This window comes from Neolamprologus multifasciatus, chromosome 7 (genome assembly GCF_963576455.1).
Source record: "Neolamprologus multifasciatus chromosome 7, fNeoMul1.2, whole genome shotgun sequence".
Taxonomy (NCBI): domain Eukaryota; kingdom Metazoa; phylum Chordata; class Actinopteri; order Cichliformes; family Cichlidae; genus Neolamprologus; species Neolamprologus multifasciatus.
The window spans coordinates 14,626,863-14,771,041 of NC_140445.1; the positions used below are offsets into that span (position 1 = coordinate 14,626,863).

Below are 144,179 nucleotides of genomic sequence, written 5' to 3' on the forward strand. Positions count from 1 at the left end.
ATATTTCTACACATACAATGTCTTCAGGTGATTTTCCATTTTAGTAAAATCTTTTCTTCTCATTATTTTTCCTCGGCTTTTATCTTTTATTTTATGGTCTATTTTTTTCTTCCAACTCCATTAGTTGACTCATGCTGAATGTTCCCACTTGTGGATGCCTGAAATGTTATACCCAAAACATTCATAACACTTATAGCTCTGTCTTTATAGTTTTCCTTCAAATAAACCACATTAGGATATATGAAACCTACCTCTTCATTGGGGGTTTCCTTTATCAAACTCATTTCCCATACTCACAGATTATCTATCTGACATCTTAATCTCTGCACCCAACCCAAATTTTACCAATTTATTTCAGGTCTTTCCGCTTTGAGGACAGCATGGTCTGTTCCTGGAAATCCTGGTGTGATGAGACTGTCTGAGGTCTAAGAGGTTAGCCATCTTCAGTGCTCAGGTACAGGCTGGAAATTAGGTTTTTGTAAACCAGCAGTCCTTCCTGTCCTGGATGTGCACATCCTCATCACTGAAGGAGTGGCCACTGGTTTGTAGATGTAAATAGATGGTGGAGTACTGGCCTGAAGTAGAATAGAATAGAATAGAATAGAATGCCTTTATTGTCACTATACAGTTGTACAATGAGATACAGAGCATCTCCTACTCAGTGTAAACATGCTGGGGGGGTACAGTTCTGCAGTGCTATAGATATATGGACAGTATTAACATAGGGAAAAAGATTCAATTTTAAAGATTAAAATTGGGGGGGGGGGGGGGGGGCGCGAGGAGGCTGTGTTATCGGTGCATGTGTGAGTTCAGGGTGGTTATGGCTTTGGGGAAGAAACTGTTTTTGAGTCTGTGGGTTTTTGTGTTGATGCACCTGTAGCGCTTCCCTGAGGGAACATGTTGAAACCAGGGTGGGAGCTGTCCTTGATAATGTTTGCTGCTCTGCTGAGGCAGCGGGAGGAATAAATGTCCATCAGGGAGGGGAGAGGGCAGCCGATGATCTTTTGTGCTGTCTTGACCCCACTCTGAAGCCTCACTCTATCCGCCTTGGTGCAGCTGCCATACCATACCGTGATGCAGTAGGTTAGCAGGCTCTCAATGGACGAGTGGTAGAAGGTCAGCAGCAGGTTGGAGTTCAGCTTGTACTTCCTGAGGACTCTCAGGAAGTGCAGCTGCTGTTGGGCCTTCTTGACAACCGCTGAGATGTCTGTCCAGGAGTAGCTCTTCTGTGTTGTGCCATTCTCTTACCAAGAGTTTGGTTTGGTTTCCCTGATGTATAAGTCACAGAAATCCTCTTTGCACTGAGATACATACAGTGTATTGCTCTGTTACTGGTGGGTGACACGATCGGGCTGAAATTTTTGGTGTAACATGTTTTGGTGTCACAGAGATGCAGCGTTTTTTTAAAAAGTATGTCAGCTGTTCATGCTGTTGCTGAATACCATGAAAAAGTCACATGGGTAAGTGTCCATCTAGATTTGTGCAGAAATTTATGGTGCAGAAATTTATGATGAGTGAAAATAACCTAGCTTATAAGTGCAGTGTTGCAACAGAGACCTTTCACCGACAGGTGTTTCTAAGCTAAACGAAAGCAGCTGTAGCTTGCTCCAGTTAGTTTACAGCAGTTTAATTCCCCAGAAATTCACAAACCATCATAAGTCAAAAAGAAATGGGGATGAACCTGGGCCTACCCTGTATCTTTAAAATAACAACACTATCCTAAATTAAAACATGGATATCCGCATGTTCTGTTTCAGACTTGGCTTGAATAAAACAGACAAGACAGATCATCCAGTTTAAAGGTAAATGTACGTAAGCCAGACAACACAAGATCAAGCAGCACATTAAATAGCTCAAACACCTCACCACTTTGGAACGCTTCTTTGGTCAGACATTAAACACTGATGCCAGCAGCATGCTTCAGACTAAACAATCAGAGTAACAAATATGTTATTTGGTTTCATGGAGTGCACTGATCCCCTGTGAAGGGTCACAGGCTCGATTGTTGGAATGACTGTTGGTATTAAACTTTGTGTATAGAATTTTATTGACTTGCATTGTCCACATTTCTTCTCTTTGTATGTTCTATCAGTCATTTTCATGGATGTTGACTGGATAAAATAACTGGTCACACACTTGATCTATAACATGAAAGCTAATTAAAGACTGTCTGAGACAAAGAAACTCAGTTAATTCCAAACAAAACTGGAATTAATTCATCTTTGAAACAAAAAGCACTTGAAAAAAAAAAAGGTTTTTGGTATTTCAGCCTGTGACAGAGTGGTACAGAGAGTAGTCAGAAAAATGGTGGGGGCATGGAGGACTCTGTGTTATATTTAATTCAAATGAGGACCCAAATGCAAGAACTGAAGTAAGCAAAACAAACAAAAAAAAAAGAACATTAATAAAACTGGAAGGAAAAGATACTACAGGTCAAGTGCAGGAAAGTACAACAGAAGTCCATGAAAATATAAAAAAGCACCATATTTCTCATATTTGTTTTGAGGCCTGATCTAAAAGATGAGCTCTTAGGTTTTGGTTTGAAAAGTTTGTACTGTAGGAGCTGTGAGAAATCTTGATTTTGAAAGTAAATTTAAGTGAATCAGAGACCACTTTTTGTCTGCAAGAGGCCCGTTCTTCAAGGACTATAGTTTAGGCGACAAATTTTGCCATCAGTTTCCACTGTATCCTAAAAGAAGCTGGACTCCAGCCTCACTAAAATGCCTTGCAAAGTGGGTAGTCAGGCCACCCAGTTATGTAATGGTAACTTAATCAGGCAAACAGCGGGAAAAAATGTCAGCAAATATTAGCCTAAATTAAAGTGTCACGCTAAGCTGAAGTACTTAAATGAGCCAAAAGCTGTATAATGTAACTACAGCTTTGCCTGAACTGATGTTTGTCCCTTTGATCGCTCTTCTCTCTCTCTTGCCTAAACATACGGTTAAGTGTTTTGTGCTTTTGCCTGTAATTGATGGAGACATGCAGCAAAGGGTGGATTCCACAGCACACATGCTCTCCTTGAGTCTACTGTGCTAAGTGTGAACTATAGGGAGGAACCAAAATGACTCAGATGAAAAGATCAGTTGCAGTACTCGGTGTTACCGCAAAATACAAATGAAGTTGAAATATTGCCTCTGACTTGAGTTATTTAAATGACCTGGATGCAAAAGACTCATTTTGGAACCACGTTGAGGCATAAGTTGATGTACCTGTTAATCTAGCCATTTTCTGATGCATCTCTGGTTTAAATTATGGAGTTAGTGAGGCCAGTAGGAAAGTGTAATGTTTCCCCCACATTGGCTTGTTTTCATTGGCTTCATGTTAAATCCATGATCATGTTAAATAATCAGGCCCATTCTTATTTTAAAGACCTCATAGTACCATATGGCCCAAATGGAGCATTGTGCTCTCAGACTGCTTACTTGTGGTTCCTAGTGCTTTCTACTTTATAACTACTAGTACTACTATTATTACTAAGGCTAGTACTACTGGAGGCAGAGCCTTCCGGTTTCAGGCCCCATTTCTGTTGAGCCAGCTCCCAGTTTGGATTCACAAAGTGCTTTGAGGTGATTGTTGTTGTGATTTGGTACTATATAAATAAAGTTTGATTGACTGCCACTAACAACAGTTCTCCCTTGCTGAATAACAATTCAAGACTATGACACGTGGAGTCTAAGAGGTGAGTCTTTGCAGAGAATCTGTTCATCTTAAATTCAATACATTCAATACAAAAGTTTATTTGAATTCCTAATAAGCAATTATATAATTACTTATTTCATTTGTTTTAACTTTAAAAACAATGCATTCAGTGGATTGTGTTACTTTTAGCCAAGAAACACTCAGAAAACATGTTGGGAGGTTTTGATCATTTGAGACATTTTTTCACATTTTTAAATTTAAAAAAATGCATCCATTCTACAAATATAATTTTAATGTAGTGCTTTTAAAATGAATGCCTGAAATGGAAGCTATCATAGCGGCTTATTGATGATCTTAACTTTTCTACGATAAGCACAACATTTAACGCCCTTGCCTGTGTGTTAATGACGAGTTTTTACACTTCAATACATACATTAGTTGTACAAGATGCTTGTGAGGCCTGCTATTATGTATTTTTTGTAGGCAGAGGAAGAGCCGGATGTGGCAGACTTAAAGAGGTTGCTATTTGAGTGACCAGAATTGACAAGATTACAAATGAGGGACAGCTCAAGTTGAGCAGTTTAGAGACAAAGGTAGAGAAGTAGGGCTGAGATAGTTTGGACATGTGTAGAGGAAGGACAGCAGATATACAGTGACTGTTTCTCTATAATAAAGGCCAACAGTGCAAATAACAACAAAGCCTCAATAGTCCCAGTTACAGCGCTAACACAGAGAGACAGACAACCATTTGCAGTAGTAGCAATTTATATGCCACCCCTGTGAATTCCTCTTCTCAAACTAATAGTGACAAACCTATGGGAAAAATAGTCTATTCCTTTTGACCTGTATTGTTTGCCCTTTAAAATTTGAACATTTACTTGAACTGTCATGGTTGAAGTCATTGTGTCACTGAGAAGAAGACACATTTCCGTAATGGTCATCATATAGGTATGCCTGGACTCTGATGTCTGTTGGCAGTCGGTCTAATGGGGATTATAAGAAACACCTGCAGTTCTTCTGTTTATTTAGCATTCATACTTTTGAAAGACATATTTCAAAGCAATGCGGTTAGCGCAAAGGACACAGTGGAGCTGCCAGGAACGACTGCGTTCAACTGAAAACAGACTGGAATGGGCTAAAAGTGCTATTATTGTCCTCACATTAATGTGCTGGAGACATCCAGCAAGTCAGATACAAACCAAGTCAAATGGTAATGTGTGTGCAATATGATCAGCAACATAAGCAAGACAAAAAAACATCAGGGGTGTCAAATATAAGGCCTGGGGGCCAAAATTGGCCCAGCAAAGACGCCAATCTGGCCGTCTGAACAGCTTTACATAATGTGACAAAGGGCATGAGGGCATTTTGAATTTTAACTGTTTGTTGTTTATTATTTGTTCATTAAAAAACTACTACAACAAAGTATTACAGTAACAGATGGCCATATCATTTTTTCAGCAGTTCTACCGTTAAAAACCATGAACAAGTTAAGTCTATGATGAACTATTTTTCTATTTTATAATTACACACACTCTAATGAGCTTCCAGAATTTTCTATGCAGTTTTAAAGACTTATTGCATATTTAAGCCCAAAACAGTCAAGCTGACACATTTCTTCATTCACATTCACTATATTGCCAAAAGTATTCTTCTGCCTTCACAAGCATATGAACTTGAGTGACATCACATACTTAATCCATGGGGCTTAATATGACGTCTTCATGTCTTAATGAATTAGATATTTGCATTAACGTAAAAGTAATTAACGTAAAGCATTCTAGCAGCTAAATATGAAAAGTCCTTAATAATATGACATTGTGGTAATGACATTTTCCAGGAAACCCCCCCCCCCTCCCCCCCGCCAAATGGTAGTTGGTACCAGATAATTACTAACAAATCCTTTTTATAACGGGGCTTCTGTGTAACTACATTTTATTTTTATTCTTTTTTGCTTTTTGTCACCATCACCTTCCTCAGAACAGGCCATAAACCCAGGTAGTTTCTGCCGTTCTGTTTATAGTGCTCTTGAGATATTTTAACAATCCTGCCACGTTAGGTCATTTTAGTTTCAAGAACATTTAGAGACTCTAACATTGTGAGCTTCTGCTGCACGGAGTAGTAACAGCCAACTCCCCTAGTCCACCCCACTCCATCCATCTCCCCCTCTCAGTATGGGATAATCAGTTGTGTTAAATCACAGCCTGTCTTTCCTCTGTGTTCACTGTCAAACAAGATGACTGAGTTCTTCGAGGACTGGACTGCAGCTAAAGTAACACAAACACAGAAGATCCAGATCGTTTGGCTTTAAAAATTCACTTAATTCTGAGAGAGGGAACGTACATGTTTTTGCACATTACCATGTCCCACACTGACTAAAAGCTTGTTGGGATTGGAATTGGGTCACTCCCTGGGGTCTTATCAATACATAATTAAAAAGACAGGATACAGTCACACTTCTTGTGCAGTCTCTGCACAATGAACCACTGTGGTGTGTCAGGAATTGCTGTTGCATAGTACTGGGTTAACAATGGCACATTGTGGCATAACTTAAAAAAAAACAAAACCCAAAACACCCCACTTTTACAGCAAGTCTATGGTTTCCTCTGAACACTGAGTATTTTTTAACCAGATGGAGCCTGTGTGCTGGGTAAGAGAAAAAGACACGAAAGTCAGTCTCTGGCACGTAGAAATACAACAGGATAACATAACTCGTGTATATGGAGATTTGTCTCCATAAACACAAGTTATGTTATCATGTTTAGAATATTGCTCTTTCCAAAATAGCAGTCTTTCACTAAGATACATGAGGGCTCCTGCAGCTTCCAGGAATGGACTGCATTTATTGGTGTTGCTGGATCAAGCTGTGTTATTCAACAATTTCCTGACTCTGAGGGTCATCCGGGGGATCCTGGGGCTTTGTTGTTTTTGGAAAGACTCCTGGAATTAAGTGAGGGAACATTTATGGTTCGATCTTTTATATCCATTACGCAATTAATGAGATTGCCACGGGACATTCACACAGAGAGATATTGGTAAACAGAGGTCTACCTTCTACTCGGGTGTTGCATTAAACGAGCTGTATCAGGGTGGCTATAAGATTTGTTCGTAAAGGAGTCTGTTGTAAAAACTGCACTTTTCAAGATTTTTAACATCGCCTAGTGGCGCTCATCACCCTGTAAGAAAACAACAAATTCAGGTATACAGGGTATTGACATTGCCACATGTTTATACAATCTGTAGTCTACTTTTGCAAATATTTATAAAAAAGAATGGGTTATTCTAATGGGCACACTGAATCCAAGCTTGATACTGTAACAGTATTTGTGAATTTTGTTTTTTGTTCCCTGAGGTTGGTAATAAAGGGAAATATTATGTGTCAGCTTCCCAGGACATTTTAGACAATTCTATGTTTCCAACCTTGCAGTAACAGTTTTTGGGAAAACCCTTTTCCGTCCCAGCATGAATGTGTTCCAATTCACAAAGCAAGGTCCATAAAGACATGGTTGGATAAGTTTTGACCGGCTCACACAGAGCCCAAAAAAATTCCAACAACACACTCCAGGATCTTATGGAAGTGAATGCAATGCAAGAACAACTCCATATTAATATGTGTGGATTAAGAATGATGTGATAAAAGCTCATGTAAGTGTATTGTATAGGTGTCCCAATACTTTTGTATAATCTCTCACAATAATCATAAAGAAAATAATTTGGTTGATTATTTTTTTGTGTAACGAGGCTTCTTGGCAATAAATCTTATACCGTTGGAAAACCTGTTTATTTATCCTTAAATGGCACCACATTTGTGGGTTGAGCAGCAGAGTTGAGAATGTGGGATGCTCCTACGAAAAGTGTACAGTGGTATCAGTTTGAGTGTTTCTCCACTTAATTGATCTAGCAGGCTGGCTTATCTGATCAGTGTCAACTTGGCCATATCAATTCACAGCAACTTATAAACAACTTTATAAACACTGTTTATGTAGAGAGGTTTGATGAGAGGGTACTTTACAAAATTTAGAGAAGCAGTATTACATCATCCCAATCAAAAAGCCAAAAGTTCTTCAGTAGCTGAGACTGTTTAGATTTAGGTTTTTGTGGTTTTTTCCCATTTCCATTTGAGGATATCTACTAAAACTGTGTCCAACACTCATTGTGTCCAACATTCATTTCAATCTGTGGAGCTTTTGAAATGTGTATGCCATACTTTATCCAGATGTATGACCCTTATGGTTGTGTATACAAAACTACAAAAGCAACAGTGCTTCGGGGTAAGAATTCTTCCCTGAATTCAGTGAACCCAGTGAACCCAGGGACCGCACAAAGCACTTTAAATAGTTTCATTTTAGCATGTGATCAAATTTTTCCATGAATTAATACAGTTGGAATTGTTACAGACGGTGCTGGGCATCAAATGGCTACATTGTGGCTCTCTTCCACAGCATGTTTTTTATCCTGTCTTCCTTTTCTCACCCCAACCTGTCACAGCAGATGGCCCCGCCCCTCCCTGAGCCTGGTTCTGTCGAGGTTTCTTCCTGTTAAAAGGGAGTTTTTCCCTCTCTCGCCAAAATGCTTGCTCATAGGGAATCATATGATTGTTGGGTTTTTCTCTGTATGTATTCTTGTAGGGTCTACCTTACAATATAAAGCACCTTGAGGTGACTGTTGTTGTGAATTGGTGCTATATAAATAAAATAAAATTTAATTGAATTGAATTTTCTCCATTTTGCAGCAATAGCACAACATGTACGTATTTATGCAGGAAAATGATTCTCAAATATGAAACGCAGTTTTTCGAGCAAAGGATCTCTGACCCATCGTTTTCCAATCCTGTCAGCACTGTCTGCAGCACATGTAGCAGAGCAGCATCACAACTGAACAGATGGTGGAGCAGTCAAATTATGTCTTTGCAGCAAGATGCAATTTAGTTTGTGAAACACCTTGCCAACAGGTTAATCTACAGTGACTCCATCATACATCTCGGGTCTATATATGTATGAGCAGACATGTCAATAACGTTACTGCCAAAGTCATGCTTTTATACAAAAATCCCCAAATAAAGAGAAATCTTCTGAGAAGAACGTCATGCGTTTGCATTTGCGTTAGTTTTGTTTCAGCTTTCTGCACAAGTATAATCCTGCCTCTATAATCAGATCATTATCAGAAGATTGCAGCCTTGTTTTCCTCTTAAAAACCTGCTCAACCTTTTTCCTGGTCAAGTTGATTCCTACTGAAAGTAAAGGCCTGGTGTTGCTGCAAAAGTTACAAATCATAGTTCAGCGCAGTGTCAAACATCCGATTGGTGCCAAATAGGATGCTCTTTTATGGTTAGACCGTTTACAGCTTATTTAAAAATACACAGTAAAAGGACTGTTGTCTGCAACTTTTAGAAACAAATGATGCTTTGTCAGAGCGTTTTTCATGGAAACAACCTCAAAAAATAGAAACATTAGCCATTGGGGATTTTTGATGAATTGAGTGAATTGAGAGCTGTTGACTACAGATCATTGTCTGAATATTACAAGACAAGGGAACTTACTGGCTTAAAGGTTATTTTGTGGAATGACCTAACAATGGACATCATCTCAAATGGTGCATTCAAAGTTTCCAGTTGTTCCCAAGATTAGCTTATGGCAACATCAGTTAAAAGACAGCTAGCTCAACACAAACTGTTTATGCGTTTCCATGATTTTTCTCTCAGGCAGGGAGAATCCTGGCGTGTGGTCATGGTGAACTCACACTGCTGAGAAAGCTAATGCACCATGCTGCTTTGTCAATGAATAAAACCCAGTTACAATGGGCAAACTATTTCCTATCCAACACTAATCATACTTACTAGACTGCCAGCAAATATCTGCAGCAGCATCTCTTTGCACCACATATTAAAAATGTCACTCTTGTGCATTTAATTTGTCCACCACTTTTGCCAAAACTTCCTCCTTGTTTTCCCATTTTACGTTCAATTCAATTCTATTTTATTTCAATACCAAAACATCACAACGGTTGTCCCAAGATGCTTATATTGTAAGAAAGAGAACTCCAACAGTCAGACCATCTGGTATGAGCGAGCACTTGGTGACTGTGGGGAGGATGAGCTCCCTTTTAACAGGAAGTGACCTCTACAGATGCTCAGGGAGATGAGGCATATGATGCAACATGCGTGGGGGTGATGGTAAAAAGCAAAGAGAAAAGGACAACAAACAGGACAAAAAAGAGAAATGCAGGACAGAATAGAAAAAAAACTAATGACATGCAATAATGGCACAGAAAAGCACAGGAAGTGTTCAGTGCATTATGGGCAGTCTTCCAGAAGAGACTTCTTGTGCTTTATTTTCACGTAACTGAGCTCATAGCAGCGTAACTTACAGATGCTGGTTCCACAGTAGACGGGCCTGATACCCAAAGGACTTGCCTTCTATTCTACTGGAAACCAGAGGAACCAGTAAGCCTGCAATCTGAGAGCGAAGTCCTCCTTTAGGGATAATGTAATCGTTATAGGTCTTCAATTATGGAAGAAGTGTGACAACTAAGTGACTTGTCCTAAAAAAAAAAAAAGACCACAAGTATGTGCTATGTCCTAATCATAAAAATGCTGTCAGTTTCATTCAGATGAACAGCACTATTATCTTTACAGTGTTTGGAAATCAAATGGTACCTCCGATACCTCTGTTCTGTTTTCACCTGAAACAAAAACAGAAAACCAAAAACAGCATAACCTGACGTGCAGCTCATTAGAAATTTTGGTGACATTGGGCCGATGCAGCTATTGTGACTGGCCAGTTCAGTATTTTCTATGCCTCGTGTTGATTTCCAGCTACTTTTACCACCCTAGGCTTTGAATCTATCAGTGAGAGAATCATCATAATACAAGCAACATGACTTGGACTTGATGGAGTGTATATAGAAGTGGAAACACACACACAGAAACACACTTATTTTACTTGTTTTTAACAGCTACATGTATCTTGTACAATATATTTCTGCAGTAAGCAGGAGAGAAAGGTCCACTGTCACATTAAACTGTTCAAAATGTTCTACTTCAAACATCGAGAACTTTGACCGCTGGCCTGCAGGGCTGACACAAGTGATCAAGACCTCAGGCTGAAAACTCCAACTTGGAAGCCAGTTTCTATCCAAGTGGGCATGTACAGTGTGTATTTAAACAGTCAAGCATTTAAACAAAACTCAAGTTTGTTACGTGTTCCCCCTAATAGCTCTACTGATCGAAATTTCTTAAATGACGCAAAGAGGTACATTTTTGTGATGTATTAATATAAAAGTATTGGAAACAATTCTGTTAGAATGTCCTCCCTGCTCTGTGTTAGGACTGGCAGACTCTGAAGCAAGACGAAACACAGGAAGTCAGTTTAAAGTGTTTATGTGCACTGCGAACTGTGGACTAAACTTAAGAGGTTGTAGGAATCTGAAGTACAAGAGTGCACCTGGTAACTTGGAAACAACTGGAAAACTGTTATCACTGAGTGAGCTGAACGACGCCACCATGAAGAGTGATGGAAGGATGTGGTGGAGAGCTGGTCCTGTAACACCGCAGGTAGGTGATGAGCAGATAGAGATCAGGTGGGCGAGTAAACACAAAGGCAGCATACACTCGCATGTGGAGAGACAGGAAGAGAGAGAGACAGAAAGTGGCAGGTCTATGTGGGGACCATAACAATAATCGACGAGTTTTTGCATCCATCCTTGGCCCTCCCATTGTTGCTTCCATGATAGAGGCTGTTGGAAAGCATGGCAGCAGGATATACTGCAATTCCTGTGACTAATGCATGGAAGTAAAGTTGAAAAGGGGGCCAATTGTTCCTTTTAGGAATATGAAGTCAAACATTACACTCAGAGGTAAAATTCAACATCTTTGGATTTCATGTAAAAAGGAAACCCATTTAAAAAATATTTATTCATGCTTTAGATAACCCCTGAGAAGCACATTTACAGAGAGGAAAAGGAAAATTCTTAGTTTGCTCCTGGAACCTGTACATTATCCCAGGTTTTTGTTTTTAAAAGGGTACAGTGTACTTCCCAGTGCCCTTTATTTGTCCTGACCAACAGAAATCAGTCTAAACATCCAGCTTTACCTTTGACTCAACTAAGAAACAAAAAAGAAGAAATGTTTAACGCAGGACATCAGGAACACATCAGTTACATGTTTTAAGTTAAATAAAAGGTCTTTTATTTGCATATTTAATCACATTTCTGATAAAATAATTTTAATACTAGACAAAGCTAACCTGAGTAAATCGAACAATGCAGTTTTTAAATAATGATTGCATTTAAATAATAAAAACTATCCAAATCTATCACATTTAACCACATTTTAAGTTGAGATTAATTTCACTAACCACGATTACTGCTGATTATTGCCAGACCTGCTGAATCAAGAAATCATATAAAAAGAACCTGTCTGAGAAAGTGATGTAGGCTCAAAGATCTCCAAAGACAACACATTACAGCACATTACAGTATATCACTATGTAACCAAAATCACCAACATCTAACAGTCTGGAAAGGGTTACACAGTAATTTCTTAGGCTTTGGAACTCCAGTGAATCACAGTAAGAACCATTATCCATAAATGGAGAAATCTGGTATAGTGGTGAAATTCCCAGGAGTGGACAGTCAACCAAAGTTACTCCGGCAGTGCATCGACGACTCATCCAGGAGGTGACAGAAGGACCAGAGCAACATCTAAAGAACTGCAAGCCTCACTTCCCTTAGTTAAGATCAGCGTTCATCATTAAACAAAAAGAAAGAGACTGGGCAAAAATGGCATCAATGGGAAAATATTCTGTGGATTGATGAGATAAAAGTTCTGCTACATCTGGCATAAACTAACAGCATTTCATGAAAAGAACATCAGACCTACAGTACAACATGGTGTTGGTAGTGTGATGGTTTGGGGTTGCTTCAGGATCTGGACAACTAGCTGTAACTGATGGAACCTTCTCTCTAGAAGAAACTCCTGAATCTCCGGCTATTATTTGTCCTGAAGGTCAGGTGCACTTGAGTTATGCATCAGCAAAATGATCACTGTCACCTTGAGTCCATCAAATTGCTGCTCGATTGTTGGAAGATGTTTTCTTAGTCCTAATAGATTTCTTCATAATTTGATTTATTTGCCAATAAAAGTCAATTAAAGTCCACCCACCCATCCGTCCATCCATCCGTCCATCCATCCATCCATCCATCCATGCATCCGGCCATCCGGCCATCCGTCCGTCCATCCGTCCGTCCATCCGTCCATCCATCCGTCCAAACTTTTGTTTTGACTGTATTGAGTGTCCTGGAATCGTATCATGATACTACTGTTACTGTTATTGTTAGCAGCATATTTAGTCATTGGGTGGTTTCCAATCCCCACTGGATACAAGGGGCAAATTCTCAGCCCTGTATTTGACAATTTATTATGCTTACGATTTATTTTGTATTTTTTAATTAGCAGGAGGTCTTAGTTTCTAAACATGACTAGCTGTGGTATAAATACTGCAAGTTAGTTATGTTTTAAAATGTGATTAATTTACCATATTTACACCACAGTGCATTTATTTCTAGATTAATAAGACACTGGAAAATTTTCAAAAATGTTCTTTTTTCCACTCTCTTATTATCCATTTGATATAATTTATCATGTAGTGTATTGCCACCACTGATTAAAAAAAAAAAAAACGCTTGTTAAAGTGCAAAGAAACCAAGTCAGTGAGGTCAATGTTCATTCTATATTACCAATGGTAATTATCGGAGACCTGTTCTTTTAATGGCACTGTGAAGTTTAAAGGTAAACGTCAAATCTGTCCAATAAAACTTTTTATTTGTTTAACAGGATGAAATTAAAGTGAAGTACAGGTATAACAAAAAGGCTGTTAAAATCCAGTAACTTAGTAATAAAGAGAAGTCTGGAATTTCATAAATCACTTGTTTTTATAGAATAAAAAGGTTCCCAACAAGAAGCTTTTTAGGTCATAGTTGCAATATGTGTGTTTGTAATGTTGCAAATATAATGTCTGTGTGTGATGCAAACCTAATTTTGACATCAAATAAGACTGCTTCTTATTTTGCAGCATACACAGTACACCAGATCTAATAAAATCAGTTACAATAGTTTTTTTTAAAGAAATAAAGTAACCCATATTCGCAAAACAGTCAAGTCGGGAGGGATTCAAAAACCTGCAAAAGCAATCAGATTAATAAAATCTTAACTGTCAACTCTGTCATCTCTGCCTTTTGTCAGGGAGACAAAAGATTTTACAGTAAATCCAATAAATGTAGATGAATGGCATTCATGTCACTGTATCCAGACCAGCCTGCCAGCTCTAATCTCTCTCTGTCTGGGAGCACTGACCTCTTTTGTTCAGTTGATGGCTTATTAGCTGTATTGATTTTGGCTTCTTTACTTTACAGACCTCCTGCAGAGAGCCAGATGACCCGTCCACATATCAGCTACTGTTGGCCACCGAGAGCACCAACAAACTTTACCAGTGTTTCTTGCTCAAGATAAATTCCCAATTTATTGATGTAAATTTTGTTGTTTTTTGCTTTGATTTCAAAGACAAAAGGGGGAGTACTCCACTGAAGACTGGATCTGGATTAAGTGTCTCCTGTTATGCTGGATCATGTGTTACAGCCTTGCATGCTGTTTTTCCCCCCTGCAGTCACTTCATTGACGGAAGCTTCTCACAGAGGACTCAGTTGCATCTGCTGCATGAGCCAAAGTGGCCGACACATTGTGTGTTGTAAGTACTGAGACTTTTCCACTCATTTTAGTGAATTTCAGACAAATCGAGGATAAGTTTGGTCAATACTGTGTCATATGTACAAAGCATCTAACTGAAAACACTTTTCATGTCCCTGCTGTAATGATTTCTATAGTGTTTTAAATTTTAGTGAAGTATGAAAGCTTTATGGCCAGCCTGATTGATTTGAAGGACATCTGATATCCAGTGACACTGTAATATGCATAATATTTTAGAGTGATGTCATTAACTGAGTATTAAATACCTTGGCTCCTTATTTGCAGTTTTTTTTGTTCATACACACACACACACACGGTTTTTAGTATCCATGTAGCTGTTAGAAACATTGAAAAACACTTGTGTGTTCAGGGTTAGTATTATAGAAAAAATCATAAATGTTGCGTAACCCTCAGCTTTGTTTTGGAGTATCTGAGAATTGCAGTTGTCTGATCATGATTTATGTCAACAGCTGGTTGAAAGCAACATCTTTTCCCCGATCGGTCTATTTGAGATGTTTGTGATTTCCTCACCATGGTTTTTGAATCATGTTCTCCGTGAGGTGGAGGGCAGTTTGAGGCAGAACAGAAACTGATGTTTGATACAACCTGGAAACACTGTCAGGGTTTCAAATTTTAATATCGCCAGGGGACAAACGTCAACAAAGAAAACAGAGAGTTTGTCATGGTGATTCTTATGCAGACTGGTTTGTAGGCAAAAATTAAAGATAGATTCCAGTTTTAAAAGAGGTAATAGATAGATTTCACTGCTTTTTGTTTCATAACAGTATTTTGATTATGTTAATAAATGCTTTGTCTTATGCATTTACTACTTCTGGAATGGATTGTTGTAGTTAATTAGCATGATTTTGTCCTAAAATCTCACTGAAAAGCCTTCAGTTGATCAAAGATGCTGCAGCCAGAGTACTTTAGGGACTAGAAAGAGAGAGCTCTTTTTCTCATATTGGCTTCTCTTCACTGGCTTCCTGTTAAATCCAGGATCCAATTTAAAATCCATCTCACAGTTCTTGAATAATCAGGCCCTATCATAACTTAAAAACCTTATAGTACCATATCGCCCCATCAGAGCACTTTGCTCTCAGAGTGCTGGTTTATTTGTGGTTCCTCGGGTATTTAAAGGTAGAGTGGGAAAGATAGCCTTGAACTTGGAGGCCTCGCTTCTGTGGAACCAGAACCCAGTTTAGATTCAGGGAACAGACACCATTTCTATCCCCCCCAAAACTCAAAGCATATATTAGCATAATTAAGGGATGGGCCAGAGTCACCTGATCAGATAGGCCTGATAGACGGGTCTGCCTCCCATTCGACTTTTAGAAACTCAAGAAAAAAGTAAACCTGCAGTTGGAGAGACTGGAACATCAGTCTTTGCTCTGGTATGAGGCCCTCAAGATATGTTGGTACCTGATCATTCAGGATGTTGTACACTGTAAGGATTTTAAATTCAATTCACAGGGAGCAAGTAAAGAGAAGCTATAAGTCTCTGTTTGTAGACCCCATTTGTACTCTCACTGTAGCATTTTGGATCAACTGAAAGCTTTTCCAAGGAGTTTTTAAAACAAGAGGAATAAAAATAGTCCAGCCTTAAAGTAACATTTTTAGACTAGTTTTTAGCATAATTTTAGCTCAAGGCACCATCTTCTCTTTAAGCATTATGTTTTATTCAAAAAGAGGACCCAAATGCAGACAAGAGAAGGCAGGAATAAAACTGGCAAGGAAGCCATTGGTTGCTAACACAGTTTACAACCCAGGAGACCAGAGGAGTGATTCAAATCAAGACAGGAGTGAAGGAGAACCCAGACAGTCTTAACAATTCATAAAAAATAAAAGAGAGGGACAGAGCTATAAATACACAGGGAACTAATTGTGAACAGGTGGAACTAATGAATATGGGTGAAAACAATCAGTCGGAGCAGGCGATCATAAGGAGCAGGCACGGACAGGAAGTAAAACAACAAAGGATGTGTGAGGAAAGCCAATTACCAAAATAAGACAGGGTACAATAACAAGGGCAATGAGAAGTCGATGCAGGCAAAGGAGCAGACAAAACAGAAACAAAGCAAGAAGTTGACCAAGAAAGAAACAGGATGTGACAGACACGACAGATTAATGGCATGATTTAACTCACAAAATAACACGCCTTGAGTGACCTATGAGTCACTCACTGCTTTCAGTGTACAAAAATGTAAAATGGTGACATGTTGGCAAATTCTTATCTTGAGAGGCTGAATTGAGAGTTTGGGCATTTAGGGGAAAAAAGACACCGAAGACCAAAAAGCATGTCAGAGTGGGCGCCTGTGTAAACCTATGCAGGGTTTGCCATGTGTCCCACATTAACTTCCTGTATGAGTAACCTCAACGGAAATGTTCCCACTCCTACTGTCACCCACATCTGAAGGCAAATCATGCAGTTGTCGTGGTAACAGCAGATTGTTTTGGTTGGTTGCGGTAGGGCTTTCGATGAGGGAAACTGTGTCATCAGAAATTTGTCTTGTAAAGGATTTAGGACTCTCTCGCTGACCTGATGTGGGTGAAAGTCTTCTCAAACAGCTCAAAAACCTTGTCTTTTGCTAGTTTCTTGTGTACGGCTTCCTGACTTCCTGGAGCATCTTGGTCTATGATGATGGATTTCAGCATGCTTTATCAAAGCCAGTCATTAATATGTAGCAATTTTAACTAAGCACATGCCTTTACATTAGAGAAACTTTTTGGTAGGAATAATGGCTGAGTCTTTCTCATCTTTCTTGCTGCTTTCCTGGGAGTAGTGCTTGATACGTCACTGAGAAATATATTAACTGAAACTTCAAGGCCTTCATCCTTAAATATATACTCGCTCTCATTTCAAAACAATTATTGATTACTATGATTATCCCTCTTGTAATTATTCCTCATACGTGCCAGGTCATAACATAAGGTATTCAGCCAAGGATGTGCTTGCCATCCCACAATCCCAGCTGATGAGAAAGGATGCCCAGGTCTTTTATGTTAGAGCACCCACTCTCTGGAACAACCTGAGGAGAACACATTGGCAAACTCATTATTTTATTATTTTATCTGTATTTTTATAAGCAGGCTTTCTCAGTGTTTCCAGTTTTAGTTACTTTACATCTTTACATCTGTATCTTGTAAAGTTTAAAGCTATTAATTTTAATTTCATTATGTTTTTCATGGAATCTCTTTGTGCTGATAGTCCTCCCACAATGATGCATATCTGTCATTATCTGTCATTATCACTCTAAGACTAAATGACTTTATCTCAATTCGTATTTCCCAGAAATGATGACTTTCCACTGGAAACAGGACGAGATGACGGTATCTCATGTTTTATACGCTATGCTAATGAAACAGCTCCACATTAGAAATATCTCTACTGCAAAAGAGAAAAATATCAACAAACTGACACTTCTAAGCTGTTTGTAACAATAACACTGAAGTGTTTTGACTCGTGTCCCATATTTAGTGTGACTATGACAGATGAAAAATATTGTTTATGAACTGTGAGCTTAATATTTGTGTGTGATGTGTAAATACTCCTTCCTCTTGACCTCAGTTTGATTGCAAATGTTTGCTGAAAACACAACACGTGGAGCTGCACGTGCAGCAGCTGCATGAAGTTGTCCTTGTGCAGGAGCTCATGCAGCATTTCTGGCAACACTTTATACAAATAGAATCAGGAGCCAAAAAGTAAATAACTTTTCAAGGAACTACTGTGCTGAAGTTGCTTCCTGCAGTACCTTTGATTTATTTAGTCAGACATAGCTTGTGTAGAAAAATAGAAATTATACTTAAAGGATCTAATTGGCCAGCTGGGGATATGGTGGAAACGAGGAGTTGAGTCATTCGAGAGACTCAGAGTAGAGGTTAGCATTTGGATCTCCTTCTTTGCTTAGGCTGCTACTCTGCCCTGGATAAGTGGCCCTGCCAGATAATCAGCTTTGGTCAGTCAATTCTAAAGATTTTCAGGGTTTTTTATCTTTTCTGGGTGGGTGTCAGTGTGACATATGTACATTTATAAACTAACGACTATGATACCTTCAGTGATTCTGCCTCTGGTAGCTATTTCATCACTTCCAGGCCTGTTTGGATTGACAGCTGCCATTTTTTTTCCTTTTTATAATTAAATAATGATGCACGTACCTGTGAGATTTACCACCAAACACTGATTGGGAAAGTATTTATTACTTGTATTACTTTTACCTTACTTCATGAAGAACATTCAAAGCTCTTTTTTTGGATATTGGCTCCTTTTGTTCCCTTCTCTGTCAACACGATCCCACACTGCTTCAGTAATGCTTCTACTGCACAAACTGAGATCAGTTTCAAGCTGAAAAATGAAACCATTGCCGATCTGAAAGATTTATTGCATGGTGAATCAAACTCTGTGTTCATAATTCCATCAATTTGGACAAAATCCCCAACGTCACTGGTTGATATGCAGCTCCAAACCACAGCACAGCCTTCACTGTATGTTATAGATGGCTGTAGACTCTCCATGTTGCTTCTCTCCTGACCTCTTCTGTACATACTGATGATGATTCTGAACAAAATATTTCAGATTTATATTCATCACTTCATAAGAAATGATTTTCAGTCCAGTTCTTGTGTAGCTTGGCATACCTCAACCTTTTATCTCAGTTTCACTTCCTCATTAAGGGCTTCTTGACAGCCACCTTTCCACTGAGACCTTTTCTGTTGAGGCCTCGGCAAACCGTAGATGAATCAACCGAAGGGCCAGTTGCATGTCTTATCTGTTTCCTGTCTTAGGTCTTTACTGGAATCCTTTCTGTGTGATCTGCAGGCACCCTGCACACCATACAGAGATATGACAAGTTTTCATCTAATAGCTATTTGGAAATCAAAGGCAGGTTCAACAATGCTATTTTGTGTCTCTCAAACTGTGCTGACATTGCATCAGTGATCTGCCTCCTTAAAAATCAGACTTAATAAATAATTGATTTGTAAATGTTCCACAAAGTGGTGCCTCCTACTTCTAACCTGTGTTCAGCACAAATACCTCCTAAAATGTATTCGTAATCGCCAGTTTTGTTTGTTTTGGGGCTTTTTTCTTCACAAATTTACATAGGTAGGATCTCCAACTGCAACCACAGTGAGTGGGATCAGTGTAATGGGTGTTTTATGGGTACTTTGTCAACCCTGCAGGACAACATCACACTTCATAACAAACTAGCACATAAATGAAAACAGAAAATACTGAAAAGGATGAAGGCTAACAGCTCACAGCTGGAAATATACAGAACATGTTGGAGACTGCCTCCTGGACACAGTAAAAAGATTTAAAGAGTCATAAACCCTTAAAACAATCTGTACCCACAGTATTATACAAAACAGCAAAGTGCGGTCTGAAAGAAACTACAACATGACTCAACAACAGGCGTGATTTTTATTTTCTAAGCTAACAGAATATCTCCTTTATGTTGACCTTTATGTTGTTTACCAGGCATAAAAGGATCCTGTAAGGGTTATGCCCAGACATCTCTGTCCTTCCTGTCCAATGCAGAGACAAATGGGGTGCTGTGCTGCCTCAACATGGCGTGAGAGCAAGTTTGAAATGTAGCCCACTGTATCTACATGATGTATTTACTTTAACCTGGCTGTATACTTTAAGGCATCTGTACAGCAGAGCCACTGTTGACGGCAAGTGATGGCTAGCTGGCTCATCAGCACATCATTATAACAACAGGCTGACTGACTGACTGTGGGGTGGCTGTCATGTTAGTGCTTCAGTATTTTATCCTGACGGGGTAAATTTATTGTTTGAACAAAGGATCTTAAATTATATCCAGGGTTAGAAGATTTAGTTACTGTTTATATGTCCCTGCTAGAATCATATTTGGTGTCATTAATCTTCATATTGAAGCATTTTCAAAGTTTAGAAAATTTCTCGTAGACTTAGCTCATTAATTTTTATCAGACTACTTCTCATATAATAATAACAATTTAAAGAATTGTAACAACTGCAGCCTGAGCTGTAGAAGACGTCACGGGAGTGAGAACAATCAAATTTGTGCTCCCACACATTTTCCATATGTCCCTGTCCAAGTGGAGACCACAGAGTTCCTGCAGCTGTGTGCATAAAAGAGCTGAGTAGCTGCTAACTAAGGCCAGACTGAATAGCCTCTGTGAAGACCAGCCATCTCCCACAGTGGGGAGATGTCAGCTAAAAGGAATGAGGCAGGCCTGCAAACCAGGGAGGCCCTGCTGGTTCAGAAGAGACTACCAGTGCTATAACTCATCCAGGCCTGTTTTCAGCTGCGTGCTATAACTTCTATACACAATAGGCCCATAGCTTCTTCCCTTATTAACTCTACAGGTCATTAATAAGTGACTGAAATTAAGCATTTTAAGATTTAAATTTGAACGTCCTTTGTTCAAACTTGACAAATATGTGTTGACCAATTTTTTTTTAGACAAATGTGATTCCAGTTTTTTTCTGTGGAAACATTAGAGAGAAGGAGAACTATATTTCCTTTTAGGTATCAAAAGCACTATAATTTTCATTTTTCACTAAGACATTAGTCGCTCCCTGATACCTTAGATCCTTATTTCATATAGACATAACCAGTGTGATATCACCCATCTGTTTGTGGTTGTTTTTTTGTTTCAAATATGAGCTAAAACAAACAAACAAAAACCTAAATGGTTGATTCATATGTCTAAAAAGACTACTGGATCATTTATTTAGGATTTTATTGTGCAATGAACACTGAACAAGCTGAAATGGGAGCACCCTGTCACTCAAGTGTGGACATTTTCATTAATTCTGCAGATTTGGACATTATTACCACGACAGGCTACGGATGTGACTTGTATGTGGAGCACATACAGCATATAACACGTGCTTATATCTTCCAGGTCAGAAAAATGAAGCCAATGTGGAAGTGTCTTAAACCTGAATTCTATCTGAAGATCATATGGTGATACCTGGTTGCAAAACAACTTCCTGTCCTGTAGATGTCTGTGGAAAAACAGCTTTCATTTTTTTAATCTTGGTCATGCTATGGAGAATTATCTATGCTCTTTGGATAATGACTGGTCAGTCACAAGTTGTTGAGCAAGAAGCTTCACAGCAATATCCCCAACCACTATTTTCTGCAGGAGAAAAGGGACTTTGTAAACCAGTGGGTGATGTCATGATAGCTACATCCATCTTTTACACTGTCCATGGTTTTGGAGCTAACTTTAAGTGGCTATTAGAGGAACTGCAGTTGCTGCCACTTCATATTGGTTTCATTTTTCAAAATGGTTTGAATTTGTGGTGTTGATTGATCAGCACTCTTGATCAGCAAAGACCTAAAGCAGGGAGGAAAAAAAGGCTAGTTTGATGAGCAGGCGACCAGTCTTTGAGTCTGACCCGCGGCCCTTTGCTGCATGTCTTTCCCTTTTTTCCCCGTTTTGTCTGTCAGTCTACACTAGGTGGTTACCAGGTGGTTTTGTTTGTTACCTTTCCCCACAAAAATACGATGACAGTAATTAATATTTCAAATTTTAATAAACACATTAAGTGTCTTTGTTCAGAATCCTGAGAAACTTTAGCTAAACAATTCTTTCTTAATTCTTTATATTCTTAATATACAGCTTATGATGAAGAGGGAGTCATCATCAAGTGACTGAAAGCTTCACTTTCACTTTTTTTTGCCTTGAAAGTTTCTCTTTGCCTTACACAAGTTGCTGCATCTGTATTTTTTTGTTTTTTGTAGATAGAATATTGTATGAATAAGAAATCGCAAACGTTGTGTCTAAGCATCCTATCTGAACATTTTTTGGCATGGCCTGTGGACTCTCCATGCTTCTGTTCTCTTTAAGATAAAGTGAATATCTGATTTTACACACAAATGTCTTTGGGGTTGCATTAGGAATTCGGTTGCATCCGACGTTAAAAGAAAAGTGATATGTCAAACATGTGGAACTACGCACTGTGGAAAACCCCTGTGAATTCGGGAGCAGCTGGCTGTAGCTCACTTGTATGCCTTTTAAAGCAGTGGTAGAAAGATGGTTTCAGAAAGTATGATCTTTAGACAAATTAGGAAAAGATAAGTGTTAAAGAAAACATCTGCACAGCTTGTCCTGATAAGTTTTTCAAATTAATTTACCTCCTCCAACTCAAAGATAAATAAAGGCTGTGATCAGAGGGGGCAAGCGGACATTACTTTGGTCCAGTAGGTTGTTTAAAAGTTGGAAGCTCCGCTGTGCCAAACAAGTATTTTAAACAGAAAACAGAGTCTTAGCAGGACTGCAGCTGGCATGAATGTCATCGACACTCTGGAGAGGATTACAGTTTAGCACACTAACATAAACACCAATAGATTATGCCAACAGTCTTGGCATAAGCGCGTAACATGATATCAGAGTTCACACATTTACAGCTTCATTCTGGATGATATTTGTCAGCTGGGACTTTGGCTGATGTTTTGGGACAATGTGTATTGCTTGTTCTCAAATCCGAAGAAGATTTATTAATGGAAAGAAAAATCACATTTCCACTGTCTTCTGGAGTTGGCAGGCTTTACTGTTAATATGACAATAATGCTGTGCAAATGTTTGGAATAATCCATGCTCATGATTTTCAGAAAAATACATCAAAGAGAAGCAATGATATTCAGTGCTTTGTCACTGTTTGAATTATTAAGTTATTTATAGTAAAGCAATCATGGCAGCCGCAGCCTACGGTAATGACTTCATTTTAAATTTCTCAGAGGATGATGATATCTGCTGCTCAATTTTCTCCGTGGCTTTCAGAAATCTCTTTTTGTGGTTAATAAACCCCGAACATCTCAACTTTACAGCACCGAGATCACTGAGGCATGCAGCAGTGACAATAGACATTCCTAATGCAGTCGGTGCATGTCATGTACTTCTTTGTGTGTTTTAATTGGCAGATATTTTCTTTCCCTTAATAACGAGAACTCAGTAAAACCATTAACTCAGGAAGCTAAACTGATCAAAACATGAAAGTGAAGTGAAATCGGGTGATGTCGACTGCAATGGGAGATGTGTATTTCTCTGTAGTTTTATTGGAGTAGATGTCATAAGTGACTATTTGAATTGAGACTTATTATTTGGTATGATTAGACATGTTTTTATTAGTCATGCCATGACTCCTGGGACTGTGAGCTATTGGATGGATTGCCATGAAATTTTGTTCAGACATGTAGCTGCTAAGCATGCTATTCCTAAAGTCACAGTAGTTTTGTAGCGTTGTGAACATGATGGCATGCTGCGGTTTAGCTCAGCACACCGGGCTGGACTCTTAGGCTGTGTTTGGAACTGTTCACTTGTGATCTTCACAGTGGGCTTAATAGAGAACAAGTGCAGACAGCTGGTGAGACATTTTGGGCACTACATGGATGCCGTTTTTACAGCAGCAACCGGAGAACATGTGCACCACACGTGCTATTATGTGCTACTATTTTTAGACAATAGGAATACATACAGTACATATATCTAAGCACATATAAGTATATTTACATTTACTTGGGCTGAAACATCTTGTTAGTGGACCCAGGTGCAGGATGTAGAGGCAGGTTAAACAACAAAAAGTGATCAATTATTGACTGATAATGGAATCCACGAAGTAAACAAAGAGGCATGAGAGGTAAACACACAGAGAACAAACAGCTAATCTGACAACTGATAAGGGACAAGACCACACACAAACTTATAAACACACACACAGACACACACACACACGGGGACCGGGTTTTAGGGGCCTTCGGTGAGTACAATCAAACACAGGGCAGATCAAACAGTCAGAAAGGGACAGAAAACAGACACCAGTGGGAACAATTATGGAATCAGAGGGACGAGAAAGACCAAAACCTTAATCACAGCACGGAGACAAAGAAAAGTGGGAAGCACTACTTGATTCATTCAGAGCACTTTGTTTCACTTCAATAAGCACTTCAGGGTTTGGTATGCCCAAGAGTTAGTTGGCATGCCAGGACTCAAACCACCAACCTTCCAATGAGGAGATGACATGCGCTACCTGCTGAGCAACATCTACCCTGTCGTAAATGAAGGAGAGACGTAGTATCAAGGAAAATATGAACATGAAAACCACAAGAAAGAATAATGATTAAGTTAAGATAGCCAACAACACCCAACAAAAACCATGTCGGCCATCAAAGTAGTAAATATTAAAAGAAGATGATAATTTTTGGGTTGCTAAGCAGTTGCCAGGCGATCTAATTATGTGTGATGTCGTGTAATATAATTTTTGTACATAACAATACATGGGATGCTGACAGTTAATTTCATTTGACAGTGTAACAAATGCTACGTACATGTACATATGTATCCACTGTTTTATGAAATAAATTTTTTCTTGTAGTCTCCTGTAGCTCAGCCCGACGATTGATACTGTGTATCACTGTGATCTGACTTAATAATACTGCTTTGATGAAAAGGGATTGATTAGTAATTTCATCTTAACTGCAACAACGGCAGTGATGACTGACTGGTCACCGATCTCAGTAAGCCTATCAGACCCTGAGGTTGATTAAGCACCAGCTCCACACAGACAAACACAGCTGGTACATTCAGTACATATCAATGACCCGTGTCATTAATCCTTCAACTACACTAATGTCTGGGCCTGCAGATCCTCTAATCTGTGAGGAGCAGAAGCTCATTACAGCTATTACAATGAGACAACAAAGGGAGGTGATCTCCATCCAGCCTGTCAGTTTAGTGTCAGTTAAAGCTGCTCTCAGCAGATGTTGTGGCAAGCCTCAGGAGTGACCTACGAGAGGTTAGTAATGCCTTCAGAGCCATATTAGTTCATGTTTATGTGAGCTTTGACACCTCTGGTCTGCTTACTGTCTGCACATGGCTGGTAGAGAATCCAGTGGCCACATGCGGACGGATCTTTTATGGAGGCTTGTCATTCTTGTCATCAGTGTTAATAATAACAATAATAATAATAATTACAGGATGCAATATTAAACAATGTTTTTATGTCTTTAGATGCTTAATTTTAGAGCTGCAAACCAACAGCATTTACCCTTTCCTGCAGTTCATCTGCTGTTACAAGCAGATGAACTGCAATTATTTCACCTTAGAAATTCCTAAATCATTCTTCTGATATTATCCATGAATGAACCAGCTGTTGTCATGAAATAAATCGATGGCAGATGGAGCTTATTAAACGTTTCCTGCAAATGTCACTGGGCTGCAAGAGTTATAGCGGATCATAAAACTAATGAGGTCATCAAAGAGTGAGCTTCCCTATGTCACTATGTTTACAAGTTACTGACAGTTTGTTGATTATAAATCTGGGAAACCCCTTCTGGAAAAAAAACCTTACAATCCGATGTCTAGATAAACAGATACGGCTCAGCAGAATATTAGACTTTAACTTGGTAACAGAGCATAAACACTGAAACTGGCAACAATCTGAATCACAAAGAGTATAAAATGTTCTAGATTCTTTTATTCCGTAAAGAGGTCTTAAACAAGAAGACTTCCTAACATCGCAGCTAAAATAGAAAAAAAAAACAAGACCGTGGAAGACCAAAAGATGAGACCACAGACATCTCCAGCCCACAGAGCCACGGGATGTTCAGAGTCAGTGTCAGCCTGAGCTGTTTATTGCACTATTTCAGTGTTTGCTGTTTATTATTCCACTTGTAGGCCCACAGTATCTCAATTTCAACATTTTATAGCCTCTCTATCACCTCACAAACCATTACTAAAAACATTTTACATTGTTTTGTTTAGTTTTTTGTCTCAGTGAATCACAGAATTTTTTGATAAGAATGTTTAGAATAGATGTAAAGTGATAGAGGGCTTTAAATGTTGAGTGCAATAATTCTGGAATAGTTGAATCCATTTTTGGTGTTTTTTCAACTTCTATTAAACTTAGGGATTCATGTGAGGTGTAAATATACATGTGGGGCTTTGTCAGGTCAACAGACTAAGTCTGTTCTTGATTGGTCTATACTTTGAAATTATAGTGTCCTTATTAGCAAAGGTATCCAGCATAAACAATATTCCAAAAGTGGAACAAGGCAATTAAAAAGAACCACTAATGAGGACAGCTCATTAATCTTAGTCAGTGGTGAATCAGACCCTGACTGTAGGGGTTCTGGCTGAACTTTACTGGTAGCGTGACTGGCCTGAGTTTAAGGCTAGCTAGTAAAATCAGGAAAATGCTGCTCTTCGACTGCACTGCATAACTGCATAAATAAAAAGTACTTAATTAATCATGGCATTATTTAATCCACTTTCAGTTTTAAATTGTGACTCTGTAACCATTTATTTGCTTTGTTGTTCATTTTACGATATGATCCAATTTAATGCTAATGGTAGTTTTATCTTTACAGTTTCCAAGTTAAGACTTATGAACTGATTCCTTTTAGGTAAGACAGAGCTCCATGATTACATCTCTGTCTTAAGGTGGGACAGGAAACATTTTGCTTCTCTTTATGCCAGTTTCATTGTTTAGATTATAGAGAACTGGACCGAGCAGCGTGTCAGTATGAATGTTCAGTCTTTGGTGACTTCTTAAAGCAGGAAAAAAACATGTCATTTGAAGAAGAGATAATAATACATAAAAAAAACTCCCATCCAGTCATATCTTGTAATGCTAGGAGAAATAAAGGAACCATAAATTTAATGAGCTAAAGCCAGATAGTAATTGTTAATATTATCTTTATAATTAACTCTTTGGCTGATAATACTAAAGAAAGTTAGATGTGTGTTTTGTCGGCCACACACAAAGCACACAATGATAATACGTTATTGTCACACAGCAAATGTGGCACTTAAGGACTGACGGCTTTTTGTTAATCAGAAGAGCTCATAAAAATGTAAAAATCCACCAATGCCAAAACAAAAATTATTTAATCTTATCAGAGTTGAACCGAGAAGCTGAAGCTTGTATAGTTTTGGCTTTTTTGCTTAAAGAAATGATATTACAGATTATTGTTCTGTCATTGAACCAGTGTTTTATGTACTTCAGCCAGTAATCACAGGATGCTTTCTGTGCATGTAAGCTGTTGTTCGTTTGTTTTTTTAACCTTAATTTTAAGCTGAATTCTGAACATTTACTTAAAGCTCAGAGCATGTTCTTAGTGTCGTCTATACTATAATTCGACCAAAGTGATGATGTTGTGAGTTGTTATGGCCGTGCATAATTTAAAGCTGTGTAGGTGTGGCTGTTGTGGTGACAGTTCTCTTGTCCGTCAGTTGGTTAGTCCAGACTGAAAAACCTTTGGAAGCATTGCAATAAACAGCTGTGGTTGGACCTCAGTGGGTGATTTAGTGACTGTGGTTCCTGACCTTTCTCTTTGTGCCACCATGAGGTTCCCATTTGTGGTTCTGAGAGAACAAATATGAAATTTGGTACTGATAAACCATAATTGTTACTGTGAGGTCATTTGATGATCTCTTGGCTTATTTTTAACTGATTTAGGCTAACCTGGTAAAGAGAAGTCAAATATGCTTTGAGTAAGCAACTGTTAACATGATAACCTGAAATGATGAACTTTATGTGCCTGCTAAACATTACCATCCTTGCATTGTTATTACGAGCATTATTGTTATTACGTGTTGGCCTGCTGACATTAACATTAAGTCAAAGCACAGCTGGTCCTAAGTACAGCCTCACAGAGCTGCTGTGTTGGCGTCTTGGAAGTCGGAGACATGGTTGTTTAACTGTTTTGATCCATTGGTGGCAGACATTCTTCAGTTGCAATCATAACGGACATTTGTTTATAGTTTCCGTAGCAGCGGCTACCAAACGTTAAATGGTTTGTGCCTGAACCAAATGAGCCGTATTGCAGTGTGTAGAACATGTGAAACACATGTGCAGTCTTAAATTAAAGGGGACCACAGTGTCAACTATTTACTTCATCCCACAGACATTTTGTCCATCTGCACGGTTCCCCTTCAGCCCAAATCCCTGGGGCCTACTTATGCTTGGGAGAAGATTTAATTTTATGAATGCTGATAGATTTATTGAGTTTCTCCTCAGGCTGTGAGTGGACTCTCTTCAGCATATATTTAAAGTTCCTGTTGAACATGTAAATATTTCCTTGCATCACAGGATCTTGAAGTCCAGACATGTTTTTTTGTTCCTTGTCCGACTGTCCTGAATGAAAAGTGACAAATCTACTTAGCAGTGTTGTGCCATTGTAATAATCCGGGTTTATGGCTTTAGTTCATTAACTGAAGCCTCTGAGGTTCCCTTTTCTTCTCAGCAACAAAGCCAGACCTACCTGTATCGACTGGATTTTGTTTTGTTTTGCTTGGAGAATGCAGACGTCTGTTTCAAATCACATTTAACATTTTGTTCAGAAATGTAAACACCATATGGAGCCGTAATAGTATTGCACTGTTGTAAGAAAAGCAAAAAAAGCCTCACAAATCAACAATTCATTTATACACGAAAAAGCAGCAATGTTGAGTCGCAATGAAAAAATTTTTTTTTGATAAGGACTCACTGCTTTATCTAAATGTTATTGTACATCAATATGAGACTAGTATCTCATTTAAACACAGTAACAAAGAAGATGAGGTGAACCTGTATCAACAGACTCTACCATCCCATATTTTTTAAATATAATTTATATAAAATTTATCTGCAAAATTTTGATTTTTCATTTTTTTATTTGTAGGATCTTTAACTTGCACAGTAAAACGTCTTGAGAGTGCTTTGAGTACTCTGGGAGAGTAGAAAGAGAAAGATAAGAATCAGTCCATTTATCATTCATCCACACTAACTGAAATCAAGCAAATTCAGTTTTGTGTTTTTTTTTAAATTCTCAATTAACACAAACGATATAACCTGTAACATGGAGAACATGACACTTCTCAAATATGCAGACGACACTGTCTTTGTGGTGAACCTGGTGATTCTGACAGTTTTGCGTGTTCTCATGAAAACAGTGCTTTCATTTTTATAGTGTGCTACATCCCTGTAAATGAGTCTTCGTGTTCATTCAGCTAGTTTAAGTGTGTCTTCTTACAGGACGTGAATAAAAAATCGTAGCAAAGCACTCAACACCTGTGAGATGCCTCTTTATTTGCGCCGCAATGTGTTTCCTACAGCACAGGCTTTGCCAGTGAGTACTTATTACTCACTGTGTTTACTGGACAAGTGGAATATGATTGCACTGGCTATTTCGGATATTGTTTGGAAATCGCTTTTTCATTGTGGGAACGCAAAACTGTGATTGTGGCTAAAATTTTAAATGAATTGTGCAGCCTACGGATACGTCTTTCTGAAACTCACAATGAAAAATAAAAAAAATTCTATAATGGGTGCTACTGAGTGAAGACATTAGGAAAGTGTTTACAAAAGTCAAGCCTAAGTACCATTTTCTTATACACTTTGTAGGATTTAAAAGATGTGTGATCTTGACTGTGCACAGATATGTTTCAAAGCTCACTGACCTGAAGTGCTGCTTAGTGTTGTGTAGACCAGCGGTCCCCAAACTTTTTTGCGCCACGGACTGGTTTATGTCCGGCAATATTTTCTGGCCTTTAAAGTGTCGCGGATAAATACAACAAAATAAAACCAGTACCAGCACCAAAAAAAAGAAGATTTATACATAACATAGGGGGGAAACCCAAGGAAACCGAGTAAATGAAAAATGATTTTTAAAAACAAGATAAAAAACATCAATTTCACACCCGTGCCTCAACTCCAAACTACTCATGGACTGGTACGGGTTCGTATTTAGGCATATAGTGAAACAATGATGCTGCCAAAGCATAACTGTTTGATAGAAAGTCAAAGAATCTCCAATCTCAATAGTGGAGGTGTTTAGAGTCAGAATAACAGCAGTAGCAATAATCACCGAGATACAATATGTTGTTTTGGACTGACATGACTAATGTATCAGTGAGCTATCCCTACAGCCATGCTGCTAATAAAACCTTTAAATAATTTAGTCTTTGTATGATGTAACCCATTTCTGTCACGTCTTCACAGAATGTGTAGAAACTCAGAAAATTATCATTCAAAGGTTCCACTCACAACAGACTGCAAATTGTATATCTTAACAGTCCCACAGACTCACTTAAAAGATTTAAGCTGATTCTTCCCTTATCCTCATCTAATCATATTAAGATTAAACTGTGGAAGCTGCTTCCATATGCTGGCACATTGCTTTTTCTCTCCCTGGGCTTCAGTTATTTAGTCTTTATATAGTTTATATTATATTTATATATTTATATAGTCTTGCAGTTATTGCATTCCTGTCTGTGGTGACTGTGAGATACAAGACGAATTCCATTAACACATGTTTGTTTCTCACCTATTCAGTTAAATGTGTTAAATGAATGACTTCATATGAAAAATATTTGTATGGTAGCAAAACACTTTCTTTAAGAGATTTCCTCCACTGTTTCATTTTGACTTTTATCCATCACCTTTATTATATGATTGGATAGATACCGAAAGTATTTAATCAGAAATCATGTATTTTGTTGATTTTTCTCATCTTTGGTTTAATACTCTAACAGAGCTGGAGAAAGATTTGTATTTCAAGGAGGATTAGAGTGAAGCATGGAAATAAGTGACGATGGAGGGGTAACATGAAATGACAGTTTGAGCGTGCTGAGCAAAGATTGGGATTTATTTTTGCAGCCTTAATGATGTAGGAGAAAATCATAAATCATTATTGCAAAGTGAGTCTAGTTGAAAGCTAATGTCTGTCTTCTGTCTACGACTTCCTTCACTTTCTTCTTATTGCCTGGCTTTGCCCTCTAATTTCCCTACACAACCACAAGCACCACTCACTCTGTCATGACTCCCGGCTACAGTGGCATCTCATTTAAAGGAAGCAGACCAGCCCTTGTATCCATCAGTTACAGCAGAGGGAGGGAAGACAGGGCTGTGAAGGGAGGGAGAAAACGACTATTTAAGGGCTCGGGTTTAAAGCAATGGGAGTCTGACCTAAACACTCCTCACACTTTAAAAGACATTTCCTCCCACTCTTTCTCTCTCTCTCTCACACTCTCTCTCGCTCTCTCTTTCTCACTCCTTGTCTCCCGCTTTTCACTTACTCCCTCTTTCAGCTGAACCCCAGCCTGAGCTGTGAACTGTGAGGGAGGATAAAGAGCTGGACTGACAGAGCTGCCACCTTGCTGGAGAGGCTGTATGACGGAGCAGTGACACAACAGAGCGAAGCATCATCTTTTTTCTTGGCTTCACTAAATTAGTGAAGACCCGGAGGAGCACCTCATGCTACCCGTGGGGGCTTGTGACAAAAAAAAAACAGGTAAGAAGATCTATTTATGAATTTCTCTGAGTAAACAGTTATTTGAAATGTCAGTTTTCTCATTTCCTTTTGTTTTTAAGTGAAAGTAGTCAACTTGCACTAGTGAAGCATACTACAGAACCAAAAGGTACAATTATTATTTATTGGAAGTGCATTCTTGGTGTATACTGCAACTTCTTCCTCTGTCAGACTCACACAGCAGCCAGTGCTGGGAGCAGCGGTGATGACTGACTGCTGTGGGAGTGAACATGTGGAAGAGTTATCCCAGGCTTTGATCGCCTCCGTAGAATGGCCAGCGCACTTTGTGCCAAAAAGAGACCCTTGCAAAAAATGTTGTCAGGTTGTAGATCAGTACTGGGAGAAAATGTAAAAAATAACAGCTGTCCATCTGTGTGTGTGTGAGTGTGTGTTTCTGCACAGGGCCAAAAAAATGCACAAATATCCCTGTGTCTGGTGAGGTTTGCAGCTTGATGATTCATCATATTACTCTGGGCAATGCAGTTCAGACTTCATCGTGCATCATTTTTCCACCACTGAGATTAAACGAAAGGAAAAATAGGCGATGCTAGTGACGTTGCCAGCATGGGTAAAGAGAAATCAAAAAATTGCATCCTTCAACCACTCAGTCCATTAGCTATGCTTAATTTAAGTCAAAGTCAGTGGTTTTAACTTCTGTTTCATCCTTTGTGTGGTTTGAATCACCAGTTCCAGTCCACATTCAGCAGAAAGGAATATTTCAGCTGAATGAGATTATAATCATTCAGTTCCTCCGATGTGCAGTTTTATCCCCCTCACCCACGCTACTTCAGCTCATACCTAGAAGGCACATTGTTTCCCATCATATACAGCTATAGCTATTTAGGAGAGTATTTTTTGTATTTTCTCTGCTATGTGCCGTGTGTCCTGGGATGATTGTGTGCAGCCGAGTGAGAAAGGTGTCCGTGTCAAAGGGACAACTGGTTTAATAGCCAGAGCCCAGAGGGACACTGTTTCCCTCTACATGACCTTGACACACAGAGTCAGGGGTCATAACTCATGCCTCTTTAGTTTATGTAAATTATATTTTGGTTCCTGTTTCTTTTTCTTTTTCAAGTTTCAGGATTCATTTGAGCAGCTGAAGGTTAGCGAGAGTAGGTGAACTGGGTTTAATGAAAGTCTTTCCTTCTTTTAGGTTAAAAGTCAACAAGTTAATTTATACAACACATCAATAAATCTGTGTTTTCTATCACATAACTGCAGGCTCTGTTTCAGGCCTGTGACTGTGTCAGAGTGTGAGACTTTAACACTGTAAATCTCCCACACTGTCTAAAATCAGGTATGTTGCTAATAAGCGGGACCGACACAGATGGTTGTTTCTGTTCGTGTCTGTTCATGGAGGAAATATCTGCTGGTAACATGCACAACAGTAAAATGCCCACGCTTCACTCACTCACAGCAGATTAACTAATTTAAAATGACACATTTAGACACTTGCATAGTATTTCCTCCATTTATTAACATATATAACAGCCCATATCTGCATTTAAGAGCATGCAAAAAAAAAAAAAAACTTTTTAAAAAATGTTTATTTTTGCAGAGACACAGTAACTGCTACTGAAATTGCTGAAAGTCTGCATTCTAGTCAGGCTCACCTGCAGACACAGTGAAACTGCTTTTTGGTCCCACAGGATAATATCTGCCATGCTGCAGTGGGAAACTTTGTAATCTGCTAATGAGGTGCTGCTATTTCTCTTACTGTATCAGCTACATTAACTACTCTAATTACCTTTCCTGAGATGATTTCCAGCTGTTTCTGATGCTGTCGAGAATCGGGCTTTGTACTTTGTAATGTATGGAAAAAATAGAAATGTTAATATATCACAGATGAACAACTGGATGCATTCGTTTATTGTTGACTACTGACTGAATCCTGACACAAAGCTGTCAACCACAAATGTTTTCCATACGGACGGTGTCCAGACTTGCTACACATACAATCTGTTAATGGATGCTTGTGTTTAGCATTAAATTTGCATGCAGTAGCACTTTTGGCTCGCCAAAGGTTGAGCTATTATATGGACATAAGACGAGAACCTCAGTGCCTTTATTTCAGTTTGACTAGGCAAAACAGATGTGATCAGCCCAGGGCCAACATTCCCAGTTTCTCTTTTCCACGTGGGAAAGTTCCCTTTTTGTTGCCAGCATGGGGAAAGAATACTAAAGCTACGGGAACTGGATTATAGCTTAGTGAACAGGTTATATTTATTTCAATTTTCTCTCTAAATTGTCTTCCCATGTCCCATAGTCAAAGGAGATGTCCTTGGTCAACCCCAGGGCTTCTCTGAATGATGTGTTCTTGGCTTTGTACCGTAAGCACCGCCGTTCTCAGTAGTTTAACAAAAACATCAGGTCACATTTATATAAACAAAGTTTCCGCTGGTTTTGAAAAGTTACAAAAAAGAAAAAAATGTGCTGGCAGTTATCTTTTTAAAAAGCCTTTGAAGTTATTTCAAGTCTGAAATTTAAAATGTAAAATTTAAGTTAGTGTGATGTGTAATGTGTGCATAATTTACAATTACTGATATATTAGTGACATTTCAGAGCTTTTTGCACTTTCACAGCTGCCTCATGCAGCTTGCTGCACGTTTTCTGGCTAAAGAACTACTATTTACTATTAGTGCTGTAGAATTTTTTAGAACCATTCCTTGAGTACAAGTAACAATAAAACACAATGAAAACACCTCACAACATGTAAAACTATATTAGTGGTAAACGGTACATATATTTTAAAAAATAAAATACTTTGCAGAAAATTGTGTTTTTTTAGCAATGTTATATGGATTAATGTAACTGCTTTAGAAGCTTTAGGTTGAGCTTATGTTAATAATTTATATTTTGTTTAATCAGCAATCAAAAGGATCCTGTGAGGATCATGTATTTGTAAATAAACACCTGCCAATGAGCTCAAACACAGATTTACAGCTTGATTTTGAAAAAAGTATATTAAATATGTTTTTATGTAAAAACAAACAAACAGGTTGGTCAAAATTAATTAACAATTATTTAAATTAATTTAATTAATAATTGGAAATATTAATGAAAAATAAAAGTGGTGTATGAGGAACACTGTTCGTTAAACTTTTCTCATAGATGCTAATTTTAAAATGCTAGTGGAGCAAAAACAAGGCGTTTCTTGTTAACGTGTTGATGGAGTTATTAAAAACATTTTCACACTGTATTCTAACTCTTCTATATAGCAGTCACTAAGTCATTTCTAATGCTACTTCTATTACCGCATAACCCACTGATGCTAGCTGATCTCAGAGCTTGTCTACTATGCTCCCATCAATCTCCCATTAGAGACAGATGGAGGACTATGAACGCACATGCACATCAACCAGAAAGAGGTGTTATTTCCCAACTTGACAAGCTCAAGCGATTGATAATGGAAAGAAGACCTAAGTGGAGTTAATCCTGCTTCCAGAGACTATTGCAAACTGTAGCTATATGATGGATGAATGCAAACCGGCCAGAAGCTTTAACGACAGAATGTTGTTTGAGATGAAAGGAGAAGGATCACTTTAACATCATTTTAATTGATGTCTGTTTTTAGATCTCACTACACAAGCACTGCGTGCCTTGCTTGCACCTCTTATTTTAAGAATGTTTTTTCTGCTCTGTACAACATGGAAAAGTGCACCCAGTTAGAAGAAAGGAATCAAAGCAATTAATTAATTAACCTAATTAACTTCAATTAGTCTTACAATGAAAAAGGGTTACCAGCCAGTATTATCTTAAAAATATGTTGAATTCCACTGCTTATTATTTCAAAAAGTCCATACTGTATAATTATGTTAGTGACAGTGAGCTACCTGTGGGCATTATCAAGAAGATTTTTTATTTTTTTTTGCCAGACTGACTGTAAATTACAAGTGATATGTGTTGTAAAGGTTTCGAGAAGTAGATCACAAACACATTGTAAGACCAAGAGTTCAGATTTACAACTTTAATCGTAACCTACCTTCATCCTGCCGCTCACCAGATGTGTGAGAGCCTCGTGAAACTTAAGCTGGGATTTTATATGGGCGTTTAAACAGGTAAGATGAAGAACAGTGAAAATGCTGGCAGGGGGTGTGGGACAGAAGCCAGGTCAGGTCAAAGGTGGTCATGATAAAGGAAAGGAAAGAGGACCGATGAAAAAGCCCTACCTTCAAACCTATATCTCTGAAGTAGCAACATTTTTACAGCCTTTGTATTGCGTGCGACCATTGCGATTTAAAGACAGCCATGCTGCCTGTCATCTAAGTATAACAATAAAAAACGAGGGAAACATTCAGCTATCACTGCAAACTTTTTCAAACTGTTTTCACTGTTTCAAAAAGTCCTTGACGAAAGCCAACAACTCTTGATTCCTTTACCAGCTTATTCTATTTTATTGGTTTTCCCCAAATATAAAATCTTTGTGCTTCCTCACAGGAAGGTTCAGCACAACCTGTAGAGAGTCCATCATATTGTAGAAGAAATATTCATATTTTACTCTCAAAGTTAACACGCACATTAACAGTGAACAGCTTGATGTGCAATAACAAGGAACTATAATTTTTCCGAGCTCAGATGACATCTTGAGTCAAGGTAATCCGGTGGTTATATATTTTACTGTTACCCACGTTTAGATTTTTCTACAAAATTGTGAGGCAGATTTTGTTCTTTGTATAGGTCTCACTATTTTTTTTGTGTGTGTTACTGCAAGTAGTTTTATGTATATCTGGGCTTTCTTGTGTTGCTTTAAGAGGATGAGGATCAGCCACAGATGTTTTGATTTTGTGTCTCAGAGGATAAAATACTTCTTGGTCATAAATATATGAATGTGCAGTTATGGCAACCCTGAGATCCAGCAAAATCTCAGCTGAAGCTTTTCTGAAGATACTTTCCGTTATGCGATAGCTGATCATTGTGTCAATAAACAGTTTCCAGAAACTCTCGGGAGAACATAAATCCAGGTGCACCACATGTCTTTTTAAGTCCATAACTGCATTTTTGGAAGTAATTTTTCACTGGTTTGCATGTGCAGGTGGCTACCAGTCAAAGAGTCTGGACAAAATCCTCCTGTGCTGCCAGAAATGCAGCTTCTTTATAGAGGTATTGTTTGCTGCCTCCCAGGTGTGCCAGCAGACAAGCATGTGAACCTGAGGGCCTATCTGGATGACTTGATTTGCTGGCTATTTGTGGATGCAATGATTATTGACTGATGAGGGAAGGAATTTCCAATCTAAAGCCTGTAAATGCAGTTAAGCAACAATAACACAGCTTTGATATATCATAAAACTCCATGAAGGAAGAATTTTTTCCAGTAATGAGGAAGAGTCAGCCACTGTGGGCCTTACTATTTCTTTTTTTTTTTGCCTGTCTCGTTTGGTTCTTTTGCCATCAGAATTATTGTCTAAAGGCGAGGAAAGATGCCCAACAGATTTACTTTACCAAATTGACCATCCCAGCCTTGCCGTAATGGTCTATTTGATTCACCTTTTATTGTTTATTTTATTTATTTTTTTATTTTCACTTGCTAGATACTAGGTGGCGTCTGATACCCAACCTGACATATAGACACAGACATACAGGCACACACAGATACAAACATCCATTCCCACCCTCATGCTCTCATATGCAATTACTCAACACTCAACCAACGTGGAGACAGACACAAAGAGACGCTGTACACACAATCACACTCCCCAAGCGTACTCTAAGCCCCGGGTCTAGGTACCTTTGCCTCTGGAGGGGGAAACTGCACCCAGACCCAGGTGGTGTTACCTTTTCCCTGCGGTGGGGAGAAGCCGACCGCCCCGACTCCGCAGCAGCAAGGAGGTCCCACACTCCAGACCCCAGTCGGACGGCCAACTCCTCCTCCCGGCCCCCCGCTCCAGCAGGTTGCAGAGAACGGGGGTGTGAGAAGACTCCAAAACCTCCCTCCGCCCGCTCATATGTAGTGTTGATGCATGTATGTTCTAAGGTGCATTTAAAACCCAGGAGGGCATGGTGCTACCTGCCAGAGAGCAGCAGGTAAGCGCATAGCCCCTCCTGATAGCCCTCAGTGTCTACGTGTATTTAAAATTGAGATGTGGGCAACGACGCCAGGGGTGAGGTGTACACCCTGATGGTCTTTTGGAGTCCGTGTAGCGTGCCCACCCCATAGATCCTATATGTATGTGTTATGAGAGTGTGAGTAATGTGAATGTCTAAGTTGTGGGATAAAATTGAGGCACAAGAAGCCAGAAGGGGACAGAGGGGGGATGCCTCCCCTGCACCCTGGTGACACACCTTTACCCCAATGGCCTTACTATTGATTTTCAGTATCTCGTGCGAACTTAGATCATTTGGAAACTCATCACTGAGTAATCCAAGAGGGCTTTCCCACGCTGAGGAAGAAGCTTGTCATTTTACTCCCATAAATTATAGTGCTGTTGGTGTCCAGATAATGAAGTTGGGCAAGAGGTTTTCACACATTTTTACCTAACACTAGAGAATTGGGATTATAATTTTTTGAGTAAAACAGCAGATTTTTTACATTTACACAAACACCGTGGAGCAAGTTGATTTACCAGGACACCTGCGGATTATTTGATAATAGGGTTTTTTTTTTTAAAAAGCAGGGCTTTAATAAAAAACACCTTTCCCTATTTATTATGCAAACTATGTACAAGATTATCAAAAATGATCAAAAACTACATTTATTGGATATTTATTTTGCCACCAGCAAAGCAAAAACAATGAAAAAACAGTCCAAAAAATAACTGTGTCATATCCTAAATGTTCATGTTGCACTGATTTCTATCTCTCAAGCTTCTGTCTTTCTCTAAACAAGACAAAACTAGTCACATGTAGTGAACTTACACCAAATCACAAAACCCTATTCGCATGTACAGTTGATAGTTATGAAAGACAGGCATTATGAAAAACTGTTTTAAAAGACTTTGTGAGGCATTGAATGTTGTGGATGGCTGTCAATTCATCAACATTTCATCTCAATTGCTGGTTTGTTGTAATTAGAGCAGGTATAACATGGTTCTTCAGATGTTTTCTTATATATTTATTAATTGTGCTACAAAGCATTAAATACTAAATTGCTGTAACAATGTATCTGTCTGTCTTTCCAGAACATTCACCGTTAACCAGGATTGAGCTTTTGTCTGAGGTTCGCACGGATATTTATTTCACTAATAAAGCGCTACACCTCTAACATGGGTACACAAGGCCTTCTGGGCTGCGTTCTCCTAATCACTTGCCTCACCTTATCAAATGCTGGGCTTGTGAAAAAAATCCTACGACATCGACGACAGACTTTGGCATCCCCTGAAGATCATAACATCACCCTCCCGAGAGCAGATCATCCTTTGGTTTTCAACCACGTCTATAACATTAATGTTCCTGGCAGTTCCTTGTGCTCAGTGGACCTAGATGCTACAGAAAGTACGCACCTTCATCCTAAAGATGCACCAGTCTCCTCAGGCCATCACATGACCGAGCACACGCTCGACGGGGAGAACCAGATTGTCTTCACTCACCGCATCAACATACCTCGGCAGGCCTGTGGTTGCACCGACCACTTGCCCGGTCTAAAAGCCCTCATGAGCCGGCTTGAGATGCTTGAGGGAGAAGTTTCAGCTTTGAGGGATCAGTGCCACAGTGAAGGGGCCTGCTGCAGTGCTCAGGTCAAAGGTAGGTGTAATTTTTCCATCACGCTGTGTCAGTCACATTTGCCTGTTAGAGCCAGCAAAGTAAAACAATCCTTTATTTATCAGACTATGCAATGAAAAGTGCTTTGTAACCCCACGAGGCTCGTTCATGAGTCACATCTGTTCCCTTCATCTGCTGAGAGTTCTTTGGAATTTAACGTGGGGGCGTAATTTTAGCTGTACAGTAGAGGACACCAGCTCATCTATTAACTTTGCATGTTTTTTTGTTATTTTTTGGATCAGTAAGGGATTACATAAATTTGTGTCAGTACCAATGAAAGAAAGAAAACAGTACCTGCTAAAATAAGCCGGAATAGTTTGGCATTTTAGGAAATACACATTCGCTTATGCATCTGTTGGCTCTTCATAGCATACAGAAAAGTCTTTCTTCACTGCCAACTCTCAACAAGAAAGTAAAAAAAGCATGCTTTCTCCAAATGTCAAGCTGACTGCACTTGTCATTGTTATGCTGCATTTTTTTTAAAGGTGAAGTGGGAACAAAACCTTACTGTAATGGTCATGGAAACTTCAGCGCTGAAACCTGTGGCTGCATATGTGAGCCTGGCTGGAAGGGACCCAACTGCACCGAACCCGAGTGCCCAAAGAACTGCCGGGACCGAGGCCACTGTGTGGATGGAAAGTGCAAGTGCTTTAAAGGCTTTGCTGGAGAAGACTGCTCATTTGAGGCCTGCTCTGTGGACTGCAGCGTGCACGGCCAGTGCGTGGGTGGCGTTTGCGTCTGTACGGCTGGTTTCTTTGGCGAAGATTGTTCTCAGAGCAAGTGCCTCAATAACTGCCTAGGCCGTGGCCGCTGTGATGACGGAGACTGTGTGTGTGATGAACCGTGGACTGGCTTTGACTGCTCTGAGCTTATCTGCCCCAAAGACTGCTACGACCGTGGACGCTGTCTGAATGGAACTTGCTACTGCGATGAAGGATTCGCTGGGGAAGACTGTGGAGAGCGCATCTGTCCCAACAACTGCCGTGGTAATGGTTTCTGTGTCGATGGCCAGTGCGTCTGCACAGCTGGCTACAGTGGAGAAGACTGCAGTCAGCTCACCTGCCTGAATGACTGTAACGGTAGAGGAACCTGCTTCAGTGGAATGTGCATCTGTGACACAGGGTATCAAGGTGAAGACTGTAGCCAGTTGGCATGTCTGAACAACTGTAACAACAGAGGCCAGTGCATAAATGGACAGTGTGCGTGTGATGTTGGCTTCCAGGGAGACGATTGCTCCGAGCTGTCCTGTCCAAACAGCTGCTTGCAAAGGGGGCGCTGTCTCAATGGTCAATGTGTATGCGAGGAAGGCTTCGCCGGTGAGGACTGCAGCATCCGCACATGCCCTTCAAACTGCTACAGCCGTGGAGAGTGCTCCGAGGGGCGTTGTTTATGCCACGCAGGCTTCACTGGGGAGGACTGCAGTGAATTGAGCTGCCCCAACAACTGTAGGAACCATGGCCGGTGCATCAATGGTCAGTGTGTCTGTGACGAAGGGTTTGCAGGAGAAGACTGCAGTCAGAGAGCTTGTCCCAACGACTGCCTAACCCGCGGTTACTGTGTGGATGGAGAGTGCATTTGTCACGAAGGCTATTCGGGAGACGATTGCTCCGTGCTCACCTGTCCAGATAACTGCAACAACAGGGGGCGTTGCGTCGACGGAAGATGCATGTGTGAGATCGGATATGAAGGAGAAAGCTGTGCAATGATGAGCTGCATCAACAACTGCCAGGACAAAGGGCACTGCGTGAACGGTCAGTGTGTCTGCGATGAGGGATACATCGGAGAAGACTGCTCACAAGGTAAGAGTCTCTAGACAAAAAAAAAGGATTTGACAGTTCACAATTTTATAAAGTTTCCATGTGTTAACTAAGTGCACCATAAAAGCAAATGCAGAGTGATGTAATTTCCTTCCGTTCTCAAACTTCACTCACCACTCTTCTTGAAAGAAACTATTCTGGTGAATATAAAAGAGGGTTTTGGTTTTTGTGCTGCCCTTGTCTGTACTCGGTTTGTGCTTTTTTGGCAGTTCTTCACACCACAGCCAGATGTGTGTCTGGAGTTTGCATTAGCTCTACGTGGTTGATATTCACTGACTTGAGGGCCTGAGAAAATGTCTAATACAACACCCTTTTGTTTTTTCCAGTATCTCCCCCAAAGGACCTAACTGTTGGGGAGGTCACCAGTGAGACTGTCGGCCTGTCCTGGAACAATGAGATGCTGGTCACAGAGTACCTCGTCACATATGTGCCCACAATTCCTGGCGGTCTTCTCCAAGAGTTCACTGTGTCTGGAGACAAAACCGCTGCAACTGTTAAAGAGCTTGAGCCTGGTCTTGAGTATCTGATTAATGTCTACGCTGTTCTGAGTAACAAAAGGAGCATCCCTGTGAGTGCACGGGTGGCCACAGGTATGCCATATTTGTTTCTGTGTTCATTTGCTGTGAATAGGTTTAGAAAAAGATACTAAACATTTATTAATTCTCCCTCTGTCCCCCCTAGACCTTCCGCAGCCAGAAGGGTTAAGGTTCAAATCAGTAAGAGAGACCTCAGTCGAGGTCATTTGGGACGAGCTGGACATCCCCTTTGATGGCTGGGAGATCTATTTCCGCAACATGGTGAGTCTCCCCATCTCTGCTGAAGACTTGCCTGCATTTTATTAACCATCAGGGGGAAAGTCAGAGGTGATAAGCTACGCCAGCTTATTGAAAGTCTCAGCAATACAAGGATTTATTTTAGTGGTAACCATTAAATTTGCTTTGACATATGGAAAAGTTTAGTGAGGGATGTTATAGAACTGTGGCTAAAACTGCTGCTGAGATACCGAGGCAAAATCCAACCAACTCTTCGAAAAGGAATGAATGTGCCAGCTGATAAGTCCTTTTAATATTCTGTAGCCTTAAAATGTGTTGTCCTTTTCTGACCTTCAAACTCCTGCTCCTGCCTTTTTGTGCCTTGCATGAAGAAATAAACTGCCTGCGGTACACTAAACATAGCATAACCTAAACGGTAATGTAAATGCTAAAGCAGAGGCACCATGCTTTAATGATTTGCATATTATGTAACTTTTACAGAAAGAAGAAAATGGAAAAGTTTCAAGCACCCTTCCATCCTCTCAGAACCAATTCTTCCAATCAGGGCTTGGACCAGGACAGGAGTATGAAGTCTCCATCAACATCATCAAGAACAACACCAGAGGACCCCAAACAACCCAAACATTCACTACCAGTGAGTTTCCTGCACACAGAATATTTACAGTCATGCAGTTTATGGCTGCCTATCATCAACTCTCGACCATAATCATCACATTAGAGTCAGAGAAGATTTTAATTTTCCTGCACTATGTGGCAGCTATTAGTACTTTTGCACTTTGCCTGTGCAATGTGAGCCAGAGTGAAGAAAGAAAAGAAGAACTACAAGAAGAAATCCCAGGTGGCTCTCGATGGTTCCATCGAACAGATTCAGGGTAAAGAGTAATAACTCAAACTAACTAAGCATAGCATGTCCATGTCATAGTTGGGGTTTTATTCCTCTTCCAATAAATCTTTTGCTCTTAGCTCTCGTCCTCGTCTCGTTGAAACTTTTATTGCCGAGTTACTCCATACATTAAGTTATGAAATGGTTCCAGTTCCTTACGCCATCAATATGGCACGCCAAGCCAGACAACTTCCTTTGAGCATGGAAAAATCATTTCGTTAACAGGACTATGTAGATGGACTCTCTGGGTATCACACCGTTTTGTTTCTGATGTCATTTATTTGTATAGGCTGAAAGTCGACACAGAGGAATGATAGAGGAGAGGTTAAACTTTTATACCCTTGTGCCCCCAGTAGTCCTTTTTTTTTAGCATGGATCCAAAATGTGGAGGAAAAATTTCTCCTCCACATGTTAACACAGGAGATTTGTCAGGTAGTGACATGACGTCAGACTTAAAGGGAATCACATTATGTTTCATAATGACTTTTCCTGTTGTGGTGGTTGATATCCAAGTTGAGTTATGCAAGATGTATATTATGTTTAAACACGCACAAACAAAACAACGATTACTTTCTCTTTATCCAGGTTTTCTTTGTGAATTTGTATTGTGAACTCTGTATTTTTAGATAATGAATTACACATACAGAGACTGATTAAATATTTGTTAGAGACATTTCTCTTCTTGTTGACGCCAAAGGTAGACATAGTTTTTTGGAAAGGTACTTTTTAGCTTGCAAGATGACACTAGAAGAGATGGACATAGCTTGTGGTGCCATGAATTGGTTTTGATGTTACCGTTTTGGTGATGTTTTTTTAGCCAAACATGAACATATTTGAAACACTAAGCAGTTGCTTGGTTAGCAAGCTACATGTATTAGCATCTTCTACTACTTTATGATGCCGAAATACCTTTAATCTTCAGGATAACCAAAGTGGAAACCAGCAGTGATACTTAATATTTTTGCACTGACCGTGCTAACTTGCTGATTTTTAGCAAAAGTGTTCACCATAATCAACACCTTAGGTTAGCATGATTAGCAAAATTAGCTAAATAGAGCCAAATATACAGCTTACATTCATTACAAATAAGTTATGTTTGAATATTAAGCTAGAAAAAAATAACCCCTGGATTCATCAGTTTCTAGGACAATTACCACTCTTCACATTTTTTGTCTTTCAGTGAATCAGTACCTCTGTTGTGGTTAGATGACATCATGTTTCTTCATGCATCTTTTCTTCCCTCTATATCTCATCCAACTTTCCTTCTCTTACCAAATTACCCAATCTAGAGATCGACAGCCCTCAGCAGGTGGAGGTGAAGGATATAACGGACTCCTCGGCTCTGATCAGCTGGTCTCAGCCAGTGGCTCCCATGGATGGAATCACCATGTTTTACATGCCCAGCTCTGACCCTTCAGATGAAAATCGTGTGGATATATCCCCCCCAGACAAGCAGTATAGCATTGATGGTCTGAGGCCAGACACCGAGTACACAGTGTCGCTCATTTCCAGGAGTGGAGACATCACCAGTGACCCTGTCACTGCCACATTCACTACAGGTTGTCTTATGATAATAACTGTATTTTCTGTTTTGGTTCACTGTATTGTTATATTTTGAGACTTCTATGCATTTGTACACTACAAACTAGAGCAGTCTAATGTTGTATTAGTATGTATTTAAGCTTATTGTATGATTGTAGGTCAACAAGTGTCAAGTCATTACATAATTAATGAAAGAAACTCTGTTTATGTAAGCACTGGATGCCCCCACGAACCTTCAGACTGTGTCCCAGACAGACAACAGCATCACCCTGGAGTGGACCAACAGTGAAGCTGATATTAGCAGCTATCGGGTAAAATACAGTCCCATCTCTGGGGAAATTCATGGTGAGGAAGTGTTCAAGCAAGGATCAGGCGATAGCACACAGGCTACCATCACCAGTAAGTATCACATGGATTAATACAAATTAAGCTTGACCACACACATGCAATATCCAGAATTGCATTTGTCACCCAACATGGATATCTAGCTTCCGTCTTTCTGCACCGCAGGGCTAAAGCCAGGTACAGAATACGGGATCGGAGTGACTGCTGTGAAGAATGAGAGAGAAAGCCTCCCAGCTACCACAAACGGAGCAACTGGTGAGAGACACTGCTGAACAGCTGTCCAAACACTCGTCCTTCACACCGCTTCATAAACACACAGACAGATAGGATGTGTTGAAACAAATTAAGTGGTGAAATGACACTAATGGGCTGTTTATCTACCTCATTTTTCTGTCAGACCTCGATCCTCCCAGAGATTTTGAGGAAATCGAATCCACAGAGACGTCTCTCACCGTCAGGTGGCAGAAACCTCAGGCCAAAATTGGTGGATACAGGCTGGTGTACATCTCTAGAGACGGTCAGGTTGGGGAGGTGGGGTTCCCAGCTGCAACGACTACCTATCATTTGCCCAATCTAACTCCTGGGATGAGCTACACCCTTACCTTGACTGCAGAGAGGGGGCACAAAAGGAGCACACCCGTCTCCCTGTCTGCATCCACAGGTGGGTAGGGAACCATTTTCCACAGTTTAAATGAATAGAATGAATAAGAACGCATGCATTTTTAGTTAAAGGCTCTGTTAAGTTCTTCAAGATTTCATCGAGGAGCTAAAGTTAAAAGGATCTACAGACAGGTTCAGCTGTTGGAGTTCAGGGGTGTCAGCATCATTAATTCTCTTTTATCTTAATGTTCATTGGACAACCTGAGATTGTTTCTCCTCCACTGTAAAAAGAGCCATCTCCTATTCTTTTTTTAAAAATTAATTAAGATTGGTTTATAGTAACAGCTGCGTTTTTTGTATATATAATGCTAATCGCAGCTTTGCAACCAAGGCAACCAGGACTGAAAGCTTGAAAATGATCATTTGTGTACATGTTTAGAAATACAAGTAGAGATTTGCTGGCTGGAAATAAATCTGCTGCCGACCAGCACCAAGAAACTATTATTTCATCTGTTACTAAACGATGCTTTCTTGATTTTCTTGTTTTCCTTGTAGCCTCTTTCACATTTTATTTAGCTGACTCAGATGACCGTGAGCTAGCGACTCCTACAGGCTTGGAGGACAATGTCATTAGCTTTGTGTATCTAGACCCCTCCGAGTCCCAGTTTTCTGGGACCGAGCCTGAGGATGAGCCTGGAGTGCTGACTGTCTCAAGTGTCACGTCTGATGGATTTGATCTGTCATGGAAACTAAAGGCTCGTGATGTCTATGATAGTTTTGCACTAGAATATAAAGACACTCAGCGATTGTGGGACATGAGAGAGGTTCAACTTCCTGGAGATGCCCATGGCTCTAGAATCCATGGCCTGATGGCATCGACAGAATATCTAATAAAACTTTATGGAATAACAGGTAGCCAACGAGCTGCGCTACTTGAAGCTGTTGCAATCACAGGTATAAGTCTCTCTTTTAGGGTTTTTCAGCTTCTCCCTTCAGTGGAAGCTTTTGATTAGAGGCCAGACTGATATGGCTTGCATGCTGGATTCTTTGTTCCCAGATTTCACAAGACTTTTTTTTTCACTGAAACCATCATCTGCATAACCTTTGGCATGAGTCCATTTGAACCTAACAAATGTCTCTGTTTTTACAAAAATCCATCTCGTTTGATTCTTTGGTTCCCAAAGTTCAAATGCAAGAAGAAATCCAAAGTGGCATCAGTGTCTAGCCTGGATTATTAAAGCTATCAAGCGCACTGGTTTTCTACTGAGCTGGTTGTCCCAGTTTCTTCTTGTACCTGAGCTTGTCCCATCATTAACCCCGTTTAGAGAGATGAGTGATTCTCTAATAGCAAATTAAACCAGGTCGCCTGCATGTCTCATGACTAAGACTCCTCAGTTGTGTTTTACAAAAGCCGAAAGAACATGGCTGTGCATGGCTTCAACTTAATTTGAAGACAACTGTATACTTTCACACCAGTGGACTATGCAGAGTCTTCAGAAAGTTAATGACCCTGCTTCAGGTGTCATTAATGCCTTAGCAATGGCTTGATGATTCAGCCGTCATAATATATCCACGATTCAGGTAGAATAAGGACAGCATTTTGTGCAGAATTATTATATTTTTATGTTAACCCATTGTGTTTCTTCACATGATCTTTTACAGTTTCCAGCAGAGCCAATAAGAAATTCATTCTTTAACCTTCTTTTATTCACTTAGCACCCAAGCCCACATCTCCAGATGTGCTTACGCTGAGTATCAAAGATGCCTCAACGCTCCCACAGTCTGTTCCGGATAATGAAGCTGTTCAAAACCCAGACATCCTCGATACTCTAAAAAATGAAGTAACTTCCACTTCTGATTCTGGCGGGATAAGCTCCGGTGCCGAGCCTGACAGCTCAGGCTTGGACCTACTCGGGGATCTCACAGTCAGTGTTACCGCCACTAGTGTAAAGCTGGTGTGGTCCGCGCCCGATGAGGCGTTCGATAGCTTTTTGGTGGAGCTTACTGCTCCGTCAGCAACAACGCAACCTCGTGTGACCACAGTACCAGGAAATATGAGGAAGGCTGAAATAGAAGGGTTGTCCCCCGCTACACACTATGATATTACATTGCAAGGGCTGGTGGAAGGGGAGCGATCTTTGCCTCTCAGAGTTTTTGCTACTACAGGTACATGGAACAAATATTTCTTATCGTAGCCCTTCATCTCAATCCATCATCATCATATCCTTTATCTCCTATGTCTGAACATTTCAGAATGGTTCAATCTTTTCTTTTTCCACAGATACTTCATGTTTTATTATAAAAGATCATCCTCATTGATCTAATCTTGTCTTTTGCTGAACTTTTAAATCCTCACAACAAAGTATTAGGTCCACAAAAAATCTGAGATTTTGAGATTTAATGTGCATTTAACAAAGAGACTTCTCATTTTGAAAGTTGTTTTTAGTTGAACTTAAACGAACAATATAAACGTGATGACAAATGAAGGAAAGTTCTAACATGTTGTTGGTAGAATTTGTTAAAAGTTAGAATACTTCAAATTATATTAAGAATATATTATTTAATTCTGATAATGAACTCAAAATTAGATATTAGTATTCAATTTTGACTCTAATGCCAAATATATTATAAATATACAATATACTGCAATATATCAAATATACAACACTCAATACTTTAATATCAAACATTTCAATTAAGAGTGTAAAATGTTTTTTGAAAAATTATTTTGTGATTAAAATGAAAGTGATTAGAGTTTAATGTTCAATATTTAGGTATTTTATTTTATTTTTTTATTTATAGTCCCTCGAAGGACTATTACTATACTAAAAGTTTGATGCTTTATTATGTTTTTATTACAACATGATGATGTCAGCCTGTGATGTTCATATGATATATTACTTAATATGGCTTCTTGAAATATTTTAACTTTGTCCTTGGGCGCTAATAGTAAAGCTCAAGGTCAAATGCTTAGCCAATCTAGGTACTCTTGTCCCCAATGCCTAGTTTTAAGTCAACCCATAAAAAATTCATTTTTTAACCCTCCAGTTTTGTGCACCCCACCCCCCTTACTTTAGTGTTCCTGGTCAAAATTGAGCGGTCTGTTTTAAATTAACACAAACATTTTTCACCACCAAATTCAGTTGAGTGGTTTGTTCAGTAGTTCATTCAGCCAATGGGGGAGGGGTTGAGTGGATTCCCATTCATTTCCTCAAAATTCTATGAAAGAGGTGATCATCACTTTTATGTGTTCAAGTGTTTGCAATTTTATCTCAAAATCTGAGATTTTTTCCCCACTGTGCTCCTCATACTCCTGATGTACTTTTTTTTTCGCCTTAAAATGAAATGCATAATCCATCTTCCTGTCCAGCTGACCCCAGTCTGATATGTCTATCTACCAGAGATGCTGACGCCAATGGTGGTGAACCTCACCATCTCTGACATAACATGGGATGGCTTCACTGCGTCCTGGAGCCCCACGAGTGGGGACTTTGACAGCTTTGTGATTGAGGTAACAAACCTGGAGAATTTTGCAGAGAGCCAGAACCTCACTCTGTCCGGAGACGCTTTGAGCCTGGGTATCTCTGGGCTGAATCCCAACACCAGCTACATGGTTGGCCTGTATGGGATGTATCAGGGCTCCTTCCTTGAACCTGTGTACAGTGAAGCCACCACAGGTACCTGCAACTTGCAGCGTTGCAGCCTTTTGTCCTCTAAACTGTCCTTCTTTTCCATAAATAATTTCTACTAAAGTCAACATCTGTGAAGAATACACATAAATAGCTCTGTTGTCTCACTCTCAGTGGAGCATCTTCACCTCGCAGCATGAAACAAGAACATCATGATAATAACCCAATTGTTGTTTATGGCCTCAATGTCCAACACCCTGGACACAGTGCACTTTACTGCTTCATCTTAACCAACATGCCGTTTACCATTCCTCACCCTCCAGCCACTGATTCTCTCTAGCTGAGAGAGGGCAAGGTGATGCGTACATGTGCCTCATCACTGACCCAAACCCCTTGACTTACCTCCGACTGCTCCCCTCATCCCAAAGTGCATGAAGCCCCCCCTCTGCCATCCCTGCATCGTGGTCCGGTCTGGCGCTGATGTGCTGCAATGATTGCAAAAGCAAACCAATAACTCTCAGCCTCCCCCGCCAGTCATACAGCAACAGTGCGATAATCTCATTTCATCTCATCAGCCCTCATTCAGCGTATAATTGATTAACCATGACCCATCATTTGCCCGTCGATGTGCAAGCGCTCACAGTATGCGTGAGTATCCATGTCATCTTTCAGTTTGTGTGAATGACGCTGCGGTGGTTTTGTGGATTCTGGTTAAGTTTATTTTCACGGAACATCAAAGCAAACACAGGTCATTTCCTTTTGGACTGCTAGGTGGCAAATGATTAAGCCTTCTTGTCACTATCAAGGTAAAAAGCTAATAACGTAAAATGAAGCTAACAGTAGCATCACCTCGATTTACATCTGAATTTTGTTTTTAGTGCATGCTTGCATGTAAGGACTATATTTCCTGCAACATGTAAATGAAGTTTAACTAGCTCTCTAACTCATCTGCTTTGAATTGCTTTGATGCAGAGTTATGCATTGAATTGATCAGCATTAACATGCCCAAACCATGCTACATATGCATGAAATCTGCTTAATCACATTTTCAAATTTAAGTCAGTGATTAACAACTCAAACTTGCAGGTAATTTTGAAGGCCTTTTGAGTTTCTCTCCTTGGCTTTACATGTTGCTTATATTCAAGGTAAAGAAAAGAGTATATTTGGTTTCCAATATTTTTACAGTGACACAATTCTCTTAATTTTGAACACGGCTCTACGAGCAATATTAAGGGACACACTGAGATACAATTTGAACACAGACTTTCAACTTTAATTTACAAGGTGAAACAAGAATGCTGCATTGCCACAGCTGAGAAATCACAGCCATTTTAATGCGCAGTGCTTTTTAAATGTTGAGTTGAATTGCTTTCATAGTATTCTCTGTAAAATGCTATCCAATCAGCTTTGCTGCATTTGGCTGAATCACCGGAGACATTAAAGCTCTGCATACTTCAGAAATTGTCCAGCTGCTTCTGTGTTCGGTCACATTAGCAATAAACACGTCTGGCCTGGTAGCTTTAGAAACCATGCATGGCTGTACATACTCTCTTCACTGTGTTTTACGGTGTTTGTATATGTTTGAAATCATCGGGTATCTCCATGCGCTTTCAGTTTTAGAAGTGGTCCAGCATTTTTTGGAATCCAGGATACGGGCGGATTTTTAATATTTACCTCATCATTCTTGTTCCCCTTGAATTAAATTTGAAAAGTCTGTGCTTCAGTTGCCTCATGGTTGCGTATTGCAAACCTATTGCGGTGGCAGCCACAGTTAGAATTGTGAAGATTGTGTTTCTGTTTAAAAAATCCTGCATCTAATTGTATTTAAATAACTGTGGTGCAGGATTTTTGCTTTGCGTTTAATGCAAAAAAAAAAAAAAAATACATGCATGTATTTAATCACAGCTTCTCAGACTGGCAACAGTTACTGTTGGTGGTGGTGGTGAGCGTCCCGTAACGCTAAATGTATTCCTTTCTAGAAAAAGATCCGTTTTTAATCATTTACTTGTCATTTAATAATAACATTTTCTGCATAAATGCCTTGGTGACAATCTAATCATGGTTTCTTTCTTTAGTGAATCAACCAGTGGTTGGCAAAATATATATCATGAACTTAACGTCAGAGAGCTTTTCAATCCTCTGGAATGGCACTGAAGGAGAGTTTGATGGTTTTGTCCTGGAGATAATTGATTCTGATTGGCTGATGGAGCCAAAGGAATATAACATATCCCATGATGTAAAGTCCTATGATGTCACAGGGCTCAGGCCCAGCACTGATTACATAGCCTACCTCTATGGAACATACAAGGGATCCAGAACGAGTGCAGTCAGTATTGTTGCATCAACAGGTAATCGGTTTTATGTGTATCAAATCATTAGTCTCCAAGAGAATTGTTGTTACCTTCACTCTAAAGTTGACTTGGGTTTTAAAGTGACAAATACATGTGTTATCCTTTTTTTTAATAAATGCATATATTTTATATTTTCTCTCCCCTGTAGCTGAAGAGCCTGATTTGTCCAAGCTAGTTGTTTCTAACATTACCTCAGACAGATTCTCTCTGTCTTGGCGGACAAGAGAGAAGGCTTTTGATAAGTTTATAGTAGAAGTCAGAGAGTCTGCTTTGCCCTCGCAGGCAATGGGGCGCGCTCTGCCTGGAGACGTGCACTCCACAGTAATGGCGGGGCTCAAATCGAGCACGGGCTACAACATAAAGCTGTATGCCACTGGTGTTGATGGCCAGAACATACAACCCCTATTTGCTGTAGCTACAACAGGTATCACATGACTTGAATTTCTTGACAATGGACATGCCACCTACATTGTTATGTACATGTATGCAGGACGACATAACTGAAAAGCCGTGTTCTTTTTTTATTCAGAGGACATCCCACAGTTGGGGCCCATAACTGCTTCATCTGCGAGTCCACATAACCTCAGCTTGTCCTGGAGCACTGTGTCAGGTCATTTTGATGGCTTTGTTATCCGAGTCAGTGATTCTGAGCAGCAGTCTGAGACACTGGAGTTCAGATTGCCTGGTGATGTCCGTAACATTACAGTCACTAACCTGATGGATGCTACAGGCTATGATATTGAACTATACGGTATTTCTCATGGGCGTCACACCCCAACAGTGTTAGCCCACGCTGTCACAGGTACTACGTATTTTACTCATATCTTTTATTCTAATACTTGAAGTATGCTTTTTTCCACCAAAACTAAAAAGGAATTTAGCTCCTTTTATCAGTTTAACTTAGCAGAATAATTAAATGAATTCAATATGCAGGTCAAAATCCCGAAACACCTTAAGAGCAAAGCTGACATGCATCACAAGCAGCTATTGGTTTTTTTTCTGACGCTCATAATCAGCAAGCATTTGTTGATGCACGAAACATCCATAGTCAGTATAAAACAGATGTGGTGTTGAACTCCAGGGCTCGAGGGGCGGTGTCCTGCAGGTTTTAGATGTGTCCTTGATCCACCACTGCCGATTTAAATGCCAAATGACCTCCTCAACATGTCTTGTAGTTCTCCAGAGGCCTGGTAATGAGCTGTTCATTTGATTCAGGTGTGTTGACCCAGGACACCGGCCCTCGAGGCCTGGAGTTCATCACCCCCGCACTAGGGATACCAGTATGGAAGTGCTTTAAACCTGCATTCTATTTAATGGCCACCAGAGGGCAAACCATCACGTTTCAAAAATACTCAAGACTCAACAGGAAAATGGCACAATGCCCTCTTCCTGTATGAGTGCAATAAACCTTTTTATTTAAAACTTCTTGGGCTTCAAGCCATTCTGAATATTTTACGCCCATTTTGAAAATGATGGTCATTCAAATAGTGAGAAAGAAGGATAATCGTTTAGGATACGCTAACATCTTGTAATGGATACATGCACCTTTTAACCATCTTTCACTCCAACTTATTAAACAACCAAAGAGCTAAACAGAATTTAGAAACCCGACTCTTAGCCTTGTCCACCCTAACCGGAGAAGTTATAAACCATTTTTATGTGTTAATAATCATCCACCTGGCTTGTCCTCAGAATTTGAAGTTGATTTCTTTGACTTTTTATCTGATTTATTTCTCAGTTCAGATAAAACAATTATTTCAGGCAAGTTTAACATCCATGTAGTTGTTCAAAATGACAGCCTCGTTTAGTTTTTTATTAGGTTTTAGTGGCTTCTCTCAAAGTGGAGCCCTCCCACGCGCCACTTTAATGTTAGAGAGGAAATATTATCTTACCAATTTAGAAGATCTTTGTTTGGCCTCAAAATAGTTATTGTAAGAGTAGCTGACAAACAGTTAACTGGTCATTTGCAAAACAATGGTTTATTTTAAGAGTATCGTTCAGGATTTAGAGTGCATCATAGCACAGAAACAGAGCTACTAAAGGTTTTGAATTATCTTTTTATGGCCTTTGACAGTGGGCTCATCTCTGTGCTTGTCCTGTCAGACCTCAGTCCAGCAATATTTTAAAACATGTGCAGGTATTAAAGGTACTACGCTGCAATGATTTAGCTCGTATCTCTCAAATAGACTCCAATTTATTCAACTAAACGGCTAGTCTTCTTCCCACAAAGACATTATTCACAAAGGATTTTTTGCTGGGACCAATTACATTTATATTATACATACCTATTATTATTGCATACATTTTAATTTCTATGCAGATGACACCCAGGTTTATCTAAATATAAACTACAGACATAAAGGTATGGATGACCTCTAATTTCTTACTTTTAAATTCAGATAAAAATGAGGTTATTGTAGTCAATCCTAAAACAGATATTTGCGTTAGATGACGTTACCTTGACCTCCAGTAACACCGTGAGGCATCTTCAGCATGCACATTAAACAAATGTAGAGGACTACCTATTTTCATTTTCACAATATTGCTAAATTCTGAATCATCCTGTCTCAGAGTGATAAAGCTAGTTCATGCATTTATTACTTCCAGGCTGGACTTTTGTAGTTTATTATAATCAGGTCACTCTAAAAGCTCCTTCAAAAACCCTCAGTTGACCACTGCAGTGAGAGTACCCATTAGGACGAGAAAGAGAGAGGATATTTCTCCCATAATAGCTTCTCTTTGTTGGCTGTCTGTTCAGAGCTGAATTTAAAATCCTTCTCCTCATGCGCAAAATAACAATAATGAATATTCAGGCCCTGACATATTTTAACCCTAACAGAGCACTTTGCTCTCAAAATGGTCCCTACAGTTTTCAAAAGTAAAATCGAAACCAGAGCCTTCAGCTATCAGACTTTACTATGGAACCAGCTCTCAGTTTGGATTCAGTATATAGACACTTACTCTACATTTATTAGGCTTAAAAACTTATAGTTTGGGTCAGGTCAAGTTAAGGAAGCTTTGGCTACTGGGGGCTTTCAATTAAGCACCGAGGAATAGGGAATAACACCTCCCACAACTTAAGTGGCCATTCAAGGAACTGCATTTTTTAGCACTTCTGTGTTTGCCACTTTAGATAGTGTGAGGACAAAGCACTAAATTATGATGCTTGCTAGATTTGCCCATAGTGTATTTTGGCCTATAACTATTACCTTGTAAAAGAACTGTCTCTGTATTTGCTTTTGCAACCATTGCACACGTTATCCTCCTAATGAAGTCTCGTCCCCCTCCTGCCCTTCCCCCTCCCCCCACACACACTCCTTCCTCCCATTCAATTAAACCCACATTCCTCTCAGCTCCTTTGCCTAAAGTGGAAAACTTGACCATTTCCAACATAACCCCCTATGGCTTCCGTGTGTCGTGGGGGGTGAAGCATCAGCTACCGCAGGATAATCTAACCCCCTCTAGTGGTGGCTTCAGCCATTTCCACATAGTGGTGACAGATTCTGGCTGGCTGCTGAAGGCTCAGGAGTTCACTGTGCCAGGAAACCAAAGTCACCTGGACATCGGGGGCCTCATTACCGGCATAGGCTATGAGGTCCGACTGACAGGGGTCTCAGAGTCAGGGCTTCTCTCTCGGCCTCTGACTGCAGTGGCTGTGACAGGTACAACTCAGTGCACTGTAAGCCCTCCTGTCTTACTACAAAGTCCAGTGTCTGACTTTGTTGAAGCTACCATGGGTGTATACGTGTATAACTATTATAACCATTTCAGCTCTGCAGTTTCACTATCACAACCTGGTGCAGTTCTGTGATATTTACTAATCACTGATATTCATTTCACGCAACAAAAGACATTGTGTAACAAAATTAGCCCAAGGACAGATATATCTTACTCAGTGCCACGTTTTGATGGTGAGACTTCAGATCAGTACTCTTACCTAACCCTAACTCAGATGAACTTTTTTTCCAGTATGACCTCACTTTTCCTTGGTTTTAAGCATCTCCTTGGTATGCAGCTGTGTCACCGAGAGGAAGAGGTGTTGCGCTCCCGTCTGTTTCTTCTTACCTCCAAAATATGAGCAAGCACATTTGTTTGTCTTCATATTTTAAAATGTGTTTTCCTTCGCATTTTTAATCGCTGATAGTCAGACAGATATCTATGGACAAAATCCAATTATTGCACCATGTTGCTCCCTAGTGAGGCTGGTTTGTAGATCAGGTTCAAACTCCCTGGATGGATATGAACCACTCAATCGAAAATGAAATTTTCATATGCAGGAAAACACGGATAAATCAGCAGATATTCTGAGCATGAAATGTCTGTTGATTTAGCTTCTAATCTCGTTTGTCACCTGCCATTACTTTTAAATGCACTGAATGCATCCAGGCTGGCCTTGAGGACGCATTTCAGCAAGTGTATGCTGAAATCCTTCCAAAAGAATCCTTCTGTTGACTGACATCTACAAAAAGCATCTTGTCTTTTCATTCAAGCATATGCCTCTGTAGTCCATGCGCTGTATTTTTGACTGATTAACACTAATGGATGCCTAAGCATGGCAGATTGGTGGCAGTGGACAAGAAGGCCCTCAGGCTGGAACCTAATCCTGTCTTGCCCGATTTCTGACCTCTTCCAAACTGATCCCTGTGGGTGTTTCTCAGAACGTGATGAATATTGCTGGGAAATCACCAGACGCGCTGCAACGTTAATGTTTCCCTGTTTAACCAGAGGCTGAGCCAGAAGTGGAGCATCTCTTTGTCTCAGATGTCACAGCTGACAGTTTCCGTCTGACGTGGACTGCCAATGAAGATCTGTTTGACCGATTTGTGATCAAAATAAGAGACAGCAAAAGGTTAGCCCATCCTCAAGAGCACAGCGTCCGCGGCGATCAACGAACCAAGGTCATAACCGGACTTATGGGTGGCACCGAGTATGAAATCGAGCTTTACGGTGCCACACTGGATCGACGCTCCCAACCTATTATAGGGGTTGTTCAGACAGGTATATTGAAAAACTGCAAAGTGTGCAGTCTCATGTTAACTACCAAACTTTCTGAGTTTTCAGTGCGACATTCGACTTCAGAGAACTCAACCCAGTGTCCCACTAATCATCTTTATTCCTCTGGTTTCTTTGAAACTTCACGTCCGTCGAAAAACGTCCTTTTGGGAAAAACTCTGTGTTTTCACATACTTACTTACAATACTTACAATTTTTACTTTGCTTTTTTGCTCTCTGCGCAAATCCATTTGCTTTTTGTTAGGCCTCAGCACTCCCAGAGGACTTCACTTCTCTGAAGTGACTGACTCTTCAGCCGTAGTTCACTGGTCCATGCCTCGCTCTCCAGTGGATAACTACCGCATCACCTATGTGCCATTTGAAGGAGGTAAGAGGTCAACCATTGTTTATACAAGTTACATTTAAGGTTGAATTTAATTAAACAGTTTTAATTTTAGCTTCGTTGTTGTGTCTGTGTTCATCAGATATACTGATGTTGAAAATAACAGCTATACTGATGACATGTCAGAAACATGCATGTGATAATATCAAAAATAATCCACTTATCAGTTCAGTTTCACTTTCTAATTTCAGAAACAGACTTTCAGTAACAGCGTTCACTTCTCTGTGCAGCTCTCACACAGTCAGAATGTGAAGAAGAGCGACTCGCTTCCAGCTAGCAAACCCGCTAAACTAGGCTCAGTGTAACGCTGCTAAGCACTGGAAACAGGCGGACCGCTGAGAACTTAATTTGCATGTCATTTGTTGTGTGCTCTTCCTGCGGTGTTTCCATACCGTTCGAACTACAGTAATGGCTGACATTCTGTTAAAATACTGCTGTGCAATGCACATTGACTCACAGGTGTGATGAATTCTGAATTCTGTACAGATCAGTGACATTTATTAATGCTTATTTGGTCGAGGTTTTTTATGTATTTATTATTGCACCGTTCAAGATAATAGTGAATTAAAATCTTTGATGTTCTGTTGGTACTTCTGATGCGTTACCATGCTAATGGCGTCACACTGGCAAACATTTGGTCCAGTAAACAATGAATTTTATACATTTAAATGTATAAAATATCAAAAAATTCTATAGATATCACTTTTCAATAAATCTGAAAAAATGTATCAACTCCTCTGACATCAGTGATGCTGATGCTTTTCTAGTCTCTGGAAAACTTAAATTTTCCATGATTTTTTAAATCCATGTCAGTGACATTCCCCATCAGGCTTAGGAGCAAAACTTCTAACATGCTAATCTAAGATCGCAAACATTGTAAATATCTTGAGGAAAATTATTTTTCTTTATTCAAGAGGATGGTCCTTTGTCTGAAAACGTGTGCTTTCATTTTCATCTTTAGTTACTGAATGATCTTCCCAGAAATGAAATGATCCCTCCCTGTATGCAGATTGTAAGCAGATTTGTTCTGCTCTTGCGCAAAGCTGCACATCTGCACTCAAGTCACATGCCTATCATGTGCTACTTGTACAGAGTTCCTGTGCTTCTGCTATAGCCCTTCATCCTGCCTTTCTTTCTGACACCTGATTGGTTAGTGGGCTCACCAGATGAAATTAAGGCCTTTAACAGCATGTCCTTGGTTCAATTACTGGTCAACCTTTTACCACAGTTCAGTGACAGACTCACATAGTTGTCGAGCTATTCTAAAAATGGTGCAATATGTTTATTGTCAATGCAAAATCTGTACAAGAGGGAGCTATATATCAAAGTTCAGAAAGAAAGGAAATATAAACCCTTTTAAAGGTAAAATACCTGCTCAGGCTAACCGGGAACATCTCAGTGTCAACATCATTTGATGCTATTGGCACTGCACTACTTGGAGATTTTTCATCTTATAAAAATATTTTTTTAAGAAGACCAATTTCCAGCTCAATATTTTTTTATCCACTCTGCCAGAGTAGTTGTGCATGATTCAGTTCAATATAATAGTTATTTACTTGATGCAGCCCCTCAGTTCACCCAGTCTGTGAAAGAAGGTCCCTTTCCTTTAAGCCAACTTTCTTTCAGCAGGTGGGTAAGGTTACTGTTTAAACTGTCACAACCTGCTAATCGATCCACTCGCTATGCAATCAGTGAGACTCAAGAGCAGACACACAGCGTTTTGTGCAGTCTGAAGTCTAAGCCTTTGACTCACAGGGATTACTACTGACCACATTATTAGAAACTTTAGCCATATTTAATATCCATCAATGGAGCCCACTAATGAAATATGCAATAAATCCTCTTTAATGATTGTTGCTTTTATTAGATAATAACAGATAGAAAGGAAATACCAAACAGGGTATTATTAATAATAATATTAATCAATTTTATTTAAGAGGGCCTTTCAAGACACCCAAGGACACTTAACAATAGAATAAAACACATCGTGTAACAATGACAAATATTTTGTATGTATGTATTTAGCTCTTGTGTCACGATTCATAGCACACAAAGATGATTTGTGAGTACATGAGCATGGATGGAACAAATGTCGCCTCAAGCGCCTTGAGGCGACATTTGTTGTGATTTGGCGCTATATAAATAAAATTGAATTGAATTGAATTGAATTGGATGAGAAGCTGAACACAGGAAATCTATGCACGCCTGATCTACAGAGTACAGACATGCAGTTTGGAGCAAGAGCAAATTTGTTTTTAGCTGCTAGTTTTGAGGAAGCTCACTTCATCATCATAAATCATAAATTACAGGACCATGCTCTTGAGTAATGAAAGTAATACACTATCATTAGCAATACGGCGCACTATGATTGTAATCAGTTTGTCATTTTTTAGTTGATGTAAGCATTTATCTCAGCCTTACAAAGGCTTCTCTTGGCCTCAATCTCCAGTACTCAAACATTTATCACCACCCACCACAAAGTACGTGAAGAGCTTTAGTACATGTTGTTCAGTACAGTGGAAACACACTGATAGATAAAATCTGACACCTCTTGACAAGCTTGTCTTTGAATCAATAGTACATGTGTTTGTTCTCTCTCCCCCACAGGAAGCCCAATGACATTGACTGTAGATGGCAGCGTGTTCGAGGCTTTGCTTCCCAATATGATTCCCGGAAAGACATACCAAGTAACCGTCAGTGCTCTGAAGGGTCTGGAGGAAAGTGACCCCAGCACAGATATTGTGACCACAGGTTGGCTTTTTTCTCTTATGCAGCTTTGACTTCGGCGACACTGGAGTCAATTAAAAATGTACTGACCCCACACGTTTTCTCTGTGATCTTCCTCGTGCCCTGCAGGTTTGGACAGACCTCGTGGTCTTACTGTTGTCAATGTCACGGACACTTCGGCCCTGTTGCTGTGGCAACCATCTGTCGCCACTGTTGATGGCTACATCATTACCTACAGTGCTGATTCTGGTGTGTCTCTGAGTTTAAACGAGCTTGCTTTCTGTTCATTTTAACTGACTTTGTATTGATTGCATAATTTAATTCCTGCCCTACAGTGTCCCCAACAGTGGAGCACGTTTCTGGGAACATTGTGGAGTTCGAGATGAACTCCTTGGTTCCAGCAACCCACTACACAGTGGGAGTTCATGCTATGAAAGAAGCTCAGAGGAGTGCTTCTGCTGTTACCGAATTCACCACAGGTAAACACAGGAAGATGTCCAGATTGTATAAAAGTATTGCTTAATATAAAAGATGGGGAACACTCTATAACATGGCCTGTTACTAAAGATTTTCATTTTGCATGGTTGTATCTTAACAAGGTTCCAAGAAGAACTTCAATATGCAACAACAAGAAATGGGAGTGAGACAAAACATGTTTTGAGCATGTAATTTATTGACAACAACACTTAAACTGAAGCAGGCTGATTTACAGCTGATCAAAAGTTTAGGACCACATGCCTTTAAAAGGCCAAATCTGTGCAAAAATGTGGATTCATTGTCATTTTCTGGCAGGTAGTCACACTGTGATGACGTTCTCATGGCAAAGACAAAAAAACTTTCCTTTTTTGCACATAGTTGGGTTGTTAGGCTGCATAACCAGGATCTCTCGCAGTGTGCCATCGCTGCTGAGGTGGGACGCAGTAAGACAGTTATTTGGAATTTCTTAAATGATCCTGAGGATTATGGAACAAAAAAGTCAAGTGGAAGACCCAAAATAATTTCACCAGCACTGAGCCGGAGGATCCAATTGGCTGTCTGTCGGTTACTGGTGCCGACTCCAGCCCCGTAACCATCATTTTCTGTAACTGTAGCAGTTCTTAACATTACTTACACATTACTTAAATTTGCACACAGTAAAATTATTTCTTTGTTTCTTGTTAAAGACTGACTTGTTACCCCATTATTCTGGTGTACCTAGCTTTAAGAATTTGTATATATAATTACATTGTAATTTCAAACAAAATACAGCAAACTTCAATTTAATTACACCCATATTTCCGAGCCATATTATAAACAGTTTCCTGATGTGTTTATGGTCTCATTTGCTAATTTCAAGTCTTGTTTTTGTAATTTAGGGGCCTCATTAGAGTAAAAAAAAGATTAAAAGTAGCTTATTCTTCGAGGTGAATCTGCCCGTGATTGAAAAATTCCTGCCATAGAAACATCTGGCTTTCCCACGTCTCTGTCTATCTTTTATATGTAGTATATCAGCGTCAATATAACCTTAAGCAACATGCGCTGATTTTTTAACCACATCAGCTGTACCAAATGATTAATGTGATGCTGTATTTGCAGATGTGGACCCTCCTCACGATCTGATAGCTATGAATATTCAAACTGACAGCGCCACTCTGAAGTGGAGACCACCTCATGCTGCTGTCACTGGATACATGCTCAGCTTCTCCTCTGCTGATGGAACAATCAGGGTACGTACATGCCCGTGTCATTTCATCGTTTGACAACAGATATGTTTTGCCGTGTTTTTTCAGTTTTTCTAACTGTCGTTGAAAGCACAAGTTTCTGATCATTTAGTTATGCTGCAATAGGCCTGGGCTGCAGGGGGCTTCCCATAATGCTCTGAGAATTTCATCTTCGCTCGTCTCTTTTCACTCTTCTCCACAGTGTCTTTTTTGTCCTGTTTTCTTGACTTGCCTGAGACAAAGTCTGCCAATGTCTTCCTGTTAAAAGGGAGTTTTTTCTTATCGCTGTTGCAAGGCTTCTCTGCTGAGAAAACCTTCATTTGTGAAATTTAAAAAGTAAAATGTGGAGCTCTGATAGATTGTTAGGTCCTAATGTGCATTTTGCACAACATTTCAGAAAACAGAAAAAAAACACAAACAATAAGAAATGATATCATGATGAGTTCTGGATGATTTCCAAGAGCTGCATGCCCTGAAACAGAAACAGAAACAGACACAGTGCAGGATTCCTTCTCCTTTTTTTCACCATCTGTAGTTTATGAAATCCAGCTTATCAGTGTTCTTTGTTAAAATATTGCCTTACGATTGCAATCTCGTCTTTCTTTCTTTTAATTTCAATTTTATTTATATAGCGCCAAATCACAACAAATGTCGCCTCAAGGCGCTTCATAGATACAGAGAAAAGCCCAACAATCATATGACCCCCTATGAGCAAGCACTTTGGCGACAGTGGGAAGGAAAAACTCCCTTTTAACAGGAAGAAACCTCCGGCAGAACCAGGCTCAGGGAGGGGCGGCCATCTGCTGCGACCGGTTGGGGTGAGAGAAGGAAGACAGGATAAAAGACATGCTGTGGAAGAGAGACAGAGATTAATAACAGATATGATTCAATACAGAGAGGTCTGTTAATACATAGTGAGTGAGAAAGGTGACTGGAAAGGAAAAACTCAATGCATCATGGGAATCCCCCGGCAGCCTACGTCTATTGCAGCATAACTAAGGGAGGTTTCAGGGTCACCTGGTCCAGCCCTAACTATATGCTTTAGCAAAAAGGAAAGTTTTAAGCCTAATCTTAAAAGTAGAGATAGTGTCTGTCTCCCGAATCCAAACTGGAAGCTGGTTCCACAGAAGAGGGGCCTGAAACCTGAAGGCTCTCCCTCCCATTCTACTTTTAAATACTCTAGGAACAACAAGTAGGCCTGCAGAGTGGGAGCGAAGTGCTCTAATAGGGTAATATGGTACAACAAGGTCATTAAGATAAGATGGGGCCTGATTATTTAAGACCTTGTATGTGAGGAGCAGGATTTTGAATTCAATTCTGGATTTAACAGGAAGCCAATGAAGGGAAGCCAAAACAGGAGAAATATGCTCTCTCTTTCTAGTCCCTGTCAGTACTCTTGCTGCAGCATTTTGGATTAACTGAAGGCTTTTCAGTGAGTTTTTTGGACATCCTGATAATAATGAATTGCAGTAGTCCAGCCTGGAAGTAATAAATGCATGAACTAGTTTTTCAGCGTCACTCTGAGACAGGATATTTCTAATTTTAGAGATGTTGCGCAAATGGAAGAACGCAGTCTTACATATTTGTTTAATATGTGCGTTGAAGGACATATCCTGGTCAAAAATGACTCCAAGGTTCCTCACAGTGTTACTGGAGGCCAAGGTAATGCCATCCAGAGTAAGAATCTGGTTAGATACCATATTTCTAAGCTTTTCAGCGCCGAGTACAATGACCTCAGTTTTATCTGAGTTAAGAAGCAGAAAGTTAGTGGCCATCCAAGTCTTTATGTCTTTAAGACATTCCTGCAGTTTAACTAGTTGGTGTGTGTTATCTGGCTTTATGGACAGATAGAGCTGGGTGTCATCTGCATAGCAGTGAAAATGTATGCTATGTCTTCTAATGATGCTGCCTAGGGGAAGCATGTATAATGTAAACAGAATTGGTCCTAGCACTGAACCCTGTGGAACTCCATAATTAACCTCAGTGTGTGAAGAGGACTCTCCATTTACATGCACAAATTGGAGTCTATTAGATAGATATGATACAAACCACTGCAGTGCAATACCTGTAATACCTACAGCATGTTCTAATCGCTCTAACAGGATATTATGGTCAACAGTATCGAATGCTGCACTAAGGTCAAGAAGGACAAGCACAGAGATGAGTCCACTGTCAGAGGCCATAAGAAGATCATTTGTAACCTTCACTAAAGCTGTTTCTGTGCTGTGATGAACTCTGAAACCTGACTGAAACTCTTCAAATAAACCATTCCTCTGCAGATGATCTGTTAGCTGTTTGACAACTACTCTTTCAAGGATTTTTGATATGAAAGGAAGGTTGGAGATTGGCCTATAATTAGCTAAGACTGCTGGGTCTAGAGATGGCTTTTTGAGTAAAGGTTTAACTGCAGCCACCTTGAAGGCCTGTGGTACATAGCCGATTATTAGCGATAGGTTGATCATATATAAGATCGAAGAATTAATCAATGGCAGGACTTCTTTGAGCAGTTTTGTAGGAATGGGGTCTAAAAGACACGTTGATGGTTTGGAGGAAGTAATTATTGAAGTTAACTCAAAAAGATCGATTGGAGAAAAAGAGTCTAACTTAACATCAATGGAACTAAGAGTAGCTGTAGATAATATTACATCTGTGGGATGATTATTGGTAATTTTTTCTCTAATGATAAAAATTTTATTTGTGAAGAAGTTCATGAAGTCATCACTAGTTAACGTTAAAGGGATGGTTGGCTCAAAAGAGCTCTGACTTTTTGTCAGCCTGGCTACAGTGCTGAAGAGAAACCTGGGGTTGTTCTTATTTTCTTCAATCAGTGATGAGTAGTAAGCTGTTCTGGCTTTGCGGAGGGCTTTCTTATAAAGCAACAAACTATTTCTCCAGGCTAAATGATGATCCTCTAAGTTTGTGACACGCCATTTCCTCTCCAGATTACGAGTCATCTGCTTTAGGGTACGTGTTTGAGAATTATACCACGGGGTCAGGAACTTCTGATTAGAGACCTTAGTTTTCACTGGAGCTACAGTATCCAGAGTCGTACGTAGTGAGGAGGTGAAATTATTAACAAGATAATCGACCTCTGTTGGGGTAGCGTTCAGATAGCTGCTCTGCTCTGTGTTGGTACAGGGCATTGACGATGATAACAGTGGCTGGATTATATTCTTAAACTTAGTTACAGCGCTTTCAGAAAGACATCTACTTTGATAAAGTCCACTCTCCACTGCTGCGTAATCAATTATTGTAAATGTAAATGTTATCAAGAAATGATCAGACAGGAGAGGGTTTTCAGGAAACACTGTTAAATGTTCAGTTTCTATGTCATATGTTAAAACAAGATCTAGAGTGTGATTAAAGTGGTGGGTGGGTTCTTTTACATTTTGAGAGAAACCAATTGAGTCTAACAACAGATTAAATGCCATGTTGAGGCTGTCATTTTTAGCATCAACATGGATGTTAAAATCACCCACAATAATTATTTTATCTGAGCTCAGAACTAAATTAGATATAAAGTCTGAGAAATCAGACAGAAACTCTGTGTAAGGCCCAGGTGGACGATAGATGATAACAAGTAAGACTGGTTTCTGAGTTTCACAGCTGGGGTGGACAATGCTAAGCATCAGGCTTTCAAATGAATTAAAAGTCTGTCTTGGTCTTTCATTAATTAATAGACTGGTGTGAAAAATTGCTGCCACACCACCCCCTCGACCTGTGCTTCGAGATTTCTGGTAGTTAGAATGACTCGGGGGTGTTGATTCATTTAAACTAACATAATCATCCTGCTGCAACCAGGTTTCTGTAAGGCAGAGTAAATCAATTTGTTGATCAATTATTAAGTCATGTACTAACAGAGACTTGGAGGAGAGAGACCTAATATTTAATAATCCACATTTCACTGTTTTACTCTTTGGTTCAGATGTGGATACTGTATTGTTCTTTCTTTGTAAATGTTTAAGTTGTTTGTTGCTGGTTTTTAGTTTGTTTTTTGTCTTTTTGGAAGCAGACACAGTCTCTATGGAGATGGGTTTTTGGGGGGGTAGCAGGAGGAGAGAAGCTGCAGAGAGGCGTGTAAGACTGCAACTCTGCTTCCTGGTCCCAACTCTGGATAGTCATGTTTTGAGGGGTTTAATAAATTTGTCGATATTTCTAGAAATGAGAGCTGCTCCATCCAAAGTGGGATGGATGCCATCTCTCCTAACAAGACCAGGTTTCCTCCAGAAGGTTTGCCAATTATCTATGAAGCCCACATCGTTTCTGGGACACCACTCAGACAGCCAGCAATTTAAGGAGAACATGCGGCTAAACATGTCACTCCTGGTCTGATTGGGGAGGGGACCAGAGAAAACTACAGAGTCCGACATTGTTTTGGCAAAGTTACACACCGATTCAATATTGATTTTAGTGACCTCCGATTGGCGTAACCGGGTGTCATTACTGCCGACGTGAATTATGATTTTACTGAATTTACGTTTACCCTTAGCCAGCAGTTTTAAATTTCCTTCAATGTCGCCTGCTCTGGCCCCTGGAAGACAATTGACTATGGTTGCCGGTGTCTCTAGCTTCACATGTCTGAGAACAGAATCACCAATTACCAGAGTTTGACCCCCAGCGGGTGTGTCACCGAGTGGGGAAAAACGGTTAGACACATGAACGGGTTGGTGGTGTACCTGGGGCTTCTGTTTAGGACTACGCTTCCTCCTCACCGTTACCCAGCCGCCTTCTTTCCGCAGCTGCTTGGGATTTGCCGGGGAACAGCTAGCGGGGCCTACGCTATCTTCGGCTGCACCAGCTACAGGGGCCTGGCTAGCTAAGGGTGAGAGAAGCAGTGTTGCCAACTCCTCAGTAAGGAAAATCGCTATTGGCTGTCCTAAAAGTCGCTAGAAGTCGCTAAATGACGTCATCACCTAATTTGCATAATTGGTCATGCTAATGTAATTGTAATCTATGTTGTTGGAGAGAGAAATAACATCGTGAAAGACACAAAGTGAGTAAAAAACGTCCTAAATGCATTTAGAATTTATTTAGAACTTAAACTTGAATTTAATTTAATTTAGCAATTATTGTTTTTTAATGTCACAATTCCAACCCTGCTCCTTTACCCGGGCTTGGACCGGCAAAAGTGACCCAAAATAGGCACTCTGGTGGAGTTACTTTGTGTGTGTGTTTATAAGTAGTTTTAAACCTTGTGATCCACAAAACAGCATAAGAGTAAAAGAATAAAAGAAGAACTGACTGCGTTACAGCACCCGCTGCTTCTTGAGAGTAAAAGCGATATGCGCTTTCACGTCTTTTTTTTAGCGACTTTTTGTAGAAAAAAAGTCGCTTTAGGGGGTCTGAAAACTCGCTAAATATAGCGACAAAGTCGCTAAGTTGGCAACACTGGAGAGAAGGGTGCAGAGCCGAGTCTCCAGATCAGTAATCCTGGCCTCCAGAGCTGCAAATATGCTACATTTGTTACAGATATCATTACTGCTAAAGGAGGCCGAGGAGTAACTAAACATCTGACACAATGAGCAAGAAAGTGCAGAAGGGACAGGTGAAGTAGCCATGGTGCTAACGGGTCGGCTACGAGCTAAGCTAGCGAAACAGTACAGAGACAGTGAGTGAATACCTTGGCTATAAATTAGGTAGTGAGTACACAGAAAGTGTGCTTCGGATGAAACACGTGAAGATTATACTGTGAAAAAAAAGAATGTATTTAAAAGTTGTTAATTAAACTGCTAAGCAAATAAGCTACTCAGAAACACCACTGTGTTTGAGCAGGAACAGGAAGCGATACTATACCACAGAGCGAGCGAACACCAAGTGACAGCGCCATTCCCTTAGTTTGAGGGAATAGTATAGAACAAGGAAATGACATCAACCCATCATAATGCTCTTGGGTTCAATCCATTCCAATGTTCATGGTGTTGTCATGTTTTCTGAAATGTTTCTGTGTCCTGCACTTCGAGCCACTATAGTAATCAGTTAAGAAATGCCATTGGTGTAAATAATGTGTGTGTCTTGCATGAATTCAGGAGGTGATGCTAAGTCCAACAGCATCGTCTTACAGTATGTCACAGCTCACTGGCTCCACGGAGTACAATGTGAGACTGCAGGCTGCCGCTGGAGCCCAGAGGAGTAGCCACGTGGCCACCGTCTTCACTACCCGTAAGCATTAAAACACACACAAACCTGAAAATTGGGAGCACTGGACTTGTTGCTGCTTTCTCAGAAGTGAAGGGTTTGGCTGTTATGCAACAGTCCAGATGCACATTAGAAAGAGATCTTCTAATGTGCATTCCTTTCATTTGCACTGATATTGGAGCCAGATCACCTGTGCTTGTTTTTCTTTCTGTCTGAGCTGAGCTCCAGATGGAATAACCTTCTTTCTCCTTTGTTTAGCCCTCCCCCGTTCCGTAGTCCTCTCTCAGGATGCTATATACAGCCTCATGCCTTGTTTATTTAACAGGGACAAAAAATAAGTGAGCGCATCCTTCAGGGTCTCTAACACGATGCCTTTTTAATATGTGCTTTTCAGTCAGACAGTTGTACAGACGCCCACGGGACTGTGCTCAGATATTACTGAACGGAGAGACGACCTCTGGTCTGTATACCATCTATATTGGAGGAGAGGAGAGCCAGCCCATCCAGGTTTACTGTGACATGACCACAGATGGCGGAGGATGGCTGGTGAGGAAATCAGCCTTCTGGAATCCAAATAAAGCCAGTTTCACACCGTTATTCAAGCTGAATCCTGATGATTCTGCTTATGTGGCACCTGTTTTTCTGATGACAAATGATAGACAGCACCACAGTGGCCTTAGCCTAGCTTCTTATGATTGCTGTGAAGCTGTTTTGACACTCATGAGAGTCGGTACTCTTCAGGTTTTCCTCAGACGCCAGAATGGAAAGCTGGAATTCTTCAGGAACTGGAAGAACTACACGGCTGGCTTTGGTAACATGAACGATGAGTTCTGGCTGGGTAAGCTCGCTCATTCTGGAACCGTATTTGCTTTCTTTCCCTCGCTCACTGCCCTCCTGACTCACACATATTAAACTTGGGTTGTAGGTCTCTCCAACCTCCATAAAATCACATCTTCAGGCCATTATGAGCTGCGAGTGGACTTGAGGGACAACGGGGAGACCGCCTACGCGCAATATGACAAGTTCACAATTGCAGAGCCAAGGACACGATATAAAGTCTACATAGGAACATATAGTGGAACAGCAGGTTGGTATCACTTTAATGAAATAGCCTGACATGTTGGGGAGTACAAGTATTTACTTTGTACTTTAACATTAGACAAGAGAATGGTATTCACTCTTGTTTCCTTCCAGTAAGTTTAATAAAGGCTCAGTTCAGTTGAACCTCTCAGAATAAGCAGATTTTTTTTGTCTAGTTTATTTAATGAAGCCAAATTTTATGTTTATACTGTCAATATTTTTTGACTCACAGCCCATTAATTACAGAGTATTTGCTTGAAAGTTTACACTAATCCTTTTGAGCCCGTCAGGTTGGAAACAAAACACTCACTCTGAGTGTCACAATATCAATTTTTGAGTATCATTCAATTATCTGAGTCTGAGCCAAGACACGAGGGCACTGCACTGAACACAACTGTCTCAGCAGCTATATCGCCCTCTTTAAAGTTTAATAAAGTGAATATAGGGACATAAAACCAGACACTCAGTGATTCAGACGTAGGCACCACGAAAGATAAGATAAAACCAGATAAGATAAGAAGCTTTATTAGTCCCATTGTTGGGAAATTCAGATTGCTAGAGCAGCAGAATGAAGAGACCAGGAATAAATAGATGAAACAACAACGAAAGAAAAATGTACACTATACAAGGCAGAAGAAATATTATTTACATATAAATATATGGATATGTAGATGTAAATGTGATACAGTGATACACTTGGCATTTCAGATCCACACTAAAATATGTACAGTGTGTGGTGCATTTTCACGTATACAGTCTGACAGCAGCTGGAAAGGAAGACCTCGGATATTTCTCCTTTGCACACCGTGGGTGCAGCAGCCTGTCACTGAAGGAGCTGCTCGGTGCTGTCAGGGTGACCTGCCTGGGGGTTGGAGGTGTTCTCTAGCAGGGATGACAGCTTAGCCACCATTCTGCTGTCACCCACCACCTCCGCTAGCATCCCAGAACAGAGCTGGCCTTCTTGATCAGCCAGTTCATTTTCTTCCTGTCTCCAGAGCAGATACTGCTGCCCTGCAGAGCAAACCATAAGTGAGGGTCGATGCAACCACAGAGTCATAGGAGGTCCTCAAGAGATGCCCCTGCTTTCCAAAAGAACCGAGTCTCCATAGCAGATACAGCCTGTTCTGTCCTTTCCTGCAGATGGCCTTTGTATTGTTAATCCAGTCTAGTTAGGGTGTTAGGTACTTATATAAGTCGATGCACTCAGCATCCATTACCTGGATGTTCACGGGTGTAAGTCAAGGATGTTTGTACCTGTACACTTCTGGATCCTTACATACTGATGGCAGTATGGACTACCTTGCCAGGTAGTCCAGGATCCAGTGTGGTGTTGGTCAACAACTGTGTACTCCTGCCTGTCCCTCAAGATTGTGGGTACAATGGTATTGAATGCACTGGAGAAGAAGAAAAAAGACATAATCTGGAAATACTAGAAAATGTGACACTATTCCCGTTTTGATCACATTTTGTCTGCACAGTTTATTTTAAAAAAAACAACAAATAATTCAAAAGAATTTTTTTGGGAATTATTTTTTCTTCAAAAACAGTTTTCTGTCTTAAAACCTTAGGTTTATCCAGACTTTTGAAGTACAAACAAGCTCACAGCTGTTTCCTTAAAGACATAATTTAATCATGCATTTTAAATCGTGCAGTTTTGACAGTGACGAATGCTCTCATTAAACTCTTGGCAATAAACTGAACGTATTTCCTAGAATGTCAAATTATTTCTAAGAAAAGTCACTTTGACAAATCCAGTTAAGCTCATCAGACTGCCTTTATTGAATAATACTCATTTGTCCACCAGGTGACTCCATGACCTACCACCAGGGTCGGCCCTTCTCCACTTACGACAATGATAACGATATCGCTGTGACCAACTGCGCCTTGTCCTACAAAGGCGCCTTTTGGTATAAAAACTGTCACCGTGTCAACCTCATGGGGAAATATGGCGACAAAAGTCACAGTAAGGTACGAACGCTTTCACAAGCATCGCAGAAAATGAAGTGGTAAACCATAACACGATAAACACGAGCCATAAGCAGCTGAATTATCTAATGAAAAAATCAGATTTTTCCCAGTGAAACTTGCTCCCTGCTCACTGCTGGATGTGTAGTTTAGGAAAAGCTGATGATTTGTATTGTTTGGGGGGATTTTGTTGGGTTGTTTTTCCACAGGGGATCAACTGGTTCCACTGGAAGGGCCACGAACACTCGATCCAGTTTGCACAGATGAAGATAAGGCCGGCCAACTTCAGAAATTTTGAGAGCAGAAAAAAGCGATCATAGACTCATCAAGCCCTCTCTCCTTCACACCTCATCTCCAGGCATCAGCATCTGTGCTCCCCCATCTTTAAGACACTCTCGAACACACAAACACACGTACAGGCAGTCACACCACGCTGTGACTGAGTTTTCAATGTGGGGAAAGACCCTGGAGAATCATTAACTGGGGTTTTTTGTTGTCTTTTGTGTAGTTCTCCCGTGTGTGATTGTTTATTTTTGCATTCCCAAAGAGAGTAGATGCTAAGTTTGATTCACGAACAGACATATATGTGTTGTTGGGACCAAACGCCTGTAGAAAAATTTAAGTAAATTTTTTTAAAAAATTAAAAATGGATCTGAAACGATTCACTGAATCAGTAACATGTCAAAAGGCACATCCCCTGAAGTCATGCATCAGAGCGTTTGCCTCATCCATCTCAAACTGAAACACTGACCAGGTTAGATGCATCACATGAAAACTTTAAAGCTTAAAAACTTAAATATTGTCATATGTTTACTGTACAAACCCACTTATCCCACCCCCAAGAAGCTATTGAACTCTTGCTTGAATTTTGATTTACTTATTTTGATAGGGAAAAAAAAGACCTGATGCTCTGTAACCTTCAATACAAATAAAAGAAGATGTTAGTTTGATATAAGCGTGTGGTGGCTCTTCTTATTAGTGACCAGCTGAACCACGTCCACCCCAGCAGATGGCGGTGTTTGCTCTGTGCAGTACTGCACAGGGGCGCCCTGTGTGTTGCTGCTAAGTGCAGCTGAAGGACTAATATTACCAGGCAGCTGATGGTAAGTGTTAAAGATTATTCACAGTGGCCGTGGGGCTTAAAACAGTAAAAAGCACCAAATTTTAAAGGTCTTAAATTGCATTTATTCTTAAGTAGAGTAGCTTGAAAAAGAACAGCAACGTTCATTTATCAGGTGTAGTAGCAATTACTGTTAAACACAGCTCAGAAGGTCTGATAAAAAAGTGTTTCATTGTTAATAAAAAAAAAATAGGGGTTTTAAAGACATGACTGTGGTTTGGTCTTTCTTTGATTCAATGTGTTACTAAAATATCTTAAATTTAGGTTATTACCTGTTTGATGCTAATATAAATCTTTTTTAAATCTTTGCAGAAGGGGCGTTTTGCTTTCGGTGACTGCATCTGTTCAACATGCTAAAGTTTAAAATGTGGTTTATCTTTTCTGTTTTGCAATTCAAGGCCTTTGGACCCCCCCCCCCCCCCCCCCCCCCCCAGCTCCAAGCCACACAAGGTTTGCAAAGTCAATACCTTTTCTGCAGTTGTCATCAAATCCATCACCTCTTTTAAAAAAAAAAAAAAGAAAAAAGAAAAAAGAGACTTTGGAGTTGAAAGACTTGACTTTAATGAGAAAATCCAGTTAAAGATAATTGAGCCACATGCTCTTCTTCCTGTCAGGGTTAGATATGTTTTTTCAACATTAGCACGTGGCCGAACGATCCGACCCTTCCTCGCAATCTGCAGCCACTTCTGTGTCCTCTCTGCACCCTCTGGCACAGTTTGTTTGTTTTGCAGTCCAATTGAATGGGGACATTTTGGCCTCTTGCATCTGATCCTACAAGGGAATGATCGAAGAAACAGTTTCTGAGTATTGGTGTCCATGTCAGCCTTTGTGTGTGCTCACAGAAGACTGACGCTTTCAGTTGTTGGAAGTTTAGGATGTTGGAACTATATGTTTGAATATTACAATTAAGCATGCGAAACCCCAGGACACGAGATGTCAGCTGGCACAGAGCTGGGAGTTTTCCATATTAAGTTCAAGATTTAGAAATAACTTCTGACCTGGATTTCTACTAATGCATGCTGCTAATATCTCATTTCATCCTGAGGTGTTTCTAAATAAGGGCTCCACAAGTTGGACGTCCTTGTAATCTATCTCCAGACAGACTAAAGTGCTCAAGTAAAACCTTTCCAGGGATCTTAGTCTTCACTCTTTAGGAACTTCTGTTTGTCAATAACAGGCTAACATTTCCCATGGCAGAAGGGCTGATTGCAGAAACAGTAATGCAGATATTTTCTCAGATAGTTTAAGTGTTTACATCTCTGCCTGAAATCTGTCAGATTTTATAGAAAGCTATCCCAGGACAGGTTTAGCTTTCTACTGATGTTCTGAGTTCTTCAGGCTCTGACGAAGGAGATGGCAGGAAGTCCGCCACTTTGTTCCAGACTGAGATACTTGAGAGAGTCAGAAGATGGATTGGTGTGAAATTTGTGATCCCAGGAAGATAAATAACATTATTCAGAATCAGAATACTTTAATAATCTCTAAGGAAATCATGTGGGTTACAGTTGCTCCAAGACAATAACAGTAACATACTGAACTAATTAAATAATACAGGGTGGGCCATTTATATGGATACACCGTAATAACATGGGAATGGATGGTGATATTAAAGTCCTGTTTGTGGCACATTAGTAGATGTGAGGGGGCAAACTCCTCAAGATGGGTGGTGACCATGGTGGCCATTTAGAAGTCAGCCATCTTGGATACAACTTTTGTTTTTTCAATAGGAAGAGGGCCATGTGACACATCAAACTTATTGGTAATGTCACAAGAAAAACAATGGTGTGCTTGGTTTCAACGTAACTTTATTCTTTCATGAGTTATTTACAAGTTTCTGACCACTTATAAAATGTGTTCAATGCTGCCCATTGTGTTGGATTGTCAATGCAACCCTCTTCTCCCACTCTTCACACACTGATAGCAACACCGCAGAAAAATGCCAGCACAGGCATCCAGTATCCGTAGTTCACTTTACTCAAATAGCACCTGCAGTCCCAGTCACCAGATTTCAATCCAAAAGACCCAGCATCTTTGGGAAATGCAGTCAACAAGTCTGCAACAACTGCGTGATACTATCGTGGTAATATGGACCATGCTCTCTAAAGAACGTTTCACCTTATTGAGTCTATGCCATGAAGAATTAAAGCAGATCTAAGAGCAAAATATGGGCTCAACCCACTATATCCATAGTACTTCATGCCAATAAGAGTATTTCTAGGAAAGCTTTCGTTACCTGTAAGGGTCTCTTTAGCTTCCAGCATATCAGTATCAGAATGCGGCCTGGTTCCTCCACTGAGGATTTCATCTGAGGCCTCTTTTTCATGTTTGTCTAAAGAAGTACACTTAGGAGTGTACATTACAACAAATTCATCCCTTGATCAGACAATAGTATGTTCAGAGAAATTGAAAAAATAAAAAAAAACCATGAGCTACATCTCAGACTGAACAGCATGTTAAATGCTAAAACGTTCAACAGTACAATTAGAAAGACTGACCAGGTCAGTCTTTCTAATTCTACTGGGTGTAAGGGTTTGGAAGGCAACCTTTCCTAACCCTTGTTTGGAAGTGTTGCCTGCAGAAACCTTCATCTTCTTAAAAAGAACAGGTCAGCATGTCTTAGCTTTGCAAAGTTGCATCTGTACAAACCACAAGATAACTGTAACTATGTGAAAACCAACACTGCTGAGCATTGTTGGTTTTCACCAACAATGCTCAGCAGTGGCAATGGTTGGTGAAAACCAAACACAGCATATCAGCACAAACACATCATACGGGTGACGATCTTGGCACCTTGCATTCATTTAGTTAAGCATGAACTCCTCTGTATACCAAAGTATTCTGCAGTCAAATGTATGAGAGCTAAAGTTTGGCTCAAATTGAGTCATGCAACAGGACAACAATTCCCAGCACAGCAGGACAACTACAAAAGAATGGCTGAAAAAGAAAAGAAACCCGATATTGCAACAGGCTCCACATCCCACAGGGTAATGCATACACCCCTTCAACAGAGACTTGCCTCAGTACATGTGAACCAAAATTAGCCAAGAGTTCTCAGAACTGTCATGCAGTTGTAGCACATTGTGATACTCTCAGTATTTGAACAGTGTTATATCACTGTTTGTTCAAAGAGCTGTCTCAGATTTACACAGCCAGCTCTCTCCTGCTGATGCAATGACCTAAAAAATAACTGGTTTCTATTCAGTAAACAGAAATGAGCACATGATGTTCTGTTTTATGTAATGTTGACTGTATAATTTGATTCTATTTTCATAGTGTGCCCTCATGTGAAATATTTTCTGCAAGCAACATGAAGACAGAGCTTTTACTTCATGAGGTCAAGTGGGAGCCAAAATTAAAAAAAAAAAAAAAAAAGGATTTCTGCATGTGCCAACTGAGCAAAGGTTACTGTGTTGCCTAAGAAAATCTGTTTGCATTAATCACGCCATGCGGCCTCACTGAATCACTCTGGACTGTCATAAATCAAGTTTTTCAAGGAAACTTTTCCCCAAGAGTGTGTGCTATATTTGAATTGGCTCTGCTTTCAGTGCAGAGTCCCTGGCACTGTGCGAACATGTATCTAAATCATCGGCCACAGTCCTTTCAGTGCTCAACGCACTACTTTCCACTCCTTCTCTGGACATATGTAACTGAAAAATAGGTATTTTATGCTCTGTCTGATTCTTCTACATGCTGATGGAACTCCTAAACGTAAAGATGATGGTGGCACAGCACTAAAAATAAGAAAGCGCATACACAGGAAGTTTGACCTAAAGCTCATTGTAGAGCAAATGGACATGACAGACTGCACCTGGAGGTGTCCACAAACAAATTTTACACAGGAGACAATTCACACATTCCTGCACACTACAGCGCAAACATTACTGGACAGTGATTAATGCCGTGTTGCTGAATTCAAGCAGCACGACACAGCAACACTGCAGAGCCTTTAGACTAGTGTCTCAATAATGGTAGTGTGCTGGTTTGTTACTGACCTCATTTGAAAGGTTTATGAAATGTGTTTTGACAGTTTTATGAATTATACTATTTACCTGAAATATAAGAGTGCTAACATTGATCAATAAACTTCAAACCAAACAGACATTTTAGTTTATCAAATGATGATAAATAACAAGGAAATGCACAGATCAGGTAAAAAGTAAAGCATCTGTCCTTACAAGGTTTTCAAATTAGGTAAGTGCAACTTGAGATGAACAACAACATAAAAACTAAGCCAAAAGGCAGACGCAGTGTGTGAAAAGCTAAGTACACCCCATGACTCGGTAGCTTGAAGAAGCACATTTAACAGCAAAAACTTTACAAGTCTCCTACACTGTTGTGAAGGAAGTTTGGCCTCCTCTTAACATTGCTTCAGTTCATTGAGGTTTGTGGACATTCATTGACAGCTCTGTTAAGGTCATGCCGTTTCAATCAGGTGGTCTGGACTTTGACTGGACCATTGCAACATCTTGCTTCTTTTCTTTCAGCCATTCTGTTGTAGATTTGCTGCTGTGCTGTCTTGTTGCAACACACTATTTCAGCTGAGCCTCAGCAGTCTAGAATACTTTGGGATTGATTTGGTTCATGGTCGACTCAGTGACTGCAAGATGCCCAATTCATCACTGCATTTTGGTCTTGCCTGTCCAAAGAACATTGTTCCAGAACGACAATTACAATTTGTTCAGATGCAACTTTGCAAACCTGCTGACGTGTCTTTTTAGAGAGAAGAGTCTTTCACCAACTCTTTCAAACAAGTGTTTTAGTCTTTTTTCTGCTTGTACTGTCATGACGTTTAACATTTAACACGCTAACTGAGGCATGTGGAAAACGAGCCGTCGCTCTTGGGGTTTTTAATGCTGAATCACACTACTTATTAATCTGTGGCTCTCGTCCACAGCCTGTCTTCCTTCTCTCACCCCGACCGGTCGCAGATGGCCCCGCCCCTCCCTGAGCCTGGTTCTGCCGGAGGTTTCTTCATGTTAAAAGGGAGTTTTTCCTTCCCACTGTCGCCAAAGTGCTTGCTCATAGTGGGTCATATGATTGTTGGGTTTTTCTCTGTATGTAGTATTGTAGGGTCTACCTTACAATATAAAGCACATTGAGGCGACTGTTGTTGTGATTTATATAAATAAAATTGAATTGAACTGAATTGAATTGAATTGAGTCTTTTGAAACCTACTGCCTTTTAGCATGAGCCAATTTCAATTCAGTTCAATTTATTTTTTTAGTTTTTTTTTAATTCCTCCATAAAGCTAGGACATCTTACTATTCATCACTGATTGATTAAAAGAAACAAAGCCCAAGTTATTTTTCTGCACTGTCGTCAGGCTGAGAAAGAGTGAGAGCTCTGTTGGGCTGAATGCCCCTTTAAACTTAACTAGCAATGCATTCATCTATAATATATCTGTCTGCCAGAAAGGCATATGCCAGATACTGTTATTACTATAATTATTATTATTAATAGCAGTAGTAGTGGTAGTGGTATTATTATTGCTATTGTTCTTTCAATATCATTCCATGGAACATGGAACAAATAAATCCATCTAAGTCTCATTCATTAAAGTGCTTTGAGAATAATGGTGCGTATTAAGATGAATTAATTCACAGCTATTTATGTGCAGGATAATCCAAGCAATACATAACATTGTGGAAAAATAATGACATTATAGTAATTAATCATTCTGACTATGCCCTGATGTCTGTTGGCACAACAGCGCACACAACCATCTGATGCGTTACTGAAATTAGAATGTAGAAAATAAGACAGAGCTTAATACGCCGTGGCTGGCTGAATGACCTCCGATGTACATGAGATCATGCTTTGGGGAGGTTTCTGCCTATCAACGTGGAGCATGATCTGCTCGAATGGATCCCTGTTTCACAGATTAACAACAGAGCCTGTTTAGTTAATCACTGTGGATTTGATCAAATTTATAGATTTGATGCTATTGTCCATTTTAGATAAGCAGAGTAATTACATGAAAGCCTCGAGGCCGGATGTCTGACCTCTGATTAAAAGCCAAGAAATCAGAGCTGACAGTTACATTAAACTGAATTATTTGACTGCACGGTTGCAGTCATTTTAGTTTTAGTCTCTTCCGTCCTGTAGACAGTGGCTTTCATTTCCTTCCTTCATTTCCTTCTTGCTCCAAATTAAGGGATCTGTTAATCCTTATGTTAGTATGGATGCTAGTGCAAAGTCATCCCTCCTTCATTTTACAATGAGAGCATTAAAGACGAAACACATTTCATTAGATTGTTCCAGATGTATGTCAACTTGGACCTGAGCCTAAGAGGATTTCAGCCGTGCATATTGAACCGCACATATAACCTACTCAAGTGGTTTCAATGCAGTCCCATATAGTGCTGCTTTACCTCATCAAGTTGCCATCTGGACTTTTAGGCAACAAATGCATTGGTGAAATACAAAGTATGTTTCATGTATGCACACAGAATTTTAATAGAAGCTATAAACCTGATTTAAAAGGCCAAAGAGATGTTTTACTTTGCTGTACTTACATATAATGGTGGCATATACATATAAGTGAAATGTTTATATCATGCTACCAACCTCTTATATGGCTAACACACAGACAGACAGCCATTCACACTCACATTCTATGGCCAAATTAGATCCACCAGTTAACCAAATCTGGTGGCACTGGGATTCGGGGAGGATTCTGGACGACTGCGAGGACCCACTGAAACCCAAGGCAAGGATGCAAACTTTTTAAAAGTGATTTGAATCCTGGACCTGCTTGCTGCGTGGATTTTTTTTAGACCAAGGGTAAAGACAGGTGCTGCAACATGAGGCATGTAGAATATGAGAAAAATTATGCTTGTGTTTTTGCACCTTAAACACAACCTCGTAGGCGTCAAAAAATTTAATAATCCTTACAAAGAGATAGATGAAAGTAATTCATTGCTGTTTTCATTCATAGTATTGCTGTACACTACAGCCAGTTAGCATGCACTTTACATACACCAAGACTGAAAGCAGGGGTATCACTCTAGAACATGTTTGTGCAAAGTTAACGAAACGTACAGAGTGGGCCATTTATATGGATACACCATAATAAAATGGGAATGGTTGGTGATGTTAAAGTCCTGTTTGTGGCACATTAATATATGTGAGGGGGAAAACTCCTCAAGATGGGTGGTGACCATGGTGGCCATTTAGAAGTCAGCCATCTTGGATACAACTTTTGTTTTTTCAATAGGAAGAGGGCCATGTGACACATCAAACTTATTGGTAATGTCACAAGAAAAACAATGGTGTGCTTGGTTTCAACGTAACTTTATTCTTTCATGAGTTATTTACAAGTTTCTGACCATTTATAAAATGTGTTCAATGCGCTGCCCATTGTGTTGGATTGTCAATGCAACCCTCTTATCCCACTCTTCACACACTGATAGCAACACCGCAGGAGAAATGCCAGCACAGGCATCCAGTATCCGTAGTTTCTGGTGCTGCACATCTCGTATCTTCACACCATAGACAATTGCCTTCAGATGACCCCAAAGATAAAAGTCTAAGGGGGTCAGATCGGGAGACCTTGTGGGCCATTCTACTGGCCCACGAGCATCATCTAGGAATGCTCGGACCTGGCACCCATAATGTGTTGGTGCACCATCTTGGTGGAAAAACTTGGCAAATCCGACACTGAACCAGTTTCACAAAACTTAGCAAGCAGTTTGCTAACTGTAGCATGGGAGATGGGTGGTCTCGTAGGGTGTCTTGCATTGAAATCTGTTGCAATGACCCGGTTACTGCGTTCACCAGATATCAACACAAAATCGATCCGCTCCTCACACGTTAACCTCTTCGACATGTCAATGGCTGTGAACAAAGAGAAACTTGTAAATAACTCATGAAAGAATAAAGTTGTTTTTCTTGTGACATTACCAATAAGTTTGAGGTGTCACATGGCCCTCTTCCTATTGAAAAAACAAAAGTTGTATCCAAGATGGCCGACTTCTAAATAGCCACCATGGTCACCACCCATCTTGAGGAGTTTGCCCCCTCACATATACTTACTGATGTATGTGAGCTGCATCATAATACATAAACCATCCATCCATCCTCTTCCGCTTATCCTTTTCAACGTCACGGGCGGGCTGGAGCCTATCCTAGCTGTCTTAGGGCAAGAGGCAGGATACACCCTGGACAGGTCGCCAGTCTGTCGCAGGGCTAACAGATAGACACAGACAACTATTCACATTCACATTCACACCTACGGGCAATTTAGGGTTACCAATTAACCTATCCCCACTAAATGCATGCTTTTGGACTGTGGGAGCAAGCCATAGTACCCAGAGAGAACCAAGCACAGGGAGAACATGCAAACTCCTTATGTTCCACCTGATGGTGCATTTGAACTCAGGACCTTCTTGCTGTGAGGCAACAGTGCTAACCAATACATAAACCTAAATTTTGGCTTTTTTGTTGTTTTTTTCAATATATAAACCTAAAACTGGAATAATAGTTGGTTGCAAAGACTGTAAAAGATGATTTTTTACTTACTGATTTGTGGACAGCTTTATGGCTTCACGGCCATCACCACCTTACTTGTTTTATGCCTGAAGTTTCTATATTTGATGAGAAGGTGGACCGCTATCTAATTAGTTATTTTCAGATAATTGCATTGAAAATGCTCCAAAGTTACAAAACCATAAATATTTGAGAGGTCCAGCCTAGGAGACTGGGAGGGGCTACCACAGTGAAAGCAGTAAATTTTAAATTCCCCCCCAAAATTAAACAGATATGTTAGATGAAGAACCAGGGTGTAAATCTAACATATTTTCTATTCAAATTCTAGTCTGTACTAACCAGCTAAACTAGTAGCACCCAACGGAAGTCCTGCCCTAAAATAAGAGAGCAACAAAAGACATAATGTCAACCACAGCTAAACGTATAAATGTGAACAACTTAATGCATGATAAAAAACACATTGAAAGAAGTCGATCCTCTACATTATTTTGTACCTTATAATAAATCTTCTGCTTGTGCGATTGTGTACCAGTGTAGGGTCCTAAATCCATGCCTTGACTTTGTTTCATTTATACTTTTCAAATCATCTCTGAAAATCCCGGGAGGATATTTGCTTTACCTGCTCGTATTCCCCTCCGTCGCGCTCATTTGATGAAGGTTTTAACTCTGCGGCTCTGACTGCAGTGACATAACATCCCGGCTAAGAACGGGAGCGCACAGAGCTCGGTGATGGGGATTACGGCTCATTCTTTAGAGCGCTCGGTTTATTTTAGGGTCTGACTGGATAAAACAGGATTAGCATCACAATGAATCTACAAGCATTCAAACTCAGAGGCCGGCTCCTTCGTGGCCTTTGACATTTGAAATGCTTGTAAATCCCCATCTGTGTTCTGATAGTTAAACATAGATTTGATCAGCTGTCATTCCAGCGAGGAGCCCATTTTTGATAAGTGCTCGTCTTTTTTAGAGTCGCGGCAGTGCTGACAGCTTTTTATTTGCCAGCATATTTTCTCCATGACAAAGCTTTAATGTAAAGCAGCTATTGGTCCATGCAGTCGTTTTTATATGTATTGTTCTGGGTGGTGATGACCTTTTACCTCTGAAGTCTGCAGCCACACTGGCGGCTCTCTAAGTAGTTGAATAGTTTATTATAGCCGTTTCCGACATCTATGCCAAAGTCAGAAGTCGGAAGAATAATGCTACGATGAATCTTCTGGGTAATGTGAATGTGCAAAACTTTCAATAGCATAGGTCTTGGGATGCATCACTGCATATTTTGACCTGCTAGGAGCAGAGATCATAGTAGTTAGTAAGATTCACCCTCTGGGAATCATGAATGTTTGTACACCGTTCCATGTTAATCCATCCGGTATTTGCTAAGCCGATTGAAAGATTTGCAATCTGTAATTACTGATGTGCATGTGATAGAGCCGCCATGTATGTCATGTTTAACACTGGAGAGCGTTTGCTTTGTAAAAGTAGACATGGCAAACAAATACTTGTTAATGTGACTCGTAATATTAAACTGAACGTGATAAATCTTGAGGGGAAAAAGGGAAGCGTTATTGTTGGCAGAGAAGCTTTCTATCTTTCAGCATCTGCTCCTATTTTCACATATTCTTGCTCCGAAGCTACAGGAAACACTGTCTCTCTAATGCTGGCCTCAGAGGAGCAGTTCTCATTCCACCCCAGGTCAGATTATCAGCAAGGTTACAACACAATTTCTATCGCCTTGCACTCATTAAAGAAATGCATCATTCTGTTTGCTTTTGCCAAGAGTGAGGACTGCACTCAAAGACGTGAAGCTCTTCAAACAAAGATGGAGTGCAGGTGAGACAATTGGTTATTACCTAACATGTACTGCATGCAAGCCCTCGAGTCATTTGCAATTTGTTTCAGTATAGTACCTGTAACAACTCACTTCACCCTGCTTTCCTTTTGGCCTGTTTATGTGGCAGGTCTCATCTGCAGGTATTAGAGAGGTGGGGTGGTTTGTTTCCCATCAGTGACATTGCAATCCCTTGGCCCAGTGTGCTAGTGCGCTATAAAAGTTATTTATCTCAGGGTCTTCTCCCCAAGATACCTCTTGGATTTTGGGTTCCGTACTAAACAATATTTTTTTGTGCCATTTCTTCATCCATGCACTGGATGGCTTTACACCACTGAAATTAAGTTCTTTCCCTGTGTGCATCTCCCTTTTTGTCATGGCCCTGCAGCTCTGTCTGTGAAGACTGGGGTCTCATCCATCTAAATTTGATTAGTTTGTGACCGTTTTGTTGTGGCGTTGTTGGCAGGATTCAATTCTGTTTGCTGCATCCTTTTTCTAGGAGAAGCTGGAATTGAGTAGTTTGAATTTGCTCGGTTAATTTGAATCGTTTGTCTCAGTTTGAACCTGCAGCTGGTGTGTGGTGACACCTGGACAGGCATGAGCTGTTAGCTGTGACTACATGGTTCTCTAGTGTGGTAAGTCTTGGTTTCTGTGGAGTCTCCATCCATTTTGTTTTTGTTAGTTTGTTTTATTTAAACTTTGGTGGGGTGTGCGGTCTGACATTTGGCTCAAACACTTCCAGAGCTGTCAAGTGTGCTTACTCATAGCCTAACCTGGTTACTGAGTTGAAGTTGGGTATGTTGGTATAGGCATTTAAGCAGGGGGAGAGTCTCAACTTTTTTTAAATAACCCGGGTTTGGGGTTTTTTCTTTTGTATTTTTTCTCTTCCTGGGCCTTAGGCTGTATGGCACATATAGAGGAATTTGCTGCTGCACTACACTGTAAAATGTAATATTGTGTTTAATTAAGAATATTAAATAGGCTGAACTCAGTTTTTATCAATTTGTTATTAGAAGTGAATTTAAATAAGTTACAAGTACTTTTTATGCAAAAACGCTGATAAACTCAGTTTATTTGAGAAACTTACTAAACAGCTTACTTCGTTTATTTGAAAACTAAGTAAGCTGGAAGTTTTGCTTCTCTGTGCGGAAGGATGAAAGATGTGTTTTGAAAATGCCACGTCACTACCGTCCTCCTCCCTCTCGGATCAGTCCACATGTTCATGGTGCCAGCATTTGTTATGGAACATGTTGAGCAAACCTGGAGAAGTGTCAGCTCAAGATATTATTGTTGTCATTGCTGTGAATCTTTACCTGATACATTGACTTGGTGAGTAAATTTTTACTCTTATTCAAACTGTTTTTGTGGCTTCTCTTAGTTTAGCACCAGGTTTATAATCTTGCTAGCTAGTTAGTGTTAGCCTAGCGTTGCTGCTGCCACTGGGCTCATGTTACTTAAAAATTAACACAGCCTTAAAAACCTTACATAACACTATGTCTGTGAAATTTTCTGTTGATTGTTTGAAATAAAAAAGTGAAATAAGAGCCCAGACAAAATTCTTCGGGAGGTGCAGCCATTAGGGGTGGTGTGGGGGGTATTTTCAATCCATAGCCATAACTAACTAACTAACTAATTATATATATCATGTTTAACCTGAGTAGCAAAAGAGTGCAGGGGGGTTGAAAACAATGTGCCAGGAGTTAGCTGTGCTCGCGGACTCTACCAAGCCTTGACCTCCCAGTCAGCTATCTCGCTGGTGGATAACAGAGCTCTCCAAAAACGTGGAAGCATTTTTGCAAATATGTGATATTTTGATAAATTAAGTAGATATTTGAGCATTACACAGCTACATTCTCGGCTGAAAATATCTTAAAAGGTTATTTTGTGACCCAGAAAGGGTAGTCTGGGGGAAAGGAGGATCTCATTTGTCAGCAGGTTGTCAGAGCCTGTGCGTACTTGTAAGCGTGCCAATGGCGGAGGAGCGCGGCTAAAAAACTTACTTTTTCTCTTTTGTGCCCAAATCATTTTGCACATCATTAGAATGAAAGTTATTGGCCATGTTTGCATAGCCCTTTTTAAAATGATGCTTTCATGACATTATTGTGTGTTGGGTGGTGGTCACGGCTATCCAGACTGACAATTGGGACATTGAATGTCACCTCTCCGGTGGGGAGGGAGCCTGAGATTGTCTAAATTAGAGTCTGTTTTATACCAAATGCAGAAAAAAATATTTTAAGAAAGCAATTAAGTTCATGTTCCAAAAAATGTGATTGTTTGCTTCAGGACAACAGAAGAGATGAGTCCTCCGTCACAGATGGTGTGGTCAGTGAAGATGGTCGCCTGCAGGTTCAAGCTCATTGCATCTCCAACCCACATCCACTGCCACTGTACTTAAGGGAAATTAAAGACTTTCTTCTGCACCTACATTTTCAATTCAATTCAATTCAATTTTATTTATACAGCGCCAAATCACAACAAATGTCGCCTCAAGGCACTTCATAGATACAGAGAAAAGCCCAACAATCATATGACCCCCTATGAGCAAGCACTTTGGCGACAGTGGGAAGGAAAAACTCCCTTTTAACAGGAAGAAACCTCCGGCAGAACCAGGCTCAGGGAGGGGCGGCCATCTGCTGCGACCGGTTGGGGTGAGAGAAGGAAGACAGGATAAAAGACATGTTGTGGAAGAGAGACAGAGATTAATAACAGATATGATTCAATACAGAGAGGTCTATTAACACATAGTGAGTGAGAAAGGTGACTGGAAAGGAAAAACTCAATGCATCATGGGAATCCCCCGGCAGCCTACATCTATTGCAGCATAACTAAGGGAGGATTCAGGGTCACCTGGTCCAGCCCTAACTATATGCTTTAGCAAAAAGGAAAGTTTTAAGCCTAATCTTAAAAGTAGAGATAGTGTCTGTCTCCCGAATCCAAACTGGAAGCTGGTTCCACAGAAGAGGGGCCTGAAAACTGAAGGCTCTCCCTCCCATTCTACTTTTAAATACTCTAGGAACAGCAAGTAGGCCTGCAGAGCGGGAGCGAAGTGCTCTAATAGGGTAATATGGTACTACAAGGTTATTAAGATAAGATGGGGCCTGATTATTTAAGACCTTGTATGTGAGGAGCAGGATTTTGAATTCAATTCTGGATTTAACAGGAAGCCAATGAAGGGAAGCCAAAACAGGAGAAATATGCTCTCTCTTTCTAGTCCCTGTCAGTACTCTTGCTGCAGCATTTTGGATTAACTGAAGGCTTTTCAGTGAGTTTTTTGGACATCCTGATAATAATGAATTGCAGTAGTCCAGCCTGGAAGTAATAAATGCATGAACTAGTTTTTCAGCGTCACTCTGAGACAGGATATTTCTAATTTTAGAGATGTTGCGCAAATGGAAGAACGCAGTCTTACATATTTGTTTAATATGTGCGTTGAAGGACATATCCTGGTCAAAAATGACTCCAAGGTTCCTCACAGTGTTACTGGAGGCCAAGGTAATGCCATCCAGAGTAAGAATCTGGTTAGATACCATATTTCTAAGCTTTTCAGCGCCGAGTACAATGACCTCAGTTTTATCTGAGTTAAGAAGCAGAAAGTTAGTGGCCATCCAAGTCTTTATGTCTTTAAGACATTCCTGCAGTTTAACTAATTGGTGTGTGTTATCTGGCTTCATGGACAGATAGAGCTGGGTGTCATCTGCATAGCAGTGAAAATGTATGCTATGTCTTCTAATGATGCTGCCTAGGGGAAGCATGTATAATGTAAACAGAATTGGTCCTAGCACTGAACCCTGTGGAACTCCATAATTAACCTCAGTGTGTGAAGAGGACTCTCCATTTACATGCACAAATTGGAGTCTATTAGATAGATATGATACAAACCACTGCAGTGCAATACCTGTAATACCTACAGCATGTTCTAATCGCTCTAATAGGATATTATGGTCAACAGTATCGAATGCTGCACTAAGGTCAAGAAGGACAAGCACAGAGATGAGTCCACTGTCAGAGGCCATAAGAAGATCATTTGTAACCTTCACTAAAGCTGTTTCTGTGCTGTGATGAACTCTGAAACCTGACTGAAACTCTTCAAATAAACCATTCCTCTGCAGATGATCTGTTAGCTGTTTGACAACTACTCTTTCAAGGATTTTTGATATGAAAGGAAGGTTGGAGATTGGCCTATAATTAGCTAAGACTGCTGGGTCTAGAGATGGCTTTTTGAGTAAAGGTTTAACTGCAGCCACCTTGAAGGCCTGTGGTACATAGCCGATTATTAGAGATAGGTTGATCATATATAAGATCGAAGAATTAATCAATGGCAGGACTTCTTTGAGCAGTTTTGTAGGAATGGGGTCTAAAAGACACGTTGATGGTTTGGAGGAAGTAATTATTGAAGTTAACTCAGAAAGATCGATTGGAGAAAAAGAGTCTAACTTAACATCAATGGAACTAAGAGTAGCTGTAGATAATATTACATCTGTGGGATGATTATTGGTAATTTTTTCTCTAATGATAAAAATTTTATTTGTGAAGAAGTTCATGAAGTCATTACTAGTTAACGTTAAAGGGATGGTTGGCTCAAAAGAGCTCTGACTTTTTGTCAGCCTGGCTACAGTGCTGAAGAGAAACCTGGGGTTGTTCTTATTTTCTTCAATCAGTGATGAGTAGTAAGCTGTTCTGGCTTTGCGGAGGGCTTTCTTATAAAGCAACAAACTATTTCTCCAGGCTAAATGATGATCCTCTAAATTTGTGACACGCCATTTCCTCTCCAGATTACGAGTCGTCTGCTTTAGGGTACGTGTTTGAGAATTATACCACGGTGTCAGGTACTTCTGATTAGAGACCTTAGTTTTCACTGGAGCTACAGTATCCAGAGTCGTACGTAGTGAGGAGGTGAAATTATTAACAAGATAATCGACCTCTGTTGGGGTAGCGTTCAGATAGCTGCTCTGCTCTGTGTTGGTACAGGGCATTGACGATGGTAACAGTGGCTGGATTATAGTCTTAAACTTAGTTACAGCGCTTTCAGAAAGACATCTACTTTGATAAAGTCCACTCTCCACTGCTGTGTAATCAATTATTGTAAATGTAAATGTTATCAAGAAATGATCAGACAGGAGAGGGTTTTCAGGAAACACTGTTAAATGTTCAGTTTCTATGCCATATGTTAAAACAAGATCTAGAGTGTGATTAAAGTGGTGGGTGGGTTCTTTTACATTTTGAGAGAAACCAATTGAGTCTAACAACAGATTAAATGCCATGTTGAGGCTGTCATTTTTAGCATCAACATGGATGTTAAAATCACCCACAATAATTATTTTATCTGAGCTCAGAACTAAATTAGATATAAAGTCTGAGAAATCAGACAGAAACTCTGTGTAAGGCCCAGGTGGACGATAGATGATAACAAGTAAGACTGGTTTCTGAGTTTCACAGCTGGGGTGGACAATGCTAAGCATCAGGCTTTCAAATGAATTAAAAGTCTGTCTTGGTCTTTCATTAATTAATAGACTGGTGTGAAAAATTGCTGCCACACCGCCCCCTCGACCTGTGCTTCGAGATTTCTGGTAGTTAGAATGACTCGGGGGTGTTGATTCATTTAAACTAACATAATCATCCTGCTGCAACCAGGTTTCTGTAAGGCAGAGTAAATCAATTTGTTGATCAATTATTAAGTCATGTACTAACAGAGACTTGGAGGAGAGAGACCTAATATTTAATAATCCACATTTCACTGTTTTACTCTTTGGTTCAGATGTGGATACTGTATTGTTCTTTCTTTGTGATTGTTTAAGTTGTTTGTTGCTGGTTTTTAGTTTGTTTTTTGTCTTTTTGGAAGCAGACACAGTCTCTATGGAGATGGGTTTTTGGGGTGGTAGCAGGAGGAGAGAAGCTGCAGAGAGGCGTGTAAGACTGCAACTCTGCTTCCTGGTCCCAACTCTGGATAGTCATGTTTTGAGGGGTTTAATAAATTTGTCGATATTTCTAGAAATGAGAGCTGCTCCATCCAAAGTGGGATGGATGCCATCTCTCCTAACAAGACCAGGTTTCCTCCAGAAGGTTTGCCAATTATCTATGAAGCCCACATCATTTCTGGGACACCACTCAGACAGCCAGCAATTTAAGGAGAACATGCGGCTAAACATGTCACTCCTGGTCTGATTGGGGAGGGGACCAGAGAAAACTACAGAGTCCGACATTGTTTTGGCAAAGTTACACACTGATTCAATATTGATTTTAGTGACCTCCGATTGGCGTAACCGGGTGTCATTACTGCCGACGTGAATTATGATTTTACTGAATTTACGTTTACCCTTAGCCAGCAGTTTTAAATTTCCTTCAATGTCGCCTGCTCTGGCCCCTGGAAGACAATTGACTATGGTTGCCGGTGTCTCTAGCTTCACATGTCTGAGAACAGAATCACCAATTACCAGAGTTTGACCCCCAGCGGGTGTGTCACCGAGTGGGGAAAAACGGTTAGACACATGAACGGGTTGGTGGTGTACCTGGGGCTTCTGTTTAGGACTATGCTTCCTCCTCACCGTTACCCAGCCGCCCTCTTTCCGCAGGATCCAATGTCATGGTCATTGGATCCATGACAGTCATTCAGGCAGTAATGCCTGGATTGGAAACAAGCCATCCTTAAAATAATACAACATTCCAGCTCCTGTGTTGGAATGCAAAACAAATGTGTTGTTTAATTTAGAGACTGCACTTGTGACAGAACTACAAATATTTTATTTTGATTATATAAGTAATGTAAGTACAAAACAAACTTGTGGTAGGCCTAAACTTATTTTCAGAATGATTACATCTGAGACTTTGTTTCATTGTGAAATTATAACCGTGATGGCAATATAATTGTTTGTTGTTCAGCAGAACAGTGTCCAGTATGTTGGCTGTTATACTTTGTTGTGTTTGAAAATAAAAGTTGGGCTCATTTTAACATCATTACAAAAAGTGTTGTTAATTATTTTTAATCATATTCAGGTTACCACAAATTGTTTTTTCATTTAGTTGAACTTGAAATGTTTGTCAGTAAGTAAACAATTAGCACTGTACAGTGAGAAATATCAAGTTATTCTTAATACTGCTGACTTGCAATGTATAAGTTGTCCTAACAGTCACCTTAAGTAAGCGTAAGAGTTCTGGGAACAAATGAGCTTGTACAGAGTACTCAAAATAAATAAGTTGTCCTAATTTAGTCATTTTTAGCTAAGCTTTACTCAATTTTTCTGAGGCAACGAGTTTCCTCAATTTTTTTGAGTTCTGGGAACTAATTCGATTTTACAGTGTATGAGCAAGTTTTATGCATCGTTGCACTATTGAATATCTTTTGAGAGTTTAAGAAAACTATAACTTTGATTTTGAGTGGTAACAGTAGTGGAGTAGTTGACCTCTTTCAGTTATGTTATACAATGCATCTCATGCGGCAAGGAACACCTCTGTGGCATTGACTGCTATGGGCATAAAAGGAGAGAAACTCATCCTATCCACCCCTGACTTCAACTCTATTGAGAACCTTTGGAGCGTCCTCAAGAAAATGATCTATGAGGGTGGGAGGCAGTTTACATCAAAACAGCAGCTGTGGAAGGCTATTCTGACATCTTCTAAAGGCATTCAACCAGAAACTCTCCAAAAACTCACAAGTTCAATGGATGGAAGAATTGTAAAGGTTATATCAAAGAAGGGATCCTATGTTAACCTATAACTTGGCCTGTGACCTCCTAATGCTTCAAATCCAACAAATGACCATTTTCAGTTCTTTACAACCAATAAAATGTTAATTTGGTACAATGCATTTTTATTTATGCCATTTTTGCAAAAAAATTGGGAGGTTTGTTCAATAACATTTTAGTTGTGCTCTAACAGTTGATGACTTGAAAAGTATATTAACTTTCATTTGCATGGACTATGTAGGAAAGTCAGCGACAAATATCATTTGTAGAATAATTTGGAATATCGTTTATAAGATGTATGCAGCTTGCAGGTTTTTACAAAACCTAATCCGTGTAAACGTGCATTCTTTCTAATGGCCTGCAGGGGGCGACTCTTATGATTGAAATACAACTTTTACTTCTAATGAGGTCTGTGCGAAAACAGTCCTTGGGTCTCCTGCTATGTGACCTCAATAAAAAAAATTAATGGTCATATTGTATAAAACTCAGTGAATCAGATGGATTACAGATGGAATTATATTTATGTCGAAAGTCAAAGACGAGAAAAAAAACATAATTATTAACTAAGTGTCATTGTTCAAACAATAACAACTAATATAGTGGGTACATCACTGTGAACAAATAACTTCTGTACATATAGTTTAGCATTACTGGCGCCTGTTTTGTTTTGTTTGTCCATCCATCCATCCATTCGCTTCTGCTTATCCTTTTCAGGGTCGCGGGGGGCGCTGGAGCCTATCCCAGCTGTCATAGGGCGGGAGGCGGGGTACACCCTGGACAGGTCGCCAGTCTGTCGCAGGGCCAACACACAGGGACAGACAACCATTCGCACTCACATTCACTCGCACATTCACACCTAGTGGCAATTTGGATTATCCAATTAACCTATTCCCACAAACTGCATGTCTTTGGACGGTGGGAGGAAGCCGGAGTACCCGGAGAGAACCCACGCAAACACGGGGAGAACATGCAAACTCCACACAGAAAGACCCCGGCCTGATGGTGGAATTGAACTCAGGACCTTCTTGCTGTGTGGCAACAGTGCTAACCACCATGCCACCGTGCTGCCCACCGTGTACCCCGCCTCTCGCCCTATGACAGCTGGGATAGGCTCCGGCGCCCCCCGCGACCCTGAAAAAGGATAAGCGGAAGCGAATGGATGGATGGATTGTTTTGTTTGTTTGTATTATAAATAACAATGCCTTTAAGCTGTTTACAGGTTTGGACACATAAATTCTATTGCATCTCAGTCTTTGAGTCAGAATTATCCCGTCTCTGTTCATTATGTTAGCATCATAAACTCAAGCACACTGTTATTTAGCTGGATAAGTTTCTCCCCTGTTCTTTCTGTCAAGAATTTTTTTTAATTCCCAAAGTCAAGAGTGCTGCTGCCACTTATATATATATATATATATATATATATATATATATATATATATATATATATACATTTATTTTATTTTTATTTTTTTAATAAATATGTAACTGCCCACCAGGGGGCCCAGGCCCTCACTTTGGGAACCAGTGTATAAAAAATTATTTCATACAAATGTTATGAAATAATTTAAGTTTAAAAAGGAAGTCCAGGCAACATTTAAGAAGCACCATGAACCGACTTCATGGTATCGTCCTTAACGTTGGTTTAAATCAAATTTTGAAACTAGTTTTCAACTATGACTAGCCGCTGAGAAAAGACCGCCAGCCAATGGTTATGCAATGTTGAAATATGTTCTGGGTTTGTGTGGTCATGTAAGGATGCTCAACATTGGTGTTGCGATATCTGAAAGTACATACTGTTTCTACCAACTTCTCACACATATATAAATAACAACAGAAACTGAAAATATTTGACTTTTCATAACTTTACATTAAGCTTTGAATGAGGAAATGACTCCAGCAGCAAAGTAGTAAATAGAAAATGCCATTGACTCTGGCAGACTTGTTACTCCTACTAAAGTCAAGTCTATGCTCCCTGCTTCAGAGTCATCAGTGATTCTGTTGCATTTGCTGTTTCTAGTTTGTCATGACAGACTTGCTGTGAAATGAATAAATTCAGCACTAATAGAATTGTGATTTATGGTGTTGTCTGCTCTGATATAGCAGTACTTTGACACATTTACTAATCAGAGCTGATGTCATCGCAGCTGGGTGAACCCTGCCTCGTTAATTATTGAAACACTCACATTGTGCATTAGCAATTAGATAACTGCCCCAAGCATTATCTTTGAACATAGTGTGGAGACAGCATTATGGATTTGCATTGCACTCGGGCTGGAACCTCCCTGCGTTTAAACACCCCTGAAAGCATAGCTTCGAATCTTAAAATATTCATCATATTTAGAAACTAAGTGCTATGTAAAACTGCCTCTGGATCTGCTTCATCCAGATTGGGCGTTGTGTCACCTGTCAGCTTTTTTTGACAAACATAAAAATATATTTCCTGTTTCATGCACTCCTTGCAAAAAATGAATCAGTTTTCAAACTACATCCTACATCCATTTTATTAACCACTTATACAGTGTGGGGCTGCAGAAGCCTATTCCACCTATTAGGGCAAGAGATACAGTACACCCAGTGTACAGATCACCAGTCCATCACAGGACTATAAGAGACAGGCAACCATTCATGTTCACACTTAAGCCAATTCAGAATCACCAATTAACCTAACATTTATGTCTTTAGACAGTGAAAGGAAAACTCCACATGGAAAGGCTCTAGGTTGCAGATTCATACCCATAACCCTAACCCAAGCACCTGCGCTAACCACTCTATGGCTTTTATAATCTACAGTTTCCGTAGTTTCACTGATTTCCAAGTCTCCATATGGATGTGATACTACTGTTTATGGTTTTAAAAATATAACAAATCCAAATTAAGCCTTTCACTTGTACAAATTTAGACGCTACAGAAACAATCAACGTTATATTTTAGACGTGATGATCCATAATCAGTCACAACAAGGGTGTCCAACTGGTGGGAATCACCCAATGTATTGCAAGAAGTAAGATAAGGCAAAATAAGAAAAGATAACATGTCCTTTATTTATCGCAGAGTTGAAAATTTCCTTAAAATGTAGTTAATATGTAACAGAATTGTAAAGTAGCAAGGTGTATTAGCATTTTCCAGTGTGTGGTTTCCATATGTGCTATAAATAACGCTTGGAAATACTTGAGCTAACACGCTAGGCAGTACAATAACAAGTTGTTGCAAGTCTCAGCTAATTATGATCAGTGGCCTGCTCTAATTGATCATAATTGGCTAGTTAGCTGGCTAAGTTAGCTGGCTAATTCGCTAGTTAGCCAGCTAAGTTAATACAGCACTTAGCTAGCTAGGTTGGTACTGCAGAAGTCAAAATATCCTAAACTTACTGTTCCTCAAACAAAAAGAATCACTGTTATTTTGTTTTCTCAACATTTAAACTGCATTTCTCTTACCTCCAAGTGTTGCCTTAATACAGATGGACTCTTTAAAGCAGCATTGCACAATGATTCACAAAAGTTACAAAGCTTTCCAAATTAGAATACTGTGAGTATGGAAGAGGATTCGGGCCACAAACTGGGAACCTCGTCTTTTCAGAATTCTGACATTAAAGTCAGAATTTTGAGAGTAAAGTTTTGAAGAAGATTTTGTTGATGAGCTAAATGTAATTTTCAAATATATAATAATAATTGGCAATGCCAGGGGTTTGCAACCGAAAGAAATGCGCTTATGTGAGTGGTAGTCACATCATGTCTTCAGAATGTTTTTTAGAAAAATTAGCACAAAAGAAGTTCTATGGGTCAGTTAAAGGTTTACACAAGGTGAAAACATTTTTCACACTTTTTGGAGCATGGGCGTGGGCGATCGTGGCTCAAGAGTTGGGAGTTCGCCTTGTAACCGGAAGGTTGCCGGTTCGAGCCCTGGCTTGGACAGTCTCGGTCGTTGTGTCCTTGGGCAAGACACTTCCCCCTTTGCCTACTGGTAGTGGTCAGAGGGCCCGGTGGCACCAGTGTCCGGCAGCCTCGCCTCTGTCAGTGCGCCCCAGGGTGGCTGTGGCTACAATGTAGCTTGCCATCACCAGTGTGTGAATGGGTGGATGACTGGATATGTAAAGCGCTTTGGGGTCCTTAGGGACTAGTAAAGCGCTATATAAATACAGGCCATTTACCATTTTACTTTTTTGCAAAAATTGCCCCTGTTACAACTCATCTCCACCACAACCCATGGTGCTCCAGCAATAGTAAATCATGCAAGTGTAAGTCCTCACACAGCGTGAGGATCAAATTCAGAACATCTTGTCAGTATCTGAGAAGTGCTTCACTGAGCCTTGTGTTGCCTATCTGTGTTTTCAATTTGGTGAAAGTATCGATGTGGATTGCACTGCTTCAGTAGTTTTAATGTTCCACCTGGATAGCTCTGCTGCTGAGAATGAGATTCTTACTCTTCAAAGTGACATTAAGCTCAAATCCAGGGCAACACTTTGGCTGGATTTGAGAGCTGCGGAATCTACTGCTGGAACAGAAGTAACATAACCAAGATTGCACTGAACTTGGCAGCCCTTTACAGATGAACTTATTTATGTGTCTGCTTTCTCTCACAGAAATCTGTAAAAGCACAGTTACCGATGACTGCTTTGTGACCTGCCTAAAGCTTGCTACTGCTCAAACTGCCTAGATTACAAGAAACTGGCTTTCACCCCCCAAGTCCCAGCAGTAATGTAGAGAAATACATTTATGACCACTTTTCAAATAAGTAAAGTGTCCTTTATAATAACTGGATTGCCTTTGTGTTTGCCAATTGCACAAGGGAAAATAAAGGTAACTGCTGTCCATACTAGTTCCATGACTCTTCGGTCACAATAGTTTATGGACAGCTGGAGGAAAATGCACAATTCTGTGTTTAGAGGAATAACAGCAGAGCAGACCAGCATCAAAACCCTGTCTACATGTGAAGCACGATGGACAGAGAAATAAAGTTTGAGGCTGCTTTGAATTATGAAGAAAGAATTTCAAACTGTATCAGATTTTCAATAGGAGCAGCAGTCCATGACCTGGTTGGCTGATGCAGCAAGACAGTTTTGGTGTTGCAATCATCATATCCAAAATCTGAATGTAACCAATTGTACGATTTGTGCAGGACTTTATTCTGTGCACTTAAAACACATCCGCAGCTACAGCCAATTTAGAAGCATCAGTGACGTAATATCTATAATGAGTTTTCCATAACTGCTGTAGCCACCCACACTTTAACAAATTGTGCCTATCTCTTCAAGTTGAAGGACCTACAGTCACCTCGGTTGTCAGTTTAACTGATTGCGATCCAGATAGACTAAATGCCTTCATATCTGCCAGACACCACATATTACTCTGACAAGAGTCGCTCAGTCAGTATAATGTCCTTGATTATTGATTAACAATCTTGAGTATTTACAGTGCGCACACTTGTGCTGTGCAACCACATGGTGAGCTCAGCATGCGACAAGATGGTCCTATTTCATTTGAGACATCCTGTTAATGTGGAAGCTGCGGTTGTTTACAGCCTGGCTAATTAAGCTGTTTCTCACTGCGGTCAGATCTCGATACAGTTGTGCACACTGATAATTCCCAGTGTGACCATGTGTCCAGCCCAAAAGAAAGCAGTATGTTTGTGTCATGTAACATACAGGGTACTGTGTGTACCTTTGGAGGGGTTAATTGGAAATAAAGAGGCCAAGTCTAACATTCCCGGTTTGATTTAATTGTAACTGCCATCCGTCTAAGCTTAAGCCAATTAACTTAGAGGTTACTCAGCCTCATACTGGGAAGCACATTTTCTGAATTATCACTGCTGGCCAGTACATGACTCTTCACCAGTCCACGTTCCAGATTCTCGGCAGTTTAAATGATGGCGCTCATCCAGATGATTAAGATATCTCAGTGAATCTAAGCTACTCTGTGGATGTACGCTCGCGATTACATCTTATCTGAAAAAGCTGGAGAATGGAGTTCTACATTTGCCATGAAATGTGATTAGAGGTTCAAAGTGTTTGAGAATACGAGGCAGTTTATTTAGAGTGACAGAAAAATAAAAACTAGTACCAGTGAAAAATACCCACTGGTATTTTTCCGACCCTACAAAAAAAAATAAAAAAAACTGTGGTTTTATTCATAAAAAAAAGGCTTAATGTTAAAATAAATTATATGTGTAGACTGAAATTAGTATGAAATGTGATCATGACAAACGTAATACTTTCCGAGAGGGTAAACCGATGGACTTTGGTGCCTAATTACTTCCCTGAGATCTCTTTCTTTGAGCTTCTCATCAGTGCTTCAGATATATCTGTGAATATTTAACAGAGTGCTGTGCAATGCCGGAGCCTCTGCTCCCTCTATCAGGGGTTTATAAGATAAGCCGTCTGAACCCATTGCCTTATCTCTAAACCTCATTCTTTATGGCTCTGTAACTAGTATGGCTACATTACAGTCAGAGCATCTGACCTAAAAGAGGAAGAATTCCCCTTCTAAAAGAATCAGAGATATAAAAGAATTGAATGATTCTATTTATTACAGTGTCCACAATTGAAATAAAAGGCAAAAAAGAGAGCGATATTTCACTCTTGTTGCTCCATGCGTGGCAAATTATATCAGTTAGGTATCGTCCAGTTTTTTTACTTTTATGTAGGACATGCTGTATAATTTGTCAACCCACTGATTCCATGCTTATGTAAACTCCGAGGCTCTTTCATTAAATATTTTCCATAGATTATGACTATTAATCACAGATGTAGGAGGCCATTAACACCAGACTCTCCTTATGTGCCACCACAATAGCTTAGATGATTAATAATTGAGTTAAGCTGGCATACCATGAAATGCTTCACTTTTTTAAATGCCATATACTGATTTGAACTGAGTCCCTTTTGAGCAGATACGACTGTCCAGGAGGTGTGGTTTACCGCTGACAATGTGCCTTTTTTTCTCTATTGCACAATGTACAAGCGTTGCCCCACGTATGCAGTGAAAAGTCATGCAGCATGCACTGCAACTTAGGCACAGGGCTGCAGGAATAATAACATTTTTAACACACAGTAGTGATTCCAAACCTTTGAAAGATTTTTGAAACAAGAATCTTTCTGGTTTCTACTTGTAGCCACAACAAGTGGTAAGTTACAGATGAAGTACATTTGCAGAGAAGCAATTTCAAAACACTTTTTACCGATCGACAATTATTGTAGTTATATTTAAGTTAATGTGCAGCACTGTGCAAAAGTGGTCTTGTGCAATGGTTCTCCATGTTTTCTGGATGCCTTTCAGAGTTTTCAAAGTTTTCCTTTGGACATGGTACCATTCACAGAGGAATTCCCTTTTTGTTGTTTGTTTGTTAAGCTACTTAACTCTGACCTATGTCACAAACACTCATAATTTGTTCCCATTTCATCAGTTGAGTCTATGACAAATGGCAACGATAAGACAGTTTGACAGACGTAAAAAAGTATTTGTTCACCAACAAGGTGATTCCCAAAGTGCTTTTAGCTGAAGACTTGACAGATCTTGGTATGGTGTGCCATGCGGCATTAAAAAATTTGAGGAAACTGGACAATTTTGTCCAGGTGTAAAAAAACTATCTACAGCAGAAAAATGAAAAAAATATATATTCATATACTGTATTTCCATATCTAAATATACAGGTTCATAGGTTAGGTTTGATTAGTATCTTTAGAAAATTACTATTACATCAATATTGAACACTAATGTTTTATTTTAAAATGCATCAGTCACAGAATTGCATCTGCCTGTTCATTTTCTACTGCTTATCTGAGCCTGGGTCATTAGGTTGAACAGTCAAGACAAAGGTTACCAGACCATCCTGTCGTCCAACCTCCATGTTTCCCTCCGGGAGACAAAAAAGCATTAAAAGCCAGCTATGAGACGTATACTCCCTAGTGTCTTCTGGGTCTGTCCTCAGGTCTTCGTCCTGAAGGAAACACTACACCTAGTAGGCATCCTTGTTATGCTACGCCTTCAGGCTCAGCTCTGTCTGACCAGCACCCACACTACTACTACTATCATTCGCCACCCGTGTCTGGGCACTTCACTGTTTCCCAGATCAAACCTTTGACCTCAGGCTTGGAGATGCATGGCCACTTTATATTCAAATGCAAGACATCCCACATCCAGCTGCAAGCATTTTCAGTCTATTAATAAAATCGTGAACTAACACCATCAACTCAAAGTCAACATATTCAGTTCTACTCAGGTACTACAATCAAGAATATGATTTGATATGCTAAATATACAGTGTCATGAATTTCTGAAACAAAATGCAAAGTCACTGGAAACAACATTTTCCCCTAAAATGTCAACGAGGCCATCTTTCAGCATTTCTGTAAACCTCCATGGTAATTTTCCACTAGCTAGTACATGTGCTAACAGATATAATCTATTGAAAAAGTTCCAAACTGACAGTGTGTTCTGCTTTCTACATCTGGTATGACAGTCATGCTCACCAAGTTTAGGCCTTTCAAACATCAAAACCATTTCACAACACTGGCTGTCAGTCAGCAAAAACTGGTTTGTACACCAGTAAATGTCTGTAATGCACCTCTATGCTGGGGGAAAACCTCAAACCTGTTCAGAGATCTGAATCTATGATGCTGGAAGATCAGCTGTATCAAAACTTAGCAGAAGTCAGTTTTGAGAAGTTACTTGGAAGTATCTTATCGTTCTTATAGATGCTTCCAAGTAGTTAATATACTTTATAGTGTTCTCATATTATAGTTGTTATAATATAGGAACTCGTGAAATTCTCTATAGTAAGGCACCCCCTGGATCTCCTTTATGAAAATGAAAGGTGATAAGCCCAACCCATAAATCGCAGGGATACTTCAGCACAGATCATTCAAATGTAACTGAATTTTCAACCACAGGCTCTTAACCCCACAGTTGAACTCTGAACAATATGATGCTGTAATAAAGTCTGCTTCTTGTCCACGTATTGCCTCTCTAAACCAAGATTAAAAGATATATTAACTGTATCAAAGTGTGTTCAGGGATTGCTATAGTTAGGTCTGTTACATTGCTAGGATAATCACTGAATTCATTTTCCTTTGGATCAGCCCTTCCCCTTGACCTCATTTTCCATCAAAATCAAGGTCAAGGAGGTAGGCTGTCACTTTTGGAGTGTTCAACACTGCATTAATCTCATGTTTAGCTTGGCATGTTTTGGATGCCGATTTTAGCAGTAATTATATACGAATGTTCCTTTACAGTTAAATGGCTTTCCTGCAGCAACTGCACCACTATTTGTGGAGGAATGTGTTTCAGATCTAGTAGTGGGAATTTCCATGTATGGATATGGCAAAGGATTTGTGATTCCCATGAATTTAAAGTTAATTGCTGTATTATCACAGACAGATGTGTAGATGTTATTGCCAACATTCAATAATAGACCGACTTCATCTTGTTTTAACATCAGTTTACCAAATCTGCAGCACTAATCCCCGTTTTTGAAGCAACTGTTTCAGAGCAATAAGTTCATTGCAGTAATTGTAGTTGACAACAACCCTCTTAAGCTACAGTTACTCTAGTTAAGAGAATAGAATCGGTTACATACTGTCGGTTTGGCCAAAACTGCCAACACAGCAACACCACTAACGTGAACTCATTTTACTCATCAGTCAAAACAAAGCCATTGTTTCGTAAAAAGAAGAGTTTTATTTCATTTTTAACAAAGCCCAATACAGATTCAAAGCAAAACTGGGGAACACTGGCAATCTCAATCCAATCGTTTTTGGGACGCCAACACCAAAGAGGAGCTTCAAATAAAAAGGACAACAATAAAAACAACAATACTACCCAGAAATGGGGTAAAGAAATAATGGTGCATGTTGTCAAACTTAAGAAAAATTGACAAAGGGAATCAAAATGTTCATGCCAGCAGCTGCTGAGGATCTAAATGTCAAATATGAGACACACCTGTTTGGAGGAAGGGAGGGGAATAAAAAAGGAAAAAGACAATTCCTATAAATGTCTTACATTTAAAGTTGTGAATGAGTAATTTGGTCAAATGTGTTAAACTAGTCTGTGTGTAAATAACGAAAATTGTGAATTAAAACTAAGCTGTCCTCCGTGGTTTGTACATGTAGACTGTTCCCAAGAGAACAAGTTGTGTCCAAGATGGAAATTAAAGTAAAGTGTCACGCCAACAAAAAACGGGAAAACTATCAAAATCAGATTCTGTTAATGTCTCTACAACTAGTTTTCTACAGATACGTTCAACAGGTTCACCTGACAGCTGTGATGACATGTTGAAGGGTTACAAAATATATTGTGAGTAATACAGTTTGTGATTTTTCACGTCATAGTTTACGTGGTCTGGCGCACTTGTATCGTAGACTTGTAAAAGCCAAATTTAGGGTGTGGGAATAGAGCACGTGGCTCTTTGTTTTCCTTCTTTTAGGGGTTATGAAATATTATGTTACCATCTGAAATGAGCCGATCCACCCATGTAAACACAGTGATTTTCTGATACAGAAAAAATAGTAAGTGTACAATGTATATTGATCTTTAATAGCAATATCCACCAGTTGAAAACACCAGTCTGCTTTGATATATTCTCATATGGGAACAAATATATTTTATAACAAAATAAATCTATACTGTTGTTTCTGTGATGGTAGATAAGGGTCGTACAATCCCATCAGCCTGACCTTCTTTGTCCGTTTTAACAAAGAACTGCATGTAGGCTTAGCTCTGTCGGAAATAGTACTTGTGACTAAAGCAGCTCAAATACTCAAAAGGCTCTGCCTGAGAAGAAAACATTAGTTTGAAGCCAAAAAAAACCCAAAAAACTTTCATCTGTATACCAGTTGTTAAAGTAATTTATAATAAAGTATGTTTCTATCATCTTTAAAAATCATAAGCATTTTTTTAAACTGTATCTTGGCATTTTGACAAAATATCCTCTTGGATATTTACACAGGAACAAAAAATACTTTTCAAGCACTAAAACAAGCTTATATTGTGGGTTTGCAACAGAATAAAACAATTCTGAAATAAAAATGGAGAAAGGTTTGCATAGCAGATCAGGATACAACTAAAGAGGAACAAATCCTTTTTGGTATGAGTCATGACTGCACATTTTCACATATGTACATGAAAGAATAGTCCATTCATAGTTTCTCCCTGCCCACAGTTCAAATCAAGTTTACGTATGCACTGTAATGCTCATCAGTGAGAAGGCAGAATGTGGGTACTTGTCCTCTCTGCTCTTCTAATAAAAGTCCATAGGAGTTTCTTAAAAAAAAAAAAAAAGAAAGAAAAAAAAAAAAGAAACTTTGTTTTGTTTTTTTAAAAGTGCCATTTTGCTACATTTGTCAGCTGATCCATGGTCTGCTACTGAACAGTTAATACAAGCAAAGTGTTACACAGCCCTCCAATATCACAGAGTTTCCTGATTCTATGAGATTTGGTCACATGGACAGTCTCGCACACACACACACACACGCACACACAACAGGGGAAGAAGGGGAAAAAGGAAAAACAAAATTTGTAGCCGGTGAGTTCTGTTGCGATTTGATAATCCAGCTGGTAAAGCTTTTGGGAACAGGGGGAAAAAACAAAACAAAAACAAGCACCATAAGGAGAAGGCCTCAAATGTCCTCCGCTGGGCGAGTTCAGCAGTGTTCGCTCGATTCTGTGCTCCCACAAAAAGCAAAAAGGGAAAAAAAATCTACATTCAGACTCGCCTCAGGCTCATGGTTTAGGCAAAGTCACTGAAATGTTTCAGGCTTTGTTGTGTCTTTTCCTCCAACTTCAAGTCCGAGTCCGGCTATCGAAGCCTTAATCATGGTGGTCGAAACATGTCTCCAACTTCCATGGGGCCTTAATCGTCAATATGGATGCGTCCGGGTCCTCATCGTCTCTGTTGAGCGTACACAGGGTACGCTAGTGTCACATTCAGAGAGTCATTGTGCTGGACCAAAGACGTGTGCTGGTAGTGAAGAACGAGTTCTTTTAATGAGTTGTACAGGTTATAAGGTTCAGCGAAGCCGTACCCTGTGGGGGTCTTGTTGATGACACAGTGTTTCACCTCGCCGTCCACACTGCAAAGAGAGGACAGGAGTCACAACCTGCTCTGTGATGCTCTCCATCAACTTTAAAACTAGTTCATTCAGTGGTGGCTGAAGCCGTAACAGCAGGTAGACATTTCAACACTAAAACTACAATTCTTTGCTACGTAACAGCCAGATACGTACACCACACTGCAGGCGTAGCATCCCGCTTTGCTGCTGTCTCGAACCAGGAATGTTCCGTCTCTCTTGCCCTGGAGGATCGCCTCCGCCTGTAATCGATTGATGTTGCCCAGCTTCCAGGTCCGCTCATCATGATGAGGAAGGTCTTCATCATCGTCCACCATAGAATATTGACTAAAAACACAAAACAAATATAAGTTGTCATGAAAAACGCACATTTTTTTGTCCAGCGAGTGGATGATTGACACTCGCTAACTTACTCTTCTGTGCTCTCGTTCTTGATTCCCAGCCACTCGTTGAGTTTTTTCTGCCTGACTCCCTTCTGGGTCAACCACCTACAAAGAGAAAAGTCATGGACATTAGAAAGCAGGACAGACCAATTTTGATTTCCCTCAGAGGGAAGACTAGTTTCCGATGTAGCCAGGATGCTGTTCGGGCATTGCACTTACATGAGATACTGGTCTCTGGTCTTGCGGAGCTGGATGAGGTCAGGCTTGATGCTGTTCATCCTCTTGTCAATCTCCCTGTAGTCTGCTGCCTGTTTCTTCAAGTCTTCTTCCAGCCTGCGCTTGCTGTCTACTATTTCACTAATCCTCGATTTCAACTTCTCGTAATTTCCCATGATCCTGGAAGGAGAGGAAAAAAGGATGAGTTCTGAGCAGAGCAAGCATTTTGTTATCAGCTGATGCACAACAAAGTGTGGTCTGTTCTTACCTCTGAATCTCTTTTTCATTGCCTTCTCTCCTGAATTTCTCAATATACTCCTTGCTGTAGCGCTCTTGTGTTTGGCATTGCTCCTCGAATATTTTGATAGTTTCATTGAAAGCCTCTATCGCCGTCCTTTTCATTTGGATTTCCTGCGAGCAGAAGCACAGTGTTAAGCACTTGACCTACAAACACTGCAATAACACTCTTGATGCTAGGTGTGGGGTGGTACTCACTTGTGATGTTCTGGTGTACTCTTCATAGAGACGGTCGTACTCTTTGTTCTTTTCTTGGTATTGCTGGTGGTACTCGCAGAGCTTCCTGCCCACAGCTTCGATGTTGTCCTCTTTTACCACTTGATCCTAAAGAAAGAGTCACAGTCAAATACAGAAAAAGTTGAGGTTCAACTGCTTTAAACACACAGGTGTTTTAATTCTGCTGGGATGCACTGAGCTGCCACCTCACCTGCTGGTGTTTAGACACGGGGTACAGCAGCTTGACGTCTAGCTTGGGGTTGTACTGAGCCAGGGACTCGTTGCGATAGTGGTTGATGAGCTCGACGACTGAGTTGAAGGTTAGTGGATCAGAGAAGCCATATTTGCCATCTCGATGGAATATCTTGATAAGCTTGTTGTTTCCGCCTTTCCTGTAGACGAAACAGCAGCGGCGGTTAAACCAACAGGTCACTAACTACAAATGGATAAACAGTCAATTTGAGGAAACAGAGGACAAGTCACTTACCTCAAAGTCAGAGTGTAGTCTCCGTGCATTTTTGTAGAGGCGTCCCGCACCAAAAACGTACCATCTGCAGTGTCCCTCAGTTTCTCATTGACCTCCTCCCTTGAGATGTCTCCCCAGTACCATTCAGCATCTTGTAGCGCCATGTTGTTGTTCATACCGTTGTTAATCACAGATGTGGGCTTGGGTGGCTTTGGAGGTAGAGCTGCAGGAAAAGGCAGAGAACACAGAACGTAAATAAATCGACTACAATGCGATTAGGCTTATGAGTGTTTGTGTTAAAATAAAGCCGACTCGGAGCTCGAGATCTGGACATTTTAAGGCAGACTTTTAGGGGAACGCTTGCACTGCCTTTAAAATGTTTACTTGATCTTCTTGTAAGTAAATAATTAAAAATAAAAAAAAAACTTTGCTCTTTGAATTTAGGCACACATGCTCGCTCTCATGCATTCTATTCCATGAATAGGGTTGTGGGGAAAGGGAAAAAGAAAAAAAAAGGCTTCCCATGTCCAACAGAGAGGCAGCATTGGTGAGGCAGTGGGAGGAGAACTGAAGCGTGAGTCAGGGAGAATGAATTTCATTCAAGAAATGGAGCCATCTATAAATATTTCCAGCTCCTAACGCAGCAATGAAGCCTTTTTCATGCAGGAAAAAAAATGCGGAGAGAACAGCAGAAAAAGATGGCTGCACAACATTTTACAGTAAAATAGGACAGACTGAAATCCTAATGACCCTTTAAGCCTTTACCAGCAGGAAAGGCTGCGCTTTAACGCAGGATAACCAGATTCTCTTCTACCATCAGTAAATCAATTAAACTCTTAAAGCTGGAGCTCACCGTGAAGCTACCAGTAGCAGAGATAAGGCAGTCGGCTATTTTTAAACCCCACAAATCTGCACTGCCGTTGTTCGCTGCCACTGCATTCACAACCCTCCTGCTGCAATGGACCTTGCAGAACTTTGCACACTGAAACCACAAGCACTGTGCACACAGCTACAACCGTGACATAGATTTCAAATGTTTCCATTCTGCGCAAATGCAACCTACCAATCCGACCACAGCGCTTCTCTGCATACTGCCTGCCTTCCAACCTGATCACACTTTGTCTCCAGATTACTAGAAATTTCTAACTCGTGTGAAGAAACCAGGCTTCTAAAACCAGAGCCAAACACCTCCACAGACAGACAACTTGCGCTGATCCAATCTCGCCTCTGCTCCACACAAATACTTTATTACAGCCACTTAAACACATACTTGAAAAGCCATTAAGGGCAGCTTGCTCAGTAACGTGTTACATCACTTACCACAGCCAATCAGACAGGGGGTCTGTCACCAACCGCTCCTGCATCTTTCATTTCCTGTTAGTGATGAGGTCATTGTAAAAGTGTCGCCTTTTTAGAACACTCTAAATAGATAACTGAAACGATTGCGTCTCTGCATCAACCAGCACTGCGTCCCGGTGTGCATCCATCTGCGAAAGCAAGCGCGCCGCATCTCTCTGCTAGCAGAGGAGAGAGAAAGGACCTGCTCCCTGTTCCATGCTTCTCCTCTGTCATCCTCTCGCTCTCTATTCAGCTTGTCCACTTGCTCCCCTGCAGGTTACTCGGCCCCTCCTCCCCGCGAGTGTCGTGCGGACATTTAGTCCATCCCACTGCTGGCACTCGTAAAGCCTACTCTGCTGCAGCAGCACGTACGCAGCTAAATTATAATGCCTGGCCCGGTCAGCGGCACCCAGAGCTCCAAAATACGTCTGTAATCCCACAGCGTGACGCTCAGCATGACAGGGATAGCTCCCTTGATTTCCTGAGTGAAATTAAAATAGCCCCAGTTCTTGGTAAAGGTAGAAGATTCAAGTGAAAGCAATTGTTGTCCTTAGTTCAATTGAGGGACAGTTGGTGGAAATTTTAGACGCTTAAGTTATATAGTTCACATCAACTACAAATGAGGAAAAAAGAACAGGTTTTAATGTTTGAGTAAGACCTAAGTGAACAAACCTGTTCCTCCGCACTTTGATAGAAAAAAAAAAATTCCCAAAGATACAACAGTGGATTTAAAAAGACTTTAACATCAACCAGCCATTGTCCACCATAGCTATAAACTACTTAAATGTTCAAGAGCCTCTTTTGTCTGATCTTAATGCAGAGGTTCATGCGCACTCTCCAAGTATGGCCCATAACTCATAAGCATGAGCAGTTGCCCGAGGCAAGTTTGCTGCTAGCAAAGATTGAAGTCTTACTAAAACACAAACCTATTATTCCTGTTCTGTCTTTTCTAAGCTGTGACATTTGTGTCTTAATCTTACGCATGAGGCCCATTTCGTTATAGCCTGAAGGGAAACGCAGCAGAACACACAATGTTCCACTTTTGACACTTTTATAAGACAAGACCTGAAACATCAAACTTACGTTGCAAGTTGTGCATGTCTTGAGGAATCAGTTCTCTCTTCTTTGCAGCTTCTCTTTTATTCCCAAACAATAAAGTAAATCCAACAGAGTTAGTTTCAAGTCCTTCTGTAAAGCTCCATTTCATAGTTTAGACCAGTGAGTACATAGACGTGGTCTGTTTTAATTCTTAAAAGGTCACGGCTTTGTGTGCCTCTTAATGAAATCCAGGTAATCCGCTCGACGTGAAGCAGGTGCCGCATGCGACTGTCTCACTGACTGACTGCTCAGTTCCTGCTGAAGGTGCGGTAAAGGGCTGAGTCTCTCTGTCTTTCCCTTTCTGAGCCCTGTGAGGCGGAGGCCTGCTCACGTGTAGTCACAAAGTTAATGATTAGCAGGAGCCGCTCCAGTGTCGATGCAGCCTGTTCTGAAAGCAGCCACTTGTGCCAGCTGCGTTGGTTTGTGTGTCTCTCTATGCTCTTTGGTCACTCCCTCTTTCTGTTTGTAAAGGCGGGGGCAGAGGCTTGGGGGTGGGGAAGGAGGGGGGCAGTCTTATGATTAACTTGCAAAGTTTCAAATATTTGCTGAGTTGAGCACTTTGAGACAGGGAGGACATGTGGACATCCACTGAAGGGGGAGGCAAGTGGCCCTAGAACTACAAGCAGCCCTGAGTTAACAAGAAGTGCTCTGTGGAGCAGGCCGACTTTCCAGCCAACCAAATCTAAGTGGGCCTTTTGTCGCTTACTTAAAATAGGAATGCAGTAACTGGGAGGAGGCACACACACGCGCGCGCATACAGGTCATTCACAGAAATGCATGCATGTCCCATACATGTGTGTTTAGAAAGTAGGTTATTTACCCGTACTATTTGCATTAGACAGGTGACTGAAACCAGTCTGGCCCGACTAAACATTGCCATGTGTTACACTGGGTACAGTCTTTATGGGTATGTGCAGAACCAACAAAAAGCATTTCAGGGTTTCTCTCTTGCCTGCCCGACTATTCAGTCAGCCATCCATCAAGCCTACAGCCAAAGAGCTCCCTGCAGGTGCAAATCACTGACAGCTGAGAGCAGACCATGCACAGGAGCGTTATAAATAGTCCTAACAGGTAATAAAAAGTTTAAGCAGCCACAGTCAGTGCTGGGCCTCTGGGCCAGCCAATGACACCGCTCCCAACTAGAGCTGTAAAAACAGAACTGCCATGCAATGCTCTGCTGTCTCAAATCACCAGACCAGCTTTGTCTGTATGCAGTCCACTGCAGTAACACGAACAAAACCAGACTTGCACGAATCTGTCATCTATACCGTTGGAGGCACATGCTACATAACAGCAAAAGCCAGAGGAGAGATGAAAAAATAAATAAAAATGTGCTCCAAGAACAACCCAGAATCTTACTGAAGATTTTACATCACATGCAAATTCCCCAATTTTCATATTCATGAGGCTGACAAAAATAAAGCTAGACCGAGAAATACTGTTCTAACACAAGTTGCTACTTTGTAGTCATTAAATTCCAGTGAGAACCTTTTACATAATACCATTTCATTGCATAAAAAAATCATTTATCTGCAACATGGAAATATGCTAGTTCAGAAAGAAAACTTTTCATGCTTTACAAACTGAGCAGACCTAATTCAAACTATTCCACAAAGACTCAACTTAGAACACTTGTTTCTACTAATAAGCACATGCTAAAAAAATCAACTCGCTTTAGCGCCATAATATGAGTAACTTTCCAATCATTGGGTACTTTGTGGTTCCCTACAACTGCAGCAGCACTAAGTCTCGACCCTACTCTTCAAGCTATTAATAGCTTAGGTCTCAGTCAGTGCTGTGCACAGTCAATGCAGAGCATACATTTGTGTTCTTCTTTCAATGTAAATCCTGCACAAGTTCCTTACAGCTTTCAGTTAGATCAGTAATGCAATGCACAACATCCTTTCCATCTACTTTTCCTTTTTAACTGAATTCATTTTTTTAACCGTTTACTTTCATGCCCTGAGCACCCAGAGTAGTAGGAACAGCACTTAGTAGTTTTGTGATGGGTGAAAAATCGAGCAAAAATACAGCAGTCAATTACCTGGTGCAGCTTGACTGTCACTCCACTCACTGGTCACCAGAACCTCAATGATCTTGATGTGAGAATCCAGACTGGGTTCACAACTGTGAGGGGGACAAAAAAGCAAGGTAAACAAAGTTTGTTTCAGAGCCAAGGTGACAGTCACTGCTGCTCTGTGCAGTTTTCAATCAGATAGCAATTCAGGCTTAGCTACTTTAATTGTGCAGCACAGCTGGTAAGCAGAAAGGCTCCAACCTACATCCGTGTACAGCTAAAACACATGAATGTGTGATACACTGCAGTGCATGTCTTGCCATTTCTTGACTAAGCCTGCATGCTTATCTGTCTGCTGACTGAGTGCCTATCTTTTACAAACCAAAATATGCAGCATAAGCCTTACACTCCCAAAACCCACCTGGTGGCCTGTTGTCTGAAAAACACAGGGCTGAAGATCTCGCCCAGCGATCTGGCACTGAGCAGGTTCTTGGAACCGTTTTGGCACACTCTAGCAAAATGCCTTAGCAGACAGTGGAGAGTCAGCCAGTACTGGGGAGGCCGGCCTGGGGCGCTGGCAAAGCGACGTAGTAGCTGGGCACATTCCTCAGGATTCACCACCTCTGTTGAAGATGAGAATAGCCAAAACGTTCAGGAAGACAGGAGATAAAGTGCCCTACTTTAAAGTCTTCTGCAGTTAAAAAGCAGCACAAAATGAAAGCTCTCTTTACACAGTAAAGAAATGGAAAAAGGAGTCATGTGCAATAAAGACTTGAAAACCGCAGAGACACTGTGTGGTTGACAATGAGCATAAGGTACACTGGCAGGTGATTGGCTGCTCAGAGATGCTAGAGATAAACTTTCAGGCTTGTTTTAGTTCCTATTAACCGCAGATATCCTGTTTCTGGCCATGTGACAGCAAGAGAATGCAGCGCGGCATAACACTGAGAATTTCTTCTTTTCCCCTCTGCTTGCAACAGACAGCAAGACAAAGGTTAAGAAAATGTGCTAAAATACACAATTAGAAATAAATACATAGATTTATATTTCTTATTTTCTTAAAGGACCCATAGACGTTTTAGAAAATAAAAGCTAATTTTACACAAACAAAAAGAAAAAAAGAAGTCCTCAGACACAATGGGTACTGATGAGGTCTTGTGGTTTAGTGTTCATGAGTACATGATGTTCAGCAACAGGGCACGAGTACATTACGTCAGCACTTCTCTTTAGGCCAACTTGTACAGTCAACAAATGACCACTGAAACTGTGAGGGAACCTTCTGTTCTCACCTTTAGCACTGTGAACCATCTGAGCATATATTGCAGTGGGGATGATGGGTTGGGGAAGATCCTGCAAGTACCTACGCAGACCGTCACACAGGACTGGAAGCTCCAGGTGATCCAAGTCTGCAGATGGGGGGTCTGAAATGCAGAACGGCACAAAGACGCACGCTTGAACTCACTTCAGTAAAGTGAAACGTAGGTTTAACTATAGCACAGACTCTTCTGGGCCAACAGACTGTTATGCACACACTTAGAAACCTTTTTTTATGCACCCCACTCATTTTTTCCACTCAGACTTCCTCTTCATATAGGCTTATAAAACACATGATAAAAAGAGCTACTTACCACAATCAAAATACTGCCTGACTTCAAGTCCAGCACCAGCGGTAAATGTTCTATATAATGTGGGGTTATCCAGACCTACAAAATAATTAATGAAACATACTGTAGAAACATAACATGCCAAATAAATGCCAACAAAAATACGAAATTGATTCAGTCAAGCTCACCTTTAATCTCAATTGCTTCCAGCAGTTTGATCAAAATGGGTGGAGCAATCTCTGGAAGGGAAAACTGCTCCGTCAAGTCGGGCAAGCAGAAACCTAAAGATTTTAAAAAAATAAAATAAAATAAAATAATTTATTTTTTTAAATAAATAAAACAAGCAATTTCAGTTTGTGTAAACAGAGTGAAAATCCTCCCACCAAGGCTTAGTACAAATCCAGCGTCATACCTGTGAACCAAATTAATAAATATGCTGGCACCACACAATTTGCTAATAACAGTTGAATAATTACATTTTAGCACCCCTGCCCTTCCCAAAACACAAAAGCCAGCAAAGCAAGAAGAGAAAATGTTTCTACATCCAACCTATGCTTTCCAAATCAAACAACAACACAATCACGACCAAGACAATCAGTTGCCCTATGCTGTTGGCTGTTTGCAAAACAGACACGGTTTTAAGGGGATTTCACTAAGCTCATTTCTTCGAGGTGAGTGCTGACAATGGCTGGTTTTACTTTCAAAACTGAGTCCCACACGGCAGAATTTAGTTACACCTTTTGGAGATTGTTCTATTTTTTACTCTTATGCTACTGTACCACAACGAATTCCCTTTGTAAGATCAAAAAAGTATCTATAGTTTATGTGTAACCAAATAAAGATATCAACTGGCCAGTCAGTTAAATACAGTTAATCCTGTGATGACTGTTCGTGTGACCTTAAATGGTAAGGGGCTGCCATTCATCTGCACCAGCAAAGACAGATTAGATTCTTGACTCCTCAGAACTTCAAAGGAAGCAGGTACAAGACCAATGAAGTGGCTTCAAAAGTAAAATGTGAGTATTTATAAAAGGCTGTTTCAACAGGAGGTGCTGAGCACTGAAGCTAGGGTTTGGCAGACCAAGGAACTAAGCAAATATCCTGTGATATGAGGTAAGCCAGGTCTGACTTCTTTTTTTTTTTTAACTTATTTTTCCTTCAGAACTTTGCACCCAGGTGTGGACATGAAAGCAGGAGGGGAGTTGGCAAATCTAAATAAAATCTTCGCCAAGGCATATTTTGAAAAGGCTTTTTTCATGAAAGGCTCAACTGTTCAACATCAGGTCTGCAGTTTCAAAATGCTGCAAAACTATGAATGGGACCCTTTCTCTTAACATTTTTTTTTCTTTCCACCTAAAAGTGATTACTTTTTTGAATCAGGCATTAAAGGCCAAGTACTGGTGTGGCTAATACATAGACGCATAGGGGTTATTGAAAAGCTACCCTTTTGCATGAAAGAGGGTTCAGTCAGTTAAATAATAAATTCTGAACCACATTCTCTGGCTAGGGCAGGACCCAGGCTGCCTTGTTGTGTGTCAAGTACATGTATTAGTAAAGCCTTTCAAACCAGAGAACACACAAAAATCCACTTTGGACAACTGGTCATCTGGAAGATGTTATTGGAAATACAAACTGAAAGGGAATGGAGGGGGGAGGAAGGTTTCTCAGAAGTTAGTGTTCCATCTCAGACTTTGCAAAGTTTCCTGAAATAGAGATCGAGACATGCAGTGCAGCCATCACACACCTTGGAAATGTAATCTTTCTCCCAGACAAGATATCCAACACGATCTTCCTTCTACAGCCAAAAGGTTTTCTGAGAAACCAAATTCACAACCTGAAGTTAAATTTAGAACACCGACCCACCCGCTGTCACAATGTTCAAAAAGCACATGACAGCACGATGCATGGAATTTTTAAACAATAAATCACAAATATGTGTAAGGAACAAGCAAATTTTCACACATTTACTTAGACTAAAAAACACTAAACACTTGAAAATGATTAATACATTGATATACAAACAGCTGCTCGTACTTCTGCACAGCTTGGAAACAAACCAAAAAACAAGGAGAATCTTCCAACTGATCCTCCAGCCTATTTATTCCTACCACAGTCAGCCTCTGAGGGACACGGGTCAGGAAGGATATAGAGTTGCTTCTTGGTACTGTCGACAATGTGATCGTTTCGGCACCAATGGAATTGTATCAAGTAGCCGAAGAAATATGGCGGAAATGCTACAAGGTATCAGTGATGATTTCTGAGATGCCTTGGCATGAGATCAAGGCTCAACGTGCCCATACAGGCCAAACCACAACAACATAAAGGGGAAAGGAAAAGAAAGGGGAAAAAAAAAAAGCCCACCTCCAACCTATAATTGATGTGTTCATGGAAGGCAAATTAATTCTAGAAAAACTTTGTAAAAATTGGTAATGAGTAAAAATTGGCTACAGTAAAAGTTATCCATTTCTTTTCTACTGCACATAGATATACCTAACTGTGATAATGGCACAAGATGAATGCAGGTTCTGCAAAACTCCTTACTGTCGCTTATGCAAACTGAATCTCCAACTCTCTCTGGAAAGGTAATTTTAATCCTATTAAACAAACAGGGCCCTCTATGTTTTACAGTAGCATTACTGCACTATTAACACAATGTGCTGGCATTTTTCTGCATTTACAACAGCTGACAGGCTACACTTCCTCAGACTCTCTCCAAGACTTGAATAGAAGCTGGTTTCTGTGGTAACTAGGGTATGGAGACAGAGGCCCCTTGGACGTGCCTCTACACGTCTGCATGTTTGGCAGACCTCATGATATCCCCCAAGGCCTCAGCCCGTCAGTAGTCAGTTAGACAACCGCAGGTTGAGGAAGTCGATGCAGCTGCCACTGGTTCTGCTGTGGTGTGGGGAACAATCTGTCCGGTTCAAACGGCACGTCTGAGCCGAAAGGACTGTGGGCAGAACAGAGCTGGGGCACTACCAGTGCACTAAAGATAGCGCTCACTTTGGATAAATTTAGAAGGCCTGCTCAGGCAACCAACGTTTTAAGCCTATGCATTTCTTCTCGTCTGGCACATTGGTGATAGATCACCACCTAACACATTTTAAAGTAAAAATTGTGCAAAATGTACAAAATAAATTCAAAGTTGTTTGTCTCTACAGTAGCATTTAGTAAGACTAGGTGCCGCTAGTTTATAGTATTACCAAAACCTAAAACCTTTGCAATGCCAAATTCTCTGGATTTTCTGTTGGCATGGGCAGCACTAACATGTCTGAGCATGACTGTGCTGAATAGTGAAGCCCTGAGCTGAATTAGGAAAAAGGGCAGGCAATGTCTCCTCCTGCAGGCTGGAAGATGAAGTGCAAAAGCAAAGTAACAGCCAATGAGGAGACTGTTGCTACAGCTTGGCAATTAACCCTATGAAGCACAGAGCATCAGTGAATCGCAAAAGTAACGCAAGCAGCCAGTTTCCCAACGTGAGATCAAATTTAAGAACCAATGAAGCCTCTCACATCATATTAAAATAAACCAACTCCAAATCTGATAACTTAAATGGCTTGAGCACAATTGTACAACCTGCACTACTGCCCCACTTTAAATTATAAAGTAAAAATGGATGATTAAACAATGTCTTCATTCAAAGATTAGCCACTTTCAATGTGAACTAGCTTGTAATAGTGCACGGATTTATTAAAACCACAGCTACAGTATATTATTTAATTTGAGAATATATTTAAGTTATCAAAAGGCCAAATCAAAACAGGACTAAAACTTTTTATTTTTGTTTGTTCTGATGCAAAAGCCAAATGTTACCAGGGACCATAACTATCATAATCAAATTATTTTTGTTGGTTGGCAAATTACTTATTCAAGAACTTCACCAAGTTGGCCTTGAGCATTTCCAAGAAGAGGTCATCTTAGTCTGGCACCTCTAATAGTACGAAAGTGGGGCATATCATGATCGCTGCTTAACCGCAATAGTTTTGAGATATGCAACTGCAAAGGCTCTTTTTCTGATGACACATTAAGAGGCACAGGAGGGAAAACACAAATATAGCAATTCTTGCCTTAACAGAAGTGACCAGGACTTCTGATGCAAAACAATGCAAACAAACTTCCAGGACAGATATAACTGAATGGAGGAGATGATTTATTGTGTCCACTCCTTAATGCAATGCAACATCTCCAGTGCAGAAGAGCTGCCTGCACACCACACACACACAACTTTCCTGGCACCAATGAAATTGTGTTACTCTCCAATCTCACCTTTGTTTAATTGCACCGAGTCTGTCTGTCTGCTCCTCCCTGCCTTATTTGCTTGCTCCATTTCTTAATCCTGCTAGCAGACATGCTCCGACTCCCGTAAAGAAGATTTGGCAATTCAGACTTCAGCCTCTGAACGGCCTCATGCAATGAAACAGTTATGCACACTTTGATGCACACAAGTCTCACTTGCTTAAACACAGACTTTTTTTTTAATAAATCTGTTATTTTTTTGAGTCCTAGTCTTTTTCCCTGTCACATACTGAGCAGCAGCAGAGTTGTCCCCTTAACTGTAGTGTCTATAACCTCAGTCTGACATTCTCTGAGGCAGACAGAAGGGAGAAAAAAATAAATGTCATGTCCGGCACATCCACACAGATTAAGAACAGGTCACCACTCCTCCCCCACACACACACACACACACACACACACACGTCACTGTTATTTAAAGCAGTTTAACAGTTTTAAGCAACGCTTAAAATTCCTCTTAACTTTACATTTTAAACCGACCAGAGGAAAAATTAAATGCAAACAGTTATTGAAGCTACTACATTATTTGTCTCTGCATCATATATCAGTTTACAATACAAACCATCCATGGAGAAGGCTACAAGAAAGAAAAATTGATGAACATTAGATGGGAAAGGGTAGCTGGTTAATACAGACTAAACTTTAAAATGAAAAATGAAGGGACTGCTCAATAGCAAACTGATGACAAATGGAAAAACTAAAAATGTGAGGGGAAAAACAACTTTGCCATCTTGGGTTTGAATCGGGATGCTAAAACAAACAAAAACACAAAACTAACAAACCCCCTTTCTTTAAGGACAGTCAAAACTAAATTTTATTATATCTGCAATTTAATGATGTGAATGCAAATTTCCTTTGTCACGTGGGCTGCTTTAAACACACTGCATGTGACAAGGCGCCCCTCCCCATTCTGGAAACTATGACAAGTCATAATATATTTAAATCCAGCTCAAGTCTGAGATTCACAGGCACTGGATTTGTCACTGACACGCTTCTCACCTCTGACTAAAGCTTTTTTTTTTTCTCTCCTCTCAACAGCTTCTAAACATACTAATATTCCACCTAGTACAAAAGTCAAATATATTTCCTTTTGCCAGCAGCTTGTCCACTGATAACAATGACAGCACAGAGCAATCGCTAGGGTGCTATTCATCCTCCACCCATTTGTTGTATAGCTGTATTGTGCGTCGAGTTACAGCAATCAGCACTTAGCACAATACAGATTCATCACAAAGGTACAAATCAGTCCACTATGCAGTCTGTACGTACCCCCGACCACCAAATTCCTGGCCCCAGCTGCCTTTAGTCCCACAGAGGAACACTACATCAGAGCAAACTATCATACGATAAACTTCTGCTGTGCTCATTCTGCTGCTGACTTGGATGGATTTAACGAACTGTGACTGTTCTCTGGACAAATGAAAAGAGTATGCCAATTTCAAACCTACGCCAAAGTCATTACATGTATAATTTAAGAGAAAAGTGAGCTCTTGGGGGGGGGGGGGGAGAGAAATGACACTACCAACAGAAAGTGTATTCAATCTAGCAGATGTCAGCCTGAGTGCTAAAGAGGCCCCGAGAAGGAGAGCTGCATTATCTCAAACTCCAGCTATGCAGAGTGCTCTCCCTGAAACGTCTCCTCTGTACAGGCTGCACTCAGCCTTCCAGTAGCCAGCACAGATGCTCCATTAAGTACATCCATTACTAGTTATAAAATCCACATTTCATTTTTTGGTAACCAAAAAAGTCTGCATACACACCAGGAGGCATATTTAGCAGAAAGCTATAAAACATTTCACTGCTTTTTTTTTTTTGGATAAATCCCGCGTACCATAATGTTGTGCACATGAAAACTTCAAACATACTGATAAGGCTCAGACAAGCAGGGGAACACAGCCCGATGCCATCAAATATATCCTTAAACAAGACCGAGCGTGTAGGCTGTACCTAGTGATAGCGTGCAGAGCAACAACCGGTTATTCATACTTATCTAAGTGTGAATTGGGAAAAGAGGGGAAAAAATGCTCATGCTGGCCAACAGATGGGAGGAGAAAAATAAAGTAATTACACACTGAAAACACCGAGGTTAATATTAGGCCATAACATAGTCGCTGTCTAAACAATTTTAACATGCAACGTGCTTGTTGGGCATCAGGAATTACACAATTGGCTACAGACTAAAAGTAGCTACTTGTATTTTTTCTTTTAGTACTGCTCTGACTCAGTTAGCTTATTTGAAATTCCACCTCAGTTACTTCTTTTTCACCATTAAAAGATACATACTAGACGTGAAAGGTGTGAGAAGTTTTTAAACTTGGAGAATTTCAGTTTGGGAACCAACTGTGGATTTTTTAAATTAAATCAAATAAGCAAATGGAGCTCTGAGCTGGTTATTTGCTTTCCAAGTTCCTTCTGCTTGGCAGCACTACACATGTATATTCAGTTAACTGAGAGGCCTAGTAAAAGGAGCAACACTTTAATGTTTATTTTTTTATTTTTTTAAGAAAAAGAAAGGCTGAATGCTGGAATGAGGACTAATAGTTTCCCAGCCCAGCCCTTTAGTCTCTCTCTTTCCCTCTCCACATCTGCTGCACTCATGTAAACCCCCCCTGTGGCTAAGGGAGGAGAGGCCCCTTTCCAAGCCCTCCATTCTCCACCCTTTTCCTGGGACCAGAGCTGATGGTAGGAGCTATCAAAACATTTAAAAAAAAAAAAAAAAAAAAGAAAAGAAAAAAAAGGAGGAAGAAGGAGAAAAAAAATCTCAAGTAGGAGGAAGGGAGCAGGATCCCTTGGTGGTGGGCAATAAATCACAAACACTCCGAGCACAAGACCCTCTTCAAAGCCCCTTGAGCATGCAGATCCCAAGCTCCTCCCAAAGCCCGCAACCTACCCCAATCCCAGCTGCAGCCCCTCTGCCAAGCCCCCAGCTCCACTTCAGCCCTGATCCTCATGCACCCATCCTGAAACTAGCACAGGGACTCTCTTTCCCTTTTACCCACAACTCTGGGCCCTTTCTCCCTCCCCCCCACCCAGCTCACACCACCACCCAGGACACAGCAACTTTTCTTCTCTCAGTGCTACATTTACACTAGGCAGTGCTGCCACTCAACCACAACACATCCATTCAACATATGCCCCTTTTTTAACAAAACAAAACAAAACAAAACCCCAGAAAAAAAACCCCAGAAAAAAACAAGAAAAACAGCTCCTCATTCGCACTGTAGACCACAGCAAAGAATTTCACAATAGCACCACAAATGGCCTAAAAACTAGAAACCTGGCGACTACAGCTGCTCTTTAGGTGAGCAAAAAGCTTCAAGTGCACATTAACACAAGCCACAGAGTCTTTAAAAAGACGAGTTTTAACTGCAGTTCATAGTTGCGGCCTGAGCTGTAACACTGACTCACATTTCAAAGGGTCATTTTGAACTGCAAACATCTCAAAATATTTTTTTTTTTTACCCACAAAAAAATAAATAAAAATAAAATAAAATAATATGCAGATATTCCCCCCCCCACCAAAATATTTCAGCTATAACTTAGATATTCTGTGATGTTAGTAATATGTGATTGATATTTTTAGAGATTTAACAAGGTGTTTAAAAAAAGATCAGAAAATGATTGGTTACATTGCTTTAAAAAAAGTAAAGTAAATTATAGTTTAAATGATGACACAATCGATCAGTTTTGCTTGAGCTAGCTTAACCGCTCCCCTGCTACCAGTGTATACACTGAGCTACACAGGCTTCTCCACACTGGTACGCGAATTGCATTCCCTTAAGATGCAGTTTGAGGACAAAAATGGATGATCTCGGCTGGTAACATATGGCTTGCAGAAAATGCTCTGGTGTACTATATCCAGCATAAACACCAGAGCCCGTGTCCTCTGGGACTGAGCATGGTTCAGTGCAGCTGTACCGCACCAGGCAGAGTTGTTAAACAAAACCCTGTTTTGCAGCATCAGCATCCTGCTGATAACAGATTCACAACTGACTTGCTAAGGTTTTACTTTAACACTTAACTAGTTGTCTGTGTCAGTGGACTACCAGAGAATGCACAAAGACAGATTATGAAAACTGTTGTAGCTTAAACTAGCAAGATATACAGATAGCTCATGCATGTGTCCCCTTATCGTACCGAGATCACACTGCCGTGTATTATGCTGGTAATCCAGAAAAAAAAAAAACCTTCAGAACTTTGAGATAAAGGAGAACAACCATGAATTTGATACCAATAAACATGGTTTAACAGTTCTTGTTTAAACTCACCTTGTTCTGAGTCCGAGTCCATCTCTGACTTGAAGGAGGAGGCTGGAGCTACAGGTAAGGGTCTCAGGGGCCTTGGCTTGGGTGTAGGGGGAGAGATCCATTTCTTCCCAATGTACTCTACATAGGTGCCAGGAAAGTCCCCTTTTTCCTGAGTGGTCTCGTTAAAGCCTGGCAACCAGCCAATCTCATCTGGCCGCTGCTCCAGGCCATCGGTGACCCCAAGAGCCACCAGCTCTCCTTTGCTTACCAACAATATATCCCCAACATGCAGATCAATGTCCTCCTCCCTCTCTTTTTTATAATCATAAAGTGCTCTGTACTGATACCCTTCAGCACTCATATTTGTTTGTTTAAAGTTCACTTGTAAAGATGAGTCTGAACCAGTCTTGTTATTTTTAAGGGGTTTTTTTCTGAGTAACTTAAGCCCAGCTACTCATTTGCTGGTTGAAATGGCTGTTGTTCCAACAAAGCTACAATTTATGATTTTACAGTGAAAACGGTCTCTAGCTTGTCTTCATTCTTTCACAGTTCCCGTCTCTCGCAAATAATTTGCAGCTCTCTTGGTGTGTTGCCTCGCAGTATGTACCCATCAGTAAATGGCCTGCAGCCGTGATCTTGATAATGCTGCCCAGACCTGTAAGATGAGAGGAAAGAGCATTTACAACAGGCAGCACAAGACTATGATGGGCTCCTTACAATGCCAAATGTGAACGAAATATGTTATGCCAAGATTTTACAATATAAATACTGTAGAAGTCTGCAACTTCTCACAGTAGGCCCACAGTATACAGTAAATACATTTAAAATGCACACTTTTATAATGATACGCCATAATGCATTTGTGGCCCTACTTTGCCACATGGCTTCCAAATCATGTCTGCAACAGTTCTAATGCGTGTCATCACTGAACCACTCAGTATTTTTTATTTAAATTTTTTTTAAATCAGCTGCCAACAAAATAACTATTAAAAAGTAAATAATTTACTTTAGAGTAGACTCCATATTGATGACTGTGTAGTTTTATTGGAACATTTACAGTTTCTGGCACACTGAAATCGACTTCTCTGCTACCCTGCCAACATATAGTGGGCTAGCGTTAGCATTATACTTGACAGCTTTATTCTAATGCCGACAGAGTTATATAAATAAATATCACCCTTATTCATAGGTTTAGAGTTTTAAAACGCGCAGGGAGCGAATTTGTGCGTTTAAAAACGTATGTATGGGTCCAGTTTATTCTGCTGGCGGCTTTACAGCCCTGCGGTGCAACTTTACAGCCGCTGCAAAAATGTCGGGGGAGTAGTCAGCTAAGTTAGCTAGCCAACATCAGCCTGCTGCTAAACTAAACCACCACCTAATTAGCTATCAGCTAGGGGAAAACAGGATAAGGGTTTACTAAACGTCTCTATTTAAAACCAGAATCAGATAGCTTAGGCTATTAGCAAGGTTAGAGTTGTAACGAAAAAGTTAGCAGAACAGGGAATTGGAAAAAAAAAACTTTAATGAAAAAAGGAGTGCATGTTAAACCGAGGATGATGATGAGTCGGTTTAAGTAGTTTTAAATAACTCAACAAAATGTAAGTACTTAACAAGAACACGCTTTAATTCTAACTTCATAAGAAATAAAATCTTTGTAGCGAGGTTAAAAACACTGGAGAGCAATAACTTACTCGTACACGGATCCGCAGACGAATGCAACGAGCCCTCTTTCTTCCACACTTAAACACTTCCAATTCGTTATTAAGCTTTAGATTTGCGGTGTGCGAGGATTTAATTGCAGCCGTTGGTGGATCTCTTACGCGCACGGTTGAAAAAGAAAAACTCTCGGCTCGACTTTAAATCCGATTTAATGAGAAGAACAAAATGTTACGACCTACACCCTGCCGACGTGACGGTACAGCTTCACCATCCAGAACAAACGTTCCCTTGAACGTCGCCTCTACGGCCAACAAGGGGGCAAGTACAGAGCGGCATCTCATTGGTCCATCTTTCTGTCAATCAAAAACGCCTCATAATCTATCCAATCGTATTCCTGTTGTGGTGGGCACTCCCCTCTCTGTATACTCTTGCAACTTGAAACACCTGTGGAAATTACATAACTTTTGCACGCAGTCCTACCGTTACCTATGTTCTGTTGGCTGGTTTAATTAAACATCTAGCATATTATTTCCAGAGCTTTATGATTTTAAATCATGCACACTAAAACAGTGTGAAACTAAAGCATAAAAGAGCAAAAATATATTGGGTTGGCTATATTCTTTATTGTCTTATTTTTAATCCACATCTTGAACCTGAAAACTGATATCCACTGAAAGATATAATTGGTATGTGGTAGAGTTGAACTTGGTGTTTCGTCACCATAGTTTCACTTTTTTTGTTTCTATAAATCATGATATCTCCTCAGAATGGAAGGTCCCATAATCTCAGTCACCATCAGAAACACATGACTGTGAATGTGGGTGGCCTAATTATGGCAGGGAAAGAAATCCCTTATCAAGCATAAACCCTACTGTCCTGATTGCGCTAAAAAGAGACTGTAAGCAGCTTTGTGCAGGGCTGGGTTCTGTAAGTGTTTCCACTGTCACACAGACATCAGGGGCCATGACCACTCAGAAAAGAGGAAGTAGTGTAGAAATCGGGAGTTGATGGTGTTGAAACTAACAGTAACTCGGAACTTCAAGCTGCTGATTGACATCTTTTTGACATCTTTCCTTGAGTCATATTAACATGCAAAAAACAAGCTTTAAAAGTAAAAAATTCCAGTCCACTATTACAACACTAACAGGAAATGTAGATTTCTTCATTTTCAATGCAAAAGTAACTAACCTGTGTCCACTGAATATTAAAGATGGGTTTTATATTTCTGCTGCAGATGACAGAAATTAATATTTGAACCACCAGACCATATAATCCCTCACCGTGCCAGCACCACACCTCATCCCCTGATTAAATAGTCAGGTTCTGGTGACCCATCTGCTCCCCCTGCAGATAACCAAACTACACCTCTGCCATAGCACAGTTGCTGGACCGGAACTTGTTGATATTTTCCCAACAGAAAAATTAAGAGTAAACCATGCAAATGTGGATTTCATGCTTCCCATAAATGCCTTATGGCATATTGGCTTGTTTATGCAGCAGAATATCACACAAACATGCCAAGTGGTGTTTGCTCCGAATGAGTAGTTATTCATTATATGTTCTTCACTGCCACAAAAAGCAAGTGGAAGTGTAAATTTAGCAACCATGTTTTAGTAAAGACATAGTTAGAATTTAAGCCTTTAAACTTTGTGTTTCCTTTTTTACAGGGAATACTTGCCTGTCATTACAATCTGCTGATATTTCATTTGTTCAACTTTTAATTCAGTTCAATTTTTTTTTTTGGTACAAATTACAACAACAAAATTTGCCTTAAAGCACTTTATATTGTAAAGACAATAATGTATAGAAAACCCCAGCAATCAGATGACCCCTTTGAGCAAACACTTGGTGACAGTGGGAAAGAAAAACTCTCTTTAAACAGGAAGAAGCTCAGGATCAGGGAGTGGAAGCCATTTGTTACAACCAGCATAAAACAAAAGCTTATCTTTTTCCAGCTTGTCATTACCATCATCATTTGCATCTACTTTGACCCACTGTTGATCTTTTCCGCTTTTTAGGGACTGTTTTCCCTTTATGCAAAGCTCAGAAGCTCAGAATACAAACCCTCTGTATTATTCATGACAACCTGCTCTTTAAATGGATACTGAATACTAGGTAATTATTGTGAACTTGATCGGTTCTGCTTTGAATATTTTGCATTTACAGTGGGGCAAAAAAGTATTTAGTCAGCCACCGATTGTGCAAGTTCCCCCACTTAAAATGATGACAGAGGTCAGTAATTTGCACCAGAGGTACACTTCAACTGTGAGAGACAGAATGTGAAAAAAAAATCCATGAATTCACATGGTAGGATTTGTAAAGAATTTATTCGTAAATCAGGGTGGAAAATAAGTATTTGGTCACCTCAAACAAGGAAAATCCCCGGCTCTCACAGACCTGTAACGTCTTCTGTAAGAAGCTTTTCTGTCCCCCACTCGTTACCTGTATGAATGGCACCTGTTTGACCTCATCATCTGTATAAAAGACACCTGTCCACAGCCTCAACCAGTCAGACTCCAAACTCCGCCATGGCCAAGACCAAAGAGCTTTCGAAGGACACCAGGAAAAGAATTGTAGACCTGCACCAGACTGGGAAGAGTGAATCTACAATAGGCAAGCAGCTTGGTGTGAAAAAATCAACTGTGGGAGCAATCATCAGAAAATGGAAGACATACAAGACCACTGATAATCTCCCTCGATCTGGGGCTCCACGCAAGATCTCATCCCGTGGGGTCAAAATGATCATGAGAACGGTGAGCAAAGATCCCAGAACCACACGGGGGGACCTGGTGAATGACCTGCAGAGAGCTGGGACCAAAGTAACAAAGGTCACCCTCAGTAACACACTACAACGGCAGGGAATCAAATCCCGCAGTGCCAGACGTGTTCCGCTGCTGAAGCCAGTGCATGTCCAGGCCCGTCTGAAGTTTGCCAGAGAGCACATGGATGATACAGCAGAGGATTGGGAGAATGTCATGTGGTCAGATGAAACCAAAGTAGAACTTTTTGGTATAAACTCAACTCGTCGTGTTTGGAGGAAGAAGAATACTGAGTTGCATCCCAAGAACACCATACCTACTGTGAAGCATGGGGGTGGAAACATCATGCTATGGGGCTGTTTTTCTGCCAAGGGGACAGGACGACTGATCCGTGTTAAGGACAGAATGAATGGGGCCAAGTATCGTGAGATTTTGAGCCAAAACCTCCTTTCATCAGTGAGAACTTTGAAGATGAAACGAGGCTGGGTCTTCCAACATGACAATGATCCAAAACACACCGCCCGGGCAACAAAGGAGTGGCTCCGTAAGAAGCATTTGAAAGTCCTGGAGTGGCCTAGCCAGTCTCCAGACCTCAACCCCATAGAAAATCTGTGGCGGGAGTTGAAAGTCCGTGTTGCTCGGCGACAGCCCCAAAACATCACTGCTCTTGAGAAGATCTGCATGGAGGAATGGGCCAAATACCAGCTACTGTGTGTGCAAACCTGGTAAAGACCTATAGTAAACGTTTGACCTCTGTTATTGCCAACAAAGGTTATGTTACAAAGTATTGAGTTGTATTTTTGTTATTGACCAAATACTTATTTTCCACCCTGATTTACGAAAAAATTCTTTACAAATCCTACCATGTGAATTCATGGATTTTTTTTTTTTTTTTTCACATTCTGTCTCTCACAGTTGAAGTGTACCTCTGGTGCAAATTACTGACCTCTGTCATCATTTTAAGTGGGGGAACTTGCACAATCGGTGGCTGACTAAATACTTTTTTGCCCCACTGTATATTGTATCCTTTGAACAGTTAAAAATATATGAGAGAAACTTACCAGGGCTGGACTGGGACAAAAAATCGGCCCGGGCATTTTGACTAGAGACCGGCCCACCAGGTATTAAAGCCATAAAGCCTTTGAATGAAAACAAAGGCTGATGTGACAGTGATGCACGCTGTCTTGTTGGTATGTGTATGATTTCTATACATTTTACGTCAGATAAAAACTTTGGTTGTAAGATCCAGATAATTATTTAATAAAAGCAAGACATTTTAAATGAGAATAAGAAAGAAAAGTATTTCTTTCTCTAAGAAACAGTTCATAACTTCCCTTCAACTCATTCATGTCACCTAAAAAGTAAACCTGTTTCTCCATCACCTGTTCAGCTCTGATGATTCAGTAAGGACATCTCCTGGTTTCATCTTCATGTTTCCCTCTCACCAGATATACAAACCAATATCAGGACCAGCAGCTTTACAGCTGTGGCTCCAGCAAACATCAGCTGATACTAGAAATTAATATTAAATAAATTCTAACAACAGCTGATCAAGCTTAAACGTGCTGCTGTTGTTTAAGGCGACATCAGCTGGTTTCCGCTTTCTGGCGCAAAGTGGGCGATAAACAAACAAGAGAGAAAAGCCGATCAGCTGATCATTGATCAGTTTCATGATTTAAGTAGCAACAGGAGGGAGTAGAGAGGGAGGGGGAGAGAATGAGAGAATAAGAAACAACTGACAGCATAAAGACACAGAATAACTCCAGCTTTGTGTCTTTTTCTATTCTAGCTGAAGTCCGGGACAAACTGTTCCTTTTCAGCTCAATACGAAACGCGTGATATTTTCTCTAAATGCAAGACGATTCCGTTTTTTACAGGACGGTTGGCAACTCTACTAACTAACCTTATGAATAAAGTAAAGTTCACTATCAGTAACATCATAGCACCCACCCAGCTGTATAGAAACTCTGTCATGCTAGCTAGTAGGCAGTACGAGTTATTGTAACCGAGTGTAAAAAAGTCAGCACAACGAAAATAAACTCCACCTAAACTTGGTTTCTATCTGACCCAGATAGACTGCAGTCATAACTTCTTACCTGAAGTTCAGTTCACCTGACACTCGGACCGGTGTCGTGCCAAACTAGGTATCCCCGACAGAATTTGTTTCCCCTGCGTCGGGAGCACACGCTGGACTGTCCAAATCACGGACAAACAGTATCCCACATTGTTGATTTTTAGTTTACAAACACTTCTAATGACTAACTACTCCTGACATTTTTAAGATGTTAGCTCTTTATACAACGGAGTTGTAGTGGGACACAAATAATATCAGGCTGATCCTTCCACAATTTGTTCCCCCTGTGTAAATCACGGACAAACAGTATCCCACATTGCTGATTTTTAGTTCACAAACACTTCTTATTATGACGCATTACTCCTGAAACTTTAGAGGATCTAGCTCTTTATATTGTAAAGTTACAGGAGAATAAAAATAGTTATCAGCCAAAATGTTAATGGTTTGTTAAAATAATACCATCTGATACCCCGTGAGCAATAAATATATAATTTTCTGTTGTAACCCTCAAACTGAATGGTAATGTAACGATACTAATTTTTCACTTTTTCACAAAATGAAAACATCAGTACTTCCTGCGTGCTCCCAGCACAGGGGAAACAAATTCTGTTGGGGATACCTACTTTGGCACAACACCTGTATGCCCGATGGCCAGTCCAGCTATGCACTTTACAGTATATAAATATAAATTATAATATCTAGAAATTCTACTGAAGCCTTAGTTACATAGCATGCTTCTCATAACCCCCTTCTAAACCCCGCTTAATTTAGCGTAAAAATTTAAAGGGCGGATGGAAGCCTAGGTATTTTTGTGTTTGTTTACTCTTAATGTTAAACTAATTAGCTACTAACTGGAACTTCCAAATGTAGTGAAGATTATCTAATTTCACACTTAAAAGAAGACAATTTTTCATTTCCATTCATAAGCTACTTCAGTAAGTTCCTAGTTCACTCAGGTTTAACAGGGTAGTTTTTATAGAGAAAAATGTCCACTTTAAAAAGTTTTTAGTCAGAAAAGACATCAGACCACCAAGTGCTGCACAACAGTCTCAAATCAGCCAGCAACCTCGTTTTGTAGAAAATATTTTAATTGGGGTCAACTTGGATAAATGAAAATCTTAAGTTTATGTCAGCAATACCTCTGTTCTCTGCAAAAAATAAATAACAAAAATCCAGGCATATAGTAGTATATAGTATTTTATGCTTCAACAGCACACTTTCTTTTTAAACAGTCACCTGTTCTTGCACTGGGGCCCATAAATCAAGACTATGCGGTTTTATCAAAATCCTGCTCCTCACATACAAGGTCTTAAATAATCAGGCCCCATCTTATATTAATGACCTTGTAGTACCATATCACCCTATTAGAGCACTTCGCTCTCACACTGCAGGCCTACTTGTTGTTCCTAGAGTATTTAAAAGTAGAATGGGAGGCAGAGCCTTCAGTTTTCAGGCCCCTCTTCTGTGGAACCAGCTTCCAGTTTGGATTCGGGAGACAGACACTATCTCTACTTTTAAGGTTAGGCTTAAAACTTTTGTCTTTGCTAAAGCATATAGTTAGGGCTGGACCAGGTGACCCTGAATCTTCCCTTAGTTATGCTGCAATAGACGTAGGCTGCCGGGGATTCCCATGATGCATTGAGTTTTCCCTTTTCCCTTTCCATTCATCTTTCTCATTCACTATGTGTTAATAGACCTCTCTGCATTGAATCATACCTGTTATTAACCTCTGTCTCTCTTCCACAGCATGTCTTTATCCTGTCTTCCTTCTCTCACCCCAACCGGTCGCAGCAGATGGCCCCGCCCCTCCCTGAGCCTGGCTCTGCCGGAGGTTTCTTCCTGTTAAAAGGGAGTTTTTCCTTCCCACTGTCGCCAAAGTGCTTGCTCATAGGGGGTCATATGATTGTTGGGTTTTTCTCTGTATCTATTATTGTACAATCTACTGTACAATATAAAGCGCCTTGAGGCAACTGTTGTTGTGATTTGGCGCTATATAAATAAAATTGAATTGAATTGAATTTATCAACAGTGTTGATAAAAGCTTAAAGCTGAAGTGCTGCACACTTCAGCTTTAAGCTTTTTCTTTCATTCTGTGCTCCCTACTCAGTTTTGCTTTTACTTTTGTGAGCAAGCTGAGAATTTTCACATGGATAATCCCATAATGCTCACTAACATAAGATGAGCTTGTGAAATGCATCACCCTTCTAGAAAAAAAGGGAGGGGGGATACTTCCTCTTTATGATTTGGATCTGATTTTTATGATTTTTTCTCAGGATATAAGAGAAAACATGAATGTAACATTCCCATCTAAACCCAGTGGCATGAAATATGCATGATGATTAAAACATTTTTCATCAACATGTAATTAATATATTGATTAGACACTTTATCTAGATTTTAATCATGAATGGTTGCATGCTTAATCCAGATGGGATTTCATATCCCTTGCTTATCAAACAGATCATCAAAGTTGTCATTTTCTCATTGTTTTTATTACAGTTTAAAATGATTCCAGATCCTACACATTCCCCTCTGCTACTCGGAAGTTTTCCCCAGCATTCCTGACATAGTGTAATTCACACTATAAGGATTTGGTCACTCACGAGTTGATGGTTTTCTGCTGCTAATTCCATATCCAGCAGTTCTAGGAATCCTCTGCAGATTCTTCAACAAAAGCACAGTCCTACCTGTGTAGTTGTCAGGAACAGCATTCCTTTGGCATGAAAGAACACTTCTCTCTACTCAACCATCAACTCATAAGATGTGGCAGGCAGTGACCTTCTCCCGACTACACTGTAAATCATTCATTTTCAATATTAGCCACACTTGAAGTGCTTTATGTGCCTGAGAAGTTCTTATGTGCCTTGCAGAAGCATGCACTAGCTCTCTTCGTGGATCAGAGATAGGCAACTGAGGTTAGCATAAATGAGGAAAGCAATTTATTTATTTATTGTTACCACTTTAAAAAACAAGAATCTACTGTATATCCAAAAAGTAGAACTTAAACTAATACGAATGTTGGTTGAAGTAGAAGTACCAAATAGCATTCTGACGTCAGTACTCAAAGGATACTAAGTACATAACTTTATAGGAGAAATAGGCTAAGTGTGTATACAGCCCAATTTTGGTACTTGTAGTAATATCCTCTTCAAATTGTGCATGGATGAATTATTATATAACCAACTAATTTAAACTGTATTAAGACTTGCATAGTTAGAAGCATGGCGACTTTGAGTTACACTACCATTTCATGTTGTCCAGCATTTGGCTGCCTGCAAAGACACTGTACATATAACAGATTGCTGTGTAGGAACTCCAGTTTATGCATTTAGTTTTTAACCCCATTTTTCACGTACACTTTAATATCACACTGAATTTATTACAAAGGCAACTCGTGAGCAAGCTAGTGCTAGCATTAGCTGTGAACACCACACCTTTATCCTCCCGGCCAAATATGGTCATGTTCCTTCAAAAAATGAATAAATAAAAAGTAGTCTTGTATAAAGCCTGGATTATATTCAGTTGCAGGCACGGACATGGAGAGCTGGAGACCTGACAACCGAGTAGTGATTCCTGTTATACTTCTTTGCAGTCTGGTTGAAGTCAGCTGCCTTCATGCATATTTGCTTCACTGTAATGAAGTCTTTGCTGATAAGTCAATTCGGTCACAAAAAAAAGCCAGGCACGGACCGTCATACCTACTGTCAGATGATGAAATCTACGTCACTGGGACCAAAGTGGACCCTACTCACAGACACAGGAAGTATAAAATCCATTTGAGACTGGAAGCCTTTTTGCACCCTGATGGACTCTAAAAGATTGCAGGTTTAGGACGCTTCTGTTTTAGCTTCACTTTTTAGACCCCGAAGCTACGTCCATCTTTTATACTGTCCATATCTACAGACTGTACTACAAAACAGCTGTAGCTCTAGTATTGTTCATTATACTATTTAAGTATCTTGAATTAGCAATACAATAGCTAGCGCTATTAGCTAATGCTAATCTGTTACTGAATTAACCCAGACTTACTTTTGTAACGAGCAGTCCATTTTATTCTAATTTTTGTAGATCTTAAGTTAAATGCACTAATCGTGTGGTACTGTCTTACAACAAAAAACGTCATTATTGCTTTTGTTTACATGCAGACATTAAGATACATGCGCTACAAGTATACTGCACTAGTATACTGAATGCTAAACAGTGTAGAGTTTGTGCATTTAAGCTGATGGTGTGTTTGCACGTAGCACATGTTTGTGTCAGCTACATTTCTGTGCTGTTAAAGGTTAAACTAATTGTGCACTCAGGACGGAGCATGTGAGCTCATGTAACGCACGATGTGACAGTGACAAAGTTAAATACTGACTAAGAAGCTCCTAAATGCATTTAAAAAATTCTAAAGGTCAAAATACTCCAGCTGTGTATGTGTGTGTGTGCTTGTGTGTGTGTTTTAAATTGTGCAAATTTTAAAGAAGTAGTTCCTATAATTTGGAAACTGCTTTTTAATTTTTTATTTTGTTTTTAAAAAAGAAGTTGCATGCTTTCAAATGGAAGCTTTTATGCTGCCAGCAGATCAAATGTCAGCGGACTCTGTTCCAAAAATGCTCGAACGTCTTCCTTGCATTAACAAGACGTCTTGGAACAAAGTATGGCTAGGTGATTAATGAATGATGTTGGCAAGCTTTTGTGGAGACTTCTGGGAAATCGGTGACACAGATAGAAACCTGGACCATCATATACTCTGAGTGTTTATGATTTTTCTTTGTCCTTCTCTCTTAAGTTCTTATGTTCAACCATGGCAACTTTTTATGTGGATCTCTTAGTCCTCCTTAAGCTTGATTTAGACTTGTGTGGAAATCTATGTCTTAACTAACAATGTAACTTGAAGCCACTCTTAACCCTACACTGCAGCCTTCCACACCATTCAAGTCGTTGTGGGCTGTGTTGAACTGATGTGTACTTACATTTCCCAGGAGGTGCACATCAGGTTACGTTGAAGGTTAAGGCGATGGGTTAAAAGGAGTTTTTGGTTATGGTTCAGAACACATTAGCTAGGCTGCTAATAACAATTAGCACACCAGCACTATTCTTGATTCCTTTCACTAGTTTCTAGTGAAATTCAGAATCCACATTAAAATAGCAATCAAACTTTCCGAACAGCTGATCAGAGATCCTAACATTTCCACGCTCTTATTTTGTTTGTCTTATTGTAGCTTTTCATAGTCTTTCTTCTATTAATTTTGGGCATAGTCTACATCTACAGTTTGCATGTACATCTGAATGTTGGAATAAATGTAAGACTGCATGTTGAAGCACTTCATAACTGTGTGAAAGTGCTATAAAAATATACTATTATTATTATTGTTACTAATTTAATGTGCAGAGATTTTGGTAGTTAAGAAGATTAGCGGACTTGGCCATTATGAAGAAAAAGTTAATGATCTTTTTCCACAGTAGGCAATTTCCATGTGTTATGTAAGCAAGTCTTCCTGTTTCAGTTCCTCTAAGTTTCTCTTTATTCTCGCCATTTTGTCATACACACACACACACACACACACACACATATAAATAAATATGTATAACATAGAGATCCTCTCTTCCTCATTTACTGTAGCTGTCAAACTCTGCCTGTCTGGAGAACTTGTTAGTGTCCCCTCCCTTCTCTGTGCATGCCGTGAGAGCGTGAGGTGACATGTCACATAAGCCAAAGAGGAAAAATAGGCCACATCGTGTGGAGGTACAGCACAGAAAGTCGCAGAGCCTGCCATTGCTGCACTAGAGGACTCCGTTTGATGTGCATACACAGAGAACAGTGACCTAGTTGGGCAGTGACATGTTTATGGCTGATGAGCACAGGCCAGTGATTTTGCCAACAGAGATTGCACCCTTGCTTCAGGGCCCTTTCATTTAGAGCAGTTGGGCTTGAAAGTATTCCAGAAGACGAGACACGATTCTTGTCAAGTGAAACCTGAGCTCTCCACCTTCAAGCCAGCCCCCTTGACTTTTTCTTCTAGCTCTGTTCTTAAGTCACTCACATTTTTAGCTATGCTTGCAGCATCACTCTAGAGATGGTATATGATGGTCAGTTTGGTAGTCAAACTACTGTAGGCTCAAATATCTGTGATGCAGAGGGAAAGTCCTTTGAAGTCATGAAGTTTAGTGTGAATGTTCATGTGCCCCAAACTTTGCCTTTGATTGTACCACCTTCAGATCAAAAGTGAAAAGTTCTCTGTTTCTAGCTGAAAACAACAAAAAATAACTCAGCCATGAGCTGTAAGTAAGTCCTGTATGTTACACTGTAACAAACTGCTCTAGAAATACAGAAAATATAGTGCAGTAATCTCTGTGAATTTGTCGGAATATTGTAAATGCTCGTGGTGTTAAGGGTAAAATATTAACAGCAAGCTACTGTATAATCTTACAGCTAAGATACTTTTCCTAGGATGTGGTTCCTCAGATTATGGACAGTTTGTAGACAGCGGGCGAGTGCAGAGACTCATGGGAATGTAAATGTTTAAAATGGATGTGGTTTCTAGTGTTTGTGTGGCCGAGAATATTGTTAGGTTTTAGCTAGCAATGGGTCCCCCACGCCTGAGTCTCCTTAAGGGATTAATCACATCCAACCGACATTCATCTTCAGGGTGATTGGGTTCAGGGTAAAAAATACAAATGGATACAAGAGGCTGAATACAACAGCGTTCCTGCATCCATGCAGTGCATGGGGCAGGACATTTTGGGACAAAAGCTGATATGTGATGAAAGACATGAGACTGAGCACCCGTAGAGAATAGCGAATGGTGGTTTTATACATACAGCACCTTAATATGTTTTACAGCAATATTATGGACATTATAATAGGAACACTGAAATAATAACATAATAGCAACCATTAAACACATAATTCCTTTCGCACAGTTCTGGCGTATTTTGCTACATTAAGAAACTGGAAAATAACAGTTTCAAGCTTGGAAGCTAGCTGCAGGGACTTTTTTCCATAACGCACTGCACTGAATTGATGCCATTTTTACACAGTAAGACAACAATTCAATGGAAACGATTGGGCAAGTTCTGTACTGTGCTATTGTTTATGACTGCATACTTGCAAACGGCTTTGCGTTTGCTGTTAGTTAATAAATCCCGCCATATCAGAGAATGACTTTTATCATGTTTCAGTTTCTCAATTTTCTTTTTTTTCTCCTGGTAAAAGTTCTTCTTCATCCTTCCTCCTCACTACAGCTCCTGCATGGTAGTTTTCTTAAGTGCCTGTGCAGAGAACTCCTCTACTAGCTTGAATTATTCATTTTTTTCCCCTGAACATGAGACAAACACATCAGGCTGCCTTTCTAAGTTTACATGCAGTTGAACAATAAACTTACTGACCCTTTTAGTTGCTAAGTTCTTTTATTTGTCAAAATGAATCTCTTCTTTTCATATGAAACGGTAGAAATAAGTGATATCCATTGGCCTGTTTCGCTCTTTTTTCTTTTTCTTTTTTCTTTTTTTAGAAAAAAGATACTTAAAGCTCATTTCAAAAGATCACAAGTTCAAGAGCAACAATGAGTCTTAATTCCTCTGGTTGCTCCCAAATGGTGTCCAAGGCCATGTGTGAGTTGCCACAGGGCCTTTATGACAGCCTGCACATATTCATTTTTCTGATTAGAGCCTCAGATCAAGAGGCCTGCTCTATAATTACAGCCAACTCCACAGCGACTCTTTGTGAGACTCAAGTTGCCAAGGAAACAGCCAAATTAAGTATGTCTCCGGGGTGGGGGGTGGGGGGTGGGGGGTAAATATACCCTAGCTCTATATATGTAATCTTGTTTGATGTGTTTGCCACAGCTCTCTGCCTGTGAAGGAGGAAATAATTCACAGACATTGGATGGGTAGAGGGCTGAGGTGGGCGAGACCATTGTGTTACCCTGTCATATAATCAGCCAGAGAACAGGAAAGACATTTTGCCCTCAGAATCAGTTTTCTTTTGACATTAATAATACAGTTACAAAACCACAGAGAAAGGCCACTCCGTGCGATTGAATCAGCCTCAAGATCAATTTCCACTTGGTATTCAGTGGCAAGATTGTTAACCCTCTGAATGAACATCATGCGGGGAATTCTGAGGAATATGAATTAATCAGCAAAAGTACTTCTTGGAAATATTCGTGAGACATCTGCTGCATGTGAAGCATTTTGGTAATAACTTCATCCCTAATAATTGCTATGTATCCATCCAGGATGCCCTTCAGTACTCAGGGAAGAACACACGCTGCACTGTTCTACTCTCTGCATTGACACAGAGGATCTGTCCAGCTATTTCTCACCTCCGCTTCAAATTCGTCATCAACACATAGCAAGGGTTTCAAACTGTCTATTTGAATTACATGAGGGAGCTATAAGATCTGGCTGCAAATTGAATTTCCTGGTAGATGCCCATCCATCCCCCTGTCACTAACACTGCAGGTCTACTGTTACAGTTTCAATCAGATTACAAGATGCATACATTCCTGGAGAGATGCTGCAATCCAGCTTTATTAATGTTAACTTCTCCTTTCCTGAGTGAGGACACACAGCATTCTAGAACTTCAAGTAAAAATGCATTGCTATAGTTGATTTTCTATTGCTTACTTAGTATAGACATGTCTAATTATCCTGAAGAATAGCAGAGGTCGCAATCAAACTGCTTAGATGTACAGAGAGTTCTAATTGAAGACTTCTAGCATAATTCTTGCTGAATATTTGATTGCTCTTCTTGGCAGAATTGGATTCATTTCCTAGCACAGACATGGCTTGTAATCATTCCACAAGTTTTCGTCAGGGTTAAAGTCAGGACTTTGGGAAGGCCAGAAGCTTAATGTTAGTCTGCTTTATTCTGTCCAAAACCCAGTTTTTCTATAAGCTTGCCATCTTTGTCCCATTGGAACACCCATTTGTGTCCAAGTTTCAACCATCTAGCTGTTGATTTGAGATGAAGCTGAAGAATCTGGAAGTAGTTCTCTGTCTTTATTACTCTATCCACTTTGTGCACGGTACCCTAAACCCCAGAGCATGATGCAACCACCACTATGCTTGACAGCTGGTACAGACTTCTTAGATTTGAAATCCTCACCTTTACTCCTCCAAATGGCTCAGTCTTGCAAATTTGCAAAACGTGCAACTATCAGTGGATATTAAAAGTCTCAGTTTTGTTCAGGGGCTTCCTTGTTGGTTATCACCCTCTCAGTCAACGGTGAAAACTGGCCTAACTGTGGAAAGTGGCACTGGTGTTCCAGTTCCACTGCACTGCCAGTTCATAGCAGACTTGAGCTTTGGTCATGAATGTGTGTTCATAAACATCCTAACCAATTTTCTCTCATCTGAGGCTGACAGTTTGGCTCTTCTTTCAAAGTGGTGACACTTCAGGCTTATATTTATGTACAGTTACTTGAAGTGATGATCTTGGATTTACAGTTGTTTAGAAATGGCTTCAAGAGACCTTCCCAACTTGTCTAAATCTACAATTCTCCTCCTTAGATCTTCGCTGAGTTCCTTGGACTCTCCCACTGTTTTAAAAATTGATAAATCCAATAAGTGCTGTCAAACAAATCCTTTTAATGCCAGCAAAGCAAAACTACCAGCTGTAGTCAATGAGAAGTTAATAGGCCTTGACCATGTCAAGTTGAAGGATGTTGTAGAACCTTCAGCATCACCTATTACAAGATTGTGAAGTGAACACATCCACACATGTATATGTATATATGTGTGTGCAAATTCTCATTTTTTTAAATCATGAAAGATGTATGCTGTGCAATCTTTTCATCCATCCATTCTCTTCTGTGGGGAAAGGGGGTAAACCCTATACAGGTCGCCGAACTGTCACTTTCCTAACACAGTGCTGTGACTAACACAGAGACCAACAACCATTTGCACCTATTGACAATTTAGAATTACAGATTAACTACAGGTCTTTGGACTGTGGGAGGAAGCCAGAGTACCTGGAGAGAACCCACTCAAATATGGAGACCGTGCAAACTTCAGAAAACACAGAAAGGTCCCAGCCAGAAGCCAGATTCAAACCCAGGACCTTCTTGTAACAGTTCTAACCATCGTGCCACCTCGCTGCACTGCAATCATCACACCCTGAAAAAAACAACAGCTCAAAAAATAATTAAAAGCCTAAAATTACCATGACATTCATGCCCATTTATGAGTATACGTGAACCTCAGTTGAATGTGTGGAAAAGATTTCATGATCTGAGATGACTGCAGTAGCTCATAACTGTAATATCCACAGTTTTCTTTGCTTTTAATTTAATGTAGGAAACATAGACTTCATAATACCAAAGAACAAAACCCACTCTCACTGAACACAGACATCAGGACAAAAACAAAATCAATCTCAAGATATCACAGAAATGGTAAATGGCCTGTATTTGTATAGCGCTTTACTAGTCCCTAAGGACCCCAAAGCGCTTTACACATCCAGTCATCCACCCATCCACACACACATTGGTGATGGCAAGCTACATTGTAGCCACAGCCGCCCTGGGGCGCATTGACAGAGGCGAGGCTGCTGGACACTGGCGCCACCGGGCCCTCTGACCACCACCAGTAGGCAACGGGTGAAGTGTCTTGCCCAAGGACACAACGACCGAGACTGTCCAAGCCGGGGCTCAAACCGGCAACCTTCCGATACAAGGTGAACTCCCAATTCTTGAGCCACAATCGCCCTCAGAAGTGAAAAAAGAAACAAGGCTTAGTACGCATCACTGAAACAAAGATCTGATCGACAAGCTGGTACTCTACCACACATGCAGTTACCAGCATAAGGTATCAGTGTACAGGAAATGATGGAATGGGCACTGCATTGTGCTTAAGGTCAACTATCTGGCATCATTCAAATAAAACTGGGAGCAATGAGACCCAACAGAGTGTCAATCACAGAAGGCAAGCACAAGCTAGACTGAACAGGATCTGTCAAGATTGACTTGTGGGTCTGCTTTAGCAACAATCTCTCATATATTATTCCATTAACTAAGACGGTAGTCAATTAATGTTTCTTAGCACAATGTGTTAAAACAGATAGCTAGCTGGCTCTGACCAGAGACAAGAAATTCATCCAAAAAACAAAAAGAGGAAGAGGTTGTGGTTTTGTTAGGCTTGCGCCAGTTTCATGACTTAAAGCAACAGCTGCCTCAAAGGATACTGTCAATGGGAGGTTACCAGGCAACCAGCTGTCCACTTCACTTACATACCTACCAATTAAGGATGTTAAGAAACGCTGAAGAAGATGGCTATTAATGATTTAGCAGAACTGAAGAAACCTATAACTAGCAGTTACAATAATCAGTCCATCATTTCTCACTCCAGTTTCTCAAATGTGAAAACAAGTTGTCTTTTTCTTTATATTTTTTGATTGAAAATGGCTTTGTCAGGCAAAATGACCAGACATTGTGCAAATGTAAATGCAACATTTGCACGATGTAGATGCAACTCAGTGACAAGTAGTGACCAAGTAGGTGATTTGAAACAGTAATCCATGATTTTATTTCATCTCGTTTGGATTACTGTAATGCTCTGTATTTTGGAGTTTGGAGTTATTTTGGTCTTCTCTCTCGTCTGCAGCTGGTCCAAAATGCTGCTGCACGACTTTTAACCAGAACTCATAAAAGAGAGTACACAACTCCCATCCTCGCTTCACTCCATTGGCTGTCTGTATATTTTAGAGGGTGGGCCATTTATATGGATACACCGTAATAACATGGGAATGGATGGTGATGTTAAAGTCCTGTTTGTGGCACATTAGTATATGTGAGGGGGCAAACTCCTCAAGATGGGTGGTGACCATGGTGGCCATTTAGAAGTCGGCCATCTTGGATACAACTTTTGTTTTTTTAATAGGAAGAGGGCCATGTGACACCTCAAACTTATTGGTAATGTCACAAGAAAAACAATGGTGTGCTTCAACGTAACTTTATTCTTTCATGAGTTATTTATAAGTTTCTCTTTGTTCACAGCCATTGACATGTCGAAAAGGTTAACATGTGAGGAGTGGATCGATTTTGTGTTGATATCTGGTGAACACAGTAACCGGGTCATTGCAGCAGATTTCAATGCAAGACACCCTACGAGACCACCCATCTCCCATGCTACAGTTAGCAAACTGCTTGCTAAGTTTTGTGAAACTGGTTCAGTGTTGGATTTGCCAAAATGTGGACGCAAGAAAACTGTCACTAATGAAGGAACATCAGTGGCTGTCCTAGCTTCATTCAGCAAGAGCCCACAGCGTAGCACTCGCAACATGTCACTGGAGAGTGGCATTAGTTGAACATCCCTTCGGCGGATATTAGCTACTCACAAATGGCACCCTTACAAACTCCAGCTACTGCAACATCTCAACGAGGATGACCCAGATCGGCGCACAGAATTTGCAGAATGGGCAAAACAAAAATTGGAACAGGACCCTCAGTTCATGCAGAAGATTTTGTTCAGTGATGAGGCAAACTTTTATGTGAATGATGAAGTTAACAAACAAAACCACCGCTATTGGTCTGACACTAACCCACATTGGATGGATCCCTCCAAAACTGTTGGAACAACAAAAGTGATGGTTTGGTGTGGTATATGGGGTACAACGATAGTGGGTCCATTCTTCATCAATGGAAACCTGAAGGCCACTGGATATTTGAAATTGCTACATGATGATGTGTTTCCCTCTTTATGCACTGAAGTTGGCACGTTCCTTGAGTTTTTCCAGAAAGATGGTGCACCACCACATTATGGGTGCCAGGTCCGAGCATTCCTAGATGAACAGTTTCCTGGAAAGTGGATTGGTCATCGTGGGCCAGTTGAATGGCCCCCAAGGTCTCCTGATCTGACCCCCTTAGACTTTTATCTTTCGGGTCATCTGAAGGCAATTGTCTATGGTGTGAAGATACGAGATGTGCAGCACCTGAAACTACGGATACTGGATGCCTGTGCTGGCATTTCTCCTGCGGTGTTGCTATCAGTGTGTGAAGAGTGGGAGAAGAGGGTTGCATTGACAATCCAACACAATGGGCAGCGCATTGAACACATTTTTATAAGTGGTCAGAAACTTGTAAATAACTCATGAAAGAATAAAGTTACGTTGAAACCAAGCACACCATTGTTTTTCTTGTGACATTACCAATATGTTTGATGAGTTGAGATGTTGCAGTAGCTGGAGTTTGTAAGGGTGCCATTTGTGAGTAGTTAATATCCGCCGAAGGGATGTTCGACTAATGCCACTCTCCAGTGACATGTGACATGACAGCCACTGATGTTTCTTCATTAGTGACAGTTTTCTTGTGTCCACATTTTGGCAAATCCAACACTGAACCAGTTTCACAAAACTTAGCAAGCAGTTTGCTAACTGTAGCATGGGAGATGGGTGGTCTCGTAGGGTGTCTTGCATTGAAATCTGCTGCAATGACCCGGTTACTGTGTTCACCAGATATCAACACAAAATCGATCCACTCCTCACATGTTAACCTTTTCGACATGTCAATGGCTGTGAACAAAGAGAAACTTGTAAATAACTCATGAAAGAATAAAGTTACGTTGAAACCAAGCACACCATTGTTTTTCTTGTGACATTACCAATAAGTTTGAGGTGTCACATGGCCCTCTTCCTATTAAAAAAACAAAAGTTGTATCCAAGATGGCCGACTTCTAAATGGCCACCATGGTCACCACCCATCTTGAGGAGTTTGCCCCCTCACATATACTAATGTGCCACAAACAGGACTTTAATATCACCAACCATTCCCATGTTATTACGGTGTATCCATATAAATGGCCCACCCTTACCTCTCTGGGCTTCTTCATCTTTACTCCTCCTCCAGGTTTCTCAGGTCAGCTGACAAGCTGCTCCTGGAGTACCCAGGTCCAAGAAAAAGCTCAGAGGGGACAGGGCCCTCTCTATTGCTGCTCCTCTCTATAATCTGCCCCAGCACATTAGAGAGGCCCCTCCACTGTCCATTTTTAAAACGCATCTTAAAACCCATTTTTACTCCTTGGCATATGACACTGTATGACCCTGAGTTTATTGTTTTTAATCTAATGTGCTCTTTTTTATTGTTTTTAATTCTAATGATCATTTTATACTTTTTATTTTGCACTATTTGTGCTCATTTTATTATTTGCTGTCACTCTTATTTATTTATTTTGGGTAAATCTTTTTATTCGTGTATCATTTTTGGCATGCCAAGTGTACAGCACTTTATGTTCAGCTGTGTTGTTCTGAAAGTGCTATAAAAAATAAATTGCTTGCTTGCTTGCTATAGTGACACATGCTGGGCAGTTTTGTGGTTAAGCCTTTCTCAACCCCGAGGCAAGTTATTGAATTGGCAACGGGAGGAAACAACCTGGCAAAATAACACATGACAGCGAGATAAATTTATATTGGCATGTGTATTCAGAGGGTTACCACTATTCTAGGATTTCTATTGTCAGAATAATATTTGTGACTTTAGACCTTTATTTAAACTGTAGACTTGCTTGAACTTAAGAAAGTAGAAGGTTGGTTTGTTATGCTTCAAGGTTGGGTTTTATTAATGAAAACATTAAAGGGAAAAATGTTAACAAGCAAACAAACCTTACTAAAAATGTTCATGTTATTCATTGCATTATACAACATATTGAAGAAAGCTGCAAGCTTGACTAAAATTCAAGTATTAGGGAAATCCATTAGCATCTAGTCTGGCTTCACTCTACAAGCCAGGACAGGTTTGCATGACTGGAGGCTCAGACTGTGTATGCGACCGGAATAGACCCATAAAACTGGATGGAGCATTGTTTGACATATAATATTAATTCAGCAGTGGAGTTCTCTGCCAGGGCATGACTGACATTTATGAACATCGCTGTGAGGCATTTTATCACTCTTGGAGCCATATAGAAAATATTGCAGCTCCTCTTCCTGTTGGATAATGGCACTAATTTCACCAGCGTGGTTTAAACCTCTGTGACTGCTGAAGGGCAAGAATTACTGGTTCTTTGTGCGTCTTAATCCTTACCAAATAATGAGAAAAAGTCTGTCATTTTTCACAGCTTATAATTCAAAAGGTGGGCTTTTTCAAACCCCACATTAAAACAAATGTTTCTTTTTTTGGCATGTATTAATTTATTTATTTATTTTGATGACTCATTCTAAAGTAGTTATGCAATATAGAAAAAAATCTGCAATGAGGTAACCAAGCAGGTCACCAAGGGACAGTCGCCATGGCATTTTGTCCTGATTGTGTCAAGAGCGTGGCTGTAAGCATAGAAAAGGGGGAGAAAAGGGAGAAAAATTATTTTTCTTATTGCAGTTCTCAGAGTTACGAGATAATCTGAGAGAGCTACAGGAAGTCAATAAACCACTTTTTTTTCTAGATATATAATTACCTGAAAGAGTTGCTGAGACATGAACTCGCTTCCTGTTTAGTGGTTTCGCACACTGTTTCAGCTTAAGCCTGATAAGTTTTGTGAGGTTTTAAAACTACTTCGGCAGCAATAACTTGAACTAATCACCTTCTGCATTGCTTCATCACTGTCACATTGTTGTGGAGGGATTTTGGCTCATTCGTCTTTACAGCATTGCCTTGGTTCATTAACATTTGTGGACATTCGTGCATAGCTCTCAAGGTCACGCCACAGCATTTCAATCAGTTTGAGGTCTGGACTTTGATTGAGCCATTGTTGTACATTTTTGGGGCTTATTTTGCTGTTGCATGACCCAGTTTCACTCAAGCTGTGGGACAGATTGGCCTTACATTTTATTCTAGAGTACTTTGGTGTACAGGTTAATGGTTGAGCTAATAACGGCAAGGTACCCATGTCATGTGGTTGGAAAATAAACCCAAATCATCGCCCCTCCTCCAACTGCATGTTGGTATGAGGTTTTTGTTGTGATATACTGTGTTTGCTTTTTTCCAAATGTGGTGCTGTGCATTATAGCCAAACATCTCTTTGGTAATCTTTGGTCTCGTCTCTGCAAAGCATATTGTTCCAGAGGTCTTGTGGTTTGTTTAGATGCAGCTGTGAAAGCCTGAGCCATGCTGCAGACTTTGTTTTAGAGAGAAGAACTTTAACATGCTAATTGAGGCCTGTAGAGTCTGGGATGTAGCTTTTAGGGGGTTTTTGCAGTTTCTTTGAGCGTTGCACAATGTGACCTTGAGGTAAATTAGCTTGGACTGCCACTCTTGGCAAGACGGTTGAATGGTCTTAACAGATCCCTATATGCTTCAGACCAACAAACTGCTAAAATGTCAACTTTTAAAGAGGCGATCACACTTGCTGACAACTGCACAGGGTCCTGTCAAAATTCTCTTTGTAACATTTTTGCTTAATCTGAGGAATTCCCTGCTGCTTTATTTGGCATGAAACGTTGTGTGGTTAAACGTTTTCAACTCCGAACAACTGGTGGTGCTGAAGTGCTTAAGACACTGCTATGATTGCTATGAGTGCCCCTTATCAGTGCACCAGATTTTACTGTGGGCTTACCACTGAACTCCAAAAGCAGAAAAAATAATAACCCATTAAGACTGTGTACAGCTTTGGATGTTCCCCCTGCCAAATATCTTTTAGAAAAAATATCACAAAATTCAAGCCAGTCATTTCATTTCATATTTAGGATTAAGTCTGCCTTCACTTTGCTAAATTCCAAAGCTTCCAAAAATGCCAAAGTAAATAATGCTGTAATTTCCTGTGCCCCATCTAAAGGCCTACTCTGTGTTTACAAAAACATGTGGTTTTATACTCTAAAAGACCCATGGCAATGGCAGCGCCTTTGACTGAATCCTCTCTTGGGACATTACCATATCTGATTCAGTGTGTGGAAAGGGTATATTAGAAGATCCAGACCCTGTTAAGAATCAAACATCCTGTTCCTCTAGCAATCTTCCACCAAAGTCATTAAGAACCCCCTTTCTAATATTAGAACCTCCTTGACTCGAAATGATGATAACCCTGTCCTATGGAACGGCAGAGTCTTAAAATTGTGTTTTGCAGGGTATAGACAAACCTATACCCTGCAAAACTTTTCTTTGGAAGTGCATGTCATTGTTAAGTTCATACCCAAATTATTCTAACAGGGTGCATGTTGGATGGTCAAGCATTTGTGTCACTGCACACTTATCTCTTTGGAACCAACAAGCTGACAATTTGTGCATTTTATCCAGCTATTGTTCAAATGCACAAGAAGATGGCAAGGAGTTTCAAATTCCTCTACTTTTTCAGTTATTACAATTTCTGACAAGTTTGGCAGAACAAAAGTCGCCTTTATTTAATCAGATATACAGCTGTGACAGAGAGAGTGCATTGAGTGAGGCTTGCAGTAAGAAAGAGCTTTGAGTGCTCTAATTGAGTAGAAAAGTAGTATATGTGTACCAGTCCATGGTGTCGTGCATTTCTGCCAGTCTTGCGGTCTGCTCATATGCAACTTTACAAGCCTAAGCCATGCTGTCATGTTCTATATAAAAGAAGAGGCTTTTTCCTGCCAACCCTTGGAAACAACACACACTTGTGCTCCTATGAATTTTAACATTTAGCATTCTAACTGAGGTCTGTAGAATCTGAGAGCTCTTGGGTTTCTTGGTATTTTCTCTAAACGTAGCATGGTCTTACCTTTGGTTGACATTGCTGGGAAATCCTCTCCTGGGAAGACAGCTGGCAGCTGTCCTGAATGTTTTCCACCTGTTAATAATCCTTTTCACCGTGGAATGGTGGACTTGTTGGGAAATAACTTTTATTATAACATTTCCCAGACTGATTGTCAATTTCTGCTTTAACAACATTGCTGAAAGCTTTCCTCTTTGGCATTGTGTTAACATACCCATGAATGCTCCAGTCCAGCAAACTACTAACACTTCCATTTTTATAATAGACTTGATTAACTGTTTACCAAATTTGCTGGTGATCAGTTAATCAAGTGTATTTGACTAGCACTACACTCTTACATCCAGTGTAAGTAGCAAACGTGTACTTAGTTTTTCCTGGGACTGCATAGATTCCTTCATCCTATTGGTAGCCCAGTCATGAAAACCCGGGTAAAATATAAGAATTTTGGGGTAGTTTCTCAGGTTTCCACACTTGCTAGTTAGTCTTTCTAGACTAAAATCAGTAGCATCAAATCCAGGTAAATGCTATTTGTTATTAAAATACTTCAGCAGATTGGTAATTTTTTCTGACTAACTGGAAGTAACAAGTTAATTGTTAGTGACTTTATGGATTCGTTTGCATTCCTTTTTTATACTTTGCATTTTCCACAGTCTTGTGTTTTCTTCCTCGTGTGCTGCATGGAAACTGTATTAGAGATAAAAAAAAAAATCAGTGCAACACTGAATGATGCCTCAGTGTAAAATCTGATTATCATAGCCCTGCATGACTTTGGTCAAAAGCCCAAATCAATTTTTAGATATTTCCCTTTTCACTCAGCTGCTCCTTAGACAAACAAGACAGCCTTTGTTTCAGTTTTTTACCAAATTACATGTTCACCAGAAGGTAGGTTAGGCATTTACCTCATCTGATAACCTCATTCTTGATTGAACAAAGTGGATAATGTGAGTGGGAGGCTTTTCAGCACAAGTCCCCTGGAAACATTGGACCATGTTCTTGTCAACAACCAGTGTGAGTCATTCATTAAAGAAAAGTGCTTCCTGTGATCGAAGCCCAAAATAGATTGTGGCATTACAGATGTTAGCTTTAGCAGTTACTCTGAGCCTTTAATGCATTCATTTCACATAAATGCCTCAGTGCAAGTTCAAATGGTAAAGCTTATATTTTCTTCCCATCATGTATGCCTCACATTCTGTTTTTCTTTTCAAAAAAGAAACCCTGTATCTACTCTGTATGCTGAGTATTTTTAGTATTTCACTGTACACCCAAGGGATTCTAACTGCTTTAGCAATCTATTTGTCCCATCGTAGACCACAAATTTTCTGCTTTGCACTGCACTCTGTGTTTAGATACGCTCTAGGCAAATTTGGGTGAAGCAATGCTCTTGTGTGACCCTTCAAATGAATGACTATATTCATGGGTTTGGGTGTCATATGCTACCTTTACAATGCTTAGAAATACATTTTATAACTCTTGGTGGCGTGTTTGTGCCGGAGCAATGAACGTAGCCACCAGCAGGGGACTGACAGTTCTTCAGTTTCTTACAGTCCACTCGCAAAACCGTCACAGAAGCACACGAACACGTTATGGTAGTTCTCAGTTGCATCGCATTACTTTAAGTTTGACTTCTCTCTTGACTTCTTATGTATCCTTTTGTCTTGCAAGTCTGGAACATGCAACTAAGGAAGAATCCTTGATTTTTCATGTCGTGAGCTATTGAGCTATCGACCCCAACTAAGCAGCAGACACGTCCTCAGAACACGACTCCAATATGTCGCATCAGAGGTGGCCTTTGGTATCCTTTTTTCTAGGAAAGGTTTTCTCTTTTAATTGACTGCAGGTATAATACTATTTGTCTGACTCCGACTCGTGATTGTATGCCCAGTGTCTGTGCTTGTATTTGTATCTTTGCTAGACTTTGTTGCTGTGTACATAAGAACACGTGTTCCACTTGTTTGCTCATCTTTTCACATTAGTCAATAAAATAAACTTGCACTTGTGCAGTTTCCAAAGACTAAGGCCATCTGTGTATCTTTATCTGTCACACTGAGCCACTTGTAATGAGAGAGAGCGAACATGTCTCCACCAAGCTGATTATTGCACAAGCCTATAATCTGCGAACATCTGCAGCTTGACTAGTCTGTCGCCACTGGTCTCCACGGTGCGAGAAATCTGCCAACAGCAGATTTGTCGACTTTCTGCTTAAAAGAATTATCTCAGTTTGGAGCCAAACATGGTCTTGCTCAATTTCAGCGGGCAGACAGGGTTGAATAAAGAGCCATATTGATCAGGTTCAATTCAGAGTAATCTCTAATACACAGAACTATGACATACGTGAGCTAGAATTCTATTGCACCAAACTACCAGATGAACTGGAAGGATGTAAGTGTTGGTCGGAGCAAGTATTAAAAAGTGTAAATAAAACACCCCAACCGGTTGCGGCACATGGCCGCCCCT

General features: G+C 40.2%; 2 protein-coding genes across 5 annotated transcripts; one reads left to right on the top strand and one right to left on the bottom strand.

Moving 5' to 3' along the window:
• The first annotated feature begins 14,057 nt into the window (after window positions 1-14,057).
• On the top strand, window positions 14,058-71,248 carry tnca (tenascin Ca). Of its 3 annotated transcripts, XM_085165769.1 has the most exons (30): window positions 14,058-14,378; window positions 31,436-31,638; window positions 38,772-39,333; window positions 39,837-41,150; window positions 41,495-41,758; window positions 41,850-41,965; window positions 42,422-42,575; window positions 44,114-44,383; window positions 44,580-44,765; window positions 44,877-44,966; window positions 45,109-45,372; window positions 45,867-46,265; window positions 47,028-47,477; window positions 48,713-48,988; window positions 51,016-51,288; window positions 51,440-51,715; window positions 51,821-52,093; window positions 54,645-54,953; window positions 56,017-56,289; window positions 56,549-56,671; window positions 59,294-59,437; window positions 59,543-59,662; window positions 59,749-59,892; window positions 60,989-61,119; window positions 67,140-67,272; window positions 67,643-67,794; window positions 67,990-68,086; window positions 68,174-68,335; window positions 70,133-70,296; window positions 70,503-71,248. In XM_085165769.1, exons 3-30 carry the CDS (start codon window positions 38,856-38,858, stop codon window positions 70,611-70,613), a joined length of 7,146 nt encoding a protein of 2,381 aa, XP_085021895.1. In that variant the 5' UTR covers window positions 14,058-14,378; window positions 31,436-31,638; window positions 38,772-38,855; the 3' UTR covers window positions 70,614-71,248. The 3 variants fall into 3 exon arrangements, with proteins under 3 accessions (XP_085021895.1, XP_085021897.1, XP_085021896.1); XM_085165770.1 differs by lacking the exon at window positions 14,058-14,378 and having other exon boundaries at window positions 30,787-31,638; XM_085165771.1 differs by lacking the exons at window positions 45,867-46,265; window positions 47,028-47,477; window positions 48,713-48,988; ... (3 more) ...; window positions 54,645-54,953; window positions 56,017-56,289 and having other exon boundaries at window positions 14,065-14,378.
• Window positions 71,249-100,669: 29,421 nt separating this feature from the next.
• On the bottom strand, window positions 100,670-119,586 carry pik3r1 (phosphoinositide-3-kinase, regulatory subunit 1 (alpha)). Of its 2 annotated transcripts, XM_085167095.1 has the most exons (15): window positions 119,333-119,586; window positions 117,663-118,296; window positions 109,290-109,382; window positions 109,126-109,200; window positions 108,787-108,918; window positions 107,919-108,120; window positions 107,525-107,607; window positions 103,066-103,267; window positions 102,790-102,970; window positions 102,561-102,686; window positions 102,334-102,476; window positions 102,069-102,245; window positions 101,880-101,954; window positions 101,623-101,793; window positions 100,670-101,469 (listed from the first exon to the last, which is right to left on the bottom strand). In XM_085167095.1, the coding sequence occupies exons 2-15, from the start codon at window positions 118,000-118,002 to the stop codon at window positions 101,280-101,282; spliced, it is 2,190 nt and encodes a 729-aa protein (XP_085023221.1). In that variant the 5' UTR covers window positions 118,003-118,296; window positions 119,333-119,586; the 3' UTR covers window positions 100,670-101,279. The 2 variants fall into 2 exon arrangements, with proteins under 2 accessions (XP_085023221.1, XP_085023222.1); XM_085167096.1 differs by lacking the exons at window positions 107,525-107,607; window positions 107,919-108,120; window positions 108,787-108,918; ... (2 more) ...; window positions 117,663-118,296; window positions 119,333-119,586 and adding an exon at window positions 105,466-107,511.
• Window positions 119,587-144,179: the final 24,593 nt, after the last annotated feature.

Excerpts from the sequence above, each read along its gene's own strand:
- tnca (XM_085165769.1), top strand. The coding sequence starts at position 38,856 with ATGGGTACACAAGGCCTTCTGGGCTGCGTTCTCCTAATCACTTGCCTC. Across the intron at positions 59,438-59,542 it reads CACAGATATTGTGACCACAG|GTTTGGACAGACCTCGTGGT; the intron begins GTTGGCTTTTTT and ends CGTGCCCTGCAG. Across the intron at positions 61,120-67,139 it reads CTGCTGATGGAACAATCAGG|GAGGTGATGCTAAGTCCAAC; the intron begins GTACGTACATGC and ends GCATGAATTCAG.
- pik3r1 (XM_085167095.1), bottom strand. The coding sequence starts at position 118,002 with ATGAGTGCTGAAGGGTATCAGTACAGAGCACTTTATGATTATAAAAAA. Across the intron at positions 109,201-109,289 it reads GGAAGCAATTGAGATTAAAG|GTCTGGATAACCCCACATTA; the intron begins GTGAGCTTGACT and ends ATTATTTTGTAG. Across the intron at positions 102,687-102,789 it reads CCGTGTCTAAACACCAGCAG|GATCAAGTGGTAAAAGAGGA; the intron begins GTGAGGTGGCAG and ends CTCTTTCTTTAG.